Source organism: Rutidosis leptorrhynchoides, chromosome 11, assembly GCF_046630445.1.
Source record: "Rutidosis leptorrhynchoides isolate AG116_Rl617_1_P2 chromosome 11, CSIRO_AGI_Rlap_v1, whole genome shotgun sequence".
NCBI lineage: Eukaryota > Viridiplantae > Streptophyta > Magnoliopsida > Asterales > Asteraceae > Rutidosis > Rutidosis leptorrhynchoides.
In genome coordinates this window covers 139,324,149-139,468,327 of record NC_092343.1, presented here as the reverse complement: position 1 = coordinate 139,468,327, position 144,179 = coordinate 139,324,149, and the positions used below count along the sequence as shown (strand labels likewise).

The 144,179-nt window shown below is 35.6% G+C and overlaps 1 long non-coding RNA gene across 2 annotated transcripts; it reads right to left on the bottom strand.

Moving 5' to 3' along the window:
* Positions 1–58,332: 58,332 nt before the first annotated feature.
* Positions 58,333–60,994, bottom strand: LOC139877117 (uncharacterized). Of its 2 annotated transcripts, XR_011768476.1 has the most exons (4): positions 60,622–60,994; positions 60,399–60,423; positions 59,392–59,517; positions 58,333–58,990 (listed from the first exon to the last, which is right to left on the bottom strand). It is a non-coding gene; the product is annotated as an uncharacterized lncRNA (long non-coding RNA). The 2 variants fall into 2 exon arrangements; XR_011768475.1 differs by having other exon boundaries at positions 59,392–60,423.
* Between the last annotated feature and the right edge of the window lie 83,185 nt (positions 60,995–144,179).

The following is a 144,179-nucleotide window of genomic DNA, read 5'->3' as shown; positions in this document are numbered from 1 at the left end:
AGTATCTCTCCATACGCTTGAATTCTGGGGTGACCATTGTCGGACACATAAGAGCTAGTTCCAAAAATCTCCTGTTGTAACCATCAAGGTCGTTCCCAACGGCCTTTAGCTGCATGAATTCCATCTCCATCTTTTGTATTTCAGTTCTCGGACAATACTCATCAATCATTGCCGCTTTGAATTCCTCCCATGGCGTAGCATATGCCTCATCAATGCCTTTAACTTGAGCTAACGTGTTCCACCACGTTAGCGCGCCGTCAGATAGCGTGCACGAAGTAAACTTGGTCTTGTTATCCTCCGAATAGTTGCTAACTCGGAATACTGATTCAAGTTTCTCGAACCATCTGGTGAGACCAACCGATCCCTCGGTTCCACTGAAGTTATGCGGTTTGCAGCTCTGGAATTCCTTGTAAGTACACCCATTTCGAACGGGTGGGATAACCGGTGGTGGTGGCGGTAGAGCTTGGAGGTTTCTTTCTGCTAGGGCTGCGGCTACACGTTCTTGGATCATCTCTTCAATTTGAGCAGCAGTAGGTGTGGATCGATCGTTAGCCACGATGTTCTAAACAAATTTTTTGACTCAAGTCAAAATCCAGCATTCAATATGTAATAATACAGTATATAGTAATCAACATGGAATCAAAACATCACATGTTATTAAATAACGCATCTAGGTACAAATACCACAGAATTATCGTACAGTAATGTAAATAGAACATCGTGCAAGAATTAAATAACGCAAAGTTCCATTCATAATAACAAGTTTCATACATCTGAATAAGTTCGTACAATACATAAATATTACAAGAATCTACAACTAGATTACATAACGAAATCTAAATACAAAAGTCCTACGGTGGAGGTGGGTGAAGGATGTCTAAAACCTGAGCCAACTGCTCCTCGAGCTTAGTAACCTAAGCTCAGAGAATCTCCACCTCCCTTGTCAATTCCTTGACAGTGGGAGTTGGTGGGGCAGGCGGTGCTGGTGGTGCAGGTGGGGCCGGTGGAGCGGGTGGTGCTGGTGGAGCTGGTGGTGCAGACCGCACGAAGCGGGGTGCAGATGTCCCAGCTCCAGAAATAGTCAGCACGTAAGGAGGTGCCTTATGTATCTGTGGGTCGGCAGGGTACGGCACAAGCCTTTTACGAGCAGTAACCCTCCGACGCCGACCAAAATCGTCAGTGAAAGCACGACCTCCATTCACCCCTGGAATAACGGTGCCATCAGGACGGTACCGCTTCTTCGGCGGGGTAGAGGGTGCCTGTATAGGTATATCAGCAGGGTCCTCGTCGTCACTGGAGTCTGATGAAGAATCATCTGATGAAGAATCGGCGGATGATGAGTCATCCGAATCATGTGGTGGTGACACGGGTGGCTGAACTGGTAGTCCGAAGGCGGCCAACATCTCTCTGTGTCTGAATGTCGGAATCGGCACTAAATGTCCATCTGGAGTGCGTCGACACGGCATGCGCATATGGTTACGGAATGGCCCTTCCTCAAACTCCGCGGGGATAACAACACCACTGATACGGGGCTGTGAATCCGAGGGTCCGGGAGCAGACGGAGCTGGAATCTCCGTAGGATCCACATGTCCGTCAATAGTAGCCACTGGTGCAGGCGGCTGGCTGCTAGTCCCGGAAGATGAAGCGCCGGGGTCATTCGTGCGTATCGGGATCGGTGGATCGGCAACGGTGGTAGGTGGGGTAGCTGAAGAGTCTAAACTACCCAAAATGCTAGTAGGTGGTACATCCAACATCTGAACAAGGAAAATAAATTTTCCATGTCAGTAAGTCATAAAGCAAGCACGTATTAGGCCACCAGTTTAAATCATGTATAACAATAAGTAGCATGGCAATAACAGCAAATCATACGAAGGTAGCATGCAATTGAAAGCAAGTAATAGCATGCAGTAGTGAAATCATGTAGTAGCATACGGCATATAGCAGTAACAGTAAGCAGCAGCATGCAGTAAGTTCAGTGGAAACAAGTAAACTAGCAAGTTGTAGATTAGTCCTATTAGTGAATCCTACTCGGGTCGGTCTTAGACTCACTAATGCAACCTAATTCCCTACAACCAATGCTCTGATACACAATGTGATGCCCCGTACAAAACCATCGTGTACGAATCATCAACAACAGGATCATTACAATGTAGTGTCCCGAACTTTTCCATGTTTATATATATATTAAATGAAATTGTTATTTACATGATTAAGTGTTTCCAACATGTTAAGCAATCAAAATTGTTAAAACTTGATTAATTGAAATAGGTTTCATATAGACAATTGATCACCCAAGTTGACCGGTGATTCACGAACGTTAAAACTTGTAAAAACTATACGATGACATATATATGGTTATATATATATAGTTAACATGATTTTATTATAAGTATGTATCTCATTAGGTATTTTAACAATGAGTTATATACATAAAAATGAGACTATTAATTTAAGAAACTCGAAAACGATATATATAACGATTATCGTTATAACAACGTCTTACTAGGTACATATGAATCATATTAAGATATTGATACACTTGGTTAATTATATTAAATGATAAGTAAATATATTATTAAGTGTATTAACAATGAAATACATATGTAAAAATAAGACTACTAACTTAATGATTTCGAAACGAGACATATATGTAACGATTATCGTTGTAACGACATTTAACTGTATATATATCATACTAAGATATATTATATATCATAATATCATGATAATATAACAATTTAACATCTCATTTATTATAATAAACAATGGGTTAACAACATTCAACAAGATCGTTAACCTAAAGGTTTCAAAACAACATTTACATGTAACGACTAACGATGACTTAACGACTCAGTTAAAATGTATATACATGTAGTGTTGTAATATGTATTCATACACTTTTGAAAGACTTCAAGACAATTATCAAAATACTTCTACTTAACAAAAATGCTTACAATTACATCCTCGTTCAGTTTCATCAACAATTCTACTCGTATGCACCCGTATTCGTACTCGTACAATACACAGCTTTTAGATGTATGTACTATTGGTATATACACTCCAATGATCAGCTCTTAGCAGCCCATGTGAGTCACCTAACACATATGGGAACCATCATTTGGCAACTAGCATGAAATATCTCATAAAATTACAAAAATATGAGTAATCATTCATGACTTATTTACATGAAAACAAAATTACATATCCTTTATATCTAATCCATACACCAACGACCAAAAATACCTACAAACACTTTCATTCTTCAATTTCCTTCATCTAATTGATCTCTCTCAAGTTATATCTTCAAGTTCTAAGTGTTCTTCATAAATTCCAAAAGTTCTAGTTTCATAAAATCAAGAATACTTCCAAGATTGCAAGTTTACTTCCAAGTTTTCTAAATCCATTCCAAGTAATCATCCAAGATCAAGAAACCTTTGTTACTTACAGTAGGTTATCTTTCTAATACAAGGTAATAATCATATTCAAACTTTAATTCAATTTCTATAACTATAACAATCTTATTTCGAGTGGAAATCTTACTTGAAATTGTTTTCGTGTCATGATTCTGCTTCAAGAACTTTCAAGCCATCCAAGGATCCTTTGAAGCTAGATCTATTTTTCTCATTTTCAGTAAGTTTATCCAAGGAACTTGAGGTAGTAATAATGTTCATAACATCATTCGATTCGTACATATAAAGCTATCTTATTCGAAGGTTTAAACTTGTAATCACTAGAACATAGTTAAGTTAATTCTAAACTTGTTCGCAAATAAAAGTTAATCCTTCTAACTTGACTGTTAAAATCAACTAAACACATGTTCTATATCTATATGATATGCTAACTTAATGATTTAAAACCTGGAAACACGAAAAACACCGTAAAACCGGATTTACACCGTCGTAGTAACACCGCTGGCTGTTTTGGGTTAGTTAATTAAAAACTATGATAAACTTTGATTTAAAAGTTGTTATTCTGGGAAAATGATTTTTATTATGAACATGAAACTATATCCAAAAATTATGGTTAAACTCAAAGTGGAAGTATGTTTTCTAAAATGGTCATCTAGACGTCGTTCTTTCGACTGAAATGACTATCCTTACAAAAATAACTTGTAACTTATTTTTCCGACTATAAACCTATACTTTTTCTGTTTAGATTCATAAAATAGAGTTCAATATGAAACCATAGCAATTTGATTCACTCAAAACGGATTTAAAATGAAGAAGTTATGGGTAAAACAAGATTGGATAATTTTTCTCATTTTAGCTACGTGAAAATTGGTAACAAATCTATTCCAACCATAACTTAATCAACTTGTATTGTATATTATGTAATCTTTAGATACCATAGACACGTATACAATGTTTCGACCTATCATGTCGACACATCTATATATATTTCGGAACAACCATAGACACTCTATATGTGAATGTTGGAGTTAGCTATACAGGGTTGAGGTTGATTCCAAAATATATATAGTTTGAGTTGTGATCAATACTGAGATACGTATACACTAGGTCGTGGATTGATTCAAGATAATATTTATCGATTTATTTCTGTACATCTAACTGTGGACAACTAGTTGTAGGTTACTAACGAGGACAGCTGACTTAATAAACTTAAAATATCAAAATATATTAAAAGTGTTGTAAATATATTTTAAACATACTTTGATATATATGTATATATTGTTATAGGTTCGTGAATCAACCAGTGGCCAAGTCTTACTTCCCGACGAAGTAAAAATCTGTGAAAGTGAGTTATAGTCCCACTTTTAAAATCTAATATTTTTGGGATGAGAATACATGCAGGTTTTATAAATGATTTACAAAATAGACACAAGTACGTGAAACTACATTCTATGGTTGAATTATCGAAATCGAATATGCCCCTTTTTATTAAGTCTGGTAATCTAAGAATTAGGGAACAGACACCCTAATTGACGCGAATCCTAAAGATAGATCTATTGGGCCTAACAAACCCCATCTAAAGTACTGGATGCTTTAGTACTTCGAAATTTATATCATATCCGAAGGGTGTCCCGGAATGATGGGGATATTCTTATATATGCATCTTGTTAATGTCGGTTACCAGGTGTTCACCATATGAATGATTTTTTTCTCTATGTATGGGATGTGTATTGAAATATGAAATCTTGTGGTCTATTGTTACGATTTGATATATATAGGTTAAACCTATAACTTACCAACATTTTTGTTGACGTTTAAAGCATGTTTATTCTCAGGTGAATACTAAGAGCTTCCGCTGTTGCATACTAAAATAAGGGCAAGATTTGGAGTCCATGTTTGTATGATATTGTGTAAAAACTGCATTCAAGAAACTGATTTCGATGTAACATATTTGTATTGTAAACCATTATGTAATGGTCGTATGTAAACAGGATATTTTAGATTATCATTATTTGATAATCTACGTAAAGCTTTTTAAACCTTTATTTATGAAATAAAGGTTATGGTTTGTTTTAAAAATGAATGCAGTCTTTGAAAAACGTCTCATATAGAGGTCAAAACCTCGCAACGAAATCAATTAATATGGAACGTTTTTAATCAATAAGAACGGGACATTGCAGTTGGTATCCGAGCGTTGGTCTTAGAGAACCAGAAAATTTGCATTAGTGTGTCTTATCAAGTTTGTTAGGATGCATTAGTGAGTCTGGACTTCGACCGTGTTTTCTTTAAAAATGATTGCTTAACATTTTTGTTGGAAACTATATATTATTAACATGTATATATTATGTGATATATTAATCTCTTAACATGTTTAATATTGTATGATAGATGTCTACCTCTAGCACAAATCCCATTGACTCACCTAATAATAACGAAGAGTCGAATATATATTGGACTGATTCACAAGTTCCCGAAGAGGAACCGGAAGAAGAATCAGAACCAGAAGAAGAAGGGAACCGGAAGAGGAGGAACCGGAGGAGGAAATAGAACCGGTGGGGGAAATAATAAAACGGTTAAGTAAAAGAAAATCCTCAACCAACCGACCAAGGTTAATTATGGTCAATGGTGTTTCTGCCAAGGAAGAAAATATTGGGAGGATTATCAATTCTCCGACGAATCGGATTCCGACGAGAATTCCGATGATGTTATAGAAATTACCCCAACTGAATTTAAAAAGACAAAAGAAAATAATAAAGGAAAGGGCATAAAAAATAGAGAAATCTAATTCCAACCCCGATGAACTTTATATGTATCGTCAACCCCCGAAGCCCTTAAGTTGTAACAATGACCCGGGAACCTCTAAACCACCAGGTTTTTCTAAACCGTTGTGGAAAACGACAGCTCGTATTAGGGGAACATCATATATCCCTAGAAACTTGGTAAAACGAACCAAAACCGAAGAAGAAGAAACGAGCGAGTCGGAATAAGATAGTTGTATTCGTGTGGTGTAATATATGTAATATAGTGTGCTTATGCTTTATGATATATGTAAAAATTGCTTGTATTAATAGGTATTTTTTTTATGAATCTAACTCTTGTCTATTTTACAGTATAAAAACATAAAATGGATAGACAACCCAATATTTTAAGAGACCTACCCGGAGACATGATTGATGAAATCTTGTCTAGAGTCGGTCAGAATTCTTCAGCACAACTATTTACGGCGAAATCAGTTTGTAAGACATTCGAAGAACGTTCCAAGAATGTCTTGGTTTATAAGAGACTTTCGTTTGAAAGATGGGGGTTATCACATTGGGAAACCCATAAGTTACGATGTGTTTACTTTGACGCATATATTGCGGGGATCCCAAATGCTATTTTACGCAACGGGTTAAGAAATTATTTTGACTCAATGTATCCGAATATAGGACTTCATGATTTAGAAAAAGCGGCTAACATGCAACATAAAGAAGCATGCTATGCTTACGGGTTAGTAATGTTCGCTTCTCACCAAAGTGAGAAAAAGAACATCGGGCTACAACTATTAAACAAAACGTTCCCACAAGTGACGGAGTCGGTAATTGGGGTAAGAAATGAGGTTTTTAGGTTATTACGAGACTGTTGGTCATTACGTAACCCTCGTCCCTTTGACGACGTTACAACACGTTGTCTTATCAATGGCCATAACGGTTATGTTCCACAAGACCAAGGATGGGTAGTAGTCCTAGTAAAACCAGAATGCATGACTTGTTTCTGGACGAATGAATTACGTGTCTTTATTGCCTTTGCTGAACGACTTGTGTACTAGCTAGAATTATCTTCACAACTATCTTGTATCAAAGTTATTGTGTGCTATATTTCATGCTTTATGTAAAATAAGCGGTATTGTAAGTTTGTAAAATATTGTATAAAAGTTTGAACGCGAAATATTATTATAATCAGTTTTTTATATAGAATTGTAGTAGTTGAATTGTATATTAGCTACTAAGTATGAACTTAACGGGTAGGTACTGCCCAAATTTAAACTTATAAAACGCTAATATGAAGAAAAAGCTTTTATAAATGAGTTCATATTATGCTACGAAATACTATTAACTACTCTTAATATTCTGTATGATTAACTTGTTCCATTTGACTATTTTGAAGGAAATGGCACCGACTACTCGACACACCGTGAATATGAATGAAGAGGAATTCCGTACTTTTCTAGCTTCAAACATAGCCGCAGTACAGGCTGCGCTACATACCAACAATAACCTTGGATCTAGCAGTACAGGAAATCGTGTAGGATGCACCTACAAAGAATTCACTGCCTGCAAACCTTTGGAATTTGATGGAACCTAAGGACCGATCGGATTGAAACGGTGGACCGAGAAGGTCGAATCGGTGTTTGCCATAAGTAAGTGTACTGAAGAGGACAAAGTGAAGTACGCTACGCATACCTTTACAGGTTCTGCGTTAACATGGTGGAATACCTATCTAGAGCAAGTGGGACAAGATGATGCGTACGCACTACCGTGGTCAGCATTCAAGCACTTGATGAACGAGAAGTACCGTCCCAGAACCGAGGTCAATAAGCTCAAGACAGAACTTAGAGGGTTACGAACCCAAGGATTTGATATTACCACGTACGAAAGACGATTCACATAATTGTGCCTATTGTGTCCGGGAGCGTTCGAAGATGAGGAAGAGAAGATCGACGCGTTTATGAAAGGATTACCGGAAAGAATCCAAGAAGATATAAGTTCACACGAGCCCGCCTCCATATAACAGGCATGTAGAATGGCTCACAAACTAGTGAACCAGATTGAGGAAAGAATTAAAGAACAGCCGGCTAAAGAGGCCAATGTGAAGCAAGTCAAAAGAAAGTGGGAGGAAAACGGTGATAAGAATCACCAATACAACAACAACAGCAATTACAATAATAATCGCAACAATTATCCCAACAATCGCAACTACAACAAATGGCCCAACAACAACAACAACAACAACAACAACAACAACAACAACAACAACAGCAACTACAACAATCATCCCAACAACAATAACAACCGCAACAACAACAACAATCAGAAGCAGCTATGCCAAAGGTGTGAAAAGTATCACTCGGGGTTCTGCACCAAATTTTGCAACAAGTGTAAAAGAAATGGTCATAGCGCGGCGAAGTGTGAGGTCTACGGACCAGGGGTTAACAGAACGAAAGGAACAAATGGTGTCGGAAAGAGTAATGGCGGAGCAAGTAGTGTCGGAGCAAGTTATGCCAATGTAGTTTGTTATAAATGTGGAAAACCGGGCCACATTATTAGAAATTGCCCGAACCAGGAGAACACGAATGGACAAGGCCGCGGAAGAGTTTTTAATATTAATGCGGTAGAGGCACAGGAAGACCCGGAGCTTGTTACGGGTACGTTTCTTATTGACAATAAATCTTCTTACGTTTTATTTGATTCGGGTGCGGATAGAAGCTATATGAGTAGAGATTTTTGTGCTAAATTAAGTTGTCCATTGGCACCGTTGAATAGTAAATTTTTACTCGAATTAGCAAACGGTAAATTAATTTCAGCAGATAATATATGCCGAAATCGAGAAATTAAACTGGGTAGCGAAATATTTAAGATTGATTTGATACCAGTAGAGTTAGGGAGTTTTGATGTAATAGTTGGCATGGACTGGCTGAAGAAGGTGAAAGCAGAGATCGTATGTTATAAAAATGCAATTCGCATTGTACGAGAAGAAGGAGAACCCTTAATGGTGTACGGAGAAAAGGGCAACATGAAGCTACATCTTATTAGTATTTTGAAGGCACAAAAACTAATAAGAAAAGGTTGCTATGCTGTTCTAGCACACGTCGAGAAAGTACAAACTGAAGAAAAGAGCATCAATGATGTTCCCGTCGCAAAAGAATTTCCCGATGTATTTCCAAAAGAATTACCGGGACTACCTCCACATCAATCTGTTGAATTTCAAATAGATCTTGTACCAGGAGCTGCACCAATAGCTCGTGCTCCTTATAGACTCGCACCCAGCGAGATGAAAGAACTGCAAAGCCAACTGCAAGAACTATTAGAACGTGGTTTCATTCGACCAAGCACATCACCATGGAGAGCTCCTGTTTTGTTTGTCAAGAAGAATGATGGTACATTTAGGTTGTGTATTGACTACAGAGAGTTGAACAAACTTACCATCAAAAACCGTTATCCGCTGCCGAGAATTGACGACTTATTTGATCAACTACAAGGCTCGTCGGTTTATTCGAAGATCGATTTACGTTCTGGATATCATCAAATGCGAGTAAAGGAGGATGATATTCCAAAAACTGCTTTTAGGACGCGTTATGGTCATTACGAGTTTATGGTTATGCCATTTGGATTGACTAACGCACCAGCTGTGTTCATGGACCTTATGAACCGAGTGTGTGGGCCATATCTTGACAAGTTAGTCATTGTTTTCATCGATGACATACTTATTTACTCAAAGAATGATCAAGAGCACGAAGAACATTTGAGAAAAGTGCTAGAAGTATTGAGGAAAGAAAAACTGTATGCTAAGTTTTCAAAGTGTGCATTTTGGTTGGAAGAAGTTCAATTCCTCGGTCACATAGTGAACAAAGAAGGTATCCAGGTGGACCCGGCAAAGATTGAAATCGTTGAAAAGTGGGAAACCCCAAAAACTCCGAAGCATATACGTCAATTTTTAGGATTGGCTGGTTACTAAAGAAGATTCATCCAAGATTTCTCCAAAATAGCAAAACCCTTGACTGCATTAACGCATAAAGGGAAGAAATTTGAATGGAAGGATGAACAAGAGAATGCGTTTCAATTATTGAAGAAAAAGCTAACTACGGCACCTATATTGTCATTGCCTGAAGGGAATGATGATTTTGTGATTTATTGTGACGCATCAAAGCAAGGTCTCGGTTGTGTATTAATGCAACGGACGAAGGTGATTGCTTATGCGTCTAGACAATTGAAGATTCACGAGCAAAATTATACGATGCATGATTTGGAATTCGGCGCGGTTGTTTTTGCATTAAAGACTTGGAGGCACTACTTATATGGGGTTAAAAGTATTATATATACCGACCACAAAAGTCTTCAACACATATTTAATCAGAAACAACTGAATATGAGGCAGCGTAGGTGGATTGAATTGTTGAATGATTATGACTTTGAGATTCGTTACCACCCGGGGAAGGAAAATGTGGTAGCCGACGCCTTGAGCAGAAAGGACAGAGAACCCATTCGAGTAAAATCTATGAATATAATGATTCACACTAACCTTACTACTCAAATAAAGGAGGCGCAACAAGGAGTTTTAAAAGAGGGAAATTTAAAGGATGAAATACCCAAAGGATCGGAGAAGCATCTTAATATTCGGGAAGACGGAACCCGGTATAGGGCTGAAAGAATTTGGGTACCAAAATTTGGAGATATGAGAGAAATGGTACTTAGAGAAGCTCATAAAACCAGATACTCAATACATCCTGGAACGGGGAAGATGTACAAGGATCTTAAGAAAAATTTTTGGTGGCCAGGTATGAAAGACAATATTGCTAAATATGTAGGAGAATGTTTGACGTGTTCTAAGGTCAAAGCTGAACATCAGAAACCATCAGGTCTACTACAACAACCTGAAATCCCAGAATGGAAATGGGAAAACATTACCATGGATTTCATTACTAAATTGCCAAGAACTGCAAGTGGTTATGATACTATTTGGGTAATAGTTGATCGTCTCACCAAGTCAGCACACTTCCTGCCAATAAGAGAAGATGACAAGATGAAGAAGTTAGCACGACTGTATTTGAAGGAAGTCGTCTCCAGACATGGAATACCAATCTCTATTATCTCTGATAGGGATGGCAGATTTATTTCAAGATTCTGGCAGACATTACAGCAAGCATTGGGAACTCGTCTAGACATGAGTACTGACTATCATCCACAAACTGATGGACAGAGCGAAAGGATGATACAAACGCTTGAAGACATGCTATGAGCTTGTTTTATTGATTTCGGAAACAGTTGGGATCGACATCTACCGTTAGCAGAATTTTCCTACAACAACAGCTACCATTCAAGCATTGAGATGGCGCCGTTTGAAGCACTTTATGGTAGAAAGTGCAGGTCTCCGATTTGTTGGAGTGAAGTGGGGGATAGACAGATTACGGGTCCGGAGATAATACAAGAAACTACCGAGAAAATCATCCAAATTCAACAAAGATTGAAAACCGCCCAGAGTCGACAATAGAGCTACGCGGACAGTAAAAGAAAATATATAGAGTTTGAAATTGGAGAAATGGTCATGCTTAAGGTTTCACCTTGGAAAGGCGTTGTTCGATTTGGTAAACGGGGGAAACTAAATCCAAGGTACATTGGACCATTCAAGATTATAGATCGTGTCGGACCAGTAGCTTACCAACTGGAGCTACCTCAACAACTCGCGGCTGTACATAACACTTTCCACGTCTCAAATTTGAAGAAATGTTTTGCTAAAGAAGATCTCACTATTCCGTTGGACGAAATCCAAATCAATGAAAAACTTCAATTCATTGAAGAACCCGTCGAAATAATGGATCGTGAGGTTAAGAGACTTAAACAAAACAAGATACCGATTGTTAAGGTTCAATGGAATGCTCGTAGAGGACCCGAGTTCACCTGGGAGCGTGAAGATCAGATGAAGAAGAAATACCCGCATTTATTTCCAGAAGATACGTCAACACCTCCAACTGCTTAAAAGTTCGGGACGAAATTTATTTAACGGGTAGGTACTGTAGTGACCCGAACTTTTCCATGTTTATATATATATTGAATGAAATTGTTATTTACATGATTAAGTGTTTCCAACATGTTAAGCAATCAAAATTGTTAAGACTTGATTAATTGAAATAGGTTTCATATAGACAATTGACCACCCAAGTTGACCGGTGATTCACGAACGTTAAAACTTGTAAAAACTATACGATGACATATATATGGTTATATATATATATATAGTTAACATGATTTTATTATAAGTATGTATCTCATTAGGTATTTTAACAATGAGTTATATACATAAAAATGAGACTATTAATTTAAGAAACTCGAAAACGATATAAATAACGATTATCGTTATAATAACGTCTTACTAGGTACATATGAATCATATTAAGATATTGATACACTTGGTTAATTATGTTAAATGATAGGTAAATATATTATTAAGTGTATTAACAATGAAATACATATGTAAAAATAAGACTACTAACTTAATGATTTCGAAACGAGACATATATGTAACGATTATCGTTGTAACGACATTTAACTGTATATATATCATACTAAGATATATTATATATCATAATATCATGATAATATAACAATTTAACATCTCATTTGTTATAATAAACAATGGGTTAACAACATTCAACAAGATCGTTAACCTAAACGTTTCAAAACAACATTTACATGTAACGACTAACGATGACTTAACGACTCAGTTAAAATGTATATACATGTAGTGTTTTAATATGTATTCATACACTTTTGAAAGACTTCAAGACACTTATCAAAATACTTCTACTTAACAAAAATGCTTACAATTACATCCTCGTTCAGTTTCATCAACAATTCTACTCGTATGCACCCGTATTCGTACTCATACAATACACAGCTTTTAGATGTATGTACTATTGGTATATACACTTCAATGATCAGCTCTTAGCAGCCCATGTGAGTCACCTAACACATGTGGGAACCATCATTTGGCAACTAGCATGAAATATCTCATAAAATTACAAAAATATGAGTAATCATTCATGACTTATTTACATGAAAACAAAATTACATATCTTTTATATCTAATCCATACACCAACGACCAAAAACACCTATAAACACTTTCATTCTTCAATTTTCTTCATCTAATTGATCTCTCTCAAGTTCTATCTTCAAGTTCTAAGTGTTCTTCATAAATTCTAAAAGTTCTAGTTTCATAAAATCAAGAATACTTCCAAGATTGCAAGTTTACTTTCAAGTTTTCTAAATCCATTCCAAGTAATCATCTAAGATCAAGAAACCTTTGTTACTTATAGTAGGTTATCTTTCTAATACAAGGTAATAATCATATTCAAACTTTAATTCAATTTCTATAACTATAACAATCTTATTTCGAGTGGAAATCTTACTTGAAATTGTTTTCGTGTCATGATTCTGCTTCAAGAACTTTCAAGCCATCCAAGGATCTTTTGAAGCTAGATCTTTTTTTCTCATTTCCAGTAGGTTTATCCAAGGAATTTTAGGTAGTAATGATGTTCATAACATCATTCGATTCATACATATAAAGCTATCTTATTCGAAGGTTTAAACTTGTAATCACTAGAACATAGTTTAGTTAATTCTAAACTTGTTCGCAAATAAAAGTTAATCCTTCTAACTTGACTTTTAAAATCAACTAAACACATGTTCTATATCTATATGATATGCTAACTTAATGATTTAAAACCTGGAAACACGAAAAACACCGTAAAACCGGATTTACACCGTCGTAGTAACACCGCGGCTGTTTTGGGTTAGTTAATTAAAAACTATGATAAACTTTGATTTAAAAGTTGTTATTCTGGGAAAATGATTTTTATTATGAACATGAAACTATATCCAAAAATTATGGTTAAACTCAAAGTGGAAGTATGTTTTCTAAAATGGTCATCTAGACGTCGTTCTTTCGACTGAAATGACTACCTTTACAAAAACGACTTGTAACTTATTTTTCCGACTATAAACCTATACTTTTTCTGTATAGATTCATAAAATAGAGTTCAATATGAAACCATAGCAATTTGATTCACTCAAAACGGATTTAAAATGAAGAAGTTATGGGTAAAACAAGATTGGATAATTTTTCTCATTTTAGCTACGTGAAAATTGGTAACAAATCTATTCCAACCATAACTTAATCAACTTGTATTGTATATTATGTAATCTTGAGATACCATAGACACGTATACAATGTTTTGACCTATCATGTCGACACATCTATATATATTTCGGAACAACCATAGACACTCTATATGTGAATGTTGGAGTTAGCTATACAGGGTTGAGGTTGATTCCAAAATATATATAGTTTGAGTTGTGATCAATACTGAGATACGTATACACTGGGTCGTGGATTGATTCAAGATAATATTTATCGATTTATTTCTGTACATCTAACTGTGGATAACTAGTTGTAGGTTACTAACGAGGACAGCTGACTTAATAAACTTAAAACATCAAAATATATTAAAAGTGTTGTAAATATATTTTGAACATACTTTGATATATATGTATATATTGTTATAGGTTCGTGAATCAACCAGTGGCCAAGTCTTACTTCCCGACGAAGTAAAAATCTGTGAAAGTGAGTTATAGTCCCACTTTTAAAATCTAATATTTTTGGGATGAGAATACATGCATGTTTTATAAATGATTTACAAAATAGACACAAGTACGTGAAACTACATTCTATGGTTGAATTATCGAAATCGAATATGCCCCTTTTTATTAAGTCTGGTAATCTAAGAATTAGGGAACAGACACCCTAATTGACGCGAATCTTAAAGATAGATCTATTGGGCCTAACAAACCCCATCCAAAGTACCGGATGCTTTAGTACTTCGAAATTTATATCATATCCGAAGGGTGTCCCGGAATGATGGGGATATTCTTATATATGCATCTTATTAATGTCGGTTACCAGGTGTTCACCATATGAATGATTTTTATCTCTATGTATGAGATGTGTATTGAAATATGAAATCTTGTGGTCTATTGTTACGATTTGATATATATAGGTTAGACTTATAACTCACCAATATTTTTGTTGACGTTTAAAGCATGTTTATTCTCAGGTGAATACTAAGAGCTTCCGCTGTTGAATACTAAAATAAGGACAAGATTTGGAGTCCATGTTTGTATGATATTGTGTAAAAACTGCATCCAAGAAACTGATTTCGATGTAACATATTTGTATTGTAAACCATTATGTAATGGTCGTATGTAAACAGGATATTTTAGATTATCATTATTTGATAATCTACGTAAAGCTTTTTAAACCTTTATTTATGAAATAAAGGTTATGGTTTGTTTTAAAAATGAATGCAGTCTTTGAAAAACGTCTCATATAGAGGTCAAAACCTCGCAACGAAATCAATTAATATGGAACGTTTTTAATCAATAAGAACGGGACATTTCATACAAAGTTAAGTACTATATGCTGTAATTAAAGAAGTTGCATTCACGATAAAAAGGTGATGTCATAACCGACATCAATTGTTTTACATTTCAAAAGCATGCTTCACTAAGTAGAAGCAAATAATAAGTGTATGTGACCACAATGGTCGTTACAAGTCATAGTTCAAAAGTACTAAAGTTTGAATGCAAGGTAAAGTAGTTCATGCGATGACAACTCTAAGCAGCGGGTGTCTACAGCACGACTAGTACACAGCGGAAGCTAACCTCAAGCACCTGAGAAAAACATGCTTAAAAACGTCAACACAAAGGTTGGTGAGCTATAGTTTAAGTATAATAGTATGTAAGATAGGCCACGAGATTTCAGTGCTACAAAGAGCGTTTCAAAACAGTATGATAAAGTATATGTTAACCGTGGGCACTTGGTAACTAACTTAACGTTTATACCCCCTGAAAGTACACTTGGCAAGTGCGTATGTTTACGAAGTATTAAACACTCATTAAATGCTAGCGCTACTAGCCCGAGTGGGGATGTCAAACCCTATGGATCCATATCTAAGATTCGCGTTCACGGTTCAAAAACCAATGATTAAACGTTACCGAGCTAAAGGGAATGTTTATGCCGTTGTATAACCCACACATATATAAGTTTAAGTACTCGTGCCTAGTATGTAAAACATAAAATCCGCATGTATTCTCAGTTCCCAAAATAAGTTAAAGTAAAAAGGGAATGCTATAACTCACAATGATAATGTAGTCGTAAAGTCGGTTCGGAAAAGGTGTGCAAGTAATTGGTCTGAAGGTCCTCAACCTAAGGCAAATAGTACTAAGTCAGTAAATCATCTTAATAGGTTTAAAAGTATGTAAATAAGGTCTTAAGGGTCATCATCATTCATCATTTAACAAAAGGTGTAAAGTAAGTTTCGTTTATGAAAGTAGTTTAAAACAAAGGCTGACTTCTGTCAGTCACCACGGCCTCTAACCTTACTGAATTAAGGTGAGACCAGTGGCCATGGCTCCATATATGAGTCCCTTAAGTGTGGTAGAATTTTCAGAAACAAACTCCTCTTCGTTTAACCGTGGTGACGGTCTAAGTGCGAGTAGGTCAGAAATTTCTGCACAACTTTAAAGGACATAGTGACGATCGGAGGGCCATAAATCCTAAACCGTAACTCGGATTAAGACGAGTCCTATATGAAAAGTTATCTACTCGAAAAGTTCTATCTAAAAATCATGGTCTCAGTAGCCCAGGTATACTGGTCTATTTCAGAAATAGCAGGTCAGTAGGGTTTGGACAGAAACAGTAAGTTTAAGTGAGTTCCGGTGGTCTTGGTGCTTGATGTTCATCATGGTTCTCATCCTTGATGCATATAGCTTCAAGTGTACAACTCATTGATGTATCTACATCATCTTAACCAATTCTTGACCATCATAACCCTAGTGCAAGTCTAAGACATGAAGCACAACTCACCTAAGAGTTGCATGTAGTTTGATGAACCAAAGTTACATCAAAGTCTTAGGTTTGACACTTACATGAACTATAATAGAAATATTGAACTCTAAACTTGAAAATAAACTAACTATTCAAGATCTTAAGATGTAGAACATAGTTCTTAGTTAGATTTTGAAGATCCAAGACTCAAAAGTCTAGATCAAGCATAAGTATACAAAGTTATTTTTAAAGAAAACTTATTTGTGTGTTCTTGAACTTTCAAGTTAACTTTTAGTTCAAGATTAATGAGATCAAAGTTAACTAGTAACATTTGACCAATAATAACATAAATCATGAAATTAAAGTGCAAGTAAATGAAGTAAATAGCTAAGTAAACAAGTAATTAAGTTCATGGTTTGCATACTTTAAAGATTCAAGCCTAAGCTTGATCTTTAAGGAAAGTAAACTTTAAAGTTTATTTCATGAATCACAAGTATGCTTTCAACACATGAACTTACAAACTCTTGAAAAAATATAAGTAGAACATAAACTAGTAAGTTTAGTTCTTGTGTTCTTGATAAATACAAGATATTATGAAGAATCAAACTAGTAAGTTTGATCTTGTAACTAGTAAAGAACAACTAACAATTATATGTAACAAACTAACAACAACAAGTAATCAAACTACAAGTAACAAAAGATGATGATGATTAAGTGATGTTTGGTTTCGGTTTTGGTTAAAGAAGGAGAAGAGAAATTAAAGCTTGTTACTTACAACAACTAGAGAGAAAAGAGAGAAAACTTGGAAGTATTTTTGTGTGTGTGTTTGAAGGAGAGAATGCAAGTGAAGATATGATACAAAAATGAATCAAACACTCCCACCATGGCCTTCTAGGCCACGGTTCTGCAGCAAAAAAAGGGAGGGGGGAGTAGTTCTTTGGTTACTAGCTTGTTGATAAGGCTAAAAAGGAACATATATTTCATAGCAAAATCCCCCAAGAAAGACAAGATTTTAGTTGTAATTGTTCCATTTTCGAGTAATATTCGTTTATTTTAAATAAGTGCGAAGACAAAAGGCGAAAACGAAGATTTGAAGACGCAAAGGTCCAAAAAGCTCAAAAGTACAAGATACAATCAAAAAGGTTCAAATTATTGATGAAGAACGTCTAAAAATGACAAGAGTACAAGTTACAAAACGCAAAGTACACGATATAAAATTGTACGAAAGGGCGTTCGAAAATCCGGAACCGAGGCATGAACCAACTTTCAGCGCTCGACGCAACGGTGTAAAAATTACGAGTCAACTATGCACAAGAATAAAATATAATATTTAAATAATTCATAATAAGAATAATATTAAATAATAAAAAGTTGTTAATTGAGCATAGTTCAGGGGTCGTAAATAAAAATTTCAATTCTAATTTCGCTATAAAAGCGATGATTTACGATCAAAACCGGAGACTTTTTTTTTCGATCAATTTTTCTATCTTTTTCTTACTTTTCTATATCAAATATCAATATCTATATTTATAATTCTCTATCATAATGTTAATGTAATCAGATATAACAATAATCTTAATTTTAATTTTAAATTATGATAATAATAAGATTTATGATAGAGATCGTTTGAGTGTGTAAGTCGAAATTCTGTCCGTGTAACGCTACGCTATTTTTAATCATTGTAAGTTATGTTCAACCTTTTTACATTAATGTCTCGTAACTAAGTTATTATTATGCTTATTTGAGCCGAAGTAATCGTGATGTTGGGCTAAAATATTAAGAAGGGGTTATTGGGCTTTGTACCATAATTGGGGTTTGGGCAAAAGACCGACACTTGTGGAAATTGAACTATTGACTATTAATAGATGGGGGGTATTGTCTAATTGAGTGACAACTCATTGGAGTCTGTCGAACCTATCTTCAAATTAATTAACCTAATAATTAATAATGATTATGGTTGTCCTATTTAGTGACGTTCATATGGAATCTGTTATAATCATTTAATTAATCAATTGGGTTGGGTAATTGATTATTCATTCTGATCAAGTGGATGAATTAATATTCATAAACTAATTAAAACAGGGGTGGATTACATACAGTGATAACTGGTGTAATTGTTGACAGAAGTGATAACTGCGTCACAGTTTAAATCCTTAATCAGTTGGAATATTTGACTTCGGGTATAAGGGTAATTTGACGAGGATACTCGCACTTTATATTTATGACCGATGGACTATTATGGACAAAAACCAGATAGACGTATCAAATAAACCAGGACAAAGGACAATTAACCCATGGTAATAAATTAAAATCAAAACGTCAAACATCATGGTTACGGAAGTTTAAATAAGCATAATTGTTTTATTGTATTTTTCATCGCACTTTTATTTTCTGTCATTTTATTTTCTGTCATTTTATTTATCGCAATTTATTTTACGCACTTTAATTTTTGTCATTTATTTTTACGCTTAAAATCGACAAACCGGTCATTAAACGGTAAAACTCCCATTTTATAATAATATTACTACTTATATATATATATATTTATATAAATATAGTTTTATAAAAATATAGTACGTAATCACTAGCTCCCTGTGGAACGAACCGGACTTACTAAAAACTACACTACTCTACGATTAGGTACACTGCCTATAGTGTTGTAGCAAGGTTTAGGTATATCCCATCCGTAAAAATAATAAAACTTGTGTAAAATTTCGTCGAATTTCGTATTAAAAATAAACACTATTTCGTACCCCTCGCGACACACATCAAGTTTTTGGCGCCGCTGCCGGGGAGAGCGCGAAACGCTATATTTTAATCTATATTTGTAAAAATATAATTATATATAAAAAAAATATAATCTATAATCACGCCTCATATTTTTTTTTATGAGGAAAAATAACAAGTGGACAAGAATCATTCTCTTAAACACCCAGTTGAGCGAGAATTTTTTAATTTTATTTATTATACATCGCAAAAGCATAATCTATAACATCTAGGTTTATTTTAATCTATATTTTAATCTATATTTGTAAAAAAAAAAATATTATTTTCAAGATTTTGCCTATTAAAAAAAAAAAAATTCCATTTATCGTTTAAGGAGCCCGATAAATAGTCCAGTACTTCCTCAAGTAACTAAATAGCTTATACACGCTTTCTTTTTCTTTATCTAATCGTCAACTTGTCACCATACACATCACTATCATCATGTAATCATTAAGCCTCATCATCATTATCTTAATGTACTATTCAACGTCTTTTTAGTTTGGTATCTTTAATTAACAAGTAAATGCGTGTAGCAGTAGTGGCCAAAAAAAAGAAAGGAAACAAAAATCAACTCATAAAAATCGTCCCACAAGGTCTTCAAATTGCATGCTTATGATTTCAATCTAGGTCCACCATATTTGAAATTTATAACATATGCATTAAGATGTTGGCCACTTTACAGCTCATTACCAACTCCTTGTTAATCATAAACATTTACATCTCAAAGGAAAACAGATGTACGTTTTTTTTTTAAAATTAATACTTTTATAAATAATAATATAAAAATAACATTTTTATAAAAATTGTACTTTTTACAACTTTAAGTTTATTTTTATATTTTGTATCTTTTTATTTGTTTTAGCGTAATATTTGTAATTTTTTTTCGTTCGTACCTAGTTTTTAGACATAGTTTTTGCCGTAGCTTATTTTTTTTATTTTTAGATTTTTAGGCTTTGCCGTAAAATCCCTTAAGTGCTTATTCCTTAGACTAAATTTTAGGTGCTTTAGAATTTTGCGACGCCATTTTTCGTGCTATTTTCTTATTTTTCAAGGCTTTTACCTATGTATCAATTACAATTCCAATTAGTAATCTCCATTTGTAATTTTAATTTTAAGATAGTAATAGTTATAAGGTTGGATTAATCGCGTGTTTTTAAGTCTTATAAGCCACTCTTCGCCTTTTTCATTTTTCGACACTTTTCGACGCGCAATATATTTCTTCCTTATTTCTCGTCATTCTAGTCATAGGACATAGAATTTTATCTACTTCTTATCTAATATTTCTTAAACGGAAAGAGAAATTATCTAAGTGGTTAAGTTAATAGACGTTGACATTTTTCTGGTTCGTAGTAATAGTTGGATTTGTACGTGGAACGGGTTGTTGGAGCCAAACAGTCCTCAATTATATTGAGACCAAACGAATCCTGCCCCTCTGCTGCATCTTTTGGCTATTCGAAACGTGGGCAAAAATCAGAAAAGTCTATTAATTGGATAGCTTATATAAGTTTTTCTTATTATTTTTATAACTAATAGGATATTCTGTGAATGCACCGAGCAAGACGTTCACCGCCAGTCATACGTTCACCACCTGTAACTCGATCAAGACATCGTTTAACGAATATCGCCGCCGTTGATTTTTCTTTAGAATCGTCATCTAGTCGAACAAGAACTCCAACTCAAATTTCCGATAATCCATCTTTTGAACCCGACTTCACAATTAAGAACCCGGAGCATATTCAAGGACAATTCCAAGATCCTGAACCACTAATTATTCCTCCTGAGCCACAAACCATTAAATCAGAATCCTCTAGTGATTCGTATTCAACAAATTCAATTATGGAAGTAACGGAACCTCTAAGTATGGAAGATCGAATGAGAGCCACACGCACGGGCCAAGGTCACGCCATTATTAAGCCAGAAGTTAATGCGCCGGATTATGAAATCAAAGGACAAATTCTACACATGGTAACTAACCAATGCCAATTCAGTGGTGCACCGAATGAAGATCCTAACGAACACCTTCGTACGTTTAAAAGAATTTGTACACTATTCAAAATCCGAGAAGTGGAAGATGAGCAGATCTATCTCATGTTGTTTCCCTGGACTTTAAAGGGAGAAGCCAAAGATTGGTTAGAATCATTACCTGAAGGGGCGATTGACACATGGGATGTTTTAGTTGAAAAATTTCTTAAACGATTCTTTCCGGCATCCAAAGCCGTGAGACTTCAAGGAGAAATTGTTACGTTCGCGCAAAATCCAAATGAAACATTATATGAGGCGTGGACAAGATTCGGAAGGATGTTGAGAGGATGTCCTCAACACGGATTAGATACTTTTCAAATAGTACAAATCTTCTATAAAGGCGTAGACATCGCCACACGAAAAGACATCGACATAACCGCTGGTGGATCCATTATGAAGAAAACCGCAACTGAAGCTTACAAAATTATTGATAACACAGCCTCCCACTCGCATGAGTGGCACCAAGAAAAAGATATCTTTCGATCATCTAAAGCGGCTAGAGCCGATTCTAGCCATGACTTTGATTCCGTTTCCGCAAAAATAGATGCTTTCGAAAGACGAATGGAAAAGATGAATAAAGATATTCACGCAATACGAATCAGTTGTGAGCTATGCGGTGGACCACACTTATTGAAAGTGAAGGTATTTCATATGCCCGAGAGACATATTAAATTAACGTGGCTAATATGTTTTGATCCAAGTCGGGTCATACCCAATAACAAGCTTACCGACACCTTAATTGTATTTTGATCTTAACGATTGGTTCGTTGATTAAATACGCGACACTTGAACTTTAAGAAAAATAGTTTTCTTAAATATTACTTGATGTGTATATATATATATATATATATATAAATTATGGAATAATTTATATAATATGGATTTAATTATTTATAGGTTAAATAATTAATTATGTTATGTTGCATTTTATAAATTGGTTTTATAAAATAAAGTATACATAACAAATGGTATGGAATTTTATTAGTTTTATAAATAATGTAACATAATTTATAAAATGCAAGTTTGTAAAATTTGTTTTATAAAATTTAATTTTACTAAACAAATTTATAAAAGATGCAAGTTTATAAAATATGTCAAGTATTATTTTATAAAATGATGGGAGTGGCCTTGGAATTGGATGAAGCATGCTAAAGATTCCATCTTGGTCAAATACAATTCCCATTCCATATACATGCATGCTCCTTGACCAAAGAGAGATACACATAACATTACACATCAAAACAACTTGAAAAATTCTGCTCAAAAGAGAGCTGTTGGCCGTGGCCTTTGAGGGTGCCAAAGGGATTCATTTTCAAGTTTTTCAAGCTCATTTCAAGTGTAAAGTAAATCCTAACCAAAAGCTAGGGTGTTGGTGCACAAGTTTGGGGTATAACAACTTGAGGTTTCATTGTTTTGGAGCTCCATTCATCATCATCATCTTCATCACTTATCAACAAGCTTGGAGTAGGTATAATCTCTTATCTTGCTTGTAGTTTGTAAGCATGTTTCACAACTTGATCCTAATTGGGATTTAACTTTAAATTGGTTAAAGTCATAACATGTTCAAATGGTAATTACATGCTTCCGCTTTTTAATTGATTCTTAAATGTTTTATGTATAATGGAACTTGTTAAATCCCAACAATGGTATCTAGAGCCGAAGTTGTTGAAATATGCTTCGAGATGGTTTTTGAACTCACCATAACTTTGCATTTTATGTACATGCATGATAATAAAATGCAAAAATTATTGGTTTTGGGTGGTTTGATGTCTTGGCCGATTTTGGAAGCTCCAAAAATTGGGTTTGGTTCCTCCATTTTGGTCATTTTGTTGTATGTTGAAGTTCACAATCAAGCCTTGGCCTTTTGTTTGAATGGTTGCATGTGTGGTTGAATTAATTCATTCATTTGGTATGTAATATTAATTCATTCATGTGGTTGTAATATTCATGTAATTTGGTGTGTAATAATTGTTCCTTTTGTTATGTAATTTATTTTATATTTGGTATGTAAAATAGATTAGGTTGTATTTTCATTTTCTAGACAAAATGTATTAGGATATATTTTGTAAAATGATGAAGATGATGAAGACTTGAAGAACACATGAAGAAGCATTTGGATGCAAGATTAAGTGGGAGGTTAAAACCTCCTACTTTGTGTTATAACCCCTTTACCGGTGGCATTTGTTTTCGGCTAAACAAATGTCTACCAAAAATGGCTTGATTGTGAACATATGATTTTGCATGCATGGTTGTTTTGTATGATTATGTGGATTGTATGTTTGTATGCTACAAGTTAATCACACAAGTTAACAACAAACTAAAATGGCAATTTAAATTGGTTAAAATTGACATTATTAACGACATGCAAAATGTCAATTTAAATGGTTTAATTAAAAACGGCTAAAAGGACATTAATAATCGGTTATTAAGAACATGATAAGGATCATACATATAAAATGGTTTATATCAAAGTAATAAAATTGGCTTTATTACATAACATGAAAATGGATTTTCAAATAAACCGTACACTAAATGCATGTTGGTGTATGGTGCAAAAGTTTTCTCAAACTAGAATTAATGAAAACTTAAAATCCCTTATTAACAAGGCAAACAAGTTAAACGCCATCCTTTTTGTGGAAACACTTAGACGTATTAGGAAACTCTTGATGGGATAAAGGTCACCTAACCGTCATGAGCGAACTAATATGAATAAGGTACACTTCGCATACATGTGGGATAAAGGTCACCTAACCACTTGTATGTTAAGTCTACATGTTTACACAAGTAGGACGACTTGATTTGGGAATCATGAACTTAGGGTCACCGAAGCATGATGAACAAATAGGCGTTGATGGAATAAATATGCCATGCAAAAGGATTGCATGATCCCATAACTTAGAAGTTGCAAAAGGATTGCAATTGTCATATAATGACTACCTAGCTAAATCAAATAACGGGATAAAGGTCACCTAACCGAAATTTGATTTACCGTTGGATTCTAATATTTAATAAGTCAATTAAAATTTAAAAGGGTATTGAATGTTAAATTAAAATCGATACTTAAACGAACTTTGTTAATTTTGTAGATGGCCGCCAATAATAACAACAACATTCCAAACGCACCACTTAACCTAAACCACCTATCATTAAGGTCTCTCTTAGAGAAAGACAAACTCAACCATACCAACTTTATGGATTGGTTCCGCAATCTTCGGATTGTCCTCAAACAAGAGGATAAAATGTATGTGCTTGAGGACCCCATTCCCGATCAACCGGATGAGAATGATGTGGAGGCAATGGCCTCTTACGATAAGTATTGCCACGACTCCCTTCAAGTCTCATGCTTAATGCTTGGGACTATGATACCCGAACTCCAAAAGGATTTCGAGCACCATAGTGCATACGACATGATAACGCAATTGAAGGAGATGTTCCTCCAACAAGCACGTGTCGAGCGCTTCGAAACGGTTCGGGCGCTACATGCTTGTCGTATGGACGATACCCAATCGGTTTCATCTTATGTACTTAAGATGAAAAGCCTTATTGATCGTGCTAACCGTCTTAACTTGAACATATCAAATGAGTTAGCCACCGATCTTATCCTTAACTCCCTATCAAAAAGGTTTGATCAATTTGTAATTAACTACAATATGAATGGGATGGATAAGAGCATAGGTGAGCTTCACGGTATGCTTAGAACGGCGGAAACTAGCATGGGTAAAAGGGCTTTACCCGTGTTAGCAATCGATCAAGGTGGGTCCAAAAGTAAGACCTCTAAGCCAAAGGTGGCTAAGAGAAAAGGACCCGCCCATCAAGGCAAAGGGAAGGGGAAGATGGTTACCTCAACCATCAACAAGGCTAAGAAACAAAAGGTAGCCGAGAAGGCAAACCCCAAGGAAGACCCATGTTTCGGTTGCGGTGAAATGGGTCATTGGAAACGAAACTGTTCGATCTATCTTAAGGAGTTGAAGGAGAAGAGGGATGCAGGGCAAACCTCAGGTAATATATATATGGTATATATAGAGCTTAGTATTACTTCTTCTAATACATGGGTATTAGACACTGGATGTGGAACTCACATTTGCAATTCATTGCAGGGGTTCAAAAGAAGTAGCAAGCAAACGGGAACATCAAGTCTCTACATGGGTAATGGAGCCAAAGTGCAAGTGAAGGCTCAAGGAGACTTTGTGTTAAAACTTCCAAGTGGCTTGGAACTTATTTTGAAAGATGTTTTGTATGCACCCGATTTATGTCGAAACATTATTTCCATTTCCCGTTTGAAACAATGTGGTTTTAATCTTAATTTTGTTAATGACGATATCCATATTTATTTAGATAATGTATTCTATTTCAAGGCTTCACCTTCAAATGGAATTTATGAATTGGTTCATGATGACACATCATCTAGTAGCTCAATGTACCATACAAGCACCAAGAAACTCAAAAGGGATTTGAGTGATTCCTACTTATGGCATTGTCGCCTTGGTCACATAAACAAGAACCGAATACATACACTTCAAAAGAATGGACTTTTGAAATCAAATGAAATGGATTCGTTTGAAGTATGTGAATCTTGTTTACAAGGCAAGATGACTAAAGCACATTTCAAAGGGACCTATGAAAGGGCTAAAGATTTATTGGGATTAATACATTCAGATGTATGTGGACTCTTTAAACCCATGACTAGGAATGGTGAAAGATACTTTGTTACTTTCACTGATGACTTTAGTCATTTCGGATATGTCTACTTATTAAGACATAAGGACGAAACGTTTGAAGCATTCAAAGAATATCAAAACGAAGTACAAAATCAACTCAATAGGACAATTAAGGTACTTCGTACCGATAGAGGAGGTGAATACCTAAGCGATGCCTTCCAATATCATCTTAGGAGTTGTGGGATTATCTCACAACTTACTCCACCCGGAACACCCCAACTTAATGGAGTTTCCGAAATGAGGAACCGAACCCTAATGGATATGGTTCGATCTATGATGGCAAGAAGCTCGTTGCCTCTATTATTTTGGGGTTATTGTCTAAGCTCCGCGGCTCGTATTTTAAATATGGCCCCAACCAAGAAAGTGGAACGAACTCCTCACGAGATGTGGTTTGGTAAACCTCCATCTCTATCATACTTAAAGGTATGGGGATGTGAAGCTTATCCTAAGCGTTACGTCCCTAACAAGTTGAATGCTCGATCCACGAAGTGTATCTTCATAGGATATCCCAAGGATGATATGGGATACTATTTCTATGATCTATCCGAGCAGAATGTATTTGTTGCTCGGAAGGCGGAATTCCTTGAAACTAAGTTCCTAATGGAAGGAAACAGTGAAAGGAAGATAGATCTTGAAGAGGTTCAAGATCAAGTAGATGATACACAATTGGTTGACACTAGCACTCAACATGAAAATGTTGATAGTGATCAAATGGATGATCAAAATACACAAGGCATTCGTAGATCTGGTAGGATTAGCAATCCTCCTGAGAGATATGGGTTTCTCATAGATGGTTGCTATACGGTTGATTTGGATGAACCAACAAACTACCAAGATGCTTTATCAAGGATTGATAAAGATAAATGGCAGGAAGCCATGAACGCTGAGATGCAATCCATGTATGAAAATCAAGTGTGGGAACTTGTTGAGCAACCTCCTAGCTCTAAGCTAGTTGATTGCAAATGGCTTTTCAAAATGAAAACCGACATACATGGAAACTTGGATACATATAAAGCCAGACTTGTTGCAAAAGGTTTCACTCAAACTCAAGGGGTTGATTATGATGAAACTTTCTCGCCTGTGGCAATGCTAAAGTCTATTAGGATATTATTTGCCATTGCTGCTCACTACGACTATGAAATATGGCAAATGGATGTCAAAACCGCTTTCCTAAATGGATATCTTATGGAAGATGTCTATATGGTCCAGCCTGAAGGTTTTGTTGATCCAAAATATCCTAAAAGTGTATGCAAGTTAAAGAAGTCAATCTACGGATTGAAACAAGCATCTAGAATGTGGAATCATCGTTTTAATGAGGAAGCCGAGAAATTTGGCTTCATTAAAAATGGTGATGAAGCTTGTGTATATAAGAAAGATAGTGGGAGCACTATCATGTTCCTTGTACTATATGTGGATGATATATTATTATTTGGGAATGATATTACCACAATGCAAGGAGTCAAAACTTGGCTGAAGAGTTGCTTCTCCATTAAGGATCTTGGAGATGCACAATACATATTGGGGATAGGGATCTATAGGAATAGATCCAAGAGATTGATAGGTTTAAGTCAAAGTACATACATTGATAAAATCTTGAAAAGGTTCAAGATGGAAAACTCTAAGAGAGGTTTGGTACCTATTCAAAAAGGAACCGTTCTCAGTTCATCTCAGTGTCCTACCACGAAAGATGAACAAGAGAGAATGAAGAAAGTCCCATACGCATCTGCTATTGGGTCTATCATGTATGCAATGATATGTACTAGACCGGATGTGTCATGCGCTCTAAGCTTGACAAGTAGATACCAGAATAACCCAGGAAATAGTCATTGGATTGCTGTTAAAAGCATATTGAAATACCTTAGGAGGACTAAGGATATGTTTCTAATATATGGGTCTGGTGAGGAGGAACTCGCTGTAAAAGGTTACGTGGATGCGAGTTTCCAAACTGATCGAGATGACTCTCGATCACAATCCGGTTATGTCTTCATGTTAAATGGTGGTGCGGTCTCTTGGAAGAGTTCGAAACAGGAGGTTGTTGCGTTATCCACTACAGAGTCGGAGTACATTGCCGCCTCACTGGCAGCTCAGGAAGCTGCATGGATGAAGAAATTCATCAACGACTTAGGAGTGGTCCCTTCCATTCAGGACCCTCTTGAGATCTTTTGTGACAACGAGGGTGCGATTGATCAAATCAAGGAACCTCGTGCTCATCAAAAGACTCGTCACATTGAGCGGAGATTCAACTACATCAGGGATGAGGTTGAAAAGGGAAAGATATGTATTCACAAAGTTCACACAGATCAAAATGTTGCGGATCCACTCACGAAGCTTTTACATGGGCCAAAGCATGAGGGACATGTTTGTGCATTAGGGCTTCGGTATTCTAGTGATTGGAATTGATCTATTTTATGTAATGTATTGGAACGAATTAGTTCAAACTCATTAATATAATTATGGTATTAATTTATTTATGAGTCATGTTCCAATTTTGCATATTTTATCCAAGAATAAACTATTATTCTGAATTCCGTAGTTGATCACATTTGTGGGAACAAGTGTGAGGTCTAGACTATTATGAACTTGGATTGGTTAGCATTCAAATGGTGAATGTGGGGCAAGGTTGCGACCAAGGTTCATAGATATTTGTGGGAAACAAATATTGGAAGACCCGCTCTCAAGAATTACTGTATAGAGCCTTTGTGGTTGATCACATGTAATCTTGAGTAAAGGCGAATATCATTGTATCCTCTGACCTGAGATACATATTGGGTTCGGATATTCACCAAGTATTGTGCCTTGATTCTTTCCTTCGCTATTCTGAAATATGGTAGTACATAAGGAAGAACTCAGGTATATTACAAAGTGTATATCTAGGACGTATGTAGTCAAGATGGAATTTGTCCCTCTTATTCGTTGAGAGTCAGATGTCTAAGGCCTGAAAAGTTAAATCTATAAGAGAGTGATCACTCTGTATCTCCTGGATTTAACATGACATCTAGGACGAAAGGAAATAATGAAAGATTCACCTAATCATATTCGAGATGGGAACTCGAAAGGGATGATGTTATTGAATGGCACAAAGTCATAACATATTAGGGGTGATGGACGGTGTGTTAGGCTGTATCCATCACTTGCATTAATTTCTTATGTTTCTCGTGCAAGTGGGAGATTGAAGGTATTTCATATGCCCGAGAGACATATTAAATTAACGTGGCTAATATGTTTTGATCCAAGTCGGGTCATACCCAATAACAAGCTTACCGACACCTTAATTGTATTTTGATCTTAACGATTGGTTCGTTGATTAAATACGCGACACTTGAACTTTAAGAAAAATGGTTTTCTTAAATATTACTTGATGTGTATATATATATATATATATATATAAATTATGGAATAATTTATATAATATGGATTTAATTATTTATAGGTTAAATAATTAATTATGTTATGTTGCATTTTATAAATTGGTTTTATAAAATAAAGTATACATAACAAATGGTATGGAATTTTATTAGTTTTATAAATAATGTAACATAATTTATAAAATGCAAGTTTGTAAAATTTGTTTTATAAAATTTAATTTTACTAAACAAATTTATAAAAGATGCAAGTTTATAAAATATGTCAAGTATTATTTTATAAAATGATGGGAGTGGCCTTGGAATTGGATGAAGCATGCTAAAGATTCCATCTTGGTCAAATACAATTCCCATTCCATATACATGCATGCTCCTTGACCAAAGAGAGATACACATAACATTACACATCAAAACAACTTGAAAAATTCTGCTCAAAAGAGAGCTGTTGGCCGTGGCCTTTGAGGGTGCCAAAGGGATTCATTTTCAAGTTTTTCAAGCTCATTTCAAGTGTAAAGTAAATCCTAACCAAAAGCTAGGGTGTTGGTGCACAAGTTTGGGGTATAACAACTTGAGGTTTCATTGTTTTGGAGCTCCATTCATCATCATCATCTTCATCACTTATCAACAAGCTTGGAGTAGGTATAATCTCTTATCTTGCTTGTAGTTTGTAAGCATGTTTCACAACTTGATCCTAATTGGGATTTAACTTTAAATTGGTTAAAGTCATAACATGTTCAAATGGTAATTACATGCTTCCGCTTTTTAATTGATTCTTAAATGTTTTATGTATAATGGAACTTGTTAAATCCCAACAGAAAGATTGTCACATTGAACCAACATTGGAACAACGAGAGAATGTTTCCTATATGAACCAAAGGCCTGGAAATAATTATCAAAATAATTATCAACCGCCAAAGCTAAACTTCAATCGAAATCAAAACATTCTTTACAATCCAAAAGGACCCGAAAATAACTGGTATAACCAACAAGGTCCGAATAACCAACCAACTCAAAACAACACTTTCAATCAACAAAGACCTGGCTTATATAAACCACAACAACAAACCGAAGAGAAAAAGTCAAATATGGAAGACGTGGTATTCAAGCTAGTTGAATCTCAAACACAATTTATTGAAACTCAAACCCAAACGAACGAGAGATTTGATCAGTCATTAAGAACTCAACAAGCTTCCATTTTGAATCTAGAAAAACACGTAGGTACTCTTGCTAGCATGATGAGTGAGAGGGAACAAGGAAAGCTACCGAGTAATACTGAAGTAAATCCTCGGAATGAGAATGTTAATATGGTTTCAACAAATTCTGAAAAACCAGCTCCAGAAGATGGGAAGGTTTTAGATGTGAGTAACAATGAAGAAGTTACACCACCACCACCATCCGAGTATGTAAAGCCAGTGGTGACACCATACAAACCACCCATCCCGTTTCCAAGAAAAGGAGTTGAGTATGAGCAAGTAATAAGTAATAAAGATTGTGATACTTCTGGAAAGAAGAAGAAGAAAAAGAATAAGAAAGTACAAGAAACAAAAGCCGTAGAAGTAAACCCGGTGAAGACAGTTCCACCAAAACCTCCACCTAGGGTAGGTGATCCGGGTGAATTTATTGTTCCTTGTCTACTTAGTGATTGTGTCATGTATGATGCACTAGCAGATTTAGGTGCAAGTGTAAGTGTTATGCCTCTTTCCTTATATAAGAGATTAGGTGTAGGTAAGTTAAGTCCAACGGATATGAGTGTTCGACTCTTTGATCAAACCATTAAGCACCCAGTTGGAATTGCTGACAACCTACCCGTTCAAGTAGGCAATTTAACCTTTCTAGTCGAATTTATTGTCATTGACATAGAAGAGGACCCAAACATTCCTCTAATTTTAGGTCGGCCATTCTTTGCGTTCACCGGGGCGTTATTTGATGTAGGAAATGGAAGAATGACACTTAAAAGTGGTGACAAATCGATCACCTTTATGATTCGAAAATCTAAACCTCCACCAACCAAAACCGTTGAACCAATAAAAACGATTGGTAATAACCATGTTGTTTTACCAACTCCAACGGCAGTGCTTAGCAATAATGAAACGCCTAAGTGTGGGAAAAATGAAGTAACACCTAATGATAACCCAATAACAAAGGACCCCGTTGTTGATACGAAATTAGATGACCCCGTTATTAACAGTTCAATGAAGAAACTTTTTAAACGGGCTATTGATGCTAGAAGTAAGGGGAACTTTAAGTTATGTAACCGGTTAGTATCCAATCTGTCGCCTAAAGAAAGGGCGAAGCTAGTTGAATTATGGGATATTACGGAAGAAGCCGGGCACTGGCTTAAAGAAAAAGTCACAGATAGGCAAGTTGATTATGGACCAAGAGAAATTGACAATGAAGTTAATCACAATTTCAACACCACAGCTACCTAAGTGTGGGGAGATTCGAATGTTCTAAAAAGATAATGCTGTCTAAAGTTATTTGTTCTGTTCTCGTGTAGTTCCGAGAATGGAATCCGATTGGTCTTTTCCGCTAGCAGACACTAAAGAACTAGTTTTCTCCCTCCATTCTGAATTTTTATTTTTTTTAGGTTTTATTTGAAATTAATATGCATTTTAATTTATGTTTTATTGTGATTTTAAAAAACAAAATTTACTTTATTTCATTAAGTTAAAAATATGATTTTTAAAATTCGTCGTGAGTTGAAGACTAGGTCGTTGAGCCGAAATTACTTTACCCGAGGGCGGGGCGACAAATTTTGTTATCATTATTTTTAATTTTATTGATTTAAAGTATGCCAAAAATATTATACTTTAAAATTTTTGAAAAGTGGGGTTATAAACCAAACTTCAAAAATATATATATGTTTGTATTTTATCTTATGTACAAAACAGGGTAAAACAACGCACTTTCAAAGAGTAGCATTAAGTTCAGCAAAAGCTACTAATTTTGACGACAAGACGCAAAATAACAAATGTGATATAACAAATGAAGGAATGAACGAAGAGGCGCCATCTATCATTCGACGAGCTTAGAATTTACAAATTGGGTATTTTTAATCACTTTTCTACACTAATCACCCTCATGAATTTATAATTAGAGTCTGATTTCATGCAAATGAGAGCATTGCATGATCTTAAGTGTGGGGAAGGATTATAAATTCTCTCGGATTTATACTTGGTTTATTTGCCAAATTTTGTGAAAATTTGAAAAAAATTTCAATTAAATGAACTCAAAATCATGTTTATATATATTTATGAACAATAAAACTAGGTGTTAATGCCGAAATTATCGTTACCTCGAAAAGGACATAAATTGATAAACAACTTAAAATGCTTGAATTCATTTAAAATGGAATAGAAGAAAATAAAAAGGCAAAGAAAGAAACTAAGTGTGGGGAGAATGTACCAAGTTATTTAATTAGAAAATATCTATCACATGTTTTTGTATAAGATTATTACAGGTGCTTTTGTTTTGGACTAAATTAACTGTTTTACCCGATTTATTTGAAAGAATAGATGGATCTATGAAATGTCCCGTTCTTATTGATTAAAAACGTTCCATATTAATTGATTTCGTTGCGAGGTTTTAACCTCTATATGAGACGTTTTTCAAAGACTGCATTCATTTTTAAAACAAACCATAACCTTTATTTCATAGATAAAGGTTTTAAAAAAACTTTACGTAGATTATCAAATAATGATAATCTAAAATATCCTGTTTACACACGACCATTACATAATGGTTTACAATACAAATATGTTACAACAAAATAAGTTTCTTGAATGCAGTTTTTACACAATATCATACAAGTATGGACTCCAAATCTCGTCCTTATTTAAGTATGCGACAGCGGAAGCTCTTAATAATCACCTGAGAATAAACATGCTTAAAACGTCAACAAAAATGTTGGTGAGTTATAGGTTTAACCTATATATATCAAATCATAATAATAGACCACAAGATTTCATATTTCAATACACATCCCATACATAGAGATAAAAATCATTCATATGGTGAACACCTGGTAACCGACATTAACAAGATGCATATATAAGAATATCCCCATCATTCCGGGACACCCTTCGGATATGATATAAATTCCGAAGTACTAAAGCATCCGGTTCTTTGGATGGGGTTTGTTAGGCCCAATAGATCTATCTTTAGGATTCGCGTCAATTAGGGTGTCTGTTCCCTAATTCATAGATTACCAGACTTAATAAAAAGGGGCATATTCGATTTCGATAATTCAACCATAGAATGTAGTTTCACGTACTTGTGTCTATTTTGTAAATCATTTATAAAACCTGCATGTATTCTCATCTCAAAAATATTAGATTTTAAAAGTGGGACTATAACTCACTTTCACAGATTTTTACTTCGTCGGGAAGTAAGACTTGGCCACTGGTTGATTCACGAACCTATAACAATATATACATATATATCAAAGTATGTTCAAAATATATTTACAACACTTTTAATATATTTTGATGTTTTAAGTTTATTAAGTCAGCTGTCCTCGTTAATAACCTACAACTAGTTGTCCACAGTTAGATGTACAGAAATAAATCGATAAATATTATCTTGAATCAATCCACGACCCAGTGTATACGTATCTCAGTATTGATCACAACTCAAACTATATATATTTTGGAATCAACCTCAACCCTGTATAGCTAACTCCAACATTCACATATAGAGTGTCTATGGTTGTTCCGAAATATATATAGATGTGTCGACATGATAGGTCGAAACATTGTATACGTGTCTATGGTATCTCAAGATTACATAATATACAATACAAGTTGATTAAGTTATGGTTGGAATAGATTTGTTACCAATTTTCACGTAGCTAAAATGAGAAAAATTATCCAATCTTGTTTTACCCATAACTTCTTCATTTTAAATCCGTTTTGAGTGAATCAAATTGCTATGGTTTCATATTGAACTCTATTTTATGAATCTAAACAGAAAAAGTATAGGTTTATAGTCGGAAAAATAAGTTACAAGTCGTTTTTGTAAAGGTAGTCATTTCAGTCGAAAGAACGACGTCTAGATGACCATTTTAGAAAACATACTTCCACTTTGAGTTTAACCATAATTTTTGGATATAGTTTCATGTTCATAATAAAAATCATTTTCTCAGAATAACAACTTTTAACTCAAAGTTTATCATAGTTTTTAATTAACTAACCCAAAACAGCCCGCGGTGTTACTACGACGGCGTAAATCCGGTTTTACGGTGTTTTTCGTGTTTCCAGGTTTTAAATCATTAAGTTAGCATATCATATAGATATAGAACATGTGTTTAGTTGATTTTAAAAGTCAAGTTAGAAGGATTAACTTTTGTTTGCGAACAAGTTTAGAATTAACTAAACTATGTTCTAGTGATTACAAGTTTAAACCTTCGAATAAGATAGCTTTATATGTATGAATCGAATGATGTTATGAACATCATTACTACCTTAAGTTCCTTGGATAAACCTACTGGAAGAGAGAAAAATGGATCTAGCTTCAATGGATCCTTGGATGGCTCGAAGTTCTTGAAGCAAAATCATGACACGAAAACAAGTTCAAGTAAGATCATCACTTGAAATAAGATTGTTATAGTTATAGAAATTGAACCAAAGTTTGAATATGATTATTACCTTGTATTAGAATGATAACCTACTGTAAGAAACAAAGATTTCTTGAGGTTGGATGATCACCTTACAAGATTAGAAGTGAGCTAGCAAACTTGAAAGTATTCTTGATTTTATGAAACTAGAACTTTTGGAATTTATGAAGAACACTTAGAACTTGAAGATAGAACTTGAGAGAGTTCAATTAGATGAAGAAAATTGAAGAATGAAAGTGTTTGTAGGTGTTTTTGGTCGTTGGTGTATGGATTAGATATAAAGGATATGTAATTTTGTTTTCATGTAAATAAGTCATGAATGATTACTCATATTTTTGTAATCTTATGAGATATTTCATGCTAGTTGCCAAATGATGGTTCCCACATGTGTTAGGTGACTCACATGGGCTGCTAAGAGCTGATCATTGGAGTGTATATACCAATAGTACATACATCTAAAAGCTGTGTATTGTACGAGTACGAATACGGGTGCATACGAGTAGAATTGTTGATGAAACTGAACGAGAATGTAATTGTAAGCATTTTTGTTAAGTAGAAGTATTTTGATAAGTGTATTGAAGTCTTTCAAAAGTGTATAAATACATATTAAAACACTACATGTATATACATTTTAACTGAGTCGTTAAGTCATCGTTAGTCGTTACATGTAAGTGTTGTTTTGAAACCTTTAGGTTAACGATCTTGTTAAATGTTGTTAACCCAATGTTTATAATAACAAAATAGATTTTAAATTATTATATTATCATGATATTATGATGTACGAATATCTCTTAATATGATATATATACATTAAATGTCGTTACAACGATAAACGTTACATATATGTCTCGTTTCAAAATCATTAAGTTAGTAGTCTTGTTTTTACATATGTAGTTCATTGTTAATATAATTAATGATATGTTTACTTATCATAATATCATGTTAACTATATATATAACCATATATATGTCATCATATAGTTTTTTTACAAGTTTTAACGTTCGTGAATCACCGGTCAACTTGGGTGGTCAATTGTCTATATGAAACCTATTTCAATTAATCAAGTCTTAACAAGTTTGATTGCTTAACATGTTGGAAACATTTAATCATGTAAACATCAATCTCAATTAATATATATAAACATGGAAAAGTTCGGGTCACTACAGTACCTACCCGTTAAATAAATTTCGTCCCGAAATTTTAAGCTGTTGAAGGTGTTGACGAATCTTCTGGAAATAGATGCGGGTATTTCTTCTTCATCTGATCTTCACGCTCCCAGGTGAACTCGGGTCCTCTACGAGCATTCCATCGAACCTTAACAATTGGTATCTTGTTTTGCTTAAGTCTTTTAACCTCACGATCCATTATTTCGACGGGTTCTTCGATGAATTGGAGTTTTTCGTTGATTTGGATTTCATCTAACGGAATAGTGAGATCTTCTTTAGCAAAACATTTCTTCAAATTCGAGACGTGGAAAGTGTTATGTACAGCCGCGAGTTGTTGAGGTAACTCAAGTCGGTAAGCTACTGGTCCGACACGATCAATAATCTTGAATGGTCCAATATACCTTGGATTTAATTTCCCTCGTTTACCAAATCGAACAACGCCTTTCCAAGGTGAAACTTTAAGCATGACCATCTCTCCAATTTCAAATTCTATATCTTTTCTTTTAATGTCAGCGTAGCTCTTTTGTCGACTTTGGGCGGTTTTCAACCGTTGTTGAATTTGGATGATCTTCTCGGTAGTTTCTTGTATAATCTCCGGACCCGTAATCTGTCTATCCCCCACCTCACTCCAACAAATCGGAGACCTGCACTTTCTACCATAAAGTGCTTCAAACGGCGCCATCTCAATGCTTGAATGGTAGCTGTTGTTGTAGGAAAATTCTGCTAACGGTAGATGTCGATCCCAACTGTTTCCGAAATCAATAACACATGCTCGTAGCATGTCTTCAAGCGTTTGTATCGTCCTTTCGCTCTGCCCATCAGTTTGTGGATGATAGGCAGTACTCATGTCTAGACGAGTTCCTAATGCTTGCTGTAATGTCTGCCAGAATCTTGAAATAAATCTGCCATCCCTATCAGAGATAATAGAGATTGGTATTCCATGTCTGGAGATGACTTCCTTCAAATACAGTCGTGCTAACTTCTCCATCTTGTCATCTTCTCTTATTGGCAAGAAGTGTGCTGATTTGGTGAGACGATCAACTATTACCCAAATAGTATCAAAACCATTTGCAGTCCTTGGCAATTTAGTGATGAAATCCATGGTAATGTTTTCCCATTTCCATTCCGGGATTTCGGGTTGTTGAAGTAGACCTGATGGTTTCTGATGCTCAGCTTTAACCTTAGAACACGTCAAACATTCTCCTACATATTTAGCAACATCGGCTTTCATACCCGGCCACCAAAAATGTTTCTTGAGATCCTTGTACATCTTCCCCGTTCCAGGATGTATTGAGTATCTGGTTTTATGAGCTTCTCTAAGTACCATTTCTCTCATATCTCCAAATTTTGGTACCCAAATCCTTTCAGCCCTATACCGGGTTCCGTCTTCCCAAATATTAAGATGCTTCTCCGATCCTTTGGGTATTTCATCCTTTAAATTTCCCTCTTTTAAAACTCCTTGTTGCGCCTCCATTATTTGAGTAGTAATGTTATTATGAATCATTATATTCATAGATTTTACTCGAATGGGTTCTCTATCCTTCCTGCTCAAGGCATCGGCTACCACATTTGCCTTCCCCGGGTGGTAACGAATCTCAAAATCGTAATCATTCAATAATTCAATCCACCTACGCTGCCTCATATTTAGTTGTTTCTGATTAAATATGTGTTGAAGACTTTTGTGGTCGGTATATATAATACTTTTGACCCCATATAAGTAGTGCCTCCAAGTCTTTAATGCAAAAACAACCGCGCCTAATTCCAAATCATGCGTCGTATAATTTTGTTCGTGAATCTTCAATTGTCTAGACGCATAAGCAATCACCTTCGTTCGTTGCATTAATACACAACCGAGACCTTGCTTTGATGCGTCACAATAAATCACAAAATCATCATTCCCTTCAGGCAATGACAATATAGGTGCCGTAGTTAGCTTTTTCTTCAATAACTGAAACGCTTTCTCTTGTTCATCATTCCATTCAAATTTCTTCCCTTTATGCGTTAATGCAGTCAAGGGTTTTGCTATTCTGGAAAAGTCTTGGATGAACCTTCTGTAGTAACCAGCTAGTCCTAAAAACTGGCGTATGTGTTTCGGAGTTTTCGGGGTTTCCCACTTTTCAACAGTTTCTATCTTTGCCGGATCCACCTTAATACCTTCTTTGTTCACTATGTGACCGAGGAATTGAACTTCTTCCAACCAAAATGCACACTTTGAAAACTTAGCGTACAATTCTTCCTTCCTCAATACTTCTAACACCTTTCTCAAATGTTCACCGTGTTCTTGGTCATTCTTTGAGTAAATAAGTATGTCATCAATGAAAACAATGACAAACTTGTCAAGGTATGGTCCACACACTCGGTTCATAAGGTCCATGAACACAGCTGGTGCATTAGTTAAACCAAATGGCATGACCATAAACTCGTAATGACCGTAACGTGTTCTGAAAGCAGTCTTTGGAATATCATCTTCTTTCACCCGCATTTGATGATACCCGGAAGGTAAGTCAATCTTTGAATAAACAGACGAGCCTTGTAGTTGATCAAATAAGTCGTCGATTCTCGGTAGTGGGTAGCGGTTCTTGATGGTAAGTTTGTTCAACTCTCGGTAGTCGATACACAACCTGAATGTACCATCTTTCTTCTTGACAAACAAAACAGGAGCTCCCCACGGTGATGTGCTTGGTCGAATGAAACCACGCTCTAAAAGTTCTTGTAATTGGCTTTGCAGTTCTTTCATCTCGCTGGGTGCGAGTCTGTAAGGAGCACGAGCTATTGGTGCAGCTCCTGGTACAAGATCTATTTGAAATTCAACGGATCGATGTGGGGGTAATCCCGGTAATTCCTTCGGAAATACATCAGGAAATTCTTTTGCGACGGGAACATCATTGATGCTCTTTTCTTCAGTTTGTACTTTCTCGACGTGTGCTAGAACAGCATAGCAACCTTTTCTTATTAGTTTTTGTGCCTTCAAATTACTAATAAGATGTAGCTTCGTGTTGCCCTTTTCTCCGTACACCATTAAGGGTTTTCCTTTTTCTCGTATAATGCGAATTGCATTTTTGTAACAAACGATTTCTGCTTTCACTTCTTTCAACCAGTCCATACCGATTATCACATCAAAACTCCCTAACTCTACTGGTATCAAATCAATCTTAAATGTTTCGCTAACCAGTTTAATTTCTCGATTCCGACATATATTATCTGCTGAAATTAATTTACCATTTGCTAATTCGAGTAAAAATTTACTATCCAAAGGCGTCAATGGACAACTTAATTTAGCACAAAAATCTCTACTCACATAGCTTCTATCCGCACCCGAATCAAATAAAACGTAAGCAGATTTATTGTCAATAAGAAACGTACCCGTAACAAGCTCCGGGTCTTCCTGTGCCTCTGCCGCATTAATATTGAAAACTCTTCCGCGGCCTTGTCCATTCGTGTTCTCCTGGTTCGGGCAATTTCTAATAATGTGGCCCAGTTTTCCACATTTATAACAAACTACATTGGCATAACTTGCTCCGACACTACTTGCTCCGCCATTACTCGTTCCGACACCATTTGTTCCTTTCGTTCTATTAACCCCTGGTCCGTAGACCTCACACTTCGCCGCGCTATGACCATTTCTTTTACACTTGTTGCAAAATTTGGTGCAGAACCCCGAGTGATTCTTTTCACACCTTTGGCATAGCTGCTTCTGATTGTTGTTGTTGTTGCGGTTATTATTGTTGTTGGGATGATTGTTGTAGTTGCTGTTGTTGTTGTTGTTGTTGTTGTTGGGCCGTTTGTTGTAGTTGCGATTGATGTTGCGATTGTTGGGATAATTGTTGCGATTATTGTTGTAATTGCTGTTGTTGTTGTATTGGTGATTCTTATCACCGTTTTCCTCCCACTTTCTTTTGACTTGCTTCACATTGGCCTCTTCAGCAGTCTGTTCTTTAATTCTTTCTTCAATCTGGTTCACTAGTTTGTGAGCCATTCTACATGCCTGTTGTATGGAGGCGGGCTCGTGTGAACTTATATCTTCTTGGATTCTTTCCGGTAATCCTTTCACAAACGCATCGATCTTCTCTTCCTCATCTTCGAATGCTCCCGGACACAATAGGCACAATTCTGTGAATCGTCTTTCGTACGTGGTAATATCAAATCCTTGGGTTCGTAACCCTCTAAGTTCTGTCTTGAGCTTATTGACCTCGGTTCTGGGACGGTACTTCTCGTTCATCAAGTGCTTGAATGCTGACCACGGTAGTGCGTACGCATCATCTTGTCCCACTTGCTCTAGATAGGTATTCCACCATGTTAACGCAGAACCTGTGAAGGTATGCGTAGCGTACTTCACTTTGTCCTCTTCAGTACACTTACTTATGGCAAACACCGATTCAACCTTCTCGGTCCACCGTTTCAATCCGATCGGTCCTTCGGTTCCATCAAATTCCAAAGGTTTGCAGGCAGTGAATTCTTTGTAGGTGCATCCTACACGATTTCCTGTACTGCTAGATCCAAGGTTATTGTTGGTATGTAGCGCAGCCTGTACTGCGGCTATGTTTAAAGCTAGAAAAGTACGGAATTCTTCTTCATTCATATTCACGGTGTGTCGAGTAGTCGGTGCCATTTCCTTCAAAATAGTTAAATGGAACAAGTTAATCATACAGAATATTAAGAGTAGTTAATAGTATTTCGTAGCATAATATGAACTCATTTATAAAAGCTTTTTCTTCATATTAGCGTTTTATAAGTTTAAATTCGGGTAGTACCTACCCGTTAAGTTCATACTTAGTAGCTAATATACAATTCAACTACTACAATTCTATATGAAAAACTGATTATAATAATATTTCGCGTTCAAACTGTTATACAATATTTTACAAACTTACAATACCGCTTATTTTACATAAAGCATGAAATATAGCACACAATAACTTTGATACAAGATAGTTGTGAAGACAATTCTAGCTAGTACACAAGTCGTTCAGCAAAGGCAATAAAGACACGTAATTCATACGTCCAGAAACAAGTCATGCATTCTGGTTTTACTAGGACTACTTCCCATCCTTGGTCTTGTGCAACATAACCGTTATAGCCGTTGATAAGACAGCGTGTTGTAGCGTCATCAAAGGGACGAGGGTTACGTAATGTCCAACAGTCCCGTAATAATCTAAAAACCTCATTTCTTACCCCAATTACCGACTCCGTCACTTGTGGAAACGTTTTGTTTAATAGTTGTAGCCCGATGTTCTTGTTCTCACTTTGGTGAGAAGCGAACATTACTAATCCGTAAGCATAACATGCTTCTTTATGTTGCATGTTAGCCGCTTTTTCTAAATCACGAAGTCCAATATTCGGATATATTGAGTCAAAATAATTTCTTAACCCGTTGCGTAAAATAGCATTTGGGTTCCCCGCAATATATGCGTCAAAGTAAACACATCGTAACTTATGGGTTTCCCAATGTGATATCCCCCATCTTTCAAACGAAAGTCTCTTATAAACCAAGACATTCTTGGAACGTTCTTCGAATGTCTTACAAACTGATCTCGCCTTAAATAGTTGTGCCGAGGAATTCTGACCGACTCTAGACAAGATTTCATCAATCATGTCTCCGGGTAGGTCTCTTAAAATATTGGGTTGTCTATCCATTTTGTGTTTTTATACTGTAAAATAGACAAGAGTTAGATTCATAAAAAAATACTTATTAATACAAGCAATTTTTACATATATCATAAAGCATAAGCACACTATATTACATATATTACACCACACGAATACAACTATCTTATTCCGACTCGCTTGTTTCTTCTTCTTCGGTTTTGGTTCGTTTTGCCAAGTTTCTAGGGATATATGATGTTCCCCTAATACGAGCCGTAATTTTCCACATTGGTTTAGAAAAACCTGGTGGTTTAGAGGTTCCCGGGTCATTGTTACAACTTAAGGACTTCGGGCGTTGACGATACATATAAAGTTCATCGGGGTTGGAATTAGATTTCTCTATTTTTATGCCCTTTCCCTTATTATTTTCTTTTGCCTTTTTAAATTCAGTTGGGGTAATTTCTATAACATCATCGGAATTCTCGTCGGAATCCGATTCATCGGAGAATTGGTAATCCTCCCAATATTTTGCTTCCTTGGCGGAAACACCATTGACCATAATTAACCTTGGTCGGTTGGTTGAGGATTTTCTTTTACTTAACCGTTTTATTATTTCCCCCACCGGTTCTATTTCTTCATCCGGTTCCGATTCTTCTTCCGGTTCCGACTCTTCTTCCGGTTCCTCTTCGGGAACTTGTGAATCAGTCCACGAATCATTCCAATTTACATTTGACTCTTCATTATTATTAGGTGAGTCAATGGGACTTGTTCTAGAGGTAGACATCTATCACATAATATCAAACGCGTTAAGAGATTAATATATCACATAATATTCACATGTTAAAAATATATAGTTTCCAACAAAATTTGTTAAGCAATCATTTTTCAAGTAAACACGGTCGAAGTCCAGACTCACTAATGCATCCTAACAAACTCGATAAGACACACTAATGAAAAATTCTGGTTCTCTAAGACCAACGCTCGGATACCAACTGAAATGTCCCGTTCTTATTGATTAAAAACGTTCCATATTAATTGATTTCGTTGTGAGGTTTTAACCTCTATATGAGACGTTTTTCAAAGACTGCATTCATTTTTAAAACAAACCATAACCTTTATTTCATAGATAAAGGTTTTAAAAAAACTTTACGTAGATTATCAAATAATGATAATCTAAAATATCCTGTTTACACACGACCATTACATAATGGTTTACAATACAAATATGTTACAACAAAATAAGTTTCTTGAATGCAGTTTTTACACAATATCATACAAGTATGGACTCCAAATCTCGTCCTTATTTAAGTATGCGACAGCGGAAGCTCTTAATAATCACCTGAGAATAAACATGCTTAAAACGTCAACAAAAATGTTGGTGAGTTATAGGTTTAACCTATATATATCAAATCATAATAATAGACCACAAGATTTCATATTTCAATACACATCCCATACATAGAGATAAAAATCATTCATATGGTGAACACCTGGTAACCGACATTAACAAGATGCATATATAAGAATATCCCCATCATTCCGGGACACCCTTCGGATATGATATAAATTCCGAAGTACTAAAGCATCCGGTTCTTTGGATGGGGTTTGTTAGGCCCAATAGATCTATCTTTAGGATTCGCGTCAATTAGGGTGTCTGTTCCCTAATTCATAGATTACCAGACTTAATAAAAAGGGGCATATTCGATTTCGATAATTCAACCATAGAATGTAGTTTCACGTACTTGTGTCTATTTTGTAAATCATTTATAAAACCTGCATGTATTCTCATCCCAAAAATATTAGATTTTAAAAGTGGGACTATAACTCACTTTCACAGATTTTTACTTCGTCGGGAAGTAAGACTTGGCCACTGGTTGATTCACGAACCTATAACAATATATACATATATATCAAAGTATGTTCAAAATATATTTACAACACTTTTAATATATTTTGATGTTTTAAGTTTATTAAGTCAGCTGTCCTCGTTAATAACCTACAACTAGTTGTCCACAGTTAGATGTACAGAAATAAATCGATAAATATTATCTTGAATCAATCCACGACCCAGTGTATACGTATCTCAGTATTGATCACAACTCAAACTATATATATTTTGGAATCAACCTCAACCCTGTATAGCTAACTCCAACATTCACATATAGAGTGTCTATGGTTGTTCCGAAATATATATAGATGTGTCGACATGATAGGTCGAAACATTGTATACGTGTCTATGGTATCTCAAGATTACATAATATACAATACAAGTTGATTAAGTTATGGTTGGAATAGATTTGTTACCAATTTTCACGTAGCTAAAATGAGAAAAATTATCCAATCTTGTTTTACCCATAACTTCTTCATTTTAAATCCGTTTTGAGTGAATCAAATTGCTATGGTTTCATATTGAACTCTATTTTATGAATCTAAACAGAAAAAGTATAGGTTTATAGTCGGAAAAATAAGTTACAAGTCGTTTTTGTAAAGGTAGTCATTTCAGTCGAAAGAACGACGTCTAGATGACCATTTTAGAAAACATACTTCCACTTTGAGTTTAACCATAATTTTTGGATATAGTTTCATGTTCATAATAAAAATCATTTTCTCAGAATAACAACTTTTAACTCAAAGTTTATCATAGTTTTTAATTAACTAACCCAAAACAGCCCGCGGTGTTACTACGACGGCGTAAATCCGGTTTTACGGTGTTTTTCGTGTTTCCAGGTTTTAAATCATTAAGTTAGCATATCATATAGATATAGAACATGTGTTTAGTTGATTTTAAAAGTCAAGTTAGAAGGATTAACTTTTGTTTGCGAACAAGTTTAGAATTAACTAAACTATGTTCTAGTGATTACAAGTTTAAACCTTCGAATAAGATAGCTTTATATGTATGAATCGAATGATGTTATGAACATCATTACTACCTTAAGTTCCTTGGATAAACCTACTGGAAGAGAGAAAAATGGATCTAGCTTCAATGGATCCTTGGATGGCTCGAAGTTCTTGAAGCAAAATCATGACACGAAAACAAGTTCAAGTAAGATCATCACTTGAAATAAGATTGTTATAGTTATAGAAATTGAACCAAAGTTTGAATATGATTATTACCTTGTATTAGAATGATAACCTACTGTAAGAAACAAAGATTTCTTGAGGTTGGATGATCACCTTACAAGATTAGAAGTGAGCTAGCAAACTTGAAAGTATTCTTGATTTTATGAAACTAGAACTTTTGGAATTTATGAAGAACACTTAGAACTTGAAGATAGAACTTGAGAGAGTTCAATTAGATGAAGAAAATTGAAGAATGAAAGTGTTTGTAGGTGTTTTTGGTCGTTGGTGTATGGATTAGATATAAAGGATATGTAATTTTGTTTTCATGTAAATAAGTCATGAATGATTACTCATATTTTTGTAATCTTATGAGATATTTCATGCTAGTTGCCAAATGATGGTTCCCACATGTGTTAGGTGACTCACATGGGCTGCTAAGAGCTGATCATTGGAGTGTATATACCAATAGTACATACATCTAAAAGCTGTGTATTGTACGAGTACGAATACGGGTGCATACGAGTAGAATTGTTGATGAAACTGAACGAGAATGTAATTGTAAGCATTTTTGTTAAGTAGAAGTATTTTGATAAGTGTATTGAAGTCTTTCAAAAGTGTATAAATACATATTAAAACACTACATGTATATACATTTTAACTGAGTCGTTAAGTCATCGTTAGTCGTTACATGTAAGTGTTGTTTTGAAACCTTTAGGTTAACGATCTTGTTAAATGCTGTTAACCCAATGTTTATAATAACAAAATAGATTTTAAATTATTATATTATCATGATATTATGATGTACGAATATCTCTTAATATGATATATATACATTAAATGTCGTTACAACGATAAACGTTACATATATGTCTCGTTTCAAAATCATTAAGTTAGTAGTCTTGTTTTTACATATGTAGTTCATTGTTAATATAATTAATGATATGTTTACTTATCATAATATCATGTTAACTATATATATAACCATATATATGTCATCATATAGTTTTTTTACAAGTTTTAACGTTCGTGAATCACCGGTCAACTTGGGTGGTCAATTGTCTATATGAAACCTATTTCAATTAATCAAGTCTTAACAAGTTTGATTGCTTAACATGTTGGAAACATTTAATCATGTAAACATCAATCTCAATTAATATATATAAACATGGAAAAGTTCGGGTCACTACAATCTACACGATGAATCAATTCCATCATTTAAAGGAAGTAAAGTCTTCCGAAAAAGACACGCGCTTCTTGATTTAGGTCATGAAGTTGTCGTCCAGACCAGCTGTAGGTTGACGAAAAATCTAGAAAAGTCATCTCTAAAATCAGCAGGAAATCCACGGACCTCAGCATCAAACAGGGTCGCCAAGTGGTCAGATTTATCCTAACCATGAGAAGGATTTATCTCGTACAATGGGGAGGCACCGTGCAAATTAGCTTGATAAGACTAATGAATCAGATCCCCAGAAAAGGATAATCTCCTTAAAGATTAAAAATCAGCTTTTAAGACTGATAATACTCAATCCCAGAGATTGACCTTAAAGATTGAGAATTCAAACTCATGGAATTCAATGATATCTAAACTCGAGCTTGAACGAGAAAATATTTTGATCAAAATTGCAAACCGATTTGTTTTCTGAAAATCCATTTTCAATGTGTTCATTACAATTGAACGTAAAATCCTAGGAATTCACCTGGAATTCATTAGGTCACCTGAACCAAATCAGGTGTCAACCGTAAGAACGGTGGTTGCATAGCATGGTCGGAGACAGGACCTTGTGCCAGACCGAAAAATCATAGGATGATCTTTACTATCGCTCCTACCAAGGATAGTTCTAGCATCCGACACGTTAAAAGACCATAATCATCTGCATGTCACGGGACATTGCCTTAACAGTTTCTTGTTCATCGCTTTCCTTTACAACCGGACGGTAGTTTGCCGAAAGGTAATATACGGAACACGTAAACTGGATGTGTGCTTTCCGATACCGGGATAGCAGTGGATTACACGAACCTAAATGTTTTTAGCCAAAATATTGATCCACAAATATATTTTGCAACACCGATGGTGGGTCAGATCAGAAAACTTGTCTAGGGTAAAATCTAGCTTGAATTTTTAAAAGATCAAATGTTTTCATAAAGATCCAATTTCCTAAAGGATCTACATTTTTATAGTCATGTGGGACTGTAAACCGCCTTTCAAATGTGCACTTTGCTTTGGAAACCGAAAGTAAATCGGCTATTTGATTGCAAGTGTCGTTGACCTAAACCCAAGGCAACTGTGGATGACACACCCACCTTTAACCATCATTACTGTCATTGTTTATACCGCTATATCAAAATCACTGATGTACAAAATGTGATGAATAAAAAAGTGATTCATGTATGTTTTTATTTCAAGTTCTGTATTGCTTGAGGACAAGCAACGCTCAAGTGTGGGGATATTGATAAGGCTAAAAAGGAACATATATTTCATAGCAAAATCCCCCAAGAAAGACAAGATTTTAGTTGCAATTGTTCCATTTTTGAGTAATATTCGTTTATTTTAAATAAGTGCGAAGACAAAAGGCGAAAACGAAGATTTGAAGACGCAAAGGTCCAAAAAGCTCAAAAGTACAAGATACAATCAAAAAGGTTCAAATTATTGATGAAGAACGTCTAAAAATGACAAGAGTACAAGTTACAAAACGCAAAGTACACGATATAAAATTGTACGAAAGGGCGTTCGAAAATCCGGAACCGAGGCATGAACCAACTTTCAGCGCTCGACGCAACGGTGTAAAAATTACGAGTCAACTATGCACAAGAATAAAATATAATATTTAAATAATTCATAATAAGAATAATATTAAATAATAAAAAGTTGTTAATTGAGCATAGTTCAGGGGTCGTAAATAAAAATTTCAATTCTAATTTCGCTATAAAAGCGATGATTTACGATCAAAACCGGAGACTTTTTTTTCGATCAATTTTTCTATCTTTTTCTTACTTTTCTATATCAAATATCAATATCTATATTTATAATTCTCTATCATAATGTTAATGTAATCAGATATAACAATAATCTTAATTTTAATTTTAAATTATGATAATAATAAGATTTATGATAGAGATCGTTTGAGTGTGTAAGTCGAAATTCTGTCCGTGTAACGCTACGCTATTTTTAATCATTATAAGTTATGTTCAACCTTTTTACATTAATGTCTCGTAACTAAGTTATTATTATGCTTATTTGAGCCGAAGTAATCGTGATGTTGGGCTAAAATATTAAGAAGGGGTTATTGGGCTTTGTACCATAATTGGGGTTTGGGCAAAAGACCGACACTTGTGGAAATTGAACTATTGACTATTAATAGATGGGGGGTATTGTCTAATTGAGTGACAACTCATTGGAGTCTGTCGAACCTATCTTCAAATTAATTAACCTAATAATTAATAATGATTATGGTTGTCCTATTTAGTGACGTTCATATGGAATCTGTTATAATCATTTAATTAATCAATTGGGTTGGGTAATTGATTATTCATTCTGATCAAGTGGATGAATTAATATTCATAAACTAATTAAAACAGGGGTGGATTACATACAGTGATAACTGGTGTAATTGTTGACAGAAGTGATAACTGCGTCACAGTTTAAATCCTTAATCAGTTGGAATATTTGACTTCGGGTATAAGGGTAATTTGACGAGGATACTCGCACTTTATATTTATGACCGATGGACTATTATGGACAAAAACCAGATAGACGTATCAAATAAACCAGGACAAAGGACAATTAACCCATGGTAATAAATTAAAATCAAAACGTCAAACATCATGGTTACGGAAGTTTAAATAAGCATAATTGTTTTATTGTATTTTTCATCGCACTTTTATTTTCTGTCATTTTATTTTCTGTCATTTTATTTATCGCAATTTATTTTACGCACTTTAATTTTTGTCATTTATTTTTACGCTTAAAATCGACAAACCGGTCATTAAACGGTAAAACCCCCATTTTATAATAATATTACTACTTATATATATATATATATTTATATAAATATAGTTTTATAAAAATATAGTACGTAATCACTAGCTCCCTGTGGAACGAACCGGACTTACTAAAAACTACACTACTCTACGATTAGGTACACTGCCTATAGTGTTGTAGCAAGGTTTAGGTATATCCCATCCGTAAAAATAATAAAACTTGTGTAAAATTTCGTCGAATTTTGTATTAAAAATAAACACTATTTCGTACCCCTCGCGACACACATCACTTGTAAAGTTCATTAAAGTTGGATATTAGATGTATGTGCATGGGGATTAAGTGTTAACAAGATTCCAAGTATTCTAACTAACTAGTTCCATTCAAATATGATACTTACACATGAAAGAGTGGGCTAACTAAGTCCATGTATGGTGTAGGGTGGGCTCTTTAAGTCCATGTACAAATATAAAGCCCAAGTTCTAAGTTATTAACAAATAAATCCAATTAAAGCCCAAGTAACTAACTAATCACCATTGTTAATTAAAATGATTAATAAACTTAATCATGAATGCAAATAATATCTAAAAATATTATTCGTGAAAGTTCCGGGTGTCACAAAGACGTTTCGGGCAATTAAAGTCAAGTTCGGGCAATCATGGCAACATGTAAATGTAATAACGTACATTCGTTTAATCACATGTATTAATAATAACAATTATCAATAAATAAACGTTGGAAATTCCAGGGTCGTTACACGAAAAGTGGTGACTAAATTGGAGCTATGAGCCAAAAGATACGACCATTCAAAGTTTTTCCCCAACAAGCACCACGCACGGTGCGTCATGCTTGGTGTGTGGTGCGTGTTCGCGAGTAAAAAAATGCTTATATCGGTCATTATCTTGTAAACACGTATTACGCACGAGGTTACACGCATCATGCATGGTGCATGATGCGTGTTCAGGGGGCGGTTTTACAATTACAATTTTTTACTTGCAGTTTGTTAAACACTTTTGGAAATGAGGGATGAGGGCATTTTGACCCATTTTTCAAAATAAAAGTAAGCTTGCAATTTGGAGGGCCGACTTTTGTGTTTTAAAAGGACTTTTTTTATTTTTTTATCGAAAGCGAATATTTTATAAAAGTAAAGCGGAGAACTTCATCAAAACAATGAAGAATGATCGAACATAAATCTGTAGCCGGGACAAGAAGTATGATCGAGTGCAAGAGAGGGTTTTAGATATTAGTAGTGTTAACACTCCGGTCATCAGTTACCGTGGATAACCCTCATTGAGATGATGATCTCGATAGGGCGGTTATGGCTGAGGCCGGAGAAATCGTCGACGAGGGAAAAATCCTACACGAAGTGTAGGTAAAACCCTAAGTGAGGGGCCTCAGGCCGTACCTCATAATCCACATAGGATTTGTTGATCTGTAAAGGATGTTCTTGTCATCCCGTAGAGGATGTGTTCTTGTCATCCTGTAGAGGATGTGTTGAATGAATGAGGTTAGGGCCTATATTTATAGTGAAACCCTAACCCAAAAAACTCCTTAATTCATTCTAGATCTTTCCCAAATAATAGCCATAAATAGAGAAATTATGGTTAGGAAAGGATCACAGTTAATTAAGGATATGGTTGTTTCTTGTGCACTGATAATGCTAAAAATGAACATATATTTCATAGCATTATTCCTCAAGAAAGACAAGCTTTTAGTTGCAATTGTTCTATTTAAAAGTGATATTCGTTTAAATAATAAAAGGTGAAGACAAAAGACAGATTCGACGAATTGAAGACGCAAACGACCAAAAAGCTCAAAAGTACAAAATAAAATCAAAGAGGTTCCAATTATTGATAAGAAACGTCTTGAAATTACAAGAGTACAAGATTCAAAACGCAAAGTACAAGATATTAAATTGTACGCAAGGACGTTCGAAAATTCGGAACCGGGACCAGAGTCAACTCTCAACGCTCGACGCAACGGACTAAAAATTACAAGTCAACTATGCACATGAATATAATATAATATATAAATAATTCTTAAAAATTATATATATATTATATTAATATTTAAAACCGTCGGCAGACTAAGATCCAATTTGGAGTGAGCTGGAATTTCAAACTCCGCGACTCACGGAGTTTGAAGGCAAAAAATGTCGCGAGTCGCGGAGCCCCAAAAACTGAAACTCCCTATAAAAGCAAACGAATTCTGATCGCAAAAAGATATATAATATATCCATCTCTCTATCTATATACGTAATATTTATATTTATAATTTATATTTTAATTTTAATCCTAATAATAAGGGTATGTTAGCGAATGTTGTAAGGGTGTAAGTCGAAATTCTGTCCGTGTAACGCTACGCTATTTTTTAATCATTGTAAGTTATGTTCAACCTTTTTAATTTAATGTCTCGTAGCTAAGTTATTATTATACTTATTAATACTGAAGTAATCATGATGTTGGACTAATTACTAAAATTGGGTAATTGGGCTTTGTACCATAATTGGGGTTTGGATAAAAGAACGACACTTGTGGAAATTAGACTATGGGCTATTAATGGGTTTTATATTAACTAAACAATACCTTGTTAATTTAATATACAAACTTATAATTCAACGTATTTATATATAACCACATACGCTTAACTGGGTACGGTGGGCGGGATATCTATAAATACCAATAATTATTCATTTTACCGGATACGGAACTGGATTAATAGTTAATAGACTTGTTGAAACAGGGGTGAATTACATTCAAGGGTAATTGGTGTAATTGTTAACAAAGTAGTAAAACCTTGGTTTACACGCAGTCGATAACCTGGTGTATTCATTAAACAAAGTATTAAAACCTTGTTACAATTCGAATCCCCAATTAGTTGGAATATTTGACTTCGGGAATAAGAATAATCTGACGAAGGCTTTCGCTCTTTATATTTATGACTGATGGACTATTATGGACAAAATCCGTATGGACATATTAAATAATCCAGGACAAAGGACAATTAACCCATGGGCATAAAACTAAAATCAACACGTCAAACATCATGATTACGGAAGTTTAAATAAGCATAATTATTTTATTTCATATTTAATTTCCTTTATTTTATATTTAATTGCACTTCTAATTATAGCACTTTTATTTATTGTATTTATATTTAATTGCACTTTTAATTATCGTACTTTTTAATTATCGCAAGTTTATTTTATCGCACTTTTATTATTCGCAATTTCATTATTGTTATTTACTTTACGCTTTAAATTAAGTCTTGTATTTATTTATTATTTTACATTTGGTTTTAACTGCGATTAAAGTTTTAAAATCGACAAACCGGTCATTAAACGGTAAAAACCCCCCTTTATAATAATAATATTACTTATATATATATTTGTATTTTTATAAAAGTAAACTAATATAGCGTTAAGCTTTGTTTAAAGATTTTCCCTGTGGAACGAACCGGACTTACTAAAAACTACACTACTGTACGATTAGGTACACTGCCTATAAGTGTTGTAGCAAGGTTTAAGTATATCCATTCTCTAAATAAATAAATATCTTGTGTAAAATTGTATCGTATTTAATAGTATTTCCTGCTAAAAAAATTAATAGTATTTTATACCACTCTGCTAACACATCATGCACTAAGCAAAGCCGTGTGCACCCCTTTGGTCATCTGGTGCACCCCTTCTCATTGCCTAGGTGCACCTTGTCTGTGCGCACTTCATCTATCTATCACCTGGGTGCACCCCATTTGGGCGCACCCTGCCTGACCATTTGGGCGCACCACTTCTGGGCGCACCCCTTTCTGGGTACACCTCTTTCCGGGTGCACTTCATCTGGGCGCACCCTGAGGATAGTGCAGGTTTTTAATCAGTAATCGTGTGCAAGCACGTGATACGCATGAGGGCCTAATGCGGAAATAGGCACATCACCAAGTCCCCCAAGTTCAGTATGATAGCTTGAAAGGATATCATATCGAACTTCTACATATGCCACCGCACGTAACTCAAAAGAGCAGTAACATCAAATCGTAAGTCACCATACAATGGCACTATTTTCAATGCAGTAAAGTGCAACATGATATCGTGCCAAGTAATCACGCAACACGTAATATGGTCATGCACGCATTGTGATGTGGAGAATCGTTGTGCACGTTTTATGTGCCAAATATACATGCGTAATACACGTTTTGTGCACAACAATGATGCGTAATGAGTATTTCATGCGCTATGTGATAACAAGTAATACGCCTGACCATCACCAATGCTGAATTCATGTTGGTTACAGTGAATGAGCTTTTAAGGACTCTACGAATTTAACTCTCCTGTTTGGTACCGTGAATAACTCTAACATAGATGATGATCTAGAGAGGGTGGTTAAATAAGTTCACCATAATTGGATAAATCGCAATGATGGCCAACTGTTTGTGTAGGGTTTATGTTCGAAGAACAAACACCGTAATTAGTTTCCTGGATGCAATCTGTAATCGAGTAATACAGAAAACGTTGATGTAATTTGTAATCGTAGTTTAGGGTTTAGTCCGTCTTCGAGTATCCCAAAAAAGATCTTAACCGTGTGCGCAAAGCAAAAAATGCTACGTGCGCCTTACCAAAAAGACAGTATACTAGTATAGTATACTACCACTCCCCCAGTTCGGTATGACATAGTGAAACATGTCGTGTCGAACTATCGCAAGAATGGCCATGAGCATTACGCCATCATGAACTTACAAAGAATATCCATGGGCATTAAGCGACCATGGATTTACAAAGTACTGCCATGCGTCCATGGACTTAGAAATAGCGGCCAAGGGCATTACACGACCAACGATTTATAAAGAGATGCCATGGGCGCTACGCGACCATGGACTTAGTGAAGAGTGGGCCATAGCACATAGCCATGGTCTACTCATAAATCGTACTCCCGTAAAGTGAGGCTCTCCTGAAGCAAACAGTGTTTGGAATTCTCAGTTTGCATTCAAGACATCTCGTTAGTGACTTGGAGTTCCGAATCTCAAGGCCACCTTGAGGCATATCCAGCTATATGCGTTAGAGGCTTCTTGAATCAACAATACGTTAAATCGGAGACTGCAGTTGCATTCAAGGCATCTCTGACTCGCGAGCTCCGTACTCGATCATATTGAGGGATATCGAACAAGATATATGCCATGATCTTACGAAGCACAACCATGGGATTTAAGTAAAATAAATGCATGTGATGCATTGCCATGTGCTTCTGGGGAGCAGCCATGGGCTTTAAGAGATGTGACTTAAGTGCGTGAAATGGGTTGCCATGGGATTACCATGGGCTTAAACCAGTGTCTTTGTATCGTTCAGGCCAACCAATGCCATTGCAATTTTATACTCGTGACTTTCAACATAATCACATACTACATGCTTAGGTATTTGTGCCATATGCACATTTTTTGTAATCATAACAATTGTTGGTATTTTACACTTACATTGTCTATGTTGTGCAAATTCGATATAAGTAAAGTAAACCAATATCTTTCCTTATTATATTGCTCGCGTTTTAAGCATTTTCAATTCAATTTAAGTTTTCTAAACTTAAATAATTGTTTGTATACAATCATACTCGTTTATACTCCAAATTTAATAATGCTAACTGACGTCATGCTATTGTGCACATAGCCAACACTTTTCATTGCACTATTAAGTAAAATATCTAGAGTCTTCCAAGTGAACCAACACTTAGGTTAGTGGGCAAGCAACCCCAATGCTTGTCGTTTATAGTCATGACTTGCAGTCTTCTAGTCTGCGAGTGTGTGTTGGTCTAGACAAACCAATGTCTGTTACCCACCCTAAAGTCTAGCCTTGTAACCAAACATGCTTCTGCCACGCGGGAGCTAGACATCATCCCTTAGGGAGGCAGGGGCACGTAACTGCTTCAATAATGTGTGTCGAAGTGTAACCAAACACTTCTATTCAAATAATTAAATTTATTCATGACAGAATAAATAAAATTCCTCTGTCATAACCGAATGACAGGACTATTAGAATAACATTCAATTGTATATTTAAATGGTAACACGAATCGCGTACAGGGTGGATCAACTCCCTATGAGCGTAATGGTTGTCTTGTTATCTTCGCTAGCTTAACCGATATGGCAAAAGAGTGCATATATGTAATATCATAAGGGAGAAACATCTCGTAAAAAATCTAACCCGCAAAAAGGTATTGCGTCGTGCGACCGTTCATCAAAAAAGGAAAATATTCCTTCATACTGGTTATACTCATATCATGGTAGCCCCCATTTAAATACTACTAAAGTATTTAGTGGTGTTGAAATCAAGTTAACTTTATTCTGCATGGCAATGTAAAAAGACATTTGCAGCTACATAAGTGTAGCCATGAATTTGCGCAAGCTGTCATGGTCTCGAGAAATGCGACTTAGGTGCACGAAAGGTACAACTGTTAGATAAAGTACTTTGCACGAAGTGTACATAAAGTGCGATCATGGGCTTACAGTCGTATGCCATGAATTTAGTAACTATGCACGAGTCTCAAACAAGGTGCATCAATGGGCTTATAGTCACACGCCATCGATTTAAACAATTTCACGCGCAACACAATGAGGTGCAGACAAATATTGTTTGTCCATGGGCTTACAGTCGTACGCCATGGACTTGAAGCAAAGTTTGCAAAGCGATAATAATACGTGTCCATGGCCTTACAGTTCACGCCATGGACTTAAACAATAATCGTGAGGTGATAATACTTCGGACAAATAATGTGCGTCCATGGGCTTACAGTCGTATGCCATGGACATAAAGCACAGTAATGCACACAAACAATGTGTGTCCATGGGCTTATAGTCATATGCCATGGACTTAAAGCAAAGTGCGCGCAACATAATTGGCGGGCAAATAACAAGTGTCCATCAGCTTACAGTCATACGCCATGGATCTTAAGCAATGAACTCGGAGCAATTGTAAATGCGGCCATGGGCTTACAGTGCATGCCATGGACTTAAACAATAAATGCGAAGAAATTGTTAATGCAGCCATGGGCTTACAGTGCAGGTCATGGGCTTGAGCAACAAATGCGAAGCAATTGTAAATGCAGCCATGGGCTTACAGTGCATGCTATGGACTTAAGCAATAAATGCGAAGCAGAAATAAGTGGGGGATTGCGCGGATGGTGTTATGGGTATAAATCTGTTAGCGAATGGTTGTCACATTTCATCGTTGTTGCGCATAACCAACTTGTAAAGAGTTTTTACAGTATGCGACCGCTCATGATTAAAGAAATACGACTTTCCTACTAATTATACCCTTGTACCATGCTAGCCCCCATTTCAATATACCTAAAATAGTTAGTTGTATTGAAATCTGCTCAAGGTAAAATAGCTTCGAATCAAATAATATCCGCAATGTTTACTATATGATGGAAAGTGCAAATTATCAACTGTCATACATTGTATATTTTATAGTTTCGAATCCATCCATAGATATAGTGAATTGACCCAATTGTATAATTAGAAACCTCCGTATATGGTATGAATTAAACTAGTTTATAACCCGCGATTTCGCGGGATTATGCATAAAAACTTTTGTAACTTCTTCTATGAAGATGGTTTATCGTATGGGCCATTGTATTTTGGTAATTTGATATAGTATATGTATTTTAGTACAATTTTTTATTACTTTATTCAAACCACCGCATGTTGCAACACAATAATAATTGATTAGGGTCTCGGTTGTTAGTATATGTGGTGAGCATAGTAATAAAACAATATTCTATATTACGAAGGGAGGTAATGATCATACTTTATAGGATTAGTTACATCGCAAAAATCATACACTTCTCTAACACATGTTGGTACATTTCAAGAGATGTTCCTCAAACAAAACAAAAGAAGTGGAACCCGTAATATTCAACTCTTGTTATTGTCCTAAATCTATAAAAAAAAAAAAAAAAAAAAAAAAAAAAAAAAAAAAAAAAAAAAAAATTTGAAGATTTTAATGCTAAATGACATTAGACATTTTGTAAACATCTGTGAGCGATCGTGCACATTGAACACATTGTCAACAATATAATGTTTCAGCAATTCCCTCCATTGGTTTACTCTTAGTTCTTTCCCCATATAGTGTACCTTCCGTGTACATTCCACATTTTAAAGAGAGTAAATATTCTATTATTGAAATTGTAATTCTCTTTCACACCAATCTACTCGTCCAATTTTCCATCTTAGTCATAAGTTCATCATCATCACACCTAACAAATGTAGAACGACATCTTATTTAGTAAGTATTTGACATTTTAATTTAAAAGAATAAAGTAGATGAAATGTGAAAACTACTTAAACTTTAATTATAGTGAGAAGAGCAACCCCATTGTGAACAGATAAATTTGTGTTTAGCTTTAGTAAACTATCTGCAGTCAAAAAGTAACACTTACATCACTTTCCATCAATTATTTTTTATATTCTTCGATTTCAGTATTGTAGCTTAAAGTATCCTATATTTCACAGTTATAAACTTTTTAATATCATTTCATTATCATCAATATACACGCCTAAAAGATAAATCAAAATTTTCAACTATTATTAAACTTTTTTTTTTTTTTTTTTTTTTTTTTTTTTTTTGAACTTTAAATATTAGTTACACAAAATCGCTTTCAAATGTGACTTTTTTCTACGCTCATATGAACATCATAGTTAAGAAATAATAACTGACAGAACATCATAGAATCGAAACGATGACGAAGAACTGATGGACCTGAAACACTTGCATGTTATGTTCATATCTGACACCTTGTGAGTAAATGACATCCACGGCAAACTTATCAGCAATTACCACATGAAGGAAGTAGCATGGCTGCTTTTTACTAAAAGACTTGCATATTTCTGTTGTCTTCTGCCTTGTTATAAAAAATGACACGAACAAATATGAACTTATTAATTTGGGTTATACTTCATCTCGAGTGGCTGTATTCGTTAATAGCCTCCTTAATTGGAGTGGGTCAAAATCGCTGAAAGCTGTCAAAAATCTATTTTTTAACGTATACAAGTATACAACCGCTAAAACATATTAAATAAACAATACCTATTTTAATAATATTTCTTTTGATGTGGCATAACATGTAATCTGATCTTTAATAAAGCTAAACACAAGAGAGAGAGATGACAATGCAAGACTGTCACAGATCCAGTCATGCCTATTTTGATCCAGTTACATATGAACAAAGAATAACATTTCTAGACATTGTCAACTGTAATAAACTTGAAATTTATATAGACATTGTTAACCAATTATATACCTATACTATATAATAAATCCCTGGAATAAATTACAATTCAATCTATAGAAATAAAACCTAAATGTAATAAAACTAAATCAAAATCAATAATGAAAACTATCAAAACCAAACTTGATCTAAATTTATAAGAGTTGATACCTGATATATAAGGTTCTATGTTTCCTATTCAACCCCATCTTTATATATAGTTTTACCAATTCACTGTGACATCATTTTTTGAAAAAATAACGGCTAACTTTTTGACTTTGAATTGTAATAACCTGATATACATATAAATATGCATAATTTGTAGTACCTGTATCTTGGAAATGTACAAATATTTATATAACTAAAGTAACCAGTACTAACCTCGATCTTAGCCGTTCTTTAATCTCCACCACTAATCTTCTCTCCTGAAAATTAAAGTTACAAAATATGTGAACTCAAATAACCTTTCAAAAAAATAGTGTGTACCGTTATAATGTACCTAAATTGTGAGCTTACAATTTAGCGTTCAATGCATGCAATTGCACCATATTAAAACTTGATCTAAAAGTCAAAAATGAAGTTACGAAAAGAAACAAATGTGCTGAAAATCAGATCACTTGTATGCCTTCATGTGCATATAAGCATCATAATTAAGAAAATTTGGTGACTTGATGTTCCTCTTATTAAAACCGTTAAAATAAAGCTTTACATTTTTGAATACTTTAAAGCTAAATGACACTGATAAACATTACATATAAAAAAGATTACATAACTCATCTTGTTTCATAAAGTTAGGTCAATTAAAAAGTGAAGTAAAATGAAATACCTCATCTTATTTAAAACCAAAGATCTCCTTAATCCTCATAAAAGTGTCAGACATTGGATTACTCTCCGATTTCATCAGCATCATCTCGTCATTAATCATTTACTTGAAATCCCGAGACCAATTGAACTATATCACATCCAAACACTTGATCAGTCAAATATAGATTCAGTAATATAATGGACAGAAGCAGTTACATCATAGAACACTATAAAGATCATATAATAACCTTCAAACTACACACTAAACACCTTATTGAAATACATAAAACATTAACATAAATCATATTTTTATAGTAAATAGAAAGGGAAGGACATTCCCCACTCTTGGAGTGTTTCACTCGGGGTGGAGAAATGCCTTCTCTTTATTATAGGTTAGAGAAAGTATTGTCTATGTCTCACCTCCACCATACCCCACACATGTAGGATTGAAAATTGAATAAAAGGAACCCTCGCAACATATAGTGATTATAAATAAATTCTAAGACAACTTATAGATAGAAATCGATAGCTTGACTTGCTGATAGGGATCCAAACACCTATAGGATATACATTGAATTCGACTATCTGTCAAGTGCCTTTACTGACAGTATGGAAATCATTGACATCCATTCAAAACACCTTGATTGAGTTTCTACCATATGGCTCATTGGACACAGAAAAAAACCTAGTTCAAGTCAAGTACATAAGTAAACGGGTAAGCTGAGACAACTTTTTGTCTCTAACAACTATTATCATATGTAATTGTTAACCATACCAGTTAATGTAACATGAGACAACCTCTGATCTCCAACAATCATGTAGCAAAATATATAAGAAGTACAAATTAATGTTGATAGAAATTAATATACAAAAACCTCTTAATTTTGTGTCATGGCTGAAAACAAATAATTAATAGCTCGGCTACCATAACCTATAATTCGATTTAAGGCTGTCGTTTCTCTGACTGCAAACAAAAACTCAACAAGGATCAACATAGGATAATGAATAGATCAACACATGATTACATACCTTAGACGATAGCGTGTGCAAACACCTGCAACATATCAAGCATATGTTAACTTCAAATTTTAATTAGTGATTTGAGATGAGCATTAGAAAAATGGAAATCGAATTTAATATATAGTGAATCCGATTGAGTATTGGTGTTGATGAATGATATTGGTCTTCAGTAAAAAAATCTCATTTGCTTGAATATTAAAGTCTTAAAATGAATCATCCACAATATCATTACCTTCTATTAATCTTCTCTCCAGAACAATATGCGTGTTTCTACATGAATATAGGTCCGTATTAACATTGTCGCTATAAACACAAAATCCATTGAAGAAATCGATCAGGTTGTTCCAAATTAGATGAATGAAGGGATTCCTGTTTCGATATTGACATTCATCTCCGGTCGTGAATTGATGATGCAAACCCTAATTTTTGTTGTTAAGAATTCGTGAAGATTGATATTTCAGATTCGATTAACCCTCGAGATTGCCTTGCAAACAGATTGAATTGATTTTTTTTTTCCTTGTTTGGAACCCTAATTTACATGTTGGGATTGTATAAGAAACTAATGCCGTGTTTTTATTTTAGGTAGTGTTTTCATTAAACAATTGAAATTGAAGTGAGAGACAAATGTTCTGATCAAATAATGTAATGGTTGTTATTTAAACATGCTATTTAATCTAATAGTTATTTTTTCTCCATTTAAATTTTTTTAATAAAAATTAGCTAAAATTAACTTTGTTATTATATATAATGTAGATATAGATAGATATAGATATAGATATAGAATATAGATAGATATAAATGAATCTTAATTAATCAATCAATAAAAAATAAGGAAACCAATAATAGCCACAACTATTCATGCTACATGTATTGTGCTATAATAATTATTTGATGAATAAAATCCAAAAATAGGACCTTAACATCTAAATTTAAAGTACCGACTTTCCGTTTACAGTTTTCGTTCTACCAATTCGTCATATCGTTTAATTGATTATTCCTCTCAACAAATTTTGTGGGAAATCCCTTACTTACCATTAAGAGACCTGACTTGCTAAAAACATCGTGTTGTGTTGTATGGTCCATTATACGCGTAATAGAGCGTGCTTTGACTTGTTACAAGCTTTAACAAACTATCCCTTATATACCTCAACGTATCTATATCTATCTATCTATCTATCTATACATCATATAATATAAAGCACAAGGCATACTGTCATGTGTCACGTTGTGGTTCATTCTCAATTTTTTTTATCCACGTGTAATATTCCTATTGGCCAATAATTAAACTCCAAAAAATCTCACAGTCTGACACATGTCCCCTTTTAATACGGATTATATTCAAACCCCCTTACAATCAATTTAGGGTCACGACTTATCGTCTCAAACCGTCTCTCTCTTCAAAAGTAAAACCCTAACCCATTTTGCCAATACCCCCAATTCGCCAGAATCGACCGGCCACCGCTGCAATAAACCGCGCCGCTACCATCAATTAATCCGTTGCATTTTTCTTTACAAAACCGTATAAATTTTGTATACTAACACCGGACACCACCGGAAGTTTCTCCGGTAATTAAGACGGCGTGATGAAGATGAAGATAAATTCCATTGTTACGGTTCAGTTGATTACGCTTCAACATTAAAATCAATCAGAATATATCGCATATGGATCATCAATGGCGGATTATGGGTCGTTCAGTTTTTTTAGGGTTTCAATATTTCTTTCTCAATCAACCAAATCGCAACCTCTAAATTCTCCTTTTTCTACAGTCAATCGCTATCTACAGATCGATTCTGCAACAGGGATGTCGCTTGCGTTCATGTTTAACTAAATTCTCCATCATATAAAGCACAAGGCATACTGTCATGTGTCACGCTGTGGTTCATTCTCAATTTTTTTTATCCACGTGTAATATTCCTATTGGCCAATAATTAAACTCCAAAAAATCTCACAGTCTGACACATGTCCCCTTTTAATACGGATTAGATTCAAACCCCCTTACAATCAATTTAGGGTCACGACTTATCGTCTCAAACCGTCTCTCTCTTCAAAAGTAAAACCCTAACCCATTTTGCCAATACCCCCAATTCGCCAGAATCGACCGGCCACCGCTGCAATAAACCGCGCCGCTACCATCAATTAATCCGTTGCATTTTTCTTTACAAAACCGTATAAATTTTGTATACTAACACCGGACACCACCGGAAGTTTCTCCGGTAATTAAGACGGCGTGATGAAGATGAAGATAAATTCCATTGTTACGGTTCAGTTGATTACGCTTCAACATTAAAATCAATCAGAATATATCGCATATGGATCATCAATGGCGGATTATGGGTCGTTCAGTTTTTTTAGGGTTTCAATATTTCTTTCTCAATCAACCAAATCGCAACCTCTAAATTCTCCTTTTTCTACAGTCAATCGCTATCTACAGATCGATTCTGCAACAGGGATGTCGCTTGCGTTCATGTTTAACTAAATTCTCCATTTTAATAAGGTAACTTTGAGTTATAGGCATTTATTATTGAATGATAAATTTTGTTTGCACACCAAGTGTTTGATTAATTGCTTGAATGAACATATACAAGCTGCAAGTATGTTAGAGCTATATATCGTTCAGGTTTCAAAATCGAATAAAGAATGATTTTGAGATTTGATCAAACAGTTTAAACAATCCTCACTTCTACAAGGTTGAATGTTCACCTTATTGAAACAGTTTAAACAGTTTAAACAATCCTCACTTCTACAAGGTTGAATGTTCACCTTATTGATCAAACAGTTTAAACAATCCTCACTTCATTTTATGCATTATCTGAGTCATTTGTTGCTATTGCTCTTAATCATTTGCATTTCTGGATTATTAGTGTTCATGTAATATCTATTGTGTTTTTTGATGTTATTGTGGCTATATGTTCTTGAGTATCTTTCGGGCAGAGTTTTGTGTTGTGATTCGATAAACGGGCTCATAGGTTTGTTGTATTTACTTTTTTCGACAAACCAAGTTTTCATACACTTTTTGATAATCGAGATGTAGTGTGGTGGGGTTAGAAAATCTATAACTTTAGACTCAATTTGCTTATCAACTGAAATGATCCATTTCCAAGTAAGTGGGTCAAAATTGCCACCTATAAATTTTTTGTGTGATATTATGTTTAATCTGAAATCGTATTATAGACGTGTAACATCAGTCGACATTTACTTGCAAATTATTTTTTGTACTTATTATGAGGTTTCAGCTTCTGTGTACACTGATCTTTGGGTCATAATAATTCATTCTTGTCCGAACGGTTTAGTGTAAATTAAAATGATCAATTTCCAAGCAAGTGTCTTTCTAATGAATATTAATCTTATTTGATGCGACCCATATGTGTTAGTGGTCTTGGTTTACTGTGAATAATGGGAACAGTGTGTGGATACTTATATTAGGTTTAGCAAAAGAAAAATGCTAAAATTAAGCATGATGTGTTGAACAAATCCTATTATATATATGAGCTAAAGAACTTAATAACAAATCGTTTTGTTAGGTTGTTTACTTCTTTTTATTAGTTGCATAATATTATTAAGTAATAACATATATTAACTATTGTTTCTGTCTTTTTTTTTCATAAGTTTGTCAGATTGTTCCACATGATATCTAATTAAGTTTATTAGGTTTTGAAAATCAATTTTGTACTTTACTGATGTATCTTATGTTTCAACTCATTCATGTTAATTGCGAGGTCAGTTCCAAGTATGTTGGGATTAAATAGAGTTTTTTTTTTTTTTTTTTTGACATATATGTATAAAATGCCAACTTCAGTTGAACATTTAGTAGTCACGTTGGCTTAATTTGTTTCTTAATATTTATGCAGAGTGATATTGTTTAGAACATGCATCGACGAAGATTCTTCTCATGACCGTAGTTCGATTGAATGGAACTTAACCAACTATGTTTGTATTGAGGTAAAGTTTGACAATTACAGGCTAAAATGTTTTGTGATACATTGACCTCATAAAAGTATAGTATATTTGGAATTCATCGTACTTGTGATATAGCCGTCTTTCAAAATCGAAATATATTCGTCTCTTTTATATTGAAATTCAAATCGTGCCTGCTAATTTGTTCATTTCCATACGAGCTGAGACATTATTTTCTAGAGGCTTGAAAGGGTCGGGTGTAGATGGGTTGTGATGATGGTAATATTATTCTTTACCTTTTGATAATACAGCTTACTTTGCCTTTAATTCTTGGTACATATTAGAATGTATAATCTTGTGTATAACTGTGCACAGTGAGTAGTTCTTTACACTGCTAAACCATTTTTATTTTTCAATTGGGTCTTCAAACTATGTTAATGCTTGCTCACCAGTATGTTCAACCAATACTCACACCGATAACACGAAAGGTATGTAATTATAGTTTAAGAAATTATAAATACTTTTAGTGGCATTGCTTCATTAACTGAAGTGCCTTATAATCAACAATACAGGAAACTTGGTAACTATAGTCTCATGCCATATATTCAACATGTACGTGTCTGAAATTAGTTTTAAGAATTTCACTAACGACCGAGTACTTCGCGCCTATATAAATCTCTAATTGTTTAGATGGGTAAATTTGAAAATTAGCCGTGGTCAGTAAATAGTTTGAACGGGCTTGACGGATGCCAAAGTCAAATTACCATAGTATAAACCTCACAATATCAATTCTCATGGAGTATATAAATTTAAATAATTTTATCTTAGTGATTATTTACCATGGTTATTTACAAAACGATACAGTAGTACTCAATTTGATGTTTTATCCTACCCATCTCATTTACTACTTCTAAGTAAATATAATTGGCTTACCAAAACAATGATATTTATACACTAATTTATATTACTATGATCAGCTAGCTTACTTCTATAGCCTTTTTCATTATAGTATTGTGATGCTGCAACTTTTATGTCATGAATGGCTTAAAAATACTAGCGAGTTGAGGATAACTGGAATGATTTTTGTAAGTATTTATTAGTGAAATCTTATGAGGTTTAATATGGTTATAATTTTATTTTTGGGTAATTTGTTTGATAATTTGTATTTCAGTCTTTTGCACAACATTTTGAACATGTGCTGTCAATTGTAGGTAAAACTTATTGATTCTCTCACAGTAAGAAATATTTGGTTAGCTGTAGCATCAATGAACCAAGAAACCAACAAGATAATCATATGAACAGACCTATTATATTTTCCACAATTTGTACAATGTTAGTAATTATCTCCAGTTAACTGTGTGATTTGTTCATCTTCAAGGGTAGTTGTCTACACATTTGGTGTGAGAACTAGCAAAATAATGAGAGATTGCAAAGGATGTGCGGATGAGTCCACACTTGGATGAGCCGGTGAATTTGATATGGTGTTTCTGGTAAGTTGAAAAGTGATCTATTATTAATACTTGGAAATTTAGTATTTGTTTTGAATGAGTGTTTTTGTAAAGTTGAACTTTTATCATATAAATGGACAATTGAAATTCTATAATGTGGGCAACCTTTTATGTCACCTACTGGCCATTATATCAATTTGCTGGATTGAAGGGCTTCCATGGACAATTGAAACTCTATAATGTGTACCAATTTGAAAATGGCTACTGCAAAGATTTTTATAATTCGCAATTTTGCATATGTATGGACAACAAATAAACATGTCATATTTATTATCTTTAATCTTTGTGTTTTGTGTAGAACAATGTTTCAGCTATGAAACTTTTGGTGATGTACTTGCATATAAATTTACTGTCGTTGATGGCGGACTTAATCTATGTGATATGTGTAAAGCAACAATAATTAACCATATTATGTTAATTTCATCTACAAGAATAGATTCTTACTCTCTTTAACATAACGTCAATTAAAATAACATGTACGTTCCCCGTTTGTTTGATTAAAGTTCGCCGTGCAACGTACGGGCTCTTAAAGGCTAGTAGATATATAGTTCGCAAATAAGACATTGTAAACAAGATATCGTAATCGATATTGTAAATAAGGTATTGTAACCGAAGACGTACCATATTACTCTATAATTTTGTACATGTTCATCGTGATAAAAGATACGATATATTGTATCTTCTTTTCATGTCGTTAGAGTTTTTAAATATCCATGAGTATCGCATTATTCGATAAGGACTAATTTTTACACAAAGCATATATGGTAGATATTCGTTAAATAAAGGTGTATATTAAAAACAACTTGGACGTGTTTTATGGAAAGGTATCACCAGTCTTCCATCGAAATCATCGGCATACACAATATCGTACCAAAATATCTCATTATGACTTTTACCCTTTAACGCCTCGAATCTTATACCTTTTAAGTGCAACAACGGCAACTCATATCGCGGTATATCGTAATAGATCATCCAGAGGAGTTTAGGAATTGAAACGGCATGCCTGAAGGCGCTACAGCCTGCCCGAACGCGCTACAGCCTGCCCGAAGGCAATACGGCCTGCTCGAAGGCGATGGGACACGCCCAGTATTGTTGTGATCTTCCCGAAGGCGATACGATCTTCTCGAAGGCGTATCCGCAAAGGTTCCATCCTTTTCAAATCGAGAGATGTCAACCACATACAAAATCGATGTTCATGAGTATATGGTGGATCATGAACCTTACATTATTCCATTTAAAATCGTGAAAAAAACAATATCTATTTAAGCAACTTTATTTACAATATAGTAAATAAGCTTTCTCAATTTACGGCAGAACAAGTGATTAATCATATGATGCTTTCCAATCACAATTTTCCATTGTCCTTTGTTCGTTACAGCTTGTAAACATGTATTTGCTTAAAAATTTGTTTTCGTAACATCACGACGTCAATTCACAGATGGTGATATTGAAACAGGGACGTATTGTTTCAGGTCCCACGGATGAAACATATATCAAGTCGAGTCGTTTCTCCGTATGATGGTAGTAACAAGAGTTGTTTTGTAAGGTATGTCCAGAGGCGACAATATCTTGCCAGATGCGTCGAGACCTGCCCGAAGGCGTCAAGATCAGCACGAAGGCGTCGTGATAAGCCCGAAGGCGTCGAGATCAAGTTCGAAGTTGAGTTTGTGCACTCAAATGTATTATTTATCGTAAGTTTGAATTCATAAATCCAAGGATAAGTATGATAAAAATTTAACCGAGTAGATGTAAATAGATAGATCTACTTAACCAAATAGATCTCGCTATTCATTGACTTTGCAAATACACCACCTGTTAAAATAATTAAGCGTTCTTTTTGTGTGGAACGATTTCTTATAAAATATAAAAATTATTTATTTATTCATGATAAACAATTCATTTATTCTATGGCGAATACAATCTTAAAATAAGCTTCAAATCGTTAGTGTGTAAATAAAATTGTACACACATGCAACGACTAATGCGAATACAATCTTTCTAAATAATTAGATCTAACAAAATTAGCTGTATGCATCCACATACGAGTCGTTACAATCACTTTGGATAAAATAAATAATAAAAACTTACAAGTGCTGATGAATCCGAATCATAAACTAGCTTCCTGATCAATGACAAAAACCACGACACTTGTAGTTGAGGTCCCACGTATGGCGCCATTTGATCGAGTGCAAGAGAAGGTTTTACATATCAGCGGCGTTATCACTCCGGTCATCGGTTACTGTGAGATGATGATCTCGATAGGGCGGTTATGGCTGAGGCCGGAGTAATCGTCGGCGAGGGAAAAATCCTACACGAAGTGTAGGTAAAACCCTAAGTGAGGGACTTCAGGCCGTACCTCATAATCCACAGAGGATTTGTTGATCCGTAAAGGATGTTCTTGTCATCCCGTAGAGGATGTGTTGAATGAATGAGATTAGGGCCTATATTTATAGTGAAAACCTAACCCTAAAAACTCCTTAATTCATTCGAGATCTTTCCTAAATAATAGCCATAAATAAAGGAATTATGGTTAGGAAAGGATCACGGCTAATTAACGATAGGATTGTTTCTTGTGCACTAAGCAAAGCCGAGTGCACCCCTTTGGTCATCTGGTGCACCCCTTCTCGTCTGTGCGCACCTTGTCTGTGCGCACTTCGTCTAGCGCCTGGGTGCATGCCATCTGGGCGCACCCTGCCTGACCATTTGGGCGCACCACTTCTGGGTGCACCCCTTTATGGGTTCACCTCTTTCCGGGTGCACTTCATCTGGGCGCACCCTGGGGATAGTGCAGGTTTTTAATTAGTAATCGTGTGCAAAAACCAGTAATCGTGTGCAAGCACGTGATACGCATGAACGCCTAATGCGGAAATAGGCGTATCACCAAAGAAACTCTCAAAAGGTACAATGATACAATGATGGAGTCATGCTCGATCATGAAATGAAAGAAAATGCAAAGTAGGCAATCGTAGTCCTACATACATAACAAAAAGGGATTTTTGTCCCATACATATGAATGAAATCCGTTACAATGATTGAGGTTCGTTGCCCATAAGAAGACCTTTAACTTGAAGTTTCGCATGTTGATAGAACAACAAGTGAATTTGCCATTAAAAACGATGTCGTTTCGGGCGATTCAAATGACCCAAATTGTTGCGGGACCAATCATCTTCCAAAACTTTGAAGCTTTAATATCCATTCCATAATACCAATCAAACGAGAACTCTTCAACAGTTCTTGGGATAACCTATCAAATATATATATATATATATATATATATATATATATATATATATATATATATATATATATATATATATATATATATATATATATATATATATATATATATATATATATATATATATATATATATATATATATATATATATATATATATATATATATATATATATATAGGGGCAGGATCAATGGGGAAGTAACCAATCGGGGGGAAGCGGGGGGAAACAAAAATTTTTTTTTTTTTTCGTTTTGGAATGGGATAACCTATCAAATATATATATATATATATATATATATATATATATATATATATATATATATATATATATATATATATATATATATAGGGGCACGATCCGTGGCAAAGCTTAAAACGAGTACAAACCGGATAAGTAAATGTGGACCACAAAATATCACAAAACTTCATTTTAGTTTAAAATGCATGGAAAGGTAAAAAAGTAATTTTAATAATTATAATTAATAAAAATTAATTACACAAAAGTTAACATATTATGGACAACCTTCATCACCACCACCCACCACCACCCACCACCACCATCAACCACCACCACCACCACCCACCACCTACCACCACCACCACCCACCAAACACCACCACCACCATGACCACCACCTATCACCACCATCAACCACCGACCACCACCACCACCACCACCCACCAACCACTACCACCCACCCATCACCAACCACCACCACCAACCACCACCACCACTAACCACCAACACCCACCACCACCACCCACCACCATCCACCACCCACCACCACTACTAACCACCACCAACCACCACCACCCACCACCACCACCAACCACCATCAACCATCACAAACAACAACCACCACCACCCACCACTACTAACCACCACCCACCACCAACCACCACCACCCACCACCAACCACCAACCACCACCCACCACCACCACCATCCACCCACCCACCACCACCAACCACCACCACTAACCACCATCTACCACCACCACTCAACACCATTCACCACCACCACCCACCACCACCACTAACCACCATCCACCACCACCACTCAACACCATTCACCACCACCACCCACCACTACCACTAACCACCACCACCACCACCAACCATCACCACCACCACCCCACCACCACCAACAACCACCTACCACCACTCACCACCACTCACCACTACCAACCACCAACAACACCACCCACCACCACCACCCAAAATCCACCTACCCACCACCAACCGCCATCCACCACCACCACCCACCATCCATCTACCCACCATCCACCTACCCACCACCAATCGCCACCACCACCCACCACCACCAACCACCAGCACCCACCAGCACCCACCATCACTACCACCCACAATCCACCCACCCACCACCAACCACCACCCCCACCATCCACCACCACCACCACCAACCAACACCACCCACCACCACAACCACCCACCACCCACCACCAACACCAACCACCACCACCCCCACCACCAACCACCACAACCACCCACCACCACCACCAACCACCACCCCTCACCACTAACCACCACCACCACCACCACTCATTACCAACCACGACCACCACTATCACCACCAACCACCATCCACCACCACCACCAACCACCACCACCCACCACCACCCACCATCCAACCACTCACCAGCACCCACCACCACCACCCATCACCAACCACCACCCATAACCCATCACTAACCACCACCACCACCACCAACTCCACCAACCGCCAATACCACAAACCACCACCACCACCACCTACCCACCGCCACAAACCACCATCATCCACCACCACCACCCACTACCACCCACCACCACCACCACCACCTGCCACCACCCGCCTCCTCCCGCCACAATCACCACCACCCACCACCACCAACCACCCACCACCTCTACCAACAACCCGCCACCCACCACTACCACCCGCCACCAACATCCACCACCCGCCACCACCAACCACCACCACCCGCCACCACCAACCGCCACCAACCGCCACCACCAACCACCACCCACCTACCACCCCCACCAACCACCCCACCCACCACTACCACCCACCACCACTACCCACCACCACCACCCGCCACCACCACTAACCACCACCCATCACCACTAACCACCACCACCACCACCAACAACCCGCCACCCACCACCACCACCCGCCACCAACCAACACCACTACCAACCACCACCTCCCGCCACGAACCGCAACCGACCGCCACCACCAACCATCACCCACCACCACCACCAACCACCTACCACCACTACCCACCAACCATCACCACCCACCACCACTACCCACCACACACCACCACCCATAACCTCCACCAACAACCCGCCACCCACCACCACCACTCGCCACCAACCAACACCACCCGCCACCACCACCACCCGCCACCAACCGTCACCAACCACCACCACCCGCCACTACCAACCACCACCACCTGCCACTACCAACCACCACCACCCGCCACCAACTGCCACCACCAACCACCACCACCCACCCACCGCTACAAACCACCACCACCTACCACCACCACCACCACCCCCCGCCACAACCACCACCTGCCACAACCACCACTACCCACCCACCACCGGCGACCACCACCACCACCACCCACCCACCCACCACCACCCACCATTTATCATTCATCAAAAACAATTATCATTAGACAATTTCATTCATCGAAATGATGAAAAATATTTATCATTCATCAAACATTTATCATTCATCGAAATACGTTTAGTATTCACCGAAACACATTTATCATTCATCGAAAAAAATAATTATCATTCATCGAAAAAATATTTATCGTTCATTGAAAAAAAATTATAATTCATCGAAAAACATTTAACATTCATCGAAAAACAATAATCATTCATCAAATAGTTATCATTTCATCAGACAATTATCATTTATCAAACATTTATAATTCATTAGAAAAAATTATCATTCATCTAAATTATTTTTCATCAAATAGTTATGATTTTTAAAAAATCGATTATCATTCATAAGAAAACAATAACCATTCATCACAAAATGATTATCTTGCATAAAAATATTTTATATCATCAAACATTTTAATAGAGTGACAAAGTAGTGGAATTTCAAATAGTTGATATACTATGAGTAGTTTTATAAAAAAGAATAGGGCATTCCGAGAATCGAACTCGGGACCTCCCTGTGATGGCCCCGTCAAAACACTTAACGGCTCCGTCACTTGGTCCTACAGCTTGATCAACCTTAAATGAATTTGACAAACGACATTGCATTCTTTTGTTTCAAAAGTTTCTCAAAAAGGAAAGCATACCAAAATTTGTAGTTTAAAAGTAACCCAACATATTAATTAACCAAAGTTGACACAAAACATTGTCAACAAACCCACAAATTTAAATTATCCAAAATCAGAATGCAAGCTTAAGTTTCATAAATTGTTTCATTAACATCTGCCCAAATGCATGCAGACTCTTCTAAACACAGCGGAAGCATCACATAAACTCAAGTACCTGTGAAAACATGCGAGTAAACTGTCAGCACAAAGGTTGAGTGAATTATAGGTTTAAATAAATGAATAAACTTTAGATCACAAGATTTAAAAATGTTAGAAAACATTAAACATTATTCCATTATCAATGAGCCACCTGGTAACCACTTAACCCTTTATTTACCCTTGCCAAACACAATAATAATATACACTGGACAGTGTATCTATAACAAAATACGAAGTACTAAACATTCCAATTATAAATTGCTAGCGCGACTAGCTCGAAATGGGGTTGTCAAACCCAATAGATCTATCCATAGGATTCGCGTTCACCGGTAGAAACCAATAATTACAGTTACAAGACTAGGGAATATTTTTGTCCAACTCACAATGAATAATTTAAATTTAATTGTCACTTGTGTCTAAACGTGAAATAAAATGCATGTAATCACATCCCAAAAATATAATTTGAAAAGTATGTAAAAACGGGACTATAACTCACCTTAATAGTAACGAAGTAACCAACACAAATAAGCGAACAGTAAATGAAGTACAGTGATCAGGAATGATCACAACGCCGACCTATAAATAAAGCAGGTCGATATAAATAACTAACTTAGGTCAAGTCTTAGTATGATAGCTATTGTACATGTTGCAAGTAGTCATAGAACAATACTCAGCATGCATCGGTTTGATCGGAACAGCTTACGGACACACACTTTCTATTTTTAGAAAGTTTCTATTTTTAGCAGGTTTCCATTTTTGGAAAGTTTCTATTTTTGGAAAGTTTCTATTTTTGGAAAGTTTCCAAATTTAGAAAGTTGCTATTTTAGGAAAGTTTATAAGTTAGGAAATTTTCCTTAATTAGAAAGTCAACAAAAGTCAACTGAAAGTCAAAGTCAACCGAAAGTCAACTCAAAAGTCAACCTTGGTCAAACATAGTCAACGTTAATTTTAAAAGTGTAAGTTGTAATAATAATGTAAGTTATAATGTTTATTAAAGTTAAATATGTCTAATTATGTCATAACATAAGTTCAATTAAATTAAAATGAATTATTAAAGTTAATATAAGTTTAAATGATATAATTAATATAACATAAGTATTTAATTAATTAATTAAATATTAGTCATAATATAAGTATTATTAATTAATAATAGATTTTAAATCATATCATAAGTATTATTAATTAATAATGAATTATTAATCATATCATAAGTTTCTAATTATAATTATTAAATCATAAGTATTTAATAATTAAATTATAATTAAATAATAACTAAGCCTTATAATAATGGTGTATCCTATTGTATACACGCATAAAAGGCATAATGATCGCATAAAATTACCATCAGAAGCACTGAGAATAACAGTTTTACGAGATTGACCGTCCAGCGTTCTCCGCTGTACAGGCTGCTCCGTCATGCGTAAGCCCTGAAGGCCGCCTAGCGCGTAAGCCCTGGCCGGAGAATGCCACCTTCAGCGTAAATTTCAGATCACGAATAACAGAACGTATCATCATCTGACACGTGTCCCCGAGCAATCTGGTGGATCTGACACTATAAATAGACCCCTTGGGTCGTTATTTTACACAGTTCAGACATTCTGGCAACTTTGAGAGCTGAGACTTCACTTCTCTCTCTCTACTTTCTCTCACTAGAAGTCATCCGGCTAGACTTCTATGCTCTACGGACGACAGATTGATTAAGCCACCCCACAAGTTTCTACACTTGTGAACCGGTTCTGCAGGGATTATTTCCCAAGGGTAAAAATCAATCGGCAATACTCCGCCCTCCAAAAGCTAGATTACTTCTAGTATCTTGTTGACACACTAAGCCTTACCTCATAAGGAAATAGGTGTTAACAATGGCGCCATCCACTAATGCAAAGAACACACGAAACGGAAAAGGAACAAAAGCAACTGAAGATCCATTTGTACTTGAAGCAGTCAACAATCCATCAACTGACGACATGATCACTGTTGAAGACGTACCTGTTCCGCCACTAGATGGTACGATTGAAGAAACAGTTGCTGAAACTGCGGAAAGGCTTAAACATTTGGCAACTAATTCGGAGAAAAGGCCAGTAATCTAAGAAACGACAACCAAAAGTGCAGAAAGACTTCCAAATTTTGTTACTAATCCAGAGCGACGACCATTGATGCAACCACGGCGATGTCCATCATTTATATCTTTTCGGCGGATGGCGGATGGAAAAGACAAGCAAATCATGAAAAGGCAATCTATATCAAAATACAAGTTATCTGGGCTACTTGACAAGCTGGGCAGTCTTATTGATGATTCTGGGGATGAAAACGACATGAGCTATGATAATAATGACTCTGATGATTAAATTGACAAAGATGAGTTCATGTCGGAGATGCAGGCAGTGTTGCTTTTAAATGACATCCTTAAGCAGACAGCTCCGGCAAAATATAAGCAACGCTTAGCGTAGCCCGCCATCCGTGCTATGGCTGTAGATAATTTCTTCGCCCTCATTACTGGAGAGCAAGCTACAAAGCCACCAGCTATGGCAGAATCCACTCAATGTTTCATTGATTGAATTGCAACTATTCGTTGCCCAGGAATCTTGGCATACCGGCAATTGGAGTTTATGATGGTACAACAGATCCTGAGGATTTTCTCACCATGTTTGAAGGTGCTATGAGGTTGCAGCATTGGGATGACAAGGTAGCTTGTCATATGTTTCCAATGGTGCTGCAGAAAATGGCAAGGGAATGGTTCGCTAGCTTGCCGCCAAGAAGTATCACCAGTTATTTGGACCTCCGTGCAAAGTTTGTTATGCAGTATCAAAACCTTCGAAGCTGTACTTTGACACATCTTGATGCACATGAGATCACAATGCATCACAATGAATCCTTGAGTAATTTCATGAAGCGATACACACTTGAAGCACAGAAGATACCTGATTGTCCAGAATCTCAGCTAGTATCTGGTTTTATTTTTTGTTTAGATCAGCGACGGTTTACTGCACTTGTTCATGCGTTAAGGTATGACTTGCCAAAAACCCTACATCAGGCGTTGGAAGTTGCACAGAAGCATGTTCGAGCTGGTGAGCGGGGGGTGAATAAGTTTGATGGTAGCAGCCGTAGTAAACCGCACAACGGAGGACGGTACTTTGATAGAAATCAGAGGAGGAATGACAATTCCAATGGTGGATGGAGAGGCAACAACCACCCTAATGATTTTCATCACAATAGAAGGCCAATAGAGAGGCATCCGTTGATAATGGCGCTGACTAAAACTCCAAAAGAGATTCTTTTCACTGAACCAATCTGGACCATTTTCAATCCGCCGGCACCCATGGAAGAAAGAGAAGGTCCAAAAAGTGAACTATGGTGTGACTTTCATGAAGCATGGGGTCATGATATAGATAATTGCAAATCCCTAATGAGAGAGATCATCGCAAAGATCAAAGCATTAGAGTTAAACCACTTGTTACCAGGCAAACAATACAGGAGGAATGGTCCTCGTAGAAAATTTGGATGGCAAAGGAATGATGGTGGAAGAGGTCGTCGAGGAGATAACAGAATAAAGGAAGAGACTGGCGGAGGAGATAACAGAAATAGTACGAAAACCGGATCACGGAGCGTGAGTCAACTCCAGACGTTGTAATCAAAATGGTGTGGTTGAATGAAAGTCACTATGAGGACGGTGAGCAGTCGGATAACAATGTTGATAGCTGGAGATATGCTCCAATTATTTTTCAACCAATTCAAAATTGGGCTTTATCCGTTCATCCAGTGGTCATTTCAGCAGAAATTGCAAACAAGTTCATGAGTCATATTTACACAAATACAGGCAGTGAGGCTGACATCATTTATTGGCATTGTTTCAAGGCTTTTTCGAGGCATGTGCAGGTAAGAGCTAGGCGGACGAGTTTGAAGGTTTCAGGGCTAACAGGAGTGCCAGTGAATGCAATGGGAAGAGTTCGTTTGGAGGTCGTTCTAGGAACATTTCTACTATTAAGAACTGAAACAATCGATTTCACTATCTTGGATGGCAATTCACGATTCAATGTCCTTTTTGGACGGGCAGCGTTAGCGAAATTTGCAGCGATAACATCAACGGCCCATGCAGAGATCAGATTCCCAACTCCTAATGGAGTAGCTGCCATACACTCACAGTATGTGGCACCAACAAGGGAACGATCCACATTTGCAAACATACCAGAAGGCAATATGAATCAAAGGAGGAAAAATCGGTTGTTCAGGGAAGATGAAGTTCAGGAGTTTTTCATTCCATAATCAAGTGTTTGGGCCGGATAGCGCTCGGTGCTCGACGTGTGAAGAAGCAATTTGTTAGCATTTTTATCAAGAGCAGAATTTATCATTTCAATAAACGCAGTTTGTTAGCATTTTCTGAAGAGCAACGTGTATCAATTTACTGTAGACCATTGTGGTCATTTTTACAGTGCATGTATTCGCAATAAGCATACACTAAACATTCATGATGTACTAATTAGGCTTGATCCACCTAAATTCGTCATCAATCATTTATGTATTGCTCAGTACTGATCAATAAATTTTGTATTTTTCTTAAACAAAGTGCTACCCGTGACAAATGTAGAACATTGCATTTATATCCTGCCCACAGAAGGAGTGTATTTTTATACCTCCGATGGCGGAAGCTTTTGTGCCGGCCAGCAAAAGGCACAAGGGATCGACTAGAAAACGTTTAAGTTTACTAGAACGCACCGAGGCATGATACAAAACTCAGATACTTGTCATGACAAACAACTATAAAAAACTTACTTCACAGAACGAAGTTCTATATTTTATATGAAGGCAACAATATTTAGAAATTTTTCCTCATATACTTTATGACGGAAGGCGTACGGCAGAAAGATTATTTTATAATCACTCTTCAAAGAACATTCCATAACTATTCCTCATCAATTTGATGGTGGAAGGCGTACAACATACTTTAAATATCCTATTACTTGTTTGAAGGCATAATATTTGGATTTCAATTTTGCATGTGTTATTCCTTTGGCAGAAGTTCACAGTGCAAAACAATTCAAAAATGAATTACCCTAAAAATGCTCTGTTCAGTTGTACACTACACAGTTGTACATAAAATTTTATGATATGCTTCGTGCATAGCAGATGCGTTATACATAACAAACATTAAAGTATCTGGTGCAAGCACATAAGCAAAGCATAATCACTACAGTAAGCATATATTTGTGGCATTCAAGTTATCAATATTTATTACAAACGGTTGCTCATCAAATGGTGACAAATTTATGAAAATTTAACATTGAGCACATCCTCAGCAGAGGACTCCTCTCTGCTACATACTTCATCATAAACATCTATCTTCAGATTAATGACTCTATCTCTAGCTTAATCAACCTTCTCCAGGGTTCCAGGAGGCATCAGATTCGTAATAGCAGCAGGGAGAGACTTGTTTGGAGCAAGGCGTCTGGTTAATTTGTCTGTCACATCAGCAATAGCATGGGTGCGTATAGCATCAACATAATCATTGTAGGGATTCCCTACAAGACTGAATCCAAGCACCTTTGCTATCAAACCCGGTATACCCTTCTTAAGCTCGGCAAAGTTGCTCTCACCCTTCTCCGCCCTCTGGAGAAGCCTAGCAGACTTTTCCCTTTCTGCAGACAGCTGCTTTTCCAACTCAGCAATCTTCAACTGATCCTCCTCAACCCTTTTCTTCTCAGCATCCATCAACTTGTCTTTCTCCTCTTGCAGGGCAGTAGCAGCATCTAGAGCATTCTTCAGCTCAGTCTCCTTAGCTTTTATTATTTTCTGAGCGTCACTCAAGGCACGCTCAGCATCAGCAGCTCTCTTATGAGCATTTGCACCTTCAGCTATATCTTTACGGGCTATAGCAAGAATAGACTCTTGATGCTCCTACAGTTGCAAGACGGACTCCAGCTGATTGGTTAGTAGTAAGTTAGTAGCAGCAGTTGATTCCCTGAGTTGTTCAGAACGGAGAGCGTTTAAATGAGGTTTCAACTCAGGGATAGCACAACCCTGCAACAGCAAAATATTATGATTAAATATTGCAAGAATACATAAATAAATTGCAGGTACAGGCATACAGATGATTTAATCGTTAATACCTGAAGAGCAGTTGCAAAACCTTTGCTCTTAGTAGCAGGATAATCAATGAGTGCCTGCAACGTACTAATATGAGCAGTGACAGCAGGGTTGCCAATGTTGGGAGGAGGAGAACGATAAGAGGCATCGTCCTCCGTCCTCTGTTTAAACTCAGATTCATTAAAGGGAGTGAAGTTGTGGTCCAGAGTTTTTAGTGTTTTATCTCCTTCACTCTCACGGTTTTCCTCCGGCACCCGTTCACCGCCCTCAGTAGCCTTCCCTTGGCTATCATCAGATTATGCTAAAATTACTAACAAGAACAAATTAGCATTATGAACAAACATAATAGTTATAAGCAAAAATATGTGCATTATCAGGAAAGAGCAGAATGGACATGCTTCTCCTGCGTTTCTGCTTTTGGCCCCCCTCTGTGCTTTTCACCCTCTTAGAGCCTATGCTCTTCTTCCTTGTCTTTTGGGTTGGAGGGGGGTGGGATTTGTTTCACCCGTGATATCAACCGAACCAGATGTCTGCTGCTCGGCGGTGGTGGTATCATCCGCTGTTTGCTCAGTGTCTGTCTGTTCTGACCCAGATTCACTGTCTGAGCTGCTAACAGTGATTTCTTCCCCCTTTTCAATAGCAGCATCATCAGCAGCAGCTTTAGCCTCAGCTGTAGCCCTCTCTGCCTCTAGCTCTTCAACAGTTTTGTCACGAGCAGTGACCTCCACGTCATCATCAAGATCAACAGATAACAGAGCAGAACGAACCTGCATCACGGAGTTGGCTGCAAAAATTAAACATGAACAACAATATAAGCAAACATGACAAACAATGGACACAAATTTATATATAATAGGATGATCATATCACATCCTACCCTAGTTTCTCTCACGAAGTACTGGCACAGAATTGCTCGGCCATTCTTGACTCACTTTGCACAGCACAAGAATTCCCTCATACCTCTCGTATGATCTGGGAGGAAGGCGGAGCTCTTTTAAGCTATTTACTATCCGCTGCTCTGCGGCAGAAATCTTAACACCCTTTCCTACACCAGCATCAATAGCACCCCATTCCCGGACAACGGAGTACTCCTCCGGAATAACAGTCTCATCAACAAAGAAAAATGGACTTTTCCAGTCCTTCAAATTTGAGACTATATTCGTACCAACGTAATGATTATTTCGCTTACTATCAATAGTAAGCCAGCAGTCACTAATTGTGCGAATTCTAAACAAAGAGATAAAAACTTTAATGCGAGGCTTTATATTAATAGCATTGCAGTACATTTCAAAAAGTTGAAGGCCATGGGGGTGCATCTGACTAAGACAGGCCTTATAATATCTAAGAAGGCGAAGAAGAAAGTTAGTAAGGGGAACACGGAGGTTGCCGTGGGTAATTTGTAAGGCGTATAAAGTAATTTTCCCCTCAGGAAGGTTGTCAGCAGTTTGTCTGTTGGTGGGAAGAACAGGGTTATATTGATTGAGATGGCGGAAGGCAATCTTTAAGCCATCTAAATATTCACTTGTCAATGATGAAGCCATCGTGCTAACTTCTGGAATGTCAGCGATATTTGACGAAGAAGGCTTTGCGTGTTCTTGGCCAGTACTTGGAGAAGAAGCCATGATAAATACAGTAAAAAGATATCAACAGGAAGAAAATAGCAAAAGGATGAAGTATAACTGACCTTGGAAAGATGCTAAACCTTAAAAGTTTGAAAATTGAAGAATGCGATGAAGATTTGGGGAGAAATATGCTTTTCAGATCTTGGCAAAGGTAAAAAAGTGAAGATAAAAGGGTTATGACGGTTTATATAGGAGTTCATCGATGTAATTTTTATGGTCATGATTAAGACACGTGTATGGGTGAGTTTAAATGTGGGGTACGAAATAACGCTTTTACAGCTGGAGGCGCGTGAAGGATCTCAACCGTGTAAAATTAATCATAACAGCGTCAGTAAAATTCGTCTACATTTAATACCTGAAATGTTTTCCCCGATGCAAATGGGCAATGAGTAGGCTAGTTTGGCATGCGTTATCAAAAGTTTAATAACTTAAGCATTTTTCAAATGCTTAAGTCATTAAACTGGGGGGACTTAATGGTGTATCCTATTGTATACACACATAAAAGGCATAATGATCGCATAAAATTACCATCAGAAGCACTGAGAATAACAGTTTTACGAGATTGACCATCCAGCGTTCTCCACTGTACAGGCTGCTCCATCATGCGTAAGACCTGAAGGCTGCCTAGCGCGTAAGCCCTGGCCGGAGAACGCCGCCTTCAGCGTAAATTTCGGATCACGAATAACAGAATGTATCATCATCTGACACGTGTCCTCGAGCAATCTGGTGGATCTGACACTATAAATAGACCCCTTGGGTCGTCATTTTACATAGTTCAGACATTCTGGCAACTTTGAGAGCTGAGACTTCACTTCTCTCTCTACTTTCTCTTACTAGAAGTCATCCGGCTAGCACTTCTACGCTCTACGGATGACAGATTGATTAAGCCACCCCACAAGTTTCTACACTTGTGAACCGGGTCTGCAGGGATTATTTCCCAAGGGTAAAAATCAATCGACAATACTCCGCCCTCCAAAAGCTAGATTACTTCTAGTATCTTGTTGACACACTAAGCCTTACCTCATAAGGAAATAGGTGTTAACATATAATAATTAAATAATTAATTAATCCTTATTATAAGTCTTATTATAATAATCTCATAATATAAGTTTAATACTTATCATAAGTATTTTCCATTAATAATAAAAGTATTATTAATCATAAGTTTAATTAAAATGTTAATTAAATCATAAGTAATAATTAAATGATATAATAAATATATATATCATAAGTCTTAAAATTTTAATAATTACTTTTTATATCATAAGTAATTAAATGATAATGAAATTCATTATTTATATCATAAGTTTAATAATAAATCATAAGTTTTAAATCAAAAGTTCATCGGGTCGTATCTTGAGCCCCGGGTGTCGGTTTTCGGCGAGCCTTACATATATCTCCGCCTAATCAAACCACCCGACACTTTGGTACACTCAAAAACACACTAAGAACAGTCCACAAGTTGTGGTGATCAGCCATGACACCACTTGGAACTTCAATTCAATCAAAATCGTGTTTTAGCCATAACGGGTGATTCGTGGCTCGGATTTAGATGACCAGAACATGAAAGTTCGTCCCATCATTGATCCTAACACACCAACACACCCTAAAGTCACCAAATATGATCACAAAGTCGGACCAAACCTGGTTCATTTCAATATCACATTTTAATTTCAACAAAATACCATTTTGATCATATCTAGGGCTCCGGGAATCGAAACGACATGAATCCGGAGTCTAAAATTAATGTCTTGATGAGAGGAACTCATCTAGATACTTTATTTTAACTTTTATAACAGTCAAAATATCAGAAATACACGAATTAGCTGCTGTCCCAATTATATCAAACCGAAAACATATGTATTTGAGTAATTCTATGCATACAAACACCATTACAACAACAAGTAATCATCATACTATCAATATATAATCAAAATACAGAAAATAATGAAAAATCAAAAGTTCTAGGGTTAGGGTTTACACTGATGTACAAAGTGTGAAGAATAAAGAAGTGATTCTAGTATTTCAAGACGATATTGCTTGAGGACAAGCAACGCTTAAGTGTGGGAATATTTGATAATGCTAAAAACGAACATATATTTCATAGCATTATTCCTCAAGAAAGACAAGCTTTTAGTTGCAATTGTTCTATTTACAAGTGATATTCGTTTAAATAATAAAAGGTGAAGACAAAAGACAGATTCGACGAATTGAAGTCGCAAACGACCAAAAAGCTCAAAAGTACAAAAGACAATCAAAGAGGTTCCAATTATTGATAAGAAACGTCTCGAAATTACAAGAGTATAAGATTCAAAACGCAAAGTACAAGATATTAAATTGTACGCAAGGACGTTCGAAAATCCGGAACCGGGACATGAGTAAACTCTCAACGCTCGACGCAACGGACTAAAAATTACAAGTCAACTATGCACATAAATATAATATAATATTTAAATAATTATTATAATTATTTATATATTATATAATATATTATAAACCGTCGGCAAGAAAGGCTCCAAACTTGTGTGAGCTGTATTTACAAACTCCGCGACTCGCGGAGTTTGAAGGCAAAAAATGCCGCGAGTCGCGGAGCCCCAAAGTCTGAAACTCCCTATAAAGCCAACTGAATTCTGATCATTTTTCATAACATATATATCCATCTCTCTATCTATATCGTATATATTTATATTTATATTTATATTTTAATTTTAATTTTAATTTTAATCCTAATAATAATAAGGGTATGTTAGCGAATGTTGTAAGGGTGTAAGTCGAAATTCTGTCCGTGTAACGCTACGCTATTTTTAATCATTGTAAGTTATGTTCAACCTTTTTAATTTAATGTCTCGTAGCTAAGTTATTATTATGCTTATTTAATCCGAAGTAATCATGATGTTGGGCTAATTACTAAAATTGGGTAATTGGGCTTTGTACCATAATTGGGGTTTGGACAAAAGAACGACACTTGTGAAAATTAGACTATGGGCTATTAATGGGCTTTATATTTGTTTAACTAAATGATAGTTTGTTAATGTTAATATAAAGATTTACAATTGGGCGTCCCTATAAATTACCATATACACTCGATCGGACACGATGGGCGGGGTATTTATATGTACGAATAATCGTTCATTTAACCGGACACGGGAATGGATTAATAGCCACTAGAATAATTAAAACAGGGGTGAAATTATGTACAAGGACACTTGGTATAATTGATAACAAAATATTAAAACCTTGGGTTACACTCAGTCGACATCCTGGTGTAATTATTAAACAAAGTATTAAAATCTTGTTACAGTTTAAGTCCCCAATTAGTTGGAATATTTAACTTCGGGTATAAGGATAATTTGACGAGGACACTCGCACTTTATATTTATGACTAATGGACTGTTATGGACAAAAACCAGACGGACATATTAAATAATCCAGGACAAAGGACAATTAACCCATGGGCATAAAACTAAAATCAACACGTCAAACATCATGATTACGGAAGTTTAAATAAGCATAATTCTTTTATTTCATATTTAATTTCCTTTATTTTATATTTAATTGCACTTCTAATTATCGCATTTTTATTTATTGTTATTGTATTTAATTGCATTTTTAACTATCGTACTTTTTTATCGCAAGTTTATTTTATCGCACTTTTATTATTCACAATTTCATTATCGTTATTTACTTTACGCTTTAATTTTAGTCTTGTATTTATTTTTAATATTTTACATTTGGTTTTAACTGCGACTAAAGTTTTAAAATCGACAAATCGGTCATTAAACGGTAAAAACCCCCCTTTATAATAATAATATTACTTGTATATATATTTGTATTTTTATAAAAGTAAACTAATATAGTGTTAAGCTTTGTTTAAAAAGATTCCATGTGGAACGAACCGGACTTACTAAAAACTACACTACTGTACGATTAGGTACACTGCCTATAAGTGTTGTAGCAAGGTTTAAGTATATCCATTCTATAAATAAATAAATATCTTGTGTAAAATTGTATCGTATTTAATAGTATTTTCTTGTAAAATTTAATAGCTATTTTATATACACCTCGTACGACATCACCTAATCAATAATCAACAAGTATAATCGCGTAGAGAACGGAATGAGGAACGCGTTGGTGTATAACAATGGATGATCCAAGCACTAAAATTGATTGATGATGATGATGTTTGTGTGGTGTTGGGTGATGGCACAAAGAGGGAGGGGAGAGGAGGTAGAAAATAAAATGGGAGAAAAATAGATTAGGTTTGTGAAGTTGTGGAAATAAATTACAAAAGTGGAAAAACAAAGGGAGTATACTCCCTCCCTTGCCATCAGCCAAATGGGGTCATGGGGGTGGGCCCTCATGGCCCAAATTTTCTAAATGTTCAATTACATATGGCCCGAAAGCCCGAACGAAACCCGAAACGCGAAAACACGCTTACGCGATTAAAAATCCGGAGAGATAACATTTACGCGACGAAAAATAAATATAAATACTATATATAATAATAGGACCTTAAAATATCATATTTAAAATAATTAGGATTTAAATATCCCAAAAACTCGACCTTTGGTTTGAAAACCGAAAAGATTCGCCGGATAGAAATCCGCGACACGTAGAAACGTATAACTCAAAATATGAATACAAATATTCACATAACACATAATAATTAATATATTATTATTAAAATAATAATATAGGTCATAGAAATGACGTAGCACAATTAATAGTTAACGGTCGTTAAATAATTAACGGTAAAAGATAACGGAAAAAGTAGGGTCGTGACAGTACCTTCCCGTTACGGAAATTTCGTCCCGAAATTTAAGCAAGTGCAGGGGTTGACTCGGCATCTGGGAACAAATGCGGGTACTTCTGCTTCATCTGATCTTCATGCTCCCAAGTGAACTCGGGACTGCGTCTGGCGTTCCATCTAACCTGGACAAAAGGAATTCGGCTCTGCTTAAGAGTCTTAACTTCTTGATCCATAATTTCAATAGGTTCCTCAATAAAATGAAGTTGCTTATCAACATGAAGTTCTTCCAAAGGAAAAGTTTTGTCGGCCTCGGCTAAACACTTCTTTAAATTCGATACATGAAAAACATCGTGAACATCACTGAGTTCTTGTGGCAACTTCAAACAATAAGCCGCCGGTCCAACTCTCTCAACAATCTCAAACGGTCCAACAAAACGAGGACTTAACTTTCCCATTTTACCAAAATGGATCACACCCTTCCAAGGTGAAACCTTTAACATAACACGATCACCAACTTGAAATTCCACATCTCTCTTTCCCCTATCGGCATAACTCTTTTGCCGACTTCTAGCGGTTCTCAACCTTTCCTTTATCTGTACAATCTTCTCGGTAGTCTCGTGAATAATTTATGGACCTATGAGTTGAGCATCCCCAACCTCATTCCAACAGACAGGAGACTTACACTTCCTACCGTACAGAGCTTCAAACGGTGCGGCTTGAATACTTGCGTGATAACTGTTGTTATAAGAAAACTCAGCTAGCGGCAAATATTTATCCCACCCATTACCAAAATCGATAACACATGCTCGTAACATATCTTCTAACGTCTGAATGGTCCTTTCACTCTGGCCATCCGTTTGAGGATGATAAGCGGTGCTCATATCCAACTTAGTTCCCAAGGCTTCCTATAAGGATCGCCAAAACCTCGATACAAATCGACTGTCTCGGTCTGAAATAATAGATACAGGAACACCATGTCTAGAAATAATCTCCTTCAAATACAAACGAGTAAGCGTCTCCATTAAATCTGTTTCCCTAATCGATAAAAAGTGAGCCGACTTAGTGAGTCGATCTACAATCACCCAAATAGTGTCATAGCCACCCGCAACTCTCGGTAACTTAGTAATAAAATCCATTCTAATTCCTTCCCACTTCCACTCGGGAATCTCAGGTTGAACCAAAAGTCTGGACGGTTTTTGATGTTCAGCTTTAACCTTAGCACAGGTCAAACACTTAGCCACATACGTAGCCACATCACCTTTTAAATTAGGCCACCAATACAGCTCCTTAAGATCATGGTACATCTTTCCTGAACCAGGATGAATAGAGTACCTAGACTTATGAGCCTCATCTAAAATAAGTTGTCACAGTTCACCAAACTTCAGAACCCAGAGACATCCTGCAAAGTATCTAGTACCATCAGCTCGTACCTCAAACTTCTTAACCATACCTCTTACATTCTCATTCAAAAAATTCTCTTCCTTTAAGGCTTCTTGTTGTGCCTCAAGAATCTGCCTTGCGAGGTTTGTTCTAATTGTCATATTCAAGGCCCTGAACCTGCGAGGTTCAGTACTTTCTTTACGACTCAACGCATCTGCCACAACATTGGCCTTAACCGGATGATATAAAAGTTCACAATCGTAATCATTCAACGTCTCAATCCATCTTCGTTGTCTCATGTTCAACTGTTTCTGATCGAGGATATGTTGAAGACTTTTGTGGTCTGTGTACACAGTACTCTTGACCCCATACAAATAATGTCTCCAAATCTTAAGCGCAAAAACAACGGCCCCCAACTCTAAATCATGAGTTGTATAATTCTGCTCGTGAATCTTCAACTGACGTGACGCGTACGCAATAACTTTATTTCGTTGCATCAAAACACAACCAAAACCTTGACGCGAAGCATCACAATAAACAACAAAATCATCATTTTCCTCAGGTAGTGACAATATCGGAGTGGTAGTCAACTTCTTCTTTAAAATCTGAAAAGCAGCCTCTTGTTCATCCTTCCACTCATACTTTTTCCCCTTGTGCGTTAAAGCAGTCAGAGGTTTCGCTGTACGAGAGAAATCTTGAATGAACCTTCTATAGCAACCTGCTAATCCTAGGAACTGACGAATCTGAGTAGGAGTTTTTAGAGTTTCCCACCTTTCAATCGTCTCAATCTTAGCAGGATCAACTTGTATCCCTTGTTTACTAACAATATGTCCAAGGAATTGAACTTCTAGTAACCAGAATGCACACTTAGAGAACTTAGCGTGCAACTCTTCTTTTCTCAACAGATCAAGCACTAACTTCAAATGTTCTCATTCTCTTCATCACTCTTAGAATAAATAAGGATGTCGTCGATGAACACAATAACGAACTTGTCCAGATAGGGTCTACACACACGGTTCATGAGGTCCATGAACACAGCATGTGCATTTGTCAATCCAAACGGCATAACCAGAAACTCAAAGTGACCGTAACGGGTGCGAAAAGCAGTTTTTGAAACATCAGATTCTTTAACACGCAACTGATGATAGCCGGACCGAAGATCAATTTTTGAATAAACAGATAAACCCTGAAGCTGATCGAACAGATCATCAATTCTCGGAAGGGGGTAACGGTTTTTAATAGTAAGCTTGTTCAACTCACGATAATCAATGCACAAACAGAAAGAACCATCCTTCTTCTTAACAAACAGAACAGGAGCTCCCCAAGGGGACGAACTAGGACGAATGAAACCCTTGTCTAATAACTCACGGAGTTGACTCGACAATTCTTGAAGTTCGGAAGGCGCAAGACGATAAGGAGCACGTGCTACAGGCGCAGCACCGGGAACAAGATCAATTTGAAATTCTACCACGCGTTGCGGTGGAAGGCCAGGTAAATCTTAGGGAAATACCTCGGGAAAATCTCTAACAATATGAACATCACCAAGGCTCTTCATTTCTTTATCGAAATTAAAAACATGGGCCAGAATAGCATGACAGCCTTTGCGAAGATGTTTAAGAACTTTCAAACAGCTAATAAGGTTTAACTGTCGGCATTTCTTATCTCCAAAAACCATCAGCGGCTCTCCAACCACATTAGTAATACGAATAGCTTTATCATAACACAATCTCAGCACGATTCGCAGATAACCAATCCATTCCAATAACAACATCAAAACTACCAAGTTCAATCAGTACCAAATCTACCTCAAAATCTCTACCAGCCAAACTAATGTTACATTTACGATGCACAGTCTTAGCAGTAAGCACTTTACCATTAGCTATTTCAACAACATAACTATTTTCTAAAGGAGTTAACGGTGTTTTAATTTTTGGACTTAATTTACTCGACACAAAACTCAAATCAGCCCCTGAATCAAATAGTACATAAACTGATAAATCGTTGACCGAGAATGCACCCGTAACCAGTTTAGGATCTTCCTCAACATCCCTGGTGTTAATGTTGAACACTTTACCACGTGCAGTCTCTGCAGTCTTCTTATTGGGACAGGCATCACGAAAATGCCCCAGCTTCCCACACTCGTAACAAACTCTCTGATTACCACCATTATTTGACTTTCCATTACCATTACCATTCCTACCTCTATTACCAGCATTATTACGATTATTACCACCTGCAGCAGGAGTAGCAGAACCCGGCATAAGTACCGTACAATCTTTTGCAATGTGTCCCTGCTTGGAACACCTCTTACAAGTAACGGTACAGTAACCATCATGAGCTTTGTAACATCGAGGACACACACACTGACTGCAGTTATTCAAACCAGAAGTATCCTGCTTTTTCTGCTGACTTTGGCTTTGATTGCGGTTATTATCCCACTTTCTCTTCCCATTATCAGCTTTCTTAACAGTCTCTTCACTGGGTTCGGTTACAGCGGCCTTGCTTCTTCTCAAGATCTTATCATTCAACTTATGAGCCATAGACATCGCGGCCTCAATTGTCTGGGGCTCACTAGACTCAACCCCATGCTCAATTTTCGCAGATAACCCATCAATGTAAGCTTCAATCTTAAGATTCTCATCCGCATAAACATTAGGACACAACAAAGTCAACTCGAAGAACCTTTGCTCGTAGGCATCTAATTCGGCGCCCTTCATTTTCAAGTTCTTAAGTTCAACCTCTAACTTCTTAAGCTCACCCCAAGGACGATAACGGGTGATCATTCTTTCTTTGAAATTATTCCAAGTTAAACCATAAGCCACATCATTTCCCAAACTATTAACCAAGTTGTTCCACCAGGTCAATGCACTATCCTTAAGAGTGCAGCTAGCAAAACTAACCTTGTCCTCCTCTCAGACTCGGCTAACCCTGAAAATAGACTCGATTTTCTTGAACCAGCGGGTAAGTCCTATGGGTCCTTCCGTACCACTGAATTCCTGTGGACGACTTGCCATGAACGTTTTGTGGGAGCATCCCACCTGATTGTTATTCGCATTAGCATTAGCATTCACATTTGCTGCCATAGCAGTAGCTATCCCTTCGGTGATAAGACGTTGCATACGGGCTTCGTTGGACTCTCTAGGAGGCATGATCTTCAAAACAGAATAACACAACCGTTAGTACTAAGAATAATACCAGTGTTATAAAGGAATAGATCGAATACGAACAGATTAACCATTAAAATAATAGTCAGTAACCACTATGAGTAATAACATGACAGTTATGATTGTTATAGAAATAACCATCACATGCATACATATTTTATGATAACATCATACAACATACATAGCACCTAACATACATGATCTACATTACGCATAATATAACATGCCAAGAGTCACAACATCAGAAATAAAATGTGATAATGATAATAGATGTAATAAAAATAACCATCCATACATAATGAAAACATCCCATAACAAAACCTTAATAAAATCCTCGGCAAAACGCCGTACATAATCTAAAAATGTATGTATGAAAGGATATTAAGTCTTATGAAATAAATAATCAATCATGAATCATCATATCACATCTGCTTAGAGTGGGTGTGATAAGCTGGGTCGACATGAGTCTCGGCAGGAGTCTCATACTTCCGCAACTTTCCTTTCACTTCTTCCAACTCTGTCTTCAAACCACGAACTATGCTCTCGAGAGCCTCGAACTTTGCGTCAACTTCACGGTTACGCTTACGATTCTCGAACCCAACATTATTATTGAAGCTAACAAACGAATCCCTACTAGCTCGAATCTGGTCTATCATCTCGTTATACGGCAAGGTACGCATACAATCACTAAGAGCGTTAATACGCGTCTTGTCGGTGTAAGCTCTGTTCATGTGAGTGAGAGTGGAAAAGTAGTAGTGAACGGGATCATCGATCAAATGTTGATTAACACGGCGTCTTTCAGCAGCCGAAGGAGCAGGAGCACGAACGGAGTTGTTGCTCGAAGTCGACATCTGCAAACAGTAAAACCACAAACCATATACCAAATAGAAATAAATGCTTATGATATATCTCATACGAAATGAAATGCATAATAATGCTACAACAAAAGGGTCGCGCTGTAGACTAGACTCTAATGCACCCTAAGAACCACGGGTTGATCACATTAAGACCGCCTAGTTCCCTACAACCAGAGCTCTGATACCAACTGTGATGGCCCCGTCAAAACACTTAACGACTCCGTCACTTGGTCCCACAGCTTGATCAAACTTAAATGAATTTGACAAACGACATTGCATTCTTTTATTTCAAAAGTTTCCCAAAAAGGAAAGCATACCAAAATATGTAGTTTAAAAGTAACCCAACATATTAATTAACCAAAGTTGACACAAAATATTGTCAACAAACCCACAAATTTAAATTATCCAAAATCAGAATGCAAGCTTATGTTTCATAAATTATTTCATTAACATCTGTCCAAATGCATGCAGACTCTTCTAAACACAGCGGAAGCATCACATAAACTCAAGTACCTGTGAAAACATGCGAGTAATCTGTCAACACAAAGGTTGAGTGAATTATAGGTTTAAATAAATGAATAAACTTTAGACCACAAGATTTAAAAATGTTAGAAAACATTAAACATTATTCCATTATCAATGAGCCACCTGGTAACCACTTAACCCTTTATTTACCCTTGCCAAACACAATAATAATATATACTGGACAGTGTATCTATAACAAAATAAGAAGTACTAAACATTCCGATTATAAATTGCTAGCGCGACTAGCTCGAAATGGGGTTATCAAACCCGATAGATCTATCCGTAGGATTCGCGTTCACCGGTAGAAACCAATGATTACAGTTACCAGAGTAGGGAATATTTTTGTCCAACTCACAAAGAATAATTTAAATTTAATTGTCACTTGTGTCTAAATGTGAAATAAAATGCATGTAATCACATCCCAAAAATATACTTTGAAAAGTATGTAAAAAGGGACTATAACTCACCTTAATAGTAACGAAGTAACCAACACAAATAAGCGAACAACAAATGAAGTACAGTGATCAGGAATGATCACAACGCCGACCTATAAATAAAGCAGGTCGATATAAATAACTAACTTAGGTCAAGTCTTAGTATGATAGCTATTGTACATGTTGCAAGTAGTCATAGAACAATACTCAGCTTGCATCGGTTTGATCGGAACAGCTTACGGACACACACTTTCTATTTTTAGAAAGTTTCTATTTTTAGCAGATATCCATTTTTGGAAAGTTTCTATTTTTGGAAAGTTTCTATTTTTTGGAAAGTTTCCAAATTTAGAAAGTTGCTATTTTAGGAAAGTTTATAAGTTAGGAAAGTTTCCTTAATTAGAAAGTCAACAAAAGTCAACTGAAAGTCAAAGTCAACAGAAAGTCAACTCAAAAGTCAACCTTGGTCAAACATAGTCAACGTTAATTTTAAAAGTGTAAGTTGTAATAATAATGTAAGTTATAATGTTTATTAAAGTTAAATATGTCTAATTATGTCATAACATAAGTTTAATTAAATTAAAATGAATTATTAAAGTTAATATAAGTTTAAATGATATAATTAATATAACATAAGTATTTAATTAATTAATTAAATATTAGTCATAATATAAGTATTATTAATTAATAATAGATTTTAAATCATATCATAAGTATTATTAATTAATAATGAATTATTAATCATATCATAAGTTTCTAATTATAATTATTAAATCATAAGTATTTAATAATTAAATTATAATTAAATAATAACTAAGCCTTATAATAATTAAATAATTAATTAATCCTTATTATAAGTCTTATTATAATAATCTCATAATATAAGTTTAATACTTATCATAAGTATTTTCCATTAATAATAAAAGTATTATTAATCATAAGTTTAATTAAAATGTTAATTAAATCATAAGTAATAATTAAATGATATAATAAATATATATATCATAAGTCTTAAAATTTTAATAATTACTTTTTATATCATAAGTAATTAAATGATAATGAAATTCATTATTTATATCATAAGTTTAATAATAAATCATAAGTTTTAAATCAAAAGTTCATCGAGTCGTATCTTGAGCCCCGGGTGTCAATTTTCGGCGAGCCTTACATATATCTCTGCCTAATCAAACCATCCGACACTTTGTTACACTCAAGAACACACTAAGAACATTCCACAAGTCGTGGTGATCAGCCATGACACCACTTGGAACTTCAATTCAATCAAAATCGTGTTTTAGCCATAACGGGTGATTCGTGGCCCGGATTTAGATGACCCAAACATGAAAGTTCGTCCCATCATTGATTCTAACACACCAACACACCCTAAAGTCACCAAATATGTTCACAAAGTCGGACCAAACCTGGTTCATTTCAATATCACATTTCAATTTCAACAAAATACCATTTTGATCATATCTAGGGCTCCGAGAATCGAAACGACATGAATCTGGAGTCTAAAATTAATGTCTTGATGAGAGGAACTCATCTAGATACATTATTTTAACTTTTATAACAGTCACAATATCAGAAATACACGAATTAGCTGCTGTCCCAATTATATCAAACCGAAAACATATGTATTTGAGTAATTCAATGCATACAAACAACATTACAACAACAAGTAATCATCATACTATCAATATATAATCAAAATACAGAAAATAATAAAAAATCAAAAGTTCTAGGGTTAGGGTTTATACCCTAATCAATAATCAACAAGTATAATCGCGTAGAGAACAGAATGAGGAACGCGTTGGTGTATAACAATGGATGATCCAAGCACTAAAATTGATTGATGATGATGATGTTTATGTGGTGTTGGGCGACGGCACAAAGAGGGAGGGGAGAGGAGGAAGAAAATAAAATGGGAGAAAAATAGATTAGGTTTGTGAAGTTGTGGAAATAAATTACAAAAGTGGAAAAACAAAGGGAGTATACTCCCTCCCTTGCCATTGGCCAAATGGGGTCATGGGGGTGGGCCCTCATGGCCCAAATTTGCTAAATGTTCAATTACATATGGCCCGAAAGCCCGAACGAAACCCAAAACGCGAAAACACGCTTACGCGATTAAAAATCCGGAGAGATAACATTTACGCGACGAAAAATAAATATAAATACTATATATAATAATATGACCTTAAAATATCATATTTAAAATAATTAGGATTTAAATATCCCAAAAACTCGACCGTTGGTTTGAAAACCGAAAAGATTCGCCGGATAGAAATCCGCGACACGTAGAAACGTATAACTCAAAAAATGAATACAAATATTCACATAACACATAATAATTAATATATTATTATTAAAATAATAATATAGGTCATAGAAATGACGTAGCACAATTAACAGTTAACGGTCGTTAAATAATTAACGGTAAAAGATAACGAAAAAAGTAGGGTCGTGACACTCCCGCACCGAATGCGAGAATCATACCACTAGACCAAATGCCCAATTATCAAACAATTATCATTCATCTAATTATTGTCATTCATATAAATAAAACACTTATCTTTTATTAGAATACAGTTATCATTCATCATATTGCTATCATTCATCAAACAGTTCTCATTTATCAAAAAACAGTATCATTCATCAAAAAACCCGATAATTGATAAAAATACCAAATGAATGATAAAAGTGGCTGATGAATGATAAACGATGAATGATAAAAGAACGTGATGAATGATAAAAAGTACCCGATGAATGATAAAAATATCCGATGAATGATAAAAATATCCGATGAATGATACACAGTGAATGATAAAGATACCTAATGAATGATAAGCGAAGAATGACAAAATAACGTGATGAATGATAAAAAAAAAGAAGATGAATGATAAAAAGGAGGTGATGAATGATAAAAATGAGGTAATGAATGATAGAAAAGAAGGTGATAAATGATAAAAATTAGGTGATGAATGATAAAAATTAGGTCAATGATAAAAAAAGATTTAATGAATGATAAAAAATGATATAATGAATGATAAAATATTTGTAAACAAATGAGGTGAAGAATGATAAAAAAAACAAGATGAATGACAAAAACATGAGGTGATGAATGATAAAAATAAGGTGATGAATGATAAAAAAAGGTTATGAATGATAAAAAACAAGATGAATAATAAAAAGTAGAATGATTAAACACAAGATGAATGATAAAAAAGATATAATGAATGATAAAAAGGAGGTGATGAATGATAAAAATGAGGTGATGAATGATGAAAAACAAGATGAATGATAAAAAGGAGGTGATTAATGATAAAAATGAGGTGATGAATGATAAAAACAAGGCGATGAAAAAAACAAGATGAATGAGAAAAACTAGGTGATGAATGATTAAGAAAATTTATCATTCATCAGAAATTTTTTTTATCATTCATCACCTCATTTTTATCATTCATCACCTCATTTTTATCATTCATCATATTATACGCTCACCGAAGCTTGAACGAAAACACCTGAACACTCAATAACCATTTATTACATTATTTAATTTATATCAATAACCAAAATTGAAAATTAGAAATTCAATTAGTTGTTCATATACAGTTATCTTATGTATGTAGTTAACAGTGAGACTCGGTTACTAACCTTCCAGAGTTGATAAACTCGTGTCCAAATTCTAAGCTTATTGACTTAACTCCATCACCAGTCACTTGAACTAAGAGAAGAGAACAGACAATTTTAAGACCTTGATATGCGCCCACAATTATCATTAGCTTAAAAGTGTTAAACGTGATTTCATACAAGAATTTGGAGTAACTGCCACGTCAACATCAGCCGTTGTCCCCCCATTATCTTCAGTTACACTTGCTCCTTTCCTTCGAACATTGTGCCTTAGCTCTTCACTCAAGTTGTAGACATCTCATTGTTATTAACATGTGGGACGGGATTCTCTATGGGCGGCAACAATGATTCAGAACCACCTCCACTTTTGTGATCTTCAAAAGCCTAAACATTTATGTAAGGTACTTTTCGGTTAAGAAACATACTTTTGGTCGTGCACCAGATGTATGGTCCCCAGACCACATTTTGGACATGTGGTTTAACTCGAACAACATTGGTCAAACAGGTGTACAAGGGTGCATCGATGGTTCGAGAGTGGTAAATTTCACATTTCTTTTATTTAATAATAATTAAATAATTATAATTATATAGAGATGGTAAAGAAGACAATTCTGTTATGATGAGTACATTTAATGGTGACATCAGTATATGTCATAATGGGTGGGTTGGGTTGACCTCAAACATCAATTTAAATCTCTTAGATATATTGATGTGTTAAGACGTAACCTTTAAAATGTAGACAATATGCTTAATAATTAACACATAATACAGGCAACTAAAACCCGATCATGTAGTAACTAGCAAGTAAATTGACCAGTTCGATCCATAGGGAGAAGTTTGTTTTAAGGACTTTAAACAATTAATTATTCTAAAGAGGGAGTTTGTAACACCCCGTTTTTCCCGTGCGCGTTTAAAGGTACAACCTAAATTATTAGCACGCTTGTAACTTACTCGTTATGTGATTAAATGAACTAAAGTGTTAGTTAGGTGTAAGTGCATATATGTATATGTGTATATATATATATGGATATATTCGAATGCGTGCGTGTACGTGTATATGAATGTGTCGTGATTGGCGTCAAGTCGTGTGAGACTTAAGGTTGAGGTTTAGACGTGCATAGGAAGGGTGAAAGTTGTTGTGCTTGTGTTTGAACCTTTGTTTTATGATTTGTTGTCGAAGTGGCCAAGAACAGGCTAATGCCGCGCCGCGACAAACGGGTCCGCGCCGCGACAAACAAAGCAAATCCAGATCAGAACTTGAGCTAAGAGGGGTCTTTTTTCCTTCTTTATGTCGCGCCGCGATAAAGGTGCCGCGCCGCAGCACATCTGCAATTCTGACTCCGAATTCTGCTTAATTTATATAGGGTTTAGGGGCAAATTGGTCTTTTCGCGTGTAGATTTGGATGGAGCCTTTAATATCAACCACTTATCTTCATTTCTTATTTTCTTTTCCAATTTCTTTCACATTTTCCTCCCAAAACATAAAACCCACTAAGATTAATCTTGAGATTTGAAGGTGAAGAGTTGTGAATCAACCCTAGGAGCGAGAATTAAAGTTGTTCATCGTATCTCTAGCTACACGTTCATAGTCTTGGTAAGTCTTAACTTTATGTTTTGAGTTTTAATTGGTTTATGGCTAGGGTTTGGTTCATATGAACTAGTGTGACCCATTTGAGGGTTAAATGGGTGGGTCTTGGATTGGATTGTTGAAAGGAAACCCTAAATAACTACTATCTAGGGTTTGGTCTTGTGAATTGAGGTTGTAAGTGCTAAATGATGTTGTTAGTCATTAATGCACTTTTAAAATGATGCAAGAGTTGTTATTGTGTAAGTTTGACTTAATTGTAAGTCAAAGAGTCAAAAGAGCACTAGTTGACCTAATCGGGTGAAATGGTTATGAAATACACCAAGGTTGTGTTAGTTGATGTTGTTAAACCCTAATCACTAGCTTTTAGTGATTTATGGCGGGGCATGGCCATTAATGGGCGTTTTGGTGTAGTTGAGTCATTTAATGCAAACGGGTCATTAAATGCTCAAGGGTTGTGGTTGGCATTTAATTCAACTAGTTTATATATTAATAAATGCATAATGTAATAGGTACGTTACATTGAAGGGTTGCAAGCTCGGTTAGCTTTCACAAGAGACTTGAGGTGAGTGGAATGATTATACATGTGTGTATATAATGTATCTATTTGTAGGGCGGGGAAGGGGCTGGGGTATATGTTGTTTATACCACCAAGAGTTAGTGATATATTTCGTTGTACACTAACGATGGATATTTCGTTGTCCGAATTGCCCAAGAGTTAGTGATATATTTTGTTGTACACTAACGATTGCTTGAACGGATATTGTAGTGACCCGAACTTTTCCATGTTTATATATATTAATTGAGATTGATATTTACATGATTAAATGTTTCCAACATGTTAAGCAATCAAACTTGTTAAGACCTGATTAATTGAAATATGTTTCATATAGACAATTGACCACCCAAGTTGACCGGTGATTCACGAACGTTAAAACTTGTAAAAACTATATGATGACATATATATGGTTATATATATAGTTAACATGATATTATGATAAGTAAACATATCATTAAGTATATTAACAATGAACTACATATGTAAAAACAAGACTACTAACTTAATGATTTTGAAACGAGACATATATGTAACGATTATCGTTGTAAAGACATTTAATGTATATATATCATATTAAGAGATATTCATACATGATAATATCATGATAATATAATAATTTAAAATCTCATTTGATATTATAAACATTGGTTTAACAACATTTAACAAGATCGTTAACCTAAAGGTTTCAAAACAACACTTACATGTAACGACTAACGATGACTTAACGACTCAGTTAAAATGTATATACATGTAGTGTTTTAATATGTATTTATACACTTTTGAAAGACTTCAATACACTTATCAAAATACTTCTACTTAACAAAAATGCTTACAATTACATCCTCGTTCAGTTTCATCAACAATTCTACTCGTATGCACCCGTATTCGTACTCGTATAATACAAAGCTTTTAGATGTATGTACTATTGGTATATACACTCCAATGATCAGCTCTTAGCAGCCCATGTGAGTCACCTAACACATGTGGGAACCATCATTTGGCAACTAGCATGAAATATCTCATAAAATTATAAAAATATGAGTAATCATTCATGACTTATTTACATGAAAACAAAATTACATATCCTTTATATCTAATCCATACACCAACGACCAAAAACACCTACAAACACTTTCATTCTTCAATTTTCTTCATCTAATTGATCTCTCTCAAGTTCTATCTTCAAGTTCTAAGTGTTCTTCATAAATTCTAAAAGTTCTAGTTTCATAAAATCAAGAATACTTTCAAGTTTGCTAGCTCACTTCCAATCTTGTAAGGTGATCATCCAACCTCAAGAAATCTTTGTTTCTTACAGTAGGTTATCATTCTAATACAAGGTAATAATCATATTCAAACTTTGGTTCAATTTCTATAACTATAACAATCTTATTTCAAGTGATGATCTTACTTGAACTTGTTTTCGTGTCATGATTCTGCTTCAAGAACTTCGAGCCATCCAAGGATCCGTTGAAGCTAGATCCATTTTTCTATTTTCCAGTAGGTTTATCCAAGGAACTTAAGGTAGTAATGATGTTCATAACATCATTCGATTCATACATATAAAGCTATCTTATTCGAAGGTTTAAACTTGTAATCACTAGAACATAGTTTAGTTAATTCTAAACTTGTTCGCAAACAAAAGTTAATCCTTCTAACTTGACTTTTAAAATCAACTAAAAACATGTTCCATATCTATATGATATGCTAACTTAATGATTTAAAACCCGGAAACACGAAAAACACCGTAAAACCGGATTTACGCCGTCGTAGTAACACCGCAGGCTGTTTTGGGTTAGTTAATTAAAAACTATGATAAACTTTGATTTAAAAGTTGTTATTCTGAGAAAATGATTTTTATTATGAACATGAAACTATATCCAAAAATTATGGTTAAACTCAAAGTGGAAGTATGTTTTCTAAAATGGTCATCTAGACGTCGTTCTTTCGACTGGAATGACTACCTTTACAAAAACGACTTGTAACTTATTTTTCCGACTATAAACCTATTATTTTTCTGTTTAGATTCATAAAATAGAGTTCAATATGAAACCATAGCAATTTGATTCACTCAAAACGGATTTAAAATGAAGAAGTTATGGGTAAAACAAGATTGGATAATTTTTCTCATTTTAGCTACGTGAAAATTGGTAACAAATCTATTCCAACCATAACTTAATCAACTTGTATTGTATATTATGTAATCTTGAGATACCATAGACACGTATACAATGTTTCGACCTATCATGTCGACACATCTATATATATTTCGGAACAACCATAGACACTCTATATGTGAATGTTGGAGTTAGCTATACAGGGTTGAGGTTGATTCCAAAATATATATAGTTTGAGTTGTGATCAATACTGAGATACGTATACACTGGGTCGTGGATTGATTCAAGATAATATTTATCGATTTATTTCTGTACATCTAACTGTGGACAACTAGTTGTAGGTTACTAACGAGGACAGCTGACTTAATAAACTTAAAACATCAAAATATATTAAAAGTGTTGTAAATATATTTTGAACATACTTTGATATATATGTATATATTGTTATAGGTTCGTGAATCAACCAGTGGCCAAGTCTTACTTCCCGACGAAGTAAAAATCTGTGAAAGTGAGTTATAGTCCCACTTTTAAAATCTAATATTTTTGGGATGAGAATACATGCAGGTTTTATAAATGATTTACAAAATAGACACAAGTACGTGAAACTACATTCTATGGTTGAATTATCGAAATCGAATATGCCCCTTTTTATTAAGTCTGGTAATCTAAGAATTAGGGAACAGACACCCTAATTGACGCGAATCCTAAAGATAGATCTATCGGGCCCAACAAGCCCCATCCAAAGTACCGGATGCTTTAGTACTTCGAAATTTATATCATATCCGAAGGGTGTCCCGGAATGATGGGGATATTCTTATATATGCATCTTGTTAATGTCGTTTACCAGGTGTTCACCATATGAATGATTTTTATCTCTATGTATGGGATGTGTATTGAAATATGAAATCTTGTGGTCTATTATTATGATTTGATATATATAGGTTAAACCTATAACTCACCAACATTTTTGTTGACGTTTTAAGCATGTTTATTCTCAGGTGATTATTAAGAGCTTCCGCTGTCGCATACTTAAATAAGGACGATATTTGGAGTCCATGCTTGTATGATATTGTGTAAAAACTGCATTCAAGAAACTTATTTTGTTGTAACATATTTGTATTGTAAACCATTATGTAATGGTCGTGTGTAAACAGGATATTTTAGATTATCATTATTTGATAATCTACGTAAAGTTTTTTAAACCTTTATTGATGAAATAAAGGTTATGGTTTGTTTTAAAATGAATGCAGTCTTTGAAAAACGTCTCATATAGAGGTCAAAACCTCGCAACGAAATCAATTAATATGGAACGTTTTTAATCAATAAGAACGGGACATTTCAGTTGGTATCCGAGCGTTGGTCTTAGAGAACCAGAATTTTGCATTAGTGTGTCTTATCGAGTTTGTTAGGATGCATTAGTGAGTCTGGACTTCGACCGTGTTTACTTGAAAAATGATTGCTTAACAAATTTTGTTGGAAACTATATATTTTTAACATGTGAATATTATGTGATATATTAATCTCTTAACGCGTTTGATATTATATGATAGATGTCTACCTCTAGAACAAGTCCCATTGACTCACCTAATAATAATGAAGAGTTAAATGTAAATTGGAATGATTCGTGGACTGATTCACAAGTTCCCGAAGAGGAACCGGAAGAAGAGTCGGAACCGAAAGAAGAGTCGGAACCGGAAGAAGAATCGGAACCGGAAGAAGAATTGGAACCGGATGAAGAAATAGAACCGGTGGGGGAAATAATAAAACGGTTAAGTAAAAGAAAATCCTCAACCAACCGACCAAGGTTAATTATGGTCAATGGTGTTTCCGCCAAGGAAGCAAAATATTGGGAGGATTACCAATTCTCCGATGAATCGGATTCCGACGAGAATTCCGATGATGTTATAGAAATTACCCCAACTGAATTTAAAAAGGCAAAAGAAAATAATAAGGAAAAGGGCATAAAAATAGAGAAATCTAATTTCAATCCCGATGAACTTTATATGTATCGTCAACCCCCGAAGTCCTTAAGTTGTAACAATGACCCGGGAACCTCTAAACCACCAGGTATTTCTAAACCAATGTGGATAACGACGGCTCGTATTAGGGGAACATCATATATCCCTAGAAACTTGGCAAAACGAACCAAAACCGAAGAAGAAGAAATGAGCGAGTCGGAATAAGATAGTTGTATTCGTGTGGTGTAATATATGTAATATAGTGTGCTTATGCTTTATGATATATGTAAAAATTGCTTGTATTAATAAGTATTTTTTTTATGAATCTAACTCTTGTCTATTTTACAGTTTAAAAACACAAAATGGATAGACAACCCAATATTTTAAGAGACCTACCCGGAGACATGATTGATGAAATCTTGTCTAGAGTCGGTCAGAATTCTTCGGCACAACTATTTAAGGCGAGATCAGTTTGTAAGACATTCGAAGAACTTTCCAAGAATGCCTTGGTTTATAAAAGGCTTTCGTTCGAAAGATGGGGGATATCACATTGGGAAATCCATAAGTTACGATGTGTTTACTTTGACGCATATATTGCGGGGAACCCAAATGCTATTTTACGCAACGGGTTAAGAAATTATTTTGACTCAATATATCCGAATATTGAACTTCGTGATTTAGAAAAAGCGGCTAACATGCAACATAAAGAAGCATGTTATGCTTACGGATTAGTAATGTTCGCTTCTCACCAAAGTGAGAACAAGAACATCGGGCTACAACTATTAAACAAAACGTTTCCACAAGTGACGGAGTCGGTAATTGGGGTAAGAAATGAGGTTTTTAGATTATTACGGGACTGTTGGACATTACGTAACCCTCGTCCCTTTGACGACGTTACAACACGCTGTCTTATCAACGGCCATAACGGTTATGTTCCACAAGACCAAGGATGGGAAGTAGTCCTAGTAAAACCAGAATGCATGACTTGTTTCTGGACGTATGAATTACGTGTTTTTATTGCCTTTGCTGAACGACTTGTGTACTAGCTAGAATTATCTTCACAACTATCTTGTATCAAAGTTATTGTGTGCTATATTTCATGCTTTATGTAAAATAAGTGGTATTGTAAGTTTGTAAAATATTGTATAAAAGTTTGAACGCGAAAGATTATTATAATCAGTTTTTCATATAGAATTGTAGTAGTTGAATTGTATATTAGCTACTAAGTATGAACTTAACGGGTAGGTACTACCCGAATTTAAACTTATAAAACGCTAATATGAAGAAAAAGCTTTTATAAATGAGTTCATATTATGCTACGAAATACTATTAACTACTCTTAATATTCTGTATGATTAACTTGTTCCATTTGACTATTTTGAAGGAAATGGCACCGACTACTCGACACACCGTGAATATGAATGAAGAGGAATTTCGTACTTTTCTAGTTTCAAACATAGCCGCAGTACAGGCTGCGCTACATACCAACAATTGTAGTGACCCGAACTTTTCCATGTTTATATATATTAATTGAGATTGATGTTTACATGATTAAATGTTTCCAACATGTTAAGCAATCAAACTTGTTAAGACTTGATTAATTGAAATAGGTTTCATATAGACAATTGACCACCCAAGTTGACCGGTGATTCACGAACGTTAAAACTTGTAAAAAAACTATATGATGACATATATATGGTTATATATATAGTTAACATGATATTATGATAAGTAAACATATCATTAATTATATTAACAATGAACTACATATGTAAAAACAAGACTACTAACTTAATGATTTTGAAACGAGACATATATGTAACGTTTATCGTTGTAACGACATTTAATGTATATATATCATATTAAGAGATATTCGTACATCATAATATCATGATAATATAATAATTTAAAATCTCTTTTGTTATTATAAACATTGGGTTAACAACATTTAACAAGATCGTTAACCTAAAGGTTTCAAAACAACACTTACATGTAACGACTAACGATGACTTAATGACTCAGTTAAAATGTATATACATGTAGTGTTTTAATATGTATTTATACACTTTTGAAAGACTTCAATACACTTATCAAAATACTTCTACTTAACAAAAATGCTTACAATTACATTCTCGTTCAGTTTCATCAACAATTCTACTCGTATGCACCCGTATTCGTACTCGTACAATACACAGCTTTTAGATGTATGTACTATTGGTATATACACTCCAATGATCAGCTCTTAGCAGCCCATGTGAGTCACCTAACACATGTGGGAACCATCATTTGGCAACTAGCATGAAATATCTCATAAAATTACAAAAATATGAGTAATCATTCATGACTTATTTACATGAAAACAAAATAACATATCCTTTATATCTAATCCATACACCAACGACCAAAAACACCTACAAACACTTTCATTCTTCAATTTTCTTCATCTAATTGATCTCTCTCAAGTTCTATCTTCAAGTTCTAAGTGTTCTTCATAAATTCCAAAAGTTCTAGTTTCATAAAATCAAGAATACTTTCAAGTTTGCTAGCTCACTTCCAATCTTGTAAGGTGATCATCTAACCTCAAGAAATCTTTGTTTCTTACAGTAGGTTATCATTCTAATACAAGGTAATAATCATATTCAAACTTTGGTTCAATTTCTATAACTATAACAATCTTATTTTAAGTGATGATCTTACTTGAACTTGTTTTCGTGTCATGATTCTGCTTCAAGAACTTCGAGCCATCCAAGGATCCATTGAAGCTAGATCCATTTTTCTCTTTTCCAGTAGGTTTATCCAAGGAACTTAAGGTAGTAATGATGTTCATAACATCATTCGATTCATACATATAAAGCTATCTTATTCGAAGGTTTAAACTTGTAATCACTAGAACATAGTTTAGTTAATTCTAAACTTGTTCGCAAACAAAAGTTAATCCTTCTAACTTGACTTTTAAAATCAACTAAACACATGTTCTATATCTATATGATATGCTAACTTAATTATTTAAAACCTGGAAACACGAAAAACACCGTAAAACCGGATTTACGCCGTCGTAGTAACACCGAGGGCTGTTTTGGGTTAGTTAATTAAAAACTATGATAAACTTTGATTTAAAAGTTGTTATTCTGAGAAAATGATTTTTATTATGAACATGAAACTATATCCAAAAATTATGGTTAAACTCAAAGTGGAAGTATGTTTTCTAAAATGGTCATCTAGACGTCGTTCTTTCGACTGAAATGACTACCTTTACAAGAACGACTTGTAACTTATTTTTCCGACTATAAACCTATACTTTTTCTGTTTAGATTCATAAAATAGAGTTCAATATGAAACCATAGCAATTTGATTCACTCAAAACGGATTTAAAATGAAGAAGTTATGGGTAAAACAAGATTGGATAATTTTTCTCATTTTAGCTACGTGAAAATTGGTAACAAATCTATTCCAACCATAACTTAATCAACTTGTATTGTATATTATGTAATCTTGAGATACCATAGACACGTATACAATGTTTCGACCTATCATGTCGACACATCTATATATATTTCGGAACAACCATAGACACTCTATATGTGAATGTTGGAGTTAGCTATACAGGGTTGAGGTTGATTCCAAAATATATTTAGTTTGAGTTGTGATCAATACTGAGATACGTATACACTGGGTCGTGGATTGATTCAAGATAATATTTATCGATTTATTTCTGTACATCTAACTGTGGACAACTAGTTGTAGGTTACTAACGAGGACAGCTGACTTAATAAACTTAAAACATCAAAATATATTAAAAGTGTTGTAAATATATTTTGAACATACTTTGATATATATGTATATATTGTTATAGGTTCGTGAATCAACCAGTGGCCAAGTCTTACTTCCCGACGAAGTAAAAATCTGTGAAAGTGAGTTATAGTCCCACTTTTAAAATCTAATATTTTTGGGATGAGAATACATGCAGGTTTTATAAATGATTTACAAAATAGACACAAGTACGTGAAACTACATTCTATGGTTGAATTATCGAAATCGAATATGCCCCTTTTTATTAAGTCTGGTAATCTAAGAATTAGGGAACAGACACCCTAATTGACGCGAATCCTAAAGATAGATCTATTGGGCCTAACAAACCCCATCCAAAGTACCGGATGCTTTAGTACTTCGAAATTTATATCATATCCGAAGGGTGTCCCGGAATGATGGGGATATTCTTATATATGCATCTTGTTATTGTCGGTTACCAGGTGTTCACCATATGAATGATTTTTATCTCTATGTATGGGATGTGTATTGAAATATGAAATCTTGTGGTCTATTGTTACGATTTGATATATATAGGTTAAACCTATAACTCACCAACATTTTTGTTGACGTTTAAAGCATGTTTATTCTCAGGTGAATATTAAGAGCTTCCGCTGTTGCATACTTAAATAAGGACAAGATTTGGAGTCCATGCTTGTATGATATTGTGTAAAAACTGCATTCAAGAAACTTATTTTGTTTTAACATATTTGTATTGTAAACCATTATGTAATGGTCGTGTGTAAACAGGATATTTTAGATTATCATTATTTGATAATCTACGTAAAGCTTTTTAAACCTTTATTGATGAAATAAAGGTTATGGTTTGTTTAAAAATGAATGCAGTCTTTGAAAAACGTCTCATATAGAGGTCAAAACCTCGCAACGAAATCAATTAATATGGAACGTTTTTAATCAATAAGAACGGGACATTTCAGTTGGTATCCGAGCGATGGTCTTAGAGAACCAGAATTTTGCATTAGTGTGTCTTATCTAGTTTGTTAGGATGCATTAGTGAGTCTGGACTTCGACCGTGTTTACTTGAAAAATGATTGCTTAACAAATTTTGTTGGAAACTATATATTTTTAACATGTGAATATTATGTGATATATTAATCTCTTAACGCGTTTGATATTATGTGATAGATGTCTACCTCTAGAACAAGTCCCATTGACTCACCTAATAATAATGAAGAGTCAAATGTAAATTGGAATGATTCGTGGACTGATTCACAAGTTCCCGAAGAGGAACCGGAAGAAGAGTCGGAACCGGAAGAAGAATCGGAACCGGAAGAAGAATCGGAACCGGATGAAGAAATAGAACCGGTGGGGGAAATAATAAAACGGTTAAGTAAAAGAAAATCCTCAACCAACCGACCAAGGTTAATTATGGTCAATGGTGTTTCCGCCAAGGAAGCAAAATATTGGGAGGATTACCAATTCTCCGATGAATCAGATTCCGACGAGAATTCCGATGATGTTATAGAAATTACCCCAACAGAATTTAAAAAGGCAAAAGAAAATAATAAGGGAAAGGGCATAAAAATAGAGAAATCTAATTCCAACCCCGATGAACTGTATATGTATCGTCAACCCCCGAAGTCCTTAAGTTGTAACAATGACCCGGGAACCTCTAAACCACCAGGTTTTTCTAAACCAATGTGGATAACGACGGCTCGTATTAGGGGAACATCATATATCCCTAGAAACTTGGCAAAACGAACAAAAATCGAAGAAGAAGAAACGAACGAGTCGGAATAAGATAGTTGTATTCGTGTGGTGTAATATATGTAATATAGTGTTCTTATGCTTTATGATATATGTAAAAATTGCTTGTATTAATAAGTATTTTTTTTTATGAATCTAACTCTTGTCTATTTTACAGTTTAAAAACACAAAATGGATAGACAGCCCAATATTTTAAGAGACCTACCCGGAGACATGATTGATGAAATCTTGTCTAGAGTCGGCCAGAATTCCTCGGCACAACTATTTAAGGCGAGATCAGTTTGTAAGACATTCGAAGAACGTTCCAAGAATGTCTTGGTTTATAAGAGACTTTCGTTTGAAAGATGGGGGATATCACATTGGGAAACCCATAAGTTACGATGTGTTTACTTTGACGCATATATTGCGGGGAACCCAAATGCTATTTTACGCAACGGGTTAAGAAATTATTTTGACTCAATATATCCGAATATTGGACTTCGTGATTTAGAAAAAGCGGCTAACATGCAACATAAAGAAGCATGTTATGCTTACGGATTAGTAATGTTCGCTTCTCACCAGAGTGAGAACAAGAACATCGGGCTACAACTATTAAACAAAACATTTCCACAAGTGACGGAGTCGGTAATTGGGGTAAGAAATGAGGTTTTTAGATTATTACGGGACTGTTGGACATTACGTAACCCTCATCCCTTTGATGACGTTACAACACGCTGTCTTATCAACGGCCATAACGGTTATGTTGCACAAGACCAAGGATGGGAAGTAGTCCTAGTAAAACCAGAATGCATGACTTGTTTCTGGACGTATGAATTACGTGTCTTTATTGCCTTTGCCGAACGACTTGTGTACTAGCTAGAATTGTCTTCACAACTATCTTGTATCAAAGTTATTGTGTGCTATATTTCATGCTTTATGTAAAATAAGCGGTATTGTAAGTTTGTAAAATATTGTATAAAAGTTTGAACGCGAAATATTATTACAATCAGTTTTTCATATAGAATTGTAGTAGTTGAATTGTATATTAGCTACTAAGTATGAACTTAACGGGTAGGTACTACCCGAATTTAAACTTATAAAACGCTAATATGAAGAAAAAGCTTTTATAAATGAGTTCATATTATGCTACGAAATACTATTAACTACTCTTAATATTCTGTATGATTAACTTGTTCCATTTAACTATTTTGAAGGAAATGGCACCGACTACTCGACACACCGTGAATATGAATGAAGAGGAATTCCGTACTTTTCTAGCTTCAAACATAGCCGCAGTACAGGCTGCGCTACATACCAACAATAACCTTGGATCTAGCAGTACAGGAAATCGTGTAGGATGCACCTACAAAGAATTCACTGCCTGTAAACCTTTGGAATTTGATGGAACAGAAGGACCGATCGGATTGAAACGGTGGACCGAGAAGGTTGAATCGGTGTTTGCCATAAGTAAGTGTACTGAAGAGGACAAAGTGAAGTACGCTACGCATACCTTCACAGGTTCTGCGTTAACATGGTGGAATACCTATCTAGAGCAAGTGGGACAAGATGATGCGTACGCACTACCGTGGTCAGCATTCAAGCACTTGATGAACGAGAAGTACCGTCCCAGAACCGAGGTCAATAAGCTCAAGACAGAACTTAGAGGGTTACGAACCCAAGGATTTGATATTACCACGTACGAAAGACGATTCACAGAATTGTGCCTATTGTGTCCGGGAGCATTCGAAGATGAGGAAGAGAAGATCGACGCGTTTGTGAAAGGATTACCGGAAAGAATCCAAGAAGATATAAGTTCACACGAGCCCGCCTCCATACAACAGGCATGTAGAATGGCTCACAAACTAGTGAACCAGATTGAAGAAAGAATTAAAGAACAGACTGCTGAAGAGGCCAATGTGAAGCAAGTCAAAAGAAAGTGGGAGGAAAACGGTGATAAGAATCACCAATACAACAACAACAGCAATTACAACAATAATCGCAACAATTATCCCAACAATCGCAACATCAATCGCAACTACAACAAACGGCCCAACAACAACAACAACAACAACAACAGCAACAATCATCCCAACAACAATAATAACCGCAACAACAACAACAATCAGAAGCAACTATGCCAAAGGTGTGAAAAGAATCACTCGGGATTCTGCACCAAATTTTGCAACAAGTGTAAAAGAAATGGTCATAGCGAAGCGAAGTGTGAGGTCTACGGACCAGGGGTTAATAGAACGAAAGGAACAAATGGTGTCGGAACGAGTAATGGCGGAGCAAGTAGTGTCGGAGCAAGTTATGCCAATGTAGTTTGTTATAAATGTGGAAAACCAGGCCACATTATTAGAAATTGCCCGAACCAGGAGAACACGAATGGACAAGGCCGTGGAAGAGTTTTCAATATTAATGCGGTAGAGGCACAGGAAGACCCGGAGCTTGTTACGGGTACGTTTCTTATTGACAATAAATCTGCTTACGTTTTATTTGATTCGGGTGCGGATAGAAGCTATATGAGTAGAGATTTTTGTGCTAAATTAAGTTGTCCATTGACGCCTTTGGATAGTAAATTTTTACTCGAATTAGCAAATGGTAAATTAATTTCAGCAGATAATATATGTCGGAATCGAGAAATTAAACTGGTTAGCGAAACATTTAAGATTGATTTGATACCAGTAGAGTTAGGGAGTTTTGATGTGATAATCGGTATGGACTGGTTGAAAGAAGTGAAAGCGGAGATCGTTTGTTACAAAAATGCAATTCGCATTATACGAGAAAAAGGAAAACCCTTAATGGTGTACGGAGAAAAGGGCAACACGAAGCTACATCTTATTAGTAATTTGAAGGCACAAAAACTAATAAGAAAAGGTTGCTATGCTGTTCTAGCACACGTCGAGAAAGTACAAACTGAAGAAAAGAGCATCAATGATGTTCCCATTGCAAAAGAATTTCCCGATGTATTTCCGAAAGAATTACCGGGATTACCCCCACATCGATCCGTTGAATTTCAAATAGATCTTGTACCAGGAGCTGCACCAATAGCTCGTGCTCCTTACAGACTCGCACCCAGCGAGATGAAAGAACTGCAAAGCCAATTACAAGAACTTTTAGAGCGTGGTTTCATTCGACCAAGCACATCACCGTGGGGAGCTCCTGTTTTGTTTGTCAAGAAGAAAGATGGTACATTCAGGTTGTGTATCGACTACCGAGAGTTGAACAAACTTACCATCAAGAACCGCTACCCACTACCGAGAATCGACGACTTATTTGATCAACTACAAGGCTCGTCTGTTTATTCAAAGATTGACTTACGTTCCGGGTATCATCAAATGCGGGTGAAAGAAGATGATATTCCAAAGACTGCTTTCAGAACACGTTACGGTCATTACGAGTTTATGGTCATGCCGTTTGGTTTAACTAATGCACCAGCTGTGTTCATGGACCTTATGAACCGAGTGTGTGGACCATACCTTGACAAGTTTGTCATTGTTTTCATTGATGACATACTTATTTACTCAAAGAATGACCAAGAACACGGTGAACATTTGAGAAAGGTGTTAGAAGTATTGAGGAAGGAAGAATTGTACGCTAAGTTTTCAAAGTGTGCATTTTGGTTGGAAGAAGTTCAATTCCTCGGTCACATAGTGAACAAAGAAGGTATTAATGTGGATCCGGCAAAGATAGAAACTGTTGAAAAGTGGGAATCCCCGAAAACTCCGAAACACATACGCCAGTTTTTAGGACTAGCTGGTTACTACAGAAGGTTCATCCAAGACTTTTCCAGAATAGCAAAACCCTTGACTGCATTAACGCATAAAGGGAAGAAATTTGAATGGAATGATGAACAAGAGAAAGCGTTTCAGTTATTGAAGAAAAAGCTAACTACGGCACCTATATTGTCATTGCCTGAAGGGAATGATGATTTTGTGATTTATTGTGATGCATCAAAGCAAGGTCTCGGTTGTGTATTAATGCAACGAACGAAGGTGATTGCTTATGCGTCTAGACAATTGAAGATTCACGAACAAAATTATACGACGCATGATTTGGAATTAGGCGCGGTTGTTTTTGCATTAAAGACTTGGAGGCACTACTTATATGGGGTCAAAAGTATTATATATACCGACCACAAAAGTCTTCAACACATATTTAATCAGAAACAACTGAATATGAGGCAGCGTAGGTGGATTGAATTATTGAATGATTACGACTTTGAGATTCGTTACCACCCGGGGAAGGCAAATGTGGTAGCCGATGCCTTGAGCAGGAAGGACAGAGAACCCATTCGAGTAAAATCTATGAATATAATGATTCATAATAACATTACTACTCAAATAAAGGAGGCGCAACAAGGAGTTTTAAAAGAGGGAAATTTAAAGGATGAAATACCCAAAGGATCGGAGAAGCATCTTAATATTCGGGAAGACGGAACCCGGTATAGGGCTGAAAGGATTTGGGTACCAAAATTTGGAGATATGAGAGAAATGGTACTTAGAGAAGCTCATAAAACCAGATACTCAATACATCCTGGAACGGGGAAGATGTACAAGGATCTCAAGAAATATTTTTGGTGGCCGGGTATGAAAGCCGATGTTGCTAAATACGTAGGAGAATGTTTGACGTGTTCTAAGGTCAAAGCTGAGCATCAGAAACCATCAGGTCTACTTCAACAACCCGAAATCCCGGAATGGAAATGGGAAAACATTACCATGGATTTCATCACTAAATTGCCAAGGACTGCAAGTGGTTTTGATACTATTTGGGTAATAGTTGATCGTCTCACCAAATCAGCACACTTCCTACCAATAAGAGAAGATGACAAGATGGAGAAGTTAGCACGACTGTATTTGAAGGAAGTCGTCTCCAGACATGGAATACCAATCTCTATTATCTCTGATAGGGATGGCAGATTTATTTCAAGATTCTGGCAGACATTACAGCAAGCATTAGGAACTCGTCTAGACATGAGTACTGCCTATCATCCACAAACTGATGGGCAGAGCGAAAGGACGATACAAACGCTTGAAGACATGCTACGAGCATGTGTTATTGATTTCGGAAACAGTTGGGATCGACATCTACCGTTAGCAGAATTTTCCTACAACAACAGCTACCATTCAAGCATTGAGATGGCGCCGTTTGAAGCACTTTATGATAGAAAGTGCAGGTCTCCGATTTGTTGGAGTGAAGTGGGGGATAGACAGATTACGGGTCCGGAGATTATACAAGAAACTACCGAGAAGATCATCCAAATTCAACAACGGTTGAAAACCGCCCAAAGTCGACAAAAGAGCTACGCTGACATTAAAAGAAAAGATATAGAATTTGAAATTGGAGAGATGGTCATGCTTAAAGTTTCACCTTGGAAAGGCGTTGTTCGATTTGGTAAACGAGGGAAATTAAATCCAAGGTATATTGGACCATTCAAGATTATTGATCGTGTCGGACCAGTAGCTTACCGACTTGAGTTACCTCAACAACTCGCGGCTGTACATAACACTTTCCACGTCTCGAATTTGAAGAAATGTTTTGCTAAAGAAGATCTCACTATTCCGTTAGATGAAATCCAAGTCAACGAAAAACTCCAATTCATCGAAGAACCCGTCGAAATAATGGATCGTGAGGTTAAAAGACTTAAGCAAAACAAGATACCAATTGTTAAGGTTCGATGGAATGCTCGTATAGGACCCGAGTTCACCTGGGAGCGTGAAGATCAGATGAAGAAGAAATACCCGCATCTATTTCCAGAAGATTCGTCAACACCTTCAACAGCTTAAAATTTCGGGACGAAATTTATTTAACGGGTAGGTACTGTAGTGACCCGAACTTTTCCATGTTTATATATATTAATTGAGATTGATGTTTACATGATTAAATGTTTCCAACATGTTAAGCAATCAAACTTGTTAAGACTTGATTAATTGAAATAGGTTTCATATAGACAATTGACCACCCAAGTTGACCGGTGATTCACGAACGTTAAAACTTGTAAAAAAACTATATGATGACATATATATGGTTATATATATAGTTAACATGATATTATGATAAGTAAACATATCATTAATTATATTAACAATGAACTACATATGTAAAAACAAGACTACTAACTTAATGATTTTGAAACGAGACATATATGTAACGTTTATCGTTGTAACGACATTTAATGTATATATATCATATTAAGAGATATTCGTACATCATAATATCATGATAATATAATAATTTAAAATCTCTTTTGTTATTATAAACATTGGGTTAACAACATTTAACAAGATCGTTAACCTAAAGGTTTCAAAACAACACTTACATGTAACGACTAACGATGACTTAATGACTCAGTTAAAATGTATATACATGTAGTGTTTTAATATGTATTTATACACTTTTGAAAGACTTCAATACACTTATCAAAATACTTCTACTTAACAAAAATGCTTACAATTACATTCTCGTTCAGTTTCATCAACAATTCTACTCGTATGCACCCGTATTCGTACTCGTACAATACACAGCTTTTAGATGTATGTACTATTGGTATATACACTCCAATGATCAGCTCTTAGCAGCCCATGTGAGTCACCTAACACATGTGGGAACCATCATTTGGCAACTAGCATGAAATATCTCATAAAATTACAAAAATATGAGTAATCATTCATGACTTATTTACATGAAAACAAAATAACATATCCTTTATATCTAATCCATACACCAACGACCAAAAACACCTACAAACACTTTCATTCTTCAATTTTCTTCATCTAATTGATCTCTCTCAAGTTCTATCTTCAAGTTCTAAGTGTTCTTCATAAATTCCAAAAGTTCTAGTTTCATAAAATCAAGAATACTTTCAAGTTTGCTAGCTCACTTCCAATCTTGTAAGGTGATCATCTAACCTCAAGAAATCTTTGTTTCTTACAGTAGGTTATCATTCTAATACAAGGTAATAATCATATTCAAACTTTGGTTCAATTTCTATAACTATAACAATCTTATTTTAAGTGATGATCTTACTTGAACTTGTTTTCGTGTCATGATTCTGCTTCAAGAACTTCGAGCCATCCAAGGATCCATTGAAGCTAGATCCATTTTTCTCTTTTCCAGTAGGTTTATCCAAGGAACTTAAGGTAGTAATGATGTTCATAACATCATTCGATTCATACATATAAAGCTATCTTATTCGAAGGTTTAAACTTGTAATCACTAGAACATAGTTTAGTTAATTCTAAACTTGTTCGCAAACAAAAGTTAATCCTTCTAACTTGACTTTTAAAATCAACTAAACACATGTTCTATATCTATATGATATGCTAACTTAATTATTTAAAACCTGGAAACACGAAAAACACCGTAAAACCGGATTTACGCCGTCGTAGTAACACCGAGGGCTGTTTTGGGTTAGTTAATTAAAAACTATGATAAACTTTGATTTAAAAGTTGTTATTCTGAGAAAATGATTTTTATTATGAACATGAAACTATATCCAAAAATTATGGTTAAACTCAAAGTGGAAGTATGTTTTCTAAAATGGTCATCTAGACGTCGTTCTTTCGACTGAAATGACTACCTTTACAAGAACGACTTGTAACTTATTTTTCCGACTATAAACCTATACTTTTTCTGTTTAGATTCATAAAATAGAGTTCAATATGAAACCATAGCAATTTGATTCACTCAAAACGGATTTAAAATGAAGAAGTTATGGGTAAAACAAGATTGGATAATTTTTCTCATTTTAGCTACGTGAAAATTGGTAACAAATCTATTCCAACCATAACTTAATCAACTTGTATTGTATATTATGTAATCTTGAGATACCATAGACACGTATACAATGTTTCGACCTATCATGTCGACACATCTATATATATTTCGGAACAACCATAGACACTCTATATGTGAATGTTGGAGTTAGCTATACAGGGTTGAGGTTGATTCCAAAATATATTTAGTTTGAGTTGTGATCAATACTGAGATACGTATACACTGGGTCGTGGATTGATTCAAGATAATATTTATCGATTTATTTCTGTACATCTAACTGTGGACAACTAGTTGTAGGTTACTAACGAGGACAGCTGACTTAATAAACTTAAAACATCAAAATATATTAAAAGTGTTGTAAATATATTTTGAACATACTTTGATATATATGTATATATTGTTATAGGTTCGTGAATCAACCAGTGGCCAAGTCTTACTTCCCGACGAAGTAAAAATCTGTGAAAGTGAGTTATAGTCCCACTTTTAAAATCTAATATTTTTGGGATGAGAATACATGCAGGTTTTATAAATGATTTACAAAATAGACACAAGTACGTGAAACTACATTCTATGGTTGAATTATCGAAATCGAATATGCCCCTTTTTATTAAGTCTGGTAATCTAAGAATTAGGGAACAGACACCCTAATTGACGCGAATCCTAAAGATAGATCTATTGGGCCTAACAAACCCCATCCAAAGTACCGGATGCTTTAGTACTTCGAAATTTATATCATATCCGAAGGGTGTCCCGGAATGATGGGGATATTCTTATATATGCATCTTGTTATTGTCGGTTACCAGGTGTTCACCATATGAATGATTTTTATCTCTATGTATGGGATGTGTATTGAAATATGAAATCTTGTGGTCTATTGTTACGATTTGATATATATAGGTTAAACCTATAACTCACCAACATTTTTGTTGACGTTTAAAGCATGTTTATTCTCAGGTGAATATTAAGAGCTTCCGCTGTTGCATACTTAAATAAGGACAAGATTTGGAGTCCATGCTTGTATGATATTGTGTAAAAACTGCATTCAAGAAACTTATTTTGTTTTAACATATTTGTATTGTAAACCATTATGTAATGGTCGTGTGTAAACAGGATATTTTAGATTATCATTATTTGATAATCTACGTAAAGCTTTTTAAACCTTTATTGATGAAATAAAGGTTATGGTTTGTTTAAAAATGAATGCAGTCTTTGAAAAACGTCTCATATAGAGGTCAAAACCTCGCAACGAAATCAATTAATATGGAACGTTTTTAATCAATAAGAACGGGACATTTCAACAATAACCTTGGATCTAGCAGTACAGGAAATCGTGTAGGATGCACCTACAAAGAATTCACTGCCTGCAAACCTTTGGAATTTGATGGAACCGAAGGACCGATCGGATTAAAACGGTGGACCGAGAAGGTCGAATCGGTGTTTGCCATAAGTAAGTGTACTGAAGAGGACAAAGTGAAGTACGCTACGCATACTTTCACAGGTTCTGCGTTAACATGGTGGAATACCTATCTAGAGCAAGTGGGACAAGACGATGCGTACGCACTACCGTGGTCAGCATTCAAGCACTTGATGAATGAGAAGTACCGTCCCAGAACCGAGGTCAATAAGCTCAAGACAGAACTTAGAGGGTTACGAACCCAAGGATTTGATATTACCACGTACGAAAGACGATTCACAGAATTGTGCCTATTGTGTCCGGGAGCGTTCGAAGATGAGGAAGAGAAGATCGACGCGTTTGTGAAAGGATTACCAGAAAGAATCCAAGAAGATATAAGTTCACACGAGCCCGCCTCCATACAACAGGCATGTAGAATGGCTCACAAACTAGTGAACCAGATTGAAGAAAGAATTAAAGAACAGACTGCTGAAGAGGCCAATGTGAAGCAAGTCAAAAGAAAGTGGGAGGAAAACGGTGATAAGAATCACCAATACAACAACAACAGCAATTACAACAATAATTGCAACAATTATCCCAACAATCGCAACATCAATCGCAACTACAACAAACGGACCAACAACAACAACAACAACAACAACAACAACAACAACAACAACAACAACAGCAACTACAACAATCATCCCAACAACAATAATAACCGCAACAACAACAACAATCAGAAGCAGCTATGCCAAAGGTGTGAAAAGTATCACTCGGGGTTCTGCACCAAATTTTGCAACAAGTGTAAAAGAAATGGTCATAGCGCGGCGAAGTGTGAGGTTTACGGACCAGGGGTTAATAGAACGAAAGGAACAAATGGTGTCGGAACGAGTAATGGCGGATCAAGTAGTGTCGGAGCAAGTTATTCCAATGTAGTTTGTTATAAATGTGGAAAACTGGGCCACATTATTAGAAATTGCCCGAACCAGGAGAACACGAATGGACAAGGCCGAGGAAGAGTTTTCAATATTAATGCGGCAGAGGCACAGGAAGACCCGGAGCTTGTTACGGGTACGTTTCTTATTGACAATAAATCTGCTTACGTTTTATTTGATTCGGGTGCGGATAGAAGCTATATGAGTAGAGATTTTTGTGCTAAATTAAGTTGTCCATTGACGCCTTTGGATAGTAAATTTTTACTCGAATTAGCAAATGGTAAATTAATTTCAGCAGATAATATATGTCGGAATCGAGAAATTAAACTGGTTAGCGAAACATTTAAGATTGATTTGATACCAGTAGAGTTAGGGAGTTTTGATGTGATAATCGGTATGGACTGGTTGAAAGAAGTGAAAGCAGAGATCGTTTGTTACAAAAATGCAATTCGCATTATACGAGAAAAAGGAAAACCCTTAATGGTGTACGGAGAAAAGGGCAACACGAAGCTACATCTTATTAGTAATTTGAAGGCACAAAAACTAATAAGAAAAGGTTGCTATGCTGTTCTAGCACACGTCGAGAAAGTACAAACTGAAGAAAAGAGCATCAATGATGTTCCCATTGCAAAAGAATTTCCCAATGTATTTCCGAAAGAATTACCAGGATTACCCCCACATCGATCCGTTGAATTTCAAATAGATCTTGTACCAGGAGCTGCACCAATAGCTCGTGCTCCTTACAGATTCGCACCCAGCAAGATGAAAGAACTGCAAAGCCAATTACAAGAACTTTTAGAGCGTGGTTTCATTCGACCAAGCACATCGCCGTGGGGGGCTCCTGTTTTGTTTGTCAAGAAGAAAGATGGTACATTCAGGTTGTGTATCGACTACCGAGAGTTGAACAAACTTACCATCAAGAACCGCTACCCACTACCGAGGATCGATGACTTATTTGATCAACTACAAGGCTCGTCTGTTTATTCAAAGATTGACTTACGTTCCGGGTATCATCAAATGCGGGTGAAAGAAGATGATATTCCAAAGACTGCTTTCAGAACACATTACGGTCATTACGAGTTTATGGTCATGCCGTTTGGTTTAACTAATGCACCAGCTGTGTTCATGGACCTTATGAACCGAGTGTGTGGACCATACCTTGACAAGTTTGTCATTATTTTCATTGATGATATACTTATTTACTCAAAGAATGACCAAGAACACGGTGAACATTTGAGAAAGGTGTTAGAAGTATTGAGGAAGGAAGAATTGTACGCTAAGTTTTCAAAGTGTGCATTTTGGTTGGAAGAAGTTCAATTCCTCGGTCACATAGTGAACAAAGAAGGTATTAAGGTGGATCCGGCAAAGATAGAAACTGTTGAAAAGTGGGAAACCCCGAAAACTCCGAAACACATACGCCAGTTTTTAGGACTAGCTGGTTACTACAGAAGGTTCATCCAAGACTTTTCCAGAATAGCAAAACCCTTGACTGCATTAACGCATAAAGGGAAGAAATTTGAATGGAATGATGAACAAGAGAAAGCGTTTCAGTTATTGAAGAAAAAGCTAACTACGGCACCTATATTGTCATTGCCTGAAGGGAATGATGATTTTGTGATTTATTGTGACGCATCAAAGCAAGGTCTCAGTTGTGTATTAATGCAACGAACGAAGGTGATTGCTTATGCCTCTAGACAATTGAAGATTCACGAGCAAAATTATACGACGCATGATTTGGAATTAGGCGCGGTTGTTTTTGCATTAAAGACTTGGAGGCACTACTTATATGGGGTCAAAAGTATTATATATACCGACCACAAAAGTCTTCAACACATATTTAATCAGAAACAACTGAATATGAGGCAGCGTAGGTGGATTGAATTATTGAATGATTACGACTTTGAGATTCGTTACCACCCGGGGAAGGCAAATGTGGTAGCCGATGCCTTGAGCAGGAAGGACCGAGAACCCATTCGAGTAAAATCTATGAATATAATGATTCATAATAACCTTACTACTCAAATAAAGGAGGCGCAACAAGGAGTTTTAAAAGAGGGAAATTTAAAGGATGAAATACCCAAAGGATCGGAGAAGCATCTTAATATTCGGGAAGACGGAACCCGGTATAGGGCTGAAAGGATTTGGGTACCAAAATTTGGAGATATGAGAGAAATGGTACTTAGAGAAGCTCATAAAACCAGATACTCAATACATCCTGGAACGGGGAAGATGTACAAGGATCTCAAGAAACATTTTTGGTGGCCGGGTATGAAAGCCGATGTTGCTAAATACGTAGGAGAATGTTTGATGTGTTCTAAAGTCAAAGCTGAGCATCAGAAACCATCAGGTCTACTTCAACAACCCGAAATCCCGGAATGGAAATGGGAAAACATTACCATGGATTTCATCACTAAATTGCCAAGGACTGCAAGTGGTTTTGATACTATTTGGGTAATAGTTGATCGTCTCACCAAATCAGCACACTTCCTGCCAATAAGAGAAGATGACAAGATGGAGAAGTTAGCACGACTGTATTTGAAGGAAGTCGTCTCCAGACATGGAATACCAATCTCTATTATCTCTGATAGGGATGGCAGATTTATTTCAAGATTCTGGCAGACATTACAGCAAGCATTAGGAACTCGTCTAGACATGAGTACTGCCTATCATCCACAAACTGATGGGCAGAGCGAAAGGACGATACAAACGCTTGAAGACATGCTACGAGCATGTGTTATTGATTTCGGAAACAGTTGGGATCGACATCTACCGTTAGCAGAATTTTCCTACAACAACAGCTACCATTCAAGCATTGAGATGGCACCGTTTGAAGCACTTTATGGTAGAAAGTGCAGGTCTCCGATTTGTTGGAGTGAAGTGGGGGATAGACAGATTACGGGTCCGGAGATTATACAAGAAACTACCGAGAAGATCATCCAAATTCAACAACGGTTGAAAACCGCCCAAAGTCGACAAAAGAGCTACGCTGACATTAAAAGAAAAGATATAGAATTTGAAATTGGAGAGATGGTCATGCTTAAAGTTGCACCTTGGAAAGGCGTTGTTCGATTTGGTAAATGAGGGAAATTAAATCCAAGGTATATTGGACCATTCAAGATTATTGATCGTGTCGGACCAGTAGCTTACCGACTTGAGTTACCTCAACAACTCGCGGCTGTACATAACACTTTCCACGTCTCGAATTTGAAGAAATGTTTTGCTAAAGAAGATCTCACTATTCCGTTAGATGAAATCCAAATCAACGAAAAACTTCAATTCATCGAAGAACCCGTCGAAATAATGGATTGTGAGGTTAAAAGACTTAAGCAAAATAAGATACCAATTGTTAAGGTTCGATGGAATGCTCGTAGAGGACTCGAGTTCACCTGGGAGCGTGATGATCAGATGAAGAAGAAATACCCGCATCTATTTCCAGAAGATTCGTCAACACCTTCAACAGCTTAAAATTTCGGGACGAAATTTATTTAACGGGTAGGTACTGTAGTGACCCGAACTTTTCCATGTTTATATATATTAATTGAGATTGATATTTACATGATTAAATGTTTCCAACATGTTAAGCAATCAAACTTGTTAAGACCTGATTAATTGAAATATGTTTCATATAGACAATTGACCACCCAAGTTGACCGGTGATTCACGAACGTTAAAACTTGTAAAAACTATATGATGACATATATATGGTTATATATATAGTTAACATGATATTATGATAAGTAAACATATCATTAAGTATATTAACAATGAACTACATATGTAAAAACAAGACTACTAACTTAATGATTTTGAAACGAGACATATATGTAACGATTATCGTTGTAAAGACATTTAATGTATATATATCATATTAAGAGATATTCATACATGATAATATCATGATAATATAATAATTTAAAATCTCATTTGATATTATAAACATTGGGTTAACAACATTTAACAAGATCGTTAACCTAAAGGTTTCAAAACAACACTTACATGTAACGACTAACGATGACTTAACGACTCAGTTAAAATGTATATACATGTAGTGTTTTAATATGTATTTATACACTTTTGAAAGACTTCAATACACTTATCAAAATACTTCTACTTAACAAAAATGCTTACAATTACATCCTCGTTCAGTTTCATCAACAATTCTACTCGTATGCACCCGTATTCGTACTCGTATAATACACAGCTTTTAGATGTATGTACTATTGGTATATACACTCCAATGATCAGCTCTTAGTAGCCCATGTGAGTCACCTAACACATGTGGGAACCATCATTTGGCAACTAGCATGAAATATCTCATAAAATTACAAAAATATGAGTAATCATTCATGACTTATTTACATGAAAACAAAATTACATATCCTTTATATCTAATCCATACACCAACGACCAAAAACACCTACAAACACTTTCATTCTTCAATTTTCTTCATCTAATTGATCTCTCTCAAGTTCTATCTTCAAGTTCTAAGTGTTCTTCATAAATTCCAAAAGTTCTAGTTTCATAAAATCAAGAATACTTTCAAGTTTGCTAGCTCACTTCCAATCTTGTAAGGTGATCATCCAACCTCAAGAAATCTTTGTTTCTTACAGTAGGTTATCATTCTAATACAAGGTAATAATCATATTCAAACTTTGGTTCAATTTCTATAACTATAACAATCGTATTTCAAGTGATGATCTTACTTGAACTTGTTTTCGTGTCATGATTCTGCTTCAAGAACTTCGAGCCATCCAAGGATCCATTGAAGCTAGATCCATTTTTATCTTTTACAGTAGGTTTATCCAAGGAACTTAAGGTAGTAATGATGTTCATAACATCATTCGATTCATACATATAAAGCTATCTTATTCGAAGGTTTAAACTTGTAATCACTAGAACATAGTTTAGTTAATTCTAAACTTGTTAGCAAACAAAAGTTAATCCTTCTAACTTGACTTTTAAAATCAACTAAAAACATGTTCTATATCTATATGATATGCTAACTTAATGATTTAAAACCCGAAAACACGAAAAACACCGTAAAACCGGATTTACGCCGTCGTAGTAACACCGCGGGCTGTTTTGGGTTAGTTAATTAAAAACTATGATAAACTTTGATTTAAAAGTTGTTATTCTGAGAAAATGATTTTTATTATGAACATGAAACTATATCCAAAAATTATGGTTAAACTCAAAGTGGAAGTATGGTTTCTAAAATGGTCATCTAGACGTCGTTCTTTCGACTGAAATGACTACCTTTACAAAAACGACTTGTAACTTATTTTTCCGACCATAAACCTATTATTTTTCTGTTTAGATTCATAAAATAGAGTTCAATATGAAACCATAGCAATTTGATTCACTCAAAACGGATTTAAAATGAAGAAGTTATGGGTAAAACAAGATTGGATAATTTTTCTCATTTTAGCTACGTGAAAATTGATAACAAATCTATTCCAACCATAACTTAATCAACTTTTATTGTATATTATGTAATCTTGAGATACCATAGACACGTATACAATGTTTCGACCTATCATGTCGACACATCTATATATATTTCGGAACAACCATAGACACTCTATATGTGAATGTTGGAGTTAGCTATACAGGGTTGAGGTTGATTCCAAAATATATATAGTTTGAGTTGTGATCAATACTGAGATACGTATACACTGGGTCGTGGATTGATTCAAGATAATATTTATCGATTTATTTCTGTACATCTAACTGTGGACAACTAGTTGTAGGTTACTAACGAGGACAGCTGACTTAATAAACTTAAAACATCAAAATATATTAAAAGTATTGTAAATATATTTTGAACATACTTTGATATATATGTATATATTGTTATAGGTTCGTGAATCAACCAGTGGCCAAGTCTTACTTCCCGACGAAGTAAAAATCTGTGAAAGTGAGTTATAGTCCCACTTTTAAAATCTAATATTTTTGGGATGAGAATACATGCAGGTTTTATAAATGATTTACAAAATAGACACAAGTACGTGAAACTACATTCTATGGTTGAATTATCGAAATCGAATATGCCCCTTTTTATTAAGTCTGGTAATCTAAGAATTAGGGAACAGACACCCTAATTGACGCGAATCCTAAAGATAGATCTATCGGGCCCAACAAGCCCCATCCAAAGTACCGGATGCTTTAGTACTTCGAAATTTATATCATATCCGAAGGGTGTCCCGGAATGATGGGGATATTCTTATATATGCATCTTGTTAATGTCGGTTACCAGGTGTTCACCATATGAATGATTTTTATCTCTATGTATGGGATGTGTATTGAAATATGAAATCTTGTGGTCTATTATTATGATTTGATATATATAGGTTAAACCTATAACTCACCAACATTTTTGTTGACGTTTTAAGCATGTTTATTCTCAGGTGATTATTAAGAGCTTTCGCTGTCGCATACTTAAATAAGGATGAGATTTGGAGTCCATGCTTGTATGATATTGTGTAAAAACTGCATTCAAGAAACTTATTTTGTTGTAACATATTTGTATTGTAAACCATTATGTAATGGTCGTGTGTAAACAGGATATTTTAGATTATCATTATTTGATAATCTACGTAAAGTTTTTTAAACATTTATTGATGAAATAAAGGTTATGGTTTGTTTTAAAATGAATGCAGTCTTTGAAAAACGTCTCATATAGAGGTCAAAACCTCGCAACGAAATCAATTAATATGGAACGTTTTTAATCAATAAGAACGGGACATTTCAGATATTTCGTTGTCCGTGTCACCTCGGGGTTAGTGATATATTTTGTTGTACACTAACGGTTGTTATGAACACCGATGGGAAATTCAAAGTACCTTTCCCTTGTGTGTTGGTTAACCTTAATTACGCGTTGTATTGTAGTATATTATATCATTCGGGTTATATATATATGCTATTGTGGTGCTAGCTTGTGATCTTGAAGGGTTTAGTGTTATACTTGCGATGGTATTCCATGTAAATTGCTAGCGTGTATGAGGTATTTGTGTAAGTGCTTGCAAGTAGGTGTATTATATATGTATATGTATAATTATTGCATTCACTAAGTGTTAGCTTACCCTCTCGTTGTTTATCTTTTTAGATGCAGGCGCAGTTAAGGGCAAGGGGGTTATCGGACATTAGGTGTCCCGTGATGATGCTTTGTTGGTGCTTTTGGAAGTTGGCCTAGTTTTGGGTAGTTTAGTCCCAAACCATGCTCGGAACGTCGTTTGATTTATAAACTATCATTTGTAGATGGTCAAACTTGTACTACACTTTATTCGTGGCCCTCGTGCCTTTTGTAAACAATTAACTGTTGTGCGCTTTAAATAGAACTCGTGAAATGGGTTACATATTTAATTGGCGTGTAATTGTGTTGTATAAAAAAAAATTTATCGTATGGATTGCGGGTTGGGTTGTTAAAAGTGGTATCAGAGCATGGTCTAAGGGATTTAGGTGACTTGAGATAGGCGCCTAGACTTAGACTTTTGTGTTGTGGAATTATATGCGGGACTTGTAGGACTACGGGTAAGTGCGGGGTTTGATTAGTACTTTGATGCATAGGTGGACTAACTATGCTATATTATGATGATACTAATCGTGTGTTATTGTTTTGAACATCGAGCAAGATGGTTGTGATACGTTTGAGCATGGCACGGCATGTGAGCATAATAGTGAGTCGCGACCACTATTACGGTTGCAAGTCAAGTCAAGCAAGGATGTGCGACAAGTATCAAGCTAGATGTGATATGTGTGCGGTCATATGCATAGGTATATATATGTGTATGAAATTGTTAGCGATGTCTAATCCATTTTTAATCTTTAGAATGAAGAAGAGAAAGGGAACGAATACGAATGGCAATGGTGGTCCCTCTCATGTAGAGGAAGATGAGATGACTACCAAGATTGAGACCACTTTAGAAAACTATGTTTCAGTTTTCTCACGAAGGGTTAAACAAATATTCGAAGAGTCGGTTTCGGAACAAATTGTCGATATGATTCAAGAACGGATGACTAATGTCGTTAAAGAAGAAGTTGAAAGGAGGTTTCCTAGACCTCAAAATGTGGGAGAGTTGGAGTTTAGCTATAAGAACTTCTTGGCGACTAAGCCTCCTCACTTTCACGGGGATCCCGACCCCATGAAGAGTGCGGCTTGGATTTCTGATGTTGAAGGTTGTTTTCGCACGACCGAGTGCCCTCCTGAAAAGAAAACAAGGCTTGCTACTAGTTTGTTAAGGGGCCATGCTAAGGATTGGCTCGATGGCAAGATTGATATGGTGGGTGATGCGGTATTTGTAGGGTAATCTTGGGCGGATTTCAAGAAGGAGTTTTTCCTTGAATATCGTACGCAAGTGGATCTTTCTAAATTGCGCAACGAGTTAAGGAACATGCGTCAAGGGTCTTTGGACCTAAACATTCTCAAAACCAAGTTTCTCGCTAAGGCGCGTTTTTGCCCCGAGTATGTGGGGAATGATCAATTATTAATGGAAGACTTTCATGCGACCCTTAGAGACGATTTGAAGGGTAAAATTAGTATTGGTCAAGTTCAGACTTTTGCTAAGCTTTTGGCGGTGGCGAAGGGGTTTGAAGCGCAAGCTCCGAGCCCGGTTAGTTATGCGCCAAGTAAAAGAAAGTTTGAAGCTTCTAATTTTTCGAACAAGAAGAGTAAGGGAGCTTCCGAAAGTGTTGGTAGTGTAAAGAAAGGTGCTTCTAGCGTTCACGTGACCACATGTTACAATTGTGGGCAAAAAGGTCACTACTCTCGTGATTCCCCAAAACCGCGTACAAATGTGATCACATGTTTTAATTGTCAACAAGAAGGGCACCGAAAGTCAGAGTGTCCCGAACTCCGAAATGATCAAGTTAAAAGAATGGAGAAGGCGGTGGGGTCGACTAGGGGACGTAATTATTTGATGACTAATGACGAAGCCAAGCGATCCAATGAAGTCGTTTCAGGTACTTTCATTTTTAACTCTAATCCGGTAAGGATTCTATTTGATAGTGGTGCAAATTTATCGTTTGTGTCTCCAAAATTTGTGTCTAAACTTAATAAACCGTTAGCTAAGTTAAGTCGTCCGGTAGAAGTCGAAATAGCGGATGGCAAGACGGTGCTAGTGGTCGATGTGTGTAAGAATTGTAATGTTGTGTTTGGTTCCAAGAACTTTAATATTGATCTCATTCCGATGACGTTGGGTGATTTTGATATCGTGGTTGGTATGGATTGGCTCGATCATAATAGAGCCGATATTGCGTGCCATGAAAAATCTATTCATGTGAAGACCCCTAGTGTTGGAGAGTTAATTATTCATGGTGATAAAAGAAGGAGACCGGTGCCGATATGCACTTTTGCACGGGCACGTCGTTTCCTTGTTAGTAGTGGCATGGCTTTTCTTGCCCATGTTGTTGATACTCGTGATGAGCCACCACCCATTCGTGAAATTCCGGTGGTAAGTGAGTTTGAAGATGTTTTTCTAGATGAGTTACCGGGTGTTCCGGCAGAAAGACAAGTCGAATTTCGCATTGAGTTGGTTCCGGGAGCTACTCCCATTGCTAAAACTCCTTATCGTTTAGCACCAACGGAAATGCAAGAATTGTTGAATCAAATTCAAGAGTTACTTGAGAAGGGTTTTATTTGACCGAGTGCTTCGCCATGGGGTGCTCCGGTCTTGTTCGTGAAGAAGAAAGATGGTAGTATGCGTATGTGCATCGACTATCGGGAGTTAAATAAAGTGACGATCAAAAATCGTTACCCGTTGCCTAGGATTGACGATTTATTCGACCAACTTCAAGGCGCTACGTACTTCTCTAAAATTGACCTACGGTCCGGCTATCATCAAATGCGGGTCCGTGAGGAAGATATCGAGAAAACAGCCTTTCGTACTCGTTATGGGCATTTCGAATTTGTGGTTATGCCTTTCGGTCTTACGAATGCACCAGCGGCATTCATGGATCTTATGAACCGAGTGTGCCAACCTATGTTGGACAAGTTGGTAATTGTGTTCATTGACGATATTCTTGTCTATTCTAAGAGCATGACGGAGCATGAACACCACTTGCGTGAAGTATTGAAGATGTTGAGAAGAGAGAAGTTGTATGCTAAATTCTCAAAATGTGAATTTTGGCTAAGGGAGGTTCAATTCCTTGGCCATATTGTGAACAAGAATGGTATTTAAGTGGATCCGGGGAAGATAGAGACGGTAAAGGATTGGGGACGACCGACTACGCCTACGGAAATTCGGAGTTTTCTCGGATTGGCCGGTTATTATCGTTGATTTATCCAAGACTTTTCCAAGATTGCTTCACCATTAACTAAGTTGACAAGGAAGAATACGAGATTCAATTGGGAGAACGAGCAAGAAATTGCTTTTCAATTGTTGAAAGAGAAATTGTGTCAAGCTCCGGTCTTAGTATTGCCGAAAGGTGTAGATGATATGACGGTCTATTGTGATGATTCTTTGAGTGGGCTCGGGTGTGTTCTAATGCAACAAGGTAAAGTCATCGCTTACGCCTCTCGCCAATTAAAGGAACATGAAAAGAGATACCCGACTCATGATCTCAAATTAGTGGCGGTGGTCCACGCTTTGAAGATTTGGCGCCATTACTTGTATGGTGTCAAGAGTACGATTTATTCGGATCACGAGAGTTTGAAACATCTTTTTGATCAACGGGATTTGAATTATCGTCAACGTAGATGGATGGATGTGGTGAAGGACTATGATTGTGAGATACTTTATCATCCGGGCAAACCGAATGTGGTCGCGGATGCGTTAAGCCGAAAGAGTCACCACCCGGCATTACGATTGGGATTGTTACGTATTATTATTACTAGCGATTTCCTTGAAAAACTTGGTGTGATTCAAATAGAGGCTTACGTTCACAACAAGCATGCAGAATGAATTGTGGGACAATAGGAATTCATTACGATGGGTTCGCGTGGTCTATTGTCTTTTCAAGAAAGAGTATAGGTGCCGAAGATGGGTGACTTCCGAAAGGTGCTTCTTGATGAAGCGCATAAGTCTAAATATTCTATTCATCCGGGTGCGACAAAGATGTACCTCGATTTGAAGAAAGATTATTGGTGGCCGGGCATGAAACGCGACGTTGTTAAGTATGTGGAGCAATGCGTCACGTGTTTGCAAGTTAAAGCCGAGCACCAAAAGCTGTATGGTAAGTTGCAACCGCTAGAAATTCCGATGTGGAAGTGGGAGCATATTACCATGGATTTTATTACCAAGTTGCCGAAAACGGCAAGAACCCAATTTGATACTATTTGGGTGATTGTCGATAGATTGACGAAGAGTGCGTTGTTTCTTCCTATTAAAGAAGCAATATCGTCGGAGGCACTCGCGAAGATGTTTATTAAAGAGGTGATATCGAGACATGGTATTCCCGCGTCTATTGTTTCGGATCGGGACACGCGCTTTACTTCTCGATTTTGGAAGAAGTTTCATGAAGACATGGGTACGAGGGTAAATATGAGTACGGCGTATCATCCTCAAACGGATGGTCAAACCGAACGTACGAATCAAACATTGGAGGATATGTTACGTGCGTGTATTATTGACTTCGGTGGTAGTTGGGATGAACATTTACCTTTGGTGGAATTCTCATACAATAATAGTTTTCACTCTAGTATTGGAATGCCACCGTATGAGATGTTGTATGGAAGAAGGTGTCGAACCCCGATTTGTTGGGGTAAAGTGGGTCAAAAGGAAGTCGGGAGCACCGACTTGGTATTGGAGACAAACAGCAAAATCGATATGATTCGGGCTCGTTTAAAGACGGCGCAAGATAGACAAAAGTCTTACGTCGATAAACGTAGGCGACCGATTGAGTTTCAAGAGGGTGACATGGTGATGCTTAAGGTTTCACCGTGGAAAGGTATTATTCGGTTTCGAAAACGGGGAAAGTTAGCTCCTCGGTTTATTGGGCCGTTTAAGATTTTAGCTCGTGTTGGTGAAGTTGCTTATCGGTTGGAATTACCCGAAGAGCTTGCGGGGATCCATAATACATTTCATGTTTCCCATCTCTGAAAGTGTCTTGCGGATGATTCTTCATAGATGCCTTTAGACGAAATTGAGCTAAACAACAAGTTAGAATACATTGAAGAGCCGATTGCTATACTCGATGAGAAGGTAAAAATGTTGCGTAACAAAGAGGTGAGGACCTTTAAGGTCCAATGGCGTCGTAGTAAAGGTTCCGAGTTTACTTGGGAGCCCGAAGAATTTGTGTTGGTTTATCTTCCCTCGTGTCATGCGGCTTGGATCGCGAGGACGCGCTCCGATTTAAGTGGGGGAGAGTTGTAACACCCCGTTTTTCCCGTGCGCGTTTAAAGGTACAACCTAAATTATTAGCACGCTTATAACTTACTCGTTATGTGATTAAATGAACTAAAGTGTTAGTTAGGTGTAAGTGCATATATGTATATGTGTGTGTATATATATATATATATATATATATATATATATATATATATATATATATATATATATATATATATATATATATATATATATATATATATATATATGGGCATATTCGAATGCGTGCGTGTACGTGTATATGAATGTGTCGTGATTGGCGTCAAGTCGTGTGAGACTTAAGGTTGAGGTTTAGACGTGCATAGGAAGGGTGAAAGTTGTTGTGCTTGTGTTTAAACCTTTGTTTTATGATTTGTTGTCGAAGTGGCCAGGAACAGGCTAATGCCGCGCCACGACAAACGGGTCCGCGCCGCGATAAACAAAGCAAATCCAGATCAGAACTTGAGTTAAGAGGGGTCTTTTTTCCTTCTTTATGTCGCGCCGCGACAAAGGTGCCGCGCCGCAGCACATCTGCAATTCTGACTCCGAATTCTGCTTAATTTATATAGGGTTTAGGGGCAAATTGGTCTTTTCGCGTGTAGATCTGGATGGAGCCTTTAATATCAACCACTTATCTTCATTTCTTATTTTCTTTTCCAATTTCTTTCACATTTTCCTCCCAAAACATAAAACCCACTAAGATTAATCTTGAGATTTGAAGGTGAAGAGTTGTGAATCAACCCTAGGAGCGAGAATTAAAGTTGTTCATCGTATCTCTAGCTACACGTTCATAGTCTTGGTAAGTCTTAACTTTATATTTTGAGTTTTAATTGGTTTATGGCTAGGGTTTGGTTCATATGAACTAGTGTGACCCATTTAAGGGTTAAATGGGTGGGTCTTGGATTGGATTGTTGAAAGGAAACCCTAAATAACTACTATCTAGGGTTTGGTCTTGTGATTTGAGGTTGTAAGTGCTAAATGATGTTGTTAGTCATTAATGCACTTTTAAAATGATGCAAGAGTTGTTATTGTGTAAGTTTGACTTAATTGTAAGTCAAAGAGTCAAAAGAGCACTAGTTGACCTAATCGGGTGAAATGGTTATGAAATACACCAAGGTTGTGTTAGTTGATGTTGTTAAACCCTAATCACTAGCTTTTAGTGATTTATGGCGGGGCATGGCCATTAATGGGCGTTTTGGTGTAGTTGAGTCATTTAATGCAATGGTTGGCATTTAATTCAACTAGTTTGTATGTTAATAAATGCATAATGTTATAGGTACGTTACATTGAAGGGTTGCAAGCTCGGTTAGCTTTCACAAGAGACTTGAGGTGAGTGGAATGATTATACATGTGTGTATATAATGTATCTATTTGTAGGGCGGGGAAGGGGCCGGGGTATATGTTGTTTATACCACCAAGAGTTAGTGATATATTTCGTTGTACACTAACGATGGATATTTCATTATCCGAATTGCCCGAGAGTTAGTGATATATTTCATTGTACACTAACGATTGCTTGAACAGTTATTTCGTTGTCCGTATCACCTCGGGGTTAGTGATATATTTTGTTGTACACTAACGGTTGTTATGAACACCGATGGGAAATTCGAAGTACCATTCCCTTGTGTGTTGGTTAACCTTAATTACGCGTTGTATTGTAGTATATTATATCATTCGGGTTATATATATGCTATTGTAGTGCTAGCTTATGATCTTGAAGGGTTTAGTGTTATACTTGCGATGGTATGCCATGTAAATTGCTAGCGTGTATGAGGTATTTGTGTAAGTGCTTGCATGTAGGTGTATTATATATGTATATGTATAATTATTGCATTCACTAAGTGTTAGCTTACCCTCTCGTTGTTTATCTTTTTAGATGCAGGCGCATTTAAGGGCAAGGGGGTTATCGGACATTAGGTGTCCCGTGATGATGCTTTGTTGGTGCTTTTGGAAGTTGGCCTAGTTTTGGGTAGTTTAGTCCCAAACCATGCTCGGAACGTCGTTTGATTTATAAACTATCATTTGTAGATGGTCAAACTTGTACTACACTTTATTCGTGGCCCTCGTGCCTTTTGTAAACAATTAACTGTTGTGCGCTTTAAATAGAACTCGTGAAATGGGTTATATATTTAATTAGCGTGTAATTGTGTTGTATAAAAAAAAAATTTATCGTATGGATTGCGGGTTGGGTTGTTAAAGAGTTTTAATTGTAGAATTGTTAAGTAACAAGCAGGAAATAAAATGAGATAAATAACAAGGATGAGAAGGCGGTGTTTACTTCTATGCTTGATAAATGACAGGGATTGTTCTTTTATAATTAAAACGGTTATTTCATAGTTACAAGTAATTAGTTTATATCAATTTCAAAATATCTATAAACTTAAGAGCTATGTTTAATCAACAAGATTCTTTAGTGGTTGAATTCACATAAAACCAAGTTTACTAAGATCACTCTAAGTAAACTACATGATTGTATATCCTAAATATCGTTCAATTAAGATCCTATACTCACATATAGGTGGCTAGATCACTAGGTGTTGAAGTATAAGCTATGGTCTTTGATAAACTCACATAAACCAAGTCATAACTTACATAATTGAACTAGGATACAAGGATGATTACAACAATGGATCTTTTGAAAGAACATGGTGATTTAGATTGATTAACTAACTAGATCCAACCCGGTTAAACTCACGTGAAACCTAAATTACAACAATCACTTGAGGTAATTTCATAAATATGTTGCTTTGGAACTTATTCAATTACCGAATTAAACACATAACAAAATCACTTAAGTTTATGCATCTAATCGTCTAGATTACTAGATGTATTGAAGTATAGATTGTTTTCCTAGTTAACTCACTTTAATAGGTTTGCAATCTATATAATTGAAGTAATGAACTAAGCAAGAATAACAATGGTTCTTACGGTTGAACTAGATAATTTAATCAATTAAACATATATATAACTAGCATAACATCAAAGTATAGAACAATTCCAAGCCATAAATCTTACATTGAAGCAAACACACAAGGCTTTTAGCCTAACATAATCATAATAGAACTAATGGAACATTAAATACAAGTTGAATTCATGTTTAAAAGATATAGAACAATAATACCAATAGTGATGAATAATCCTAGCTTAATCTTGATGTTGAAAGAGTGGAGATTGACTTGTAGCCTTCCTTGAACCTTGAAAATCGTACTAGAACTGAGGGAGAACGTAATAGTGAAGGTGTGTGAAGTATGTAACCAAAGGCTCCATTAAATAGGCTCAAAAGTTAGGTATTTTGGCCAGAAAGTGACCAGATGCGCCGCAATTCTTTGGGATGTGCCGCATCTCTTTACGTTCAGTAGATTCCAGCTCGATTCTGCACTCAGAAGTGTCAACAGGGATCAGATGCGCCACATCTGGCACAGATGCACCGCATCTGGCTTGGATGCGCCGCATCTGGTGCTGTTTTGGTCCAGAAATCCTAATGCTCCGCATCTGAAGCTGTCGGGAGTTATTTGGTGCAGAGATGCGCCGCATCTAAGAGAGATGTGCCGCATCTAAGAGAGATGTGCCGCATTTGGACCTGTTTCAGTGGTTTTCGGGCTGTTTTACGCGTTCAATCTTCGTTTTAACTCTATTTTCGCTGTTGGTCTTCATTTATTCATTCACAATGGACTTTTACAAATATACACGAATTACAATACATATGTACAACAATTACATACAAATGGAACAACTTTGGATCGAAATAACGGCAATAAACATGTATGATTTTGGCGTTATCAAAATCCCCACACTTAAACCTTGCTTGTCCTCAAGCAAGACTTACAAGAAATCGAAAATTACTACAGTAAACACACTTATTTAATTGAGAACACAAAAATGGGAATCACACTCACTCGATATAGTAGACAAGACACACAAGTTATTTTGGAACACAATAACTCACGCTATATGGAACACACACTCGGGTCACAATATATACACACTCACACTTTTTATTTCACACACGAATCAAACTCACGCGTTTTGAGTATACACAAACTTTGAGTACATACACGAAATGAAATCACAACAGAGTCGAAAGGTGGGTTTTAAAGTCCACATTTCTTAAAAATTTGGATCCTTAGGGAAATTAGGACCTTTGCGAAAAACCTTTTATATTTTGAAAATTAGACATGTTAGTTTTTATACTAACAAGTTTTCCGGTTTTAACCTCAAAGTCCGGTTGAGGGTAACTGAAAACCGAAGCCTCAGTCGGCGCTTAGCAAGCTACTCGCCTCCATGATTGAAGTATCATGGAACTTGAAACCGGATGCCCTAAAAATGGTTTTACACAATATAGTTCAAAAATAGCATAAGTTTATAGTAGAAACTATATCATGTCCAAATATCATCGGCGAACCATGAGTTTGCACACCTCAATTTGTTATGGTATATGTATGTTGGCCGCAGTCAACATAGATGCGGTTGATCTTTATGGAGATCATCCATCTGGGGATTAGATTCATTAGTCTTAAAAGCTATTTTGCAATGTGCCCCCCATTGTACGAGACAGATCAATCTCATGGTTAGGATAAGTCTGACCACCAAAAATCCTGTTTGATGCTGAGGTGAGGTGGATTTCCAGCCGATGATAGAGATGAATTTCAAGATTTTTGGTCAACCTACAGCTGTTCTGGACTACATCTTCTAACATAAGTTAGCAAGTGTGTCATATTGGAAGACTTGACTTCCTTCATAATCATTACATAGATGAGCATTGGATTAGATTGTTAGAACAACAAATTACTTGATGATTCTTTTCATTCAGAATGTGATATAGCATGATGATTATATCTTTTATATGACTACTAGTTTTATGACTACTAGTTTTATGATTTTTAACAAAATAAACTCAATGATTTGGTTGTTTCTTAATTTGTTTTGTGATAATAATTTCGGTGTATACACCTAGTTTTAAAATCTACAGATTTTAAACAAAATTTGAATTTATGAAGATAAAAGTTAAAAAAATTTCACCATTTTAAGCCTTTTTAACCAAAATAAAAAACCCAAAAGAATTTATAACTTCCTCCCCACACTTGAGTTCATGTATCGCCCTCGTTACATGAAATCAGAAAAATTTAAATTCGAGAGGGTTAAAGAGTGTAAGAGAGTTTATTACTTTCAAGGTCTAAAACCGAAGTTCACGGGATGATGGCGCTGAACTGAATGCCAGCATAAGAACATCATCCACTTCTTGCAACCACAAAACAATCACCAATCAAGTATGTGCTGAACTTACTGCCAGTCTTTGTAAAAAAATGCAGCATATAGCACAATGCTCACCTGTATCAATTCAAATAAAGCAAACATTTCATAGAAACAAATGGGGTTGTACTCCGTGTACCGAAAACCCCACACATAATTAACAAAGTTATTCAAATTATAAACGTCCAACATACTATTAAGTTATTACACACCAAACATGAAATTAAATTGTTTTTCAAATAAACCAACATCATTCAAATCTTTCACACACTTCACGAATAATCACGTCAACTTCAGAAGAATCCCCAAAAAGAGTTACTTGGGCCAGCTCCACCTTCATTTTAGTTTCCCGCGTCGTCGTCCTAAAATATTGAAGGGTTGTAACCCTGATAGGTTGCTTGAGCAGGGACGACAGCAGTGTCTTCATTAGGCAGGTTAGGGGTATACAGGAGGAGGATAAGGCGCAGGATATGGATCACCCATTCGAACCCATGGTTCGTATGCAGGCCAAGGAGAGGGGGTATAGTTAGCAGGATCTGCAGCGTATGACATAGTCTGTTCATGTATCCAGTTAAGCTGATTTTGCTGCCCCACTTGAGTGTACCACGTTCGATCATTCCCTACATCAATGTAATGTTGCATCTCCCTGTTACCTGTATCGTAGTGATCAATTACCTTTTGAGTGTTTCTGTCATACCCCGTCCTAATCCATCTGGACGAAGTCATCAACATCTGGTCCCATTGTGATGATCAACTCCAAATAATGTCTTTAAAATGAGCAAATGCACAGCGGAAGATTTCTTTCATACCTGAGAATAAACATGCTTTCAAGTGTCAACCAAAAGGTTGGTGAGTTCATAAGTTTATCATAAACAGTAAAAATTCATCATTTTGATAGACCACAAGATTTAAATCCTGCATGGTACAAATGAGCCCGAATCCTATACCCACTTGTAATGTATATGCGATATCTTTTAAATACAGTAAACCTTTCTCGTGTACGAAATCATCTTTCATAAATCTTAGTAATCGTACACATATCTCGTGCACAAAAATAACATGCACATAACCTGTGTATAAAATCATTCTCTCGATACATAACATTCACTTTTCATTGATTTCATAACTTGTCTTGGTAACCGACCTTAACATATAATGCGCATAATAATATCCCCAAAACAGATCATCTCGTCTGTATAATAATCATATAAACTTCGAAGTACTAAACACCATGCCCACTAGCCCTTCCGTCTAGTGAACATTCTGGGTGGGGGTGTTAAACCCGGTAGCCACCTTTAGGATTCGCGTCAATTAGGCGTGCACTAATTCTCAAAATTAGTGATGTTCCCTAATTCTTAGGTTACCAAGCAATAATAATCAGGGGAAAAATATTCATATCAATTGTGGTAATTATCACGTCCACATAATTCAATGGTGGCAATTATCACGTCCACATAATTCATTCGAGGAATGTTTTGCTTGTGTCTATCTCGTTAAACATTTATAAAAGCATTTCATGTATTCGCAGTTCAAAATGTATTTCAAAAGCATTTAATAAAGCAGTTGTAAAAGTAGCGCATGTATTCTCAGTCCCAAAAATGTAAAGAGTAAAAGGGAATCAAATGAACTCACCTAATGTATTTTGTAGTAAAAATACATATGACTATATTGAACAAGTGTAAGGTTGACCTTGGATTCACGAACCTATATCATGTATATATATATATATATATATATATATATATATATATATATATATATATATATATAATTGAAGTCAAATAAATTTATGTATTGTTATTAATATAACTGTTATGCTTAGTAATTCATGTGTTTCATTATTATCTTAAATATATTTACTTTATATACTTTAAATAAATAATTCATAAAATGTAGTTTTCTTAAGTATATTTTTATATAACTAACTTTTATTATAATAATAATAATAATATTAATGGTAATATTGGTAATAATAATAATAATAATATAGTTCTAATAATAATAATGGTAAAAATTATAATAATGATAGTAATAATATTAAAAATGATAAAAATGTTATTAATAATGTTAATACTAATAATAATGATAAAAATAATAATAATGATAATAAAAATATTAATTTTTGTAATAATGATAATAATAACAATAATAATAATAATAATAATTATAATAATAATAAGTATACTACCTTAAAGGATAGCTTCCTAAAATGATGTCGCAGCCCGAGCTCGAACCTGAGATCTAATGCTCATCCACTAACAACCTTAACCATTTAATCTATTTCATTCTTCTGTTTTAACAAGTATCCAAAATTTATTTACCCCATAACATTTTGTTTCTTATAATTTCAAAACCCACTTAAACATTTTATCAACCCTTTCCTTGTCATCTTCTATTATCATCATTCTAATCAATTCATAGTCATCTTTCTAGCATAAAATCAAAAATAGTTTCCATCATAAAATCCTACTCACCATCTTCATGTTATCACGTATTCGTCTAACAATAAGAATAATGATACGGCTGCACAATGGTTTACCAAGTGGGTTGGGTTTTTGTCTCAGCCCACTAATTACATAAATGACAACTCAGTCACCTTCCTGGCCCAACAGGGAATTGAGAGCCTAGCAGAAATACAACAGCCCAACAATGATTTTTGACCCAACAAGAAAACGTTATACTGGCCTAGTTGAAGTATGGATTTAAGACATATGAATTTGATTAGTTTCCAGGTATTAAATCATGGAATCCAGCATGGCATTCCACTAAGTAATTAGGTTGTCGGCTCCAAAGTAAAAATAATAAAAAGGGTTTGGTGGATTTGTGCTCTCATCACACTAGTTGCTTGGCAAAAGAAGACAATAACATTTGAGTTTTAATAGAATTTAAATGATGAAACTTCATCACTTGTCGGCCACCCATTAAGAAAAGAAAATAAATACGCGATGGTTAGTGATTTGATCATAATTATTGTTATCAAACTTCGGTTGATCAAGTTCCATGTCGTCTTCACGGTATTGTCAAAAGGCACAGAAAGAAAAATTATAATAAATTGGTTTTTCTTTTGATGATGTTGTCGGACTAAACACAAAAGAATATATATTTAAGCAGTTATGGTTTGAGGGTCTTTGCTCTACAAGGTGGTGGTATCGTTTATGATTTCAACACAGCAACACTTTTAAAGCAGTAGCTGGTTATGATCAAGTGTGGTTTTCGTTGGAAGTTTAAGGTGATGTTAAGTGGTCGTTAACAGCTGCTGCAGTGGCTCGATGGTGGTTGGTTAGTGTTGTGCATACAAGAAGTAGTAATAGTGAGTGATCGCTTGATAGTTAAAAGGTGGTGGTGTTTAAGTTAAAAAGGGTGGTGATGTGGTGGTGAACCGAGGTGGTAAACCAAAACAGAATATAGGAATAATTGTATCGAGCAATAGATTGATGATTCTTGATGGTGGATTGTTCTTGTTTATACCAAGATGAAAAAAGAAGAATTAGTAGTATTATAAGGAGAGAAAGAGCATTGGTGGTTTCAAAAGGTGGTGGTAGTGCTTACGATGAAGAAACAGATAATTTCGAGGGTGGTGTGACGATCGCTCCAAATCCATATGGACGAAAACGTCATTCATCGATTTCATTGCTATTTGACCTCTATATGATATGTTTTGTAAACATTGCATTCTTTTGAAAAGGCACACCATAAATTAATATTTAAATCAAAGGTTTTCGACATCTGATGATATCTACATATAGACAATCACTGTAAATAATAGTTTACAATAGTACTTCCGTTGACAATGCAGTCAAAATAAGATACATGGTGATGATTTGGTGAATGCAACGTTTCCTTGAAAAATATGTCATGTAAGACTCCATGCACATAGCTTGTCTAACATATAAGCAAACAGCGGAAGTCTTCTAGGGAACCTGAGAATAAATATGCTAACAAGTGTCAACACAAAGGTTGGTGAGTTCATAGTTTTAATATATCGTATAATCTGTATATAAATACGTTCGCTAAGACCACTGAGAATAAATATGCTAACAAGTGTCAACACAAAGGTTGGTGAGTTCATAGTTTTAATATATCGTATAATCTTCTAGGGAACCTGAGAATAATTATGCTACCAAGGGTTGGTGAGTTCACTAATGCATTCCTAACGACTTATCAGTTAGACACACTAATGCAGACCTGGTTCGCTAAGACCACTGCTCTGATACCAACTGAAAGTTGGGGACGCATCCCACTCAGTGCCTTCTCAGCTAACCGCCTGTGACCACTGAGCGTACCTCAGACACTGATTTTACGGCCCGCCTCTCGGCAGTACAGCCAACCCTAATAGGGACCGCGAGGAGTAAGAGCCAATGCTTCGTCACAGGTAACACTGTGAGAACCCCCTCTACGATTAACCCGCTAATAAACGTCATTAAACCAGCTCTGATACCAACTGAAAGGACCCGTTCATATACATTATAAACGATTCACAATAGTTGATTACATCGCGAGGTATTTGACCTCTATATGATATATTTTACAAACATTGCATTCGTTTTTAAAAGACAAACTTTCTTTACAATGAAAGTTGACGGCATGCACACCATTTCATAATACATCCAACTATAATTGGCTTAATAATAATCTTGATGAACTCAATGACTCGAATGCAACATCTTTCAAAATATGCCATGAATGACTCCAAGTAATATCCTTAAAATGAGCTAATGCACAGCGGAAGATTTCTTTAATACCTGAGAATAAACATTCTTTAAAGTGTCAACCAAAAGGTTGGTGAGTTCATAGGTTTATCATAACAATCATTTCAATATATTAATAAACCACAAGATTTCCGTTTATAAATATATGTACACTCGCAAGTGTATAAAAGTATTCTATAAGTTGTAGGCACCCGGTAACAAGCCTTAACGTTCATGTTTTACCCTCTGAAGTACACCAGATCAGGTGTTTAAAATAACCTCGAAGTACTAAAGCATCCCATAGTCAGGATGGGGTTTGTCAGGCCCAATATATCTATCTTTAGGATTCGCGCCTACCGTACATAGACAAGTAGTTTAATGTTACCAAGCTAAGGGTATATTTCTGGTTTAAACCCACGTAGAATTAGTTTTAGTGCTTGTGCCTATTTCGTAAAACATTTATAAAAACAGCGCATGTATTCTCAGTCCTAAAAATATATATAAAAGGGAGAAAATGAAACTCACAATACTGTATTTCGTAGTAAAAATACATATAACGTCATTTAATAAGTGCAATGTTGGCCTCAGATTCACGAACGTATCAATATTGAGATTCAATATTGCAGGAAAGTACGTAGACGCAACGGAGATGATAAACACTAGATTGACCTCACAAGCATACCCATGAACCATACCCATCACCTCCATATCTATAACCCATAATTTCCTTAGCTTCGACTCATTCAAAAAAACTATTTTGAAATCACTCGGACAGCACTCCGTCGTAATATTTTATGTATACTAATAATATCTTGAAATAATACAGAGCAAATATATATATATATATATATATATATATATATATATATATATATATATATATATATATATATATATATATATATATATATATATATATATATATATATATATATATATATATATATATATATAAATCGATTGAGAGAGTTTAGAGAAATATATTTTCAAGTTTCTATGAAATAATGAAACCTATTGAATTCTATTTATAATAGATTTTTGAATTATTAAAGTGAATTATTAAAGTATGAATTATTAAAGTGAATTATTAAAGTATGAATTATTAAAGTGAATTATTAAAGTATGAATTATTAAAGTATGAATTATTAAAGTATATTATTAAAGTTAAAGTAAAGTAAAAGTAAAGTAAAGGTAAAGTTAAAGTATAGTAAAAGTATAAAAACTATGTATGTATAATACGCGTATAAATATATATAATATTAATTTAAATCGTTATATATATTTGATGAAATAAAATATAAATATCGTTATATTTATTATACTGGTTAAGTAATGAGTTGTCAAAAGTGATTCTAGATATTTATAAAAGTTATATACGTTTTAATAATAAAGTTCTTTTTAAACTGAAAACGTCTTTGTACGTTTAAAAATAGATTAATAGAATATTAAGAAAACCAATTCTCCACTAACTTTTGTCTAACTTTCGTAAATGACACTTTTTGTTTTTATTTATAAATAGCTTTACAAATTATTCTGAATATCGTTAAGAGGAATAGATTTTCTCAAATCATAGTGGACCTCTCAACAGAGACTTGTAATCATAATTCAATGTTTCTGATAATTCAATCATTTAATATATATATTTTTTTAATTTCGTCGAAAATCATATTGAAACAAATACGTTCGTGTAAAGTATTATACGTTTAATACTTTATTAATATTCTCAAGTTATAATATATATATACATATACATATCTATTTATATATAACGGTTCGTGAATCGTCGGAATTTGGTATAGGTTATAATGAATGTATGAACACAGTTTAAAATTCTTGAGATTTAACTTAACAAACTTTACTTATCGTGTCGGAATAATATAAAGATTAAAGTTTAAATTTGGTCAGAAATTTCCGGGTCGACACAAAATGCTTCATCCAGTTCTGATTCTTGATATACTCCTAACTTTCATATCTGACATTCTTCTTTTTCATCTACCACCGGAGGAAGTTATTTTCTTCTACCATTACCTTGGGGTTATAGTGTTTTTCATTCTCCCGTGTCTTTATATTGCTATACGCATTGATATACACGGTTTGTAAATTTCGAGGTTGTTATCGGGCTTATATTCTCCTTTATATTTCGGAGCTTCATGCTTTCGTTTTCTCTTCTCGACTTTAAGTCAAGCGAATAATGGGTCAGAATTCGTAGGTATGAAATTTTGGATAAACAATACTAACGTTTTAAGAAAGAAATTGTAATGGCACGATCTTGATTTGTCAAATTACCAGAATATCTGGAAAAGACCGAATCATCAAGAAAAATATTTTCTTGATATGTTTAGAGATTAGAATGTAAGAGTCGTGTAACATGGCACATGATGAGGGTGGAATCTGTGAACCTTTATCACGTTCCATTAGAAACTCATCATGACTTACTGTAATATAATCACGTTGATCAAGTGTCATTATATTATACTAATTCATGCTTCAGTTCCCAAAACTACTTCAAAACATTAAATTTTTTCGAATTCTTCAGATGTTAGAAACTAAAATAGTTTCTTTTATGTTATAACATAGATAGCGTGAAGAGATGAATGATTTCAAATAAGAATGGTTATGAAAATATCTTCAGAAATATCGAGAATATTTATAATGAAAGATATGATGATATCTTAGAATATTTAAGATAATGATGATGATGAAGAATATTGTCCGCAAAGGTTTTAGAGTAAGGAGCAAGGTATTTACTAAGGATTTCAGCAGACACTGAATCATTTGGATTCTTTGAAGGCAGGTTCAGTCTTTGTGATTTATCCACAGCCTCCTTCATACTTTGCTCAATCCGTTTTCCAGTTCCAAACCTTCTCTTTTTCCCAGCTTTACCACCATACTATTCTTTATCATTAAACTTTTGACTGTTAAGGTCGTTTACAGTTTTTTTGCTACTTCATCAGCATTGTTCCAATTTTAGAGAACTAGTTCATAGTTTGGGATGTTTTTCAGAAACTTCACATTCGAAGTATGTAAGTCTAGAAGATAGACATTATATATATATATATATATATATATATATATATATATATATATATATATATATATATATATATATATATATATATATATATATATATATATATATATATAAACTGTTGACGTAGAATTGCTGCGATATTCGAAATACAGATTGCTAATTCTCGGTAGTTGATATGGCAATTATTGTTACAAGATGTGGATGAGTACATGATAGGGTTTTAATGAATATTATGATTTTTCGGAAGGTCAAAGATCAATGGAGTTGTTGGTAAATTTACTGCTAATGTGGTGGAACATGAAAGGTTTCCCAGTAACAAGAACGCATATATCAAAGTCACAATAAGGCTAATATGAAAAGTTGAAGTTGGTTGGAAGTGTGATAAAACTGAATACTTTGAAAAAGATTGCAAGATTATTTTCGGTAAAAACAACGCTAAAGGATCTTGCACAGTTTTGAAGTCAAAGTATAGCTTTGAAAGATGTCGAGATCTAAGAATGATGTCACCGGTTCAGAGTTATGACTTGGATTCTGATCCGTCAATATGTGATCGAATTTGTATGAAAACGATTGTATATCGTTGTGAGCATTGTTAATAATTTTTGAATCAAAGTTGAAGAATGTACAGTATAACATATTAATTGTGAACTTATATATTTCCCGAGTATTACCTACCCGTTAAAGATTTCACAATTGATACTTTGTACAAAAGAATTTTTATTACTGTTTTTATGAAAATATATGTATGTATATTTTCTTCAGATGTAATACAAATTTAATGAGTTAATATCATATTAAGCTCATTTGATTTTCGGCTTGAATTAGAAATGAATAATTTCTAAAATATTAAAGATTACATAATCTTTGCGGAGTATTTCGCTAATGAAATCAATACTTCATTACTTATTCTTATTGATATTCCTTGGTGAAGGGTTTTAATATTCGTGGAATTCTTGCAAACTTCGCAAGGTGCAAATGATGTTTTCAAGAAAGTTTTGAGTGCATCGAAGATGAAAGTGTAAAATCAATCATATTATTGAATAATACACTTGGTTTATTATGAAACGGAATTCATTGGATTGAAACAGAGATTGTAGTTAACGAAGGTTAAGTTGTTAACGAAAGATGTACATCATAGCATATTAGTAATATGAATTTAACCGAGTAGTATTTATCCTTTTTCAATTCATACTTAATAGCTTAGTACGAAAATATTTATGATGGTTTTAAAATATATATAAGATATACATATAAATTCTTCAGAGGGAATGAGTTAATATTTCATAACTCGTTGATACAAATATACCCATTGTTTCTTGTAATAATATCCATGGTGCTTTCTTGAACTAGCGAAGCTTGTGATGTTAGAGGTGCTGATGATTCTAATGATGTTGACAGCACTGACTGTGCTGGTGAGGCTAAGGGTACTATTGATGCTGTTGGTAAAACAAGTCTAGCTTGTACCTTACTCATCATTCTTGTCAGGGTTTCTATTCTTCCTTCTATTCATCTGATTTACGGTTAGAACTGGGATAAATAATCTCTAAGATTTTAGAGATTACATAATCGCCGTAGAATATTTATTCGATGAAGTTATGAATCAATACTTCATCATTTATTGTTGTTGGTACTCCTTGGTATCTATGGTGCGTATGATGTTGATATCCGAAGTACAGTTTTTAGATGTGATATTGAGGTGTGGGATGCGGATGTGGTTGTTGGTGGTGGTAATGGTACTGTTGTTGTTGTTGATGATGGTGGTACTGGTTATGCTGCTGGTGCTGCTGCTGGTGTTTGTAACCTTCGCACCATATTCTCCAAAGCCACTACCCGAGCGCGAAGCTCGTTGACTTCTTTTATACCGGGATGATCGGTGGTTCGAACGAGCGGACGAATAAGATTTAGAATGTGAAATAGTATATAATCATGACTAGATACTCTGGAAATGAGAGAGAAAATGGTATTACGAATAGGTTCGCCGGTAAGTGCTTCAGGTTCTTCGCCAAGAGGGCAATGTGGTGGATGGAAGGGATCGCCTTCTTCTTGTCTCCAATGACTAAGTAAGCTACGAACCCATCCCCAATTCATCCAGAATAGGTGATG